Below are 138072 nucleotides of genomic sequence, written 5' to 3' on the forward strand. Positions count from 1 at the left end.
ATCAATAATTACATCAAGCAAGAATGCAGGGAAGTATCCACTTTCATTATCGGATTATTTATATCAACAAAGGGTTTACCTTCATTGACTGGTTGCTCAAGTATAATGCTCGGAATAACAAAAGAAGCGGGTCTTCTTAGAGGATGCAATAAGCCCAATGAGTGTCGACGGACTTTCGAGAGAACGTCCATTGCCTTGGTTGAGAACAAAGAGGAGCGATAGGAGAGCCACCACTTGTCGAAAAATGAGGTGCTACAAGGATGGTCAGAGAAGCCGACAAACACAAAGCGCCCGAGAACGGCATGAACAACTTCGATATGGCCCATCATGTCGGTTACCTTTTTCTTGCGACTAGAGAAAGGGAAATTCATGGAATACACCACCAGCATTGGAACCTCCCGAGTAAGCCCGAATTGGCGAGCACAATAATGAGGATTATAAATCTCAAATCCCGATGAGAATTTGCCGCCACCGGACAAATTCATGGCTAAGTCAGTTGGGGCTAACACGCTCATCCAGAAAAGACAAGAATCGGGATCTGCCTTGGAGGAGCTATAGATATCATTATCGACGGGCAGCTTGGAGAAATCAAAGCTGGTGAGAGACAACAGTTCAATAAGGAAGTCGTCGAAAGCGGTAAGATTGTCGGGGGCACAATGAAGGGTCCGATTGAACACCATGGGTACATCATCCCTTTTAATCTTCGATGATTCGGTTGTCAAAGTGAGCGCTTGATCAAAAAACATATGAGGAAAGTACACTCGGACCCAATAGTGTAGAATCCATAAAGGACCCGAAAAGGGGGCGGGATGATTATCCATCGGCGAAGATTGAGCATCCGATAATCCCCGATATAATGCAGCCAGGAACATCCGGCCTAGGCCAATATCAACACCACTTGCCGGTTCATATGCCATATCAAGGAATTCCGAGGAAATTCGACATGTGGGGAGACAAAAAACATATTTGCAAAGCCAACATAAAAGGAAGGCTGTATGTTCCCCGAGAAGGATGGGTCTTGAAGATTTAGCATGGCGATTCATGAATTCACCATATGGCAGGTCGAGGCAGTAAGACATATCAAGGAAAGATTGGTCGTTTGGAGGTCGAGAGTCACCATCGATAAATGGAGAAAGACCGGTCGGGAACCAAATATCAAGAAGGGTAGGGGTCACTGGACCAATAGGCAAAAAGAAACAGTTCGATGACGGTGACCAAAAGCAACACAAACTACCGACGAGGCCATACTCCGAGGGGTCAATAGATGTACCACAAAAGGACAATAGGACATCTATCCTGGCTTGTGCCCGGATGGTAGCTGCTTCTCCTTCTAGTCGTTTGTACCGGTTGTAAAACCGGTGGTCAAAGGACGAGTATGAAGAAAATCTATAGTTACTCGACAACCAAGCAGAGGTACAAATAATAGATTGCTCAAAGGGTAAGACTTCTTGAGAGCAGATGGGAAAGCAAGTGATCGGTGAAGAAGGGGGTGGTAAACTTGTGAGATGTGGACCCAAAATTATGTGACCATTGCTGGGTTGGTGATCCATGAAGGATAAGGAAAGATCCCTTTTAGCATCGTTGTGAGAAAAAGCGTCGAAGCGCGACAAGGTGGAGGCTGCGCGAGTACTCATGTGAACTTGATAGCAAAGTTCGTATGAAATTGGCGTTTGGAGGCAATCATTATTTATAAAGGATTTTGAAGTAACCGACTCGGGATTGAGATGGCGGTTACTCGGACGTGGGTAATTATATGGATCGTGGCGGAATGCAATACGGAAAATAAGGAGAAAGAAAGGGAGATTTTATTGACGAAAATCATGATACAGAGCCGTCTTGATCCCTTCAAGCGGTTCACAGAGTAAACGTTCAAACTTCTTATTTTTATCTATGTACATATTCCTAGTATGACGTCGGTCTACTTCTGCCTGCATAACCCGAGCGCAATCGGCTTGTTTCCTCTCTTCTAAGGAAGCCGCGAGCGTTTTCAGTTGATCTTCTATAGAGGATCGACGAGAAAGTACTGTCGATCGCCGACTTCGAGTCTCCTCTAGTTCTTTCTCTATCGCCGATCTTTGTTGCTCCAGGGCAGCCTCCTTCTTATCTAAAGCAGCAAGCTCGTCGACGGCGGATTGAAGGGACTATTCTCCTTGAGTTACAAGTTGCCTCGCCTCTTGGGTCTCGTAGCTAGGAGAAAAGAGCCGATCAGGAAAATTCGACAGAGCAAGCACCTTGTCCCGACACCGTCGAAAATGCATAAAGGGAGTAGGAAAGTGCTCCAAGAATGTTTTCAGCCGGCGGACTAAGCCTTCGGGAAGCTTCGCGCCGATTTCCTCTTTGACCGACCACTCCATCATGGATTGGATGTTTCGAATATTCGATGGGTTGTCAACAAAAGAGGCTACCCCTGAATGAACAAGGTCGAGGGAGCAAGATAGCATGATTCCCGGTTGCTGAAAATCTCGAGTCGGGTGAGCCGCTTGATTCGGGCATACTCGGGTAATCCGAAGAGCGAGAAGATCCAGCGAGTTGAGCTTGAACGTCTTCGATGGGCGACAGAAGTGGAGAAGCAGCAGGAAGATCCCAGATAATATCCGCAGATGAAGGGTCTTCGGGTGTAGAGGGACCTTCGGCTATTAAAGGAGCTTCGACCATCGGGGTCGGGACAATGGCAAGGGTCATCGAAGAAGGTTCTCCTTGAGGCTCAGTAGGCAAGGGAGCCGCAGGTTCAGACGGATCCTCAGCAATGGTAATATTGCTAGACCCCCCAGCGGGTGGATCAAGATCTACCAAAGAATCTTCAGGACAAACGGTTGAAGACGCTTCGACAAGCCGAGGGACTATCGGAGATTCCACCGGAGATTTGCTCTTTTTCGCTATCATCTTTCGTCGTTTAAGAGAAGTAAGCGTCTCCTCATCGGCTCCGTCGTCAGAATCGTCACCTAACAGCGAATATAAAGCAAAAATCACCTCGGGCCGATAATACTGCGAAGACCAGGAAGAAAGAGACCCACCCGAAACGATCGTCGGACGTTTGCGACCACCAATCGAGAGGGCTCTGGTGGCACCCTTTTTCCCAGTTTTCTTCAAAGCAGGACCAAATGGCAGTATCCGGCTACTCCGGAGGATGGATGAGATGGCATCTTCGAAAGGGCTTTCGAAGGTAAAGGACGTCTACCAGGTCGTAAACTCAGAAGTCACGCCAGGGCTAGAACGAAGTATTGTTGGGATATCCCCCGAAAATCCGTGGTACATCATGGTGGTAATCTCGGCACTGCAGTGAACGGTTCGTCAATCTTGATATTATACATCTTCTTGTCCATCGATGGGAAATCCATGAGATAAGGGATAGGCATAGGCACCGCCCGTCGAAGACCGAATTGCCTGGCGCAAGAATGAGGAGAGTATGGTTCGAAGCCTGGATAGAACCTACCCTTAAGACATAGCCGGATTGGAAGGTCTCTAGGGAATAGGACAAAGGTCCAAAAATCACGGTGGTTGAACCGTTTCAAGGTTCGAGAGTTGAAACAAGAATTGAATTCGCCTAAGCGGTAAGGAAAGAAATCTATTCGATCGGCCTCGTGAGACAGAAGCCGTCGAAGGAAGAACCGAAAAGGTTGAACATCACCGGGGACCTTTGAGGGGACAGCTTGGAGTAGTCGTATACCAAGCTTCAAAGGAACCATATTGAGATTGAAGGAAGGGACGCTCTCAAACATGAAAGGGAAGTAGAATGCAACCCAAGCTTGAAGAATCCAGAGCGGCCCCGACAAGACACCATCCTCTTCGGAATTCGACATTAGGCGAGCGGCATAAGAAATACTCCTGTATGCAGACGCCCGAGCAAGAGGGCCAAGAGCAACAAGATTCCCTTTTGCTAAAAGTAATGCAAGGTCGTAGTAGTCCTTGGATACTTTAAGGGTTGGGCTAAAGAATAGATATTTCGACAGACTTAAAAGAAGAAAAGCTGTTCGTTCTTCGAGGGAAACTTCCCCGGATGTTCTACAATGGGCATCGATGAACTTTCCTTAAGCAAGGGTATCGTCAGAAATGGGGCAATCTTTGGTTTTTCCCAGATTCTTGATCAAGGCCCCATAAGGAGAGAGACCAGCTATGGCGAAAGTATCTAGAAGGGTTACAGACATGGGACCCCACGGGAAGAAAAAGCAATTAGTGGAGGAAGACCAAAAACTTGTAACGGACCCAAGCGGACCTCTATTCAAATCGTGGGACAACATGCCGACCTCAAGTGCTGTCCCGATTTGCGCTGTTTCCCAAAGGCCAACTGTTGGAATATCCTCTTGAAGTCTTTGGAACCAAGTATAAGCCCTGTCATCAAATGACGGAAAACTCCTAAATCGCTGGGCCGGCATGGACCAAATGTCCTTTAGCGAAGAAGCTTGAATGGGAAGCTGCTCGTCGGCCCGCATTGGAAAGCAAGACCGAAGAGATGACGGAATGTGGTGGTGATCATGGAGACTAGGCCCGAGAATGAGACCGGCGTGCTCTCGTCGAGAGTTCAACAACTTGAGGAAACAGTGATCGGCGTCATCACTATTGATGATCCCATCGAAGCGGGCGATGAGTTGGTGAGGAAGGAACTCGGGAGTTTCGGTCGCTATGAAAGCTTGGAATGCTCAGAGAAAAGGGTTTAGGGTTTAAGGGAAAACCGCTGATGAAGAAAGACGACAATTGGGGGCTTTTTTAAGATCCTTAAAAAGCAAGATGAAAAAGGCCGGTGCACGGTACGAAGTCGAAAAGGTTGCGCTTTGGGAAAAGAGATCAAAGGGAAAGCGCAATCATCATTTGTACAACTGGAGATCACCAAACCAGAGGAAGATATTTTAAAAGAGGTAAATCTTCGATTTACATCTTTTAAGGGGACATATGTTGACACTTAAAATAATCCAAGAGAGGCTCGTGACAAGCACGTGAGGAAGCGATAATCGGCTACGGGAAGGACACTGAAGCAAGGAACGTATCAATCGGAAAGATGCCACGTGTCGGGATAAATTCTAGTGCCACTTCCTTCTAGAGCAAGAAAAGCGCGCGGAGGGAGGCCACGATCGAAGCGGTTGGCGGTAATCCCCACGAGGTAAAAAGAAAAGACGCGAAGAGCGGGAAACCGTCATCCACGTGGCTTATGGAAAAGAGCAAAGCGTATGACCAAAGGAAAAAACCGCTCGGCGGTTACCAAAGAGTTTGCCTATAAATACCTCGCAATAGCAAGATACAAGCACACACACAACAAATCCAAAACACTTGCATTTTCAAACTAGCTCTTAGCTCTTAACCTTTAGCCTTTAGCCTAGCCTAGCAGTAGTTTTCGGATCCCCGTCGTCGATTCAATTCCGGCGAGTATCATATCCAGAGTTAGGTGTCGTCGATTAGATTCCGGCGTCTACTCGTTAGGTTCAGCACCGTCGATTAAATTCTGGTGTTGCACCCTTCACCCATCTTGTCCAGCACCGTCGATTCAATTCCGGTATTGTGTCCTATAATTCCCCGTCCAGTGCTGTCGATTGAATTCCAGCATTGTGTCCTACATTATCTCCCGATCCTGTCGATTCAATTCCAGGGTCACGTCGAAGTCTGTCACATACTATTGCTATTGCACATTGGGCCGTCGAAGTTGTCGAAAGCCCGTTTGTAAGGCGCCCTTTTGTGTAAATCTATTACATTTGACACTCTCTGTCCAAAACCGACCAAGAACCCCTTTTCGGAAAACGAACGGATTAAGTTCGATAAAAGATTCTCGCGTAAGCAACCTTCTTTGGGCCCTAGTCAATCCGGGCTTAGAACCCATAACCGGCAAAGCCTTGTCGAGGGGTTTTAACGTGCAACAATATCTATGAATCCTATTTAGTGTTCGGTAGAAACCGGATATCAATATAATGATTTTTTATTTTTACCATATGGACCATTCATGTTCAAGGATTGTGGGTTGGCACTATGTTTAGGCGCTTTTCATTAAATGTCGACGATGGTTGCGGAATAATCGAGTTGTTGTCTCGCATACCGGTTTTGAGTGCTTTCTTCGTAAATGCGTGACCGTTTGTTTCTATACATCGAAAGTCAAAAGAATTTGATGTGGGGTTTCTCCCTATGTGAAAGCAATAAGCATTTTAATTATTACATGATCATATATTTATCTACCGTTCTTTCTATTCTCTACATTAGATGCATGCGAACATCCTAATGTCCTCCGTGGACATTGCGCATTTTGGCATGGACTAAACGTAATTTCTCTTTATCGAAAGATTAGAAATGAAAGAAGTGTAAGTCGATGGAGGGCTTGCAGATTGGTCGATTGCGGGAAGTGGTTCGGTTTCGTGTAGGATAAGGGTTTGGATACTGTGAAGTGGGCTAGAGGACGGGATTACCACCACCTCTTCCATATGTTGATCGTCTTTGAATTCGAGCTCGTGAGCGCGTTTCGAGCGAGTGTTTTTGCGGTGAATTGGGATGAGGGGTCAGCATACAATGGTCGCTATTTATCGTGCGGGAAGGTTGGTTGCCGGAGAAGCCGCCCGCCGCCGCCGAATAGGGGGCTTGCCGCAACCGAATAGGTATCCCGGCCCGACGTGGCGGGCCGGGCGTGGCGGAGAGGCAAATGGGGCGAGATGAAGTGAGAGTGGCTTGAGCGATGTAGGTGTGTCAATGGGCCGGGTCGGGTCGGGTCTTGACCCGGCCCGGGTTGACCCGAAATTAACAGAGCCGGCCTTGGCCCGACCCGACCCGGCCCGATACCCGAATTACATGCTTCCCGGATCTTCGGGTCGGGTCGGGTCGGGTCGGTTCCCTTTTTTTTTTTTTTTCACAGTTTGAAAAAGAATTAAAAATCAAGCTCTATAATTAAAACATCAAACCATACTCATAATGAACACGACCCAGTTTTACTCATTACCCTACAACTCTAATTATTGCAGCAACATTTCCAGTTCTTTAAGATTTGGATGAAATCTTTAAGAAAGAGACGGCACTTCATAGGTATCTTAGGATTGGAATATACCCAAGAGTTCACTAACAAGAAGAAGAAGAAAGAAATGATTGCAAAACTACGTGGTCCGGAAAAGCTAATAAACCAACATTTCTTGCACAAGCTTGAAGGGCGGCCGGTGAAATCGGCTCCGTCACAAGATGGCCGAATCGGTTGCGGCAAATTATAGCATATCACTTCTCTTCTAGCATCTCCCACAAACACAGGCATGCATTCGAAAGGTTAAATGAAGTCCCACTTTAGGAAGCTTTCCGTTGAGAAGCTTGAGAACCTCGACACCTCAACTTTGTTCCCGACTCCGCAGCAGCTAACAGGATTCAATCTTCAAGAGACAAATCACAAAACAGGATGTGCTTAGAGTTGCCGGCCAGTACTATAGTCCGAAAGCTCCAAGGAATCTAGCGACTTGGCGGATTGCTCGGATGCCATCTACAATGCGTGATCCCGCGGTCTTGAAGTTGACACGGTTGGACACGAACAATACCGATTCAGGAGACAACCTACATGAACTCACAAAATAAGAGACGTGAAAGAGGGTCGATTCAAGGTGGCGGCGCTGGAGATTACATGAAAACAACTGTATGACCATTGACAAAGCCTAAGAACTGATACTGCCAATAGGGACAAAAGGGGCTTTCTTCACCCTACCTCACCATTATGCTAGACAGAATTAAAACAGAGTACCTCTACCACCCACCTGAACTTCGTACTGGCCAGCAGAAGAGTAATTAGAACGTAAGCCTCAAAGAAATACATCGAAAACATGTCCTACGTGCCACTGAATTAGAATTTTCTGCAAGACCAAGATCCCAAATCAAACCAGTTCCTATTACGCTTTCTGTATCTGTCTGCTAGTTATTTGTCAGTCATTCTACCTCTAGAGCTGGAGTTCTCAAATACCAGCCAAGATTAAAAGCAAGCATCTCCGCTTAGCATCAAGCGACTCAGAAAGGTATAGTAAGCTCTTATCCCATCTCACAATTGCATTTGCAGATAGTTCTCATTAATATTAGATGTTGATGTCCAGTGAGGACTTCTGACTTGAATGCAGTGCTCTGATTATTAAAAATCAAAGTCTTCTGCAAGAGACCACCTTAACAGATGTTTCACAATCACAATGGTCCAGACTAAAGACCAGATCATCACTGTTAAAAAAGTGCCACCGTTTTCCACAGATTCATGGAGAAAACTAACTTAGTGTTTGCTAAACCAGGAAAAGAACAACAATAGCATATTATAAGTTTATTGTTGATGAATTCAAGGAGCTCACCTTACTAATCATGAAGAAGCTTGCAAGTGAACTTAGTGCCCACAAGTTTGTTAATCGCATCTCTAAACTTGTAGTAATCCTCTTCCTTATTGTAAACCTGATGCGAGATTCTAGCATACCCTGTAGTTGGACCAACCTCATCACAAACAATATGAGGAAGATCACTAGCCATGATACACCATAGACCTGCAAATACATGAGTAAAACTTCTGCTAAGATAAAAATTTATGCTAATAATGCTGTAACTTATGCTTTAAAATCATATACCTGGTTTGTGTGTGTTTGTGTATTTAGCTTTAGAGATAGCAAACTTCCCCCTTCTTCGAAGAGGATACTTTATAGTGTCATTGAATTCAACTATTTTCTGTTTCTCATTTTACTGCACATCACGTTAAAACAACAATTTCAAGAATATATACCAAAAAAACTTTCAGCTTAGCCTTTTTCTAAAAGTCTCGTGATAGTTTTTATAAGACATATACCTTGAAGCTGACTAAAACATATCATTAACCATACAATTGACAAAACACCCATGTAAAATGCCTAATGCTCAATGTCATTTGAAGCCCCCAGGATACCAGAGCTCACAGATGCATCATTTTAATAACTAAGTATTGTACTGGCCTAGCTGCAAATATCCATGTTTAAGGTTTTTCTCATTAAACAAATAGAACCCACTTGACAGAAATCAGTCTGGATTCTGTTTCTATACTAGAACAGGGAGAAGCAAACAAATCAGGACTGCCAAGCTTAACAAAACTCAAACAACAATTCTGTGCGATAGTTTTTAGAACTACAACAGTGTATACTTTTCAAAATTACATGTACCAACCTCCAACTTCGTTAATCATCAAGAGGCATCGATGTCAAGTTTAGCTCGGTGGTCGTAGTAGGCAACTCTGCATTAAATTTACGATGAAAATGAGAACTAACATATCCATTGAAATATAAAATGGTATAAATGTTCTACAACTATATTTTTTTTACTCGACTCAAATTTTTCGAGTTCTTCTAAGTCCTCCTCAATTGAACAAGAAACCGGCCCACTTCGTAACCAATCTTGAGCACATATCAAAGCCTCAACCATGCTAGGGGTTAAGGAGCTACGAAACACATCAAGCACACGACCTCCTGTGCTAAATGCGGCCTCCGATGCTACGGTCGAAACTGGTACGGCCAAGATATCTCGAGCAATGGAAGAGAGGATAGGATATCTCGAAGAATTTCCTTTCCACCAACTTAAGATATCAAAGGTAGCGCTATAGCGTTCACATCTTTCCTCACTTGATAGGTCCATTCGACTAACATCTTGGTCAAATTTCCAAGGTCCAGATGAACTACCAACCCCACCAAATCGACCCAAGGCACTTCTTTGCCTTTTATCGACATTTGCATAAGGGTATTCCTTACACCTTGATAAATGACGATGCATTGAACTGGTGCCTTGACCACTAGCACAACCTATATTAGCCCCACAATATAAACATTCAGCTTTATCTTTATCAAGAATCTGTTTGAAATGTTCCCACACGGTAGATCTCCTCTTTTTGTCCATGGTACTTGAAGCACTAGTTTCGGACATCTAACAAATTAAACATTCAACATTAATTACTAAAAGCTCTCAAGTCACAAACAACCAGTGAAACAATGCTGTTAAACTACTACATGAAAAGGATTTCGAAACTATATCAATCATTGTTAAACAAATAAGTTGCTTTGTTTAATGCAAATGGCTGATTCATATCACTAGTGAAATCTGCCAACATGACTATATCTATATGTACGAATCCACTATTGTTATAAGAAGAAAGATGCACAAACACTTCACTTTATCAATAGGCAACACTTGTGCAAGATTATGCAACATAGAAATTACCTCATCCATTAAGAATACAAGGATTGGAACCCTCCGAAGATGAAGACGAACAGATTGAACTTCTTGAGGAGTCGCTAAAAAAGGGTCTGACTGAAGCAGCAAATTGGCTGATTTCGAGTTTTTGGAAACACTGCATGAAACAAGGCCACTTAAATTTTAACCATGAGGATTAACTTGGACGAAAAATGCGCCCAAAAACCATAGTACATGACATACCGCATCAATTATCAACCCTTTTGGTCTATTATCACCATGAAATCCACCTTGGATGCTCGGGAAAATGCGTACACTAACTTCACGGTCTAAGGTTAAAGCGAGCTAAAGTTTGAGTGGTCGGGTGGCCGAACGTAATTATTCACATTCGATAGGGAATTTAGGGAGTATCAAGCCTCCGTCGTGTGCCTAATCTACACGGACAAATCCATTGCTTAGCTGCGAATTCTACTCGTGGGTTAATATTAACCTAACTTCTCTTTCGAATAAAATTCACAATCATACCTTCATTGTTAGTTAATAATTTTTTTTTTCGTGCAGCAATTGGCTTGATTGCATGGATATTCACGTGATGCTATTGAGAAATTTTAAAACATCGAGCAAAGATCACATAGCTAGGCTAAAAGATCATCACAGCTTCAAGTAATCTGCGAATCAAGAATTGCTTATTCACAGGAAAACAAAGCCGGCAAAACCGATCGTACCGCTTATAGGAAAAAGCTTTAGTCCCGCAAAGATTGGACTGCAAAAACATATCTCATAAGTCAAAAAGCTTCCCAGGAGCCCATCTGCGCCTCGTTGGAGAAGCTCTGATAACTTTCTCAAAGGGAGATAGATCAGACTTCACTCATCAAACTTCTATATTTATCGCCACCCGAACCGCATAAGAAATTCAAGAATCCCAAAACCACGACACCCTGAGATCAATCAAATCCCAAATGCACCATCACCGGCATCACCCCAATCACGGGTTTTGGCACAATCCCAAGAACAACAAAATCACACCCGCGAAATCGGAAACAACTCACGCACGCAAAGACGAACAAAGGAACAAGGGAAGACATAGGGGGCGCCGAGGCGAATCACACCTCTATTCTCGAGGGCCATCATGAGGACCTCCAATTGCCAGACGGATCAGATCTCCCTCCATGAAATCCCACCTGAAATCCGCCGAACCAGACCAAACCCAAGAAGGAAAAACATCCACACAGAAGAAATGGTCATTCATATGTTACTTGTTTACCTAAGGCGTTACGGGGAAAAAGAAACGAGGAGTGAGAGAGATCGAATTAAAAGAGCTTAAACGACAAAAAAAAAAAAAAACGAAACAGAAAGACAGACAGGAGGAGAGCAGGAGAAAAGATGGAAGATTTGCTTACATGGTGTGATGGAGAAGGAGAGAATTCACTTCAAGTGGAGAGGAGAAGGTCGGAGTGGAACCTGTTGAGCTTGTCATGCGTGCGGCATACCTCGTCGTCGACATCACACTCGCACTCGCACTCGCACTCGCAGACCGATCTCCTTCTCCATTTCGTTCTCTCTCTCAGTCTCTCTCTCTCTCTCTCGCGATCAAACTAGGGTTTTGAAAATGTGAGCACTGAGCAGCGTAGTGAGCACTGAGCAACCTAGCGTCGTGGGCTTTGTTTTTTCGGGCTATCAGCTGAAAGCTAATGACACCGGCCCATATTCGAAATGACACCAGCTCCTATCAAAACAGTACCAAGGCCCGGCTCCAAAGCATTCTAAATTTGAGGGTCGGGTCGGGGCGGGGCGGGCCGGGTCGGGTCCGCCCGGGCCTTTTTGACACCCCTAGAGCGATGGATAAGAGAAATTCTATTTGGTTCTATCTCATCTCCCTCTTAGGATTATTTTATCTCCTATATAGGCTGCGTTTGGTCATTCGGATAAAAGTCAGTCCCAGGAAGATCACGAAGGAAATAGTGCCGTCGCCGTCAATGTTACCGTTGCCGATGAACTCCGGGGTCCCTCTCGAAAAGCAGAAAAATGTTCTCGAAGAGAAGAACTCGATGGCAATGGCGACAACGGTAGCTTTTTCTGCTGTCACGGTGAATTCTCATCGGGCCTCCTGTTCTTCCATGAATCTGGAACATGTGGACTTTGTCGCAACCCGGAGCCGATATCCTGCAGTGGGGACTCTAAAGAAAGCTACACGCTATCTGAACAAAAAGCCTCAAACTGCTAATACGACGACAGAGAATGATGACAGCCTTAAATTGAACCCACGTGAGGATAAAAACAACTCATTGAGTGGAGAGATAAGCTGTGCCCTTGCACTTCTTACCATCGTTGGAAATCTACCTCTCCGAAGGCGCTCTGCAAGTCTTTAGGGGCTGATGTAACGTGCGGTGCAATGGCTACGTTTGCAAATCTATTGCGGGTATGTCTGAATGGATATGTGACAATGTAATTTTTTATCTCTAGCGTTTTTCGGAGCTTTTAAATTGAATCGACAAATACTTGCATGTGCTGTTGCTTTGCTTTCACTCCACGCTACAATATAATTTTTTCGATAACCATATGCTATCGAATAGAATCACGGATATGATATGAAATAAAATTATCTAGACTTTAAATCCGTAATTTATCGAATAACAGATGAAATATGAAAATATCCATGAATTTCTTACCGTTTCATATCCAGTCCTATTCTAATGAGAAATCAGAATGATCAAATATAGTCTTATATCCCTTGATCCTGTTTTAGATAACTACCAAATACAGAATAGAATAAAATATATTCTCTGAATTTTATTCGGACGATGAAATGCGGCCTCTGTATTTTGCCTTAAGCTCACTTTTTATCTGGACTCTTTTAATATTCGTTATAGAAGTTAATAGAAGGAAACCCTTAATTGAAGACGACTTCGCCTTTGCCTGTTCGAAACGCCGCCGTTGCTCGCTCTCTCTCTTCTCTCTCTCTCTGCCTGCGAAGCTCCAATTTTGATTTTTTTCGTTGCTTCTGGTTTTTCTGTAACTGTGAACTGGAAGTACCGCTCCGAAGCCGCGGGTACAATGGCGATCGACCATCAAAGGTAGGGTTTCTTGTTTCTTTATCAAAATCTTCGCTTATCGTATGCTCAATTATCTCCTCTGTCTCTCTCTCTTTTCACGGCTCTCTACGCCAGATTAATAGTAAAGTTCGAAACTTTCGGTGCGTAACAGCATTGACTTCTTCGCTTTGCACGATTTCTCTTCGCAATTGACCCCCTCCTCTGTTTGTTTTACAATGGTTGTGCGTGACGGCAACACCAAGAAAGCGCAATTTCCTTGATCCTTTTCGGGGTTTGGGCAATTGGTCTCATAACTGGGGATGGACGGTAGAAGTGATTTTTGCTGTTTAGTGACGACCCATTTGAATTCGCGACTAAATTTCTATTGTCTAATTAGGGACTCATGGACGAAGATTCTGCCTTCTGTTTCTGCTAGTGTGATAGGATGTTGATTCTTGCTATCACTTTCATAGTCTTTGCAAATACATGATTCCTCCGGTATTATTGGGAGCGGTCGCTCGAAAGCTGTATTAAGGGCAGTATGTGAAGGACTGCTTGGTAACTGGTGGGTACGCTATTGATGCATGATGAGTTTCAAAGATGTGTTATGCGGAATATGATTTCACAAATAGATAGTCTCCGCGAAAAGAGAAATCAGCAGAAGTTCACTTTTCATGCACGAAATGAGAATGATCGATAACACAGTGAGCCAGAGGGCAATTAGCCCATCTAGACCGGATTGTTCTGAGGACTGACAGTTGCTGGAGTAGTGGATCATGATCTCGGGGTGTTATTGTGCAAGGAAATAGTAATCTAGCGATCCTTCGTAATAGCTAGGCAGAGTGCTGTCGACTTGTGGGCTACCAGCCTTACCTAGACCTTTTCAGGTCTTTTCTTCGTTTTGGTTGGTAGCGGTTATCCTATTCAGTTGAGAGAAGAAAAAAGGAGGCAACTCCATGTAAGTGAGTGGTGTATCAGTTGGTGAATGAGCAGGCTCTAGAAAACCCTTGCATAGCTTAACTCTATACTATGCATTTATTACTATTCATTTTCAGACACTGGACGCATATTCTTGGGTGGAAACGAGCTCTAGTCTTTGAGCTTCTTTTGTCCCTCATTTTTGTCTGCCCTTGTGCTTTATAATGAACATTTTATTTTGACCTCACAAGAAAGTTTTGTGATTGCAATGTCATAATTTTGAAGCCAGTGGACCTGGAGATGACTTATGCTTCTGACCATGGGGATCATCTCTGTAATTCCAATGATTCAATGTGGAGATGCTTTCTTTTAATCCGTTGGATCTCCAGGTTTTTTGCAGATTTGGTGAGTCAAGAAATTTAAGTTTTGGCAGCATAATGATTTGGCTTGTATTTTGGTGTCCGCGTTGTTGCATATTAACATGATAATCATATCAAAAGAATTAGCAGGTTTGCTCGTTGATTAGTTCTTGCTCTTCATTTGCTGCCAAGAGGGAAAGGTGTGGTAAGTTACGCAGCAGCAAGTTGGCAATGGATCCTATAGAGATAAGTTCGTCGGATAGCGAAACGGAGGTGGAAGACAGTGGGAGAAGTGGTACTGCCCAAGATAGAAGGGTTCTTCCACCATGGGATTCGAGTTTGACTTCTGGTGCGAGCGCTAGGAGGCCAGGTTAGTAAATGAAGTTCCTTAGTAAAATTTGGTCGATAAAATATAGGAGAAACTAATAAGCTTTGAGATGAATCTCGTTCTCACGGACAATTACTTTCTGCTGCTAAAGAAACTGCCACTTCTGGAAGCTCTTTGAGATATGTTCCACACGTGAAAGTTCATGCAAATTCTTCCTTCAGTGATGGAATTGGATCCTCTGCTCAAAGCTCACAGGATGATGATGTCAGATATTTTCCTGAAAATGGGCATTCAGCTCTGCCTTCAGCCATAAACTCCCGAATTTCTATTAGCCCTACTGGTGATTATGAAAGACTTTCATCACAGCAGGCTTTGAAGAGAACACTTCCGTCATCTTTCCGGCCACATGTGCTCACTAATAAAGCGAATCTTTATGAAGAGAATGGGGACAATATTTGTATTAATGACATCAATGGAAACTCTTCACGGCCGATTTCAACAGACAGCAAGAGCTACATGAGAGACCATTGGAGCAGGAACCCTGATGATGACGTTATCATGATTGAGAATAAAAGTAGTAGGATTTTGCCACCGTCAATTATGCCCGCGAAGTCTGTTTCTGCTGCACAGGTTGCCGGTTCAAGTGATCCCATTTTTCATTCTGGGATTGGTGATGAAAGGATGTCCAAAGATGACGAGAGACTGATTTATCAAGCGGCATTAGAGGTGCTATTGCTGTTAATTTCAAGTTAATATGAATCTACATGTTGGATGACTTAACGTCGTGATGCCAATTTGTCCTTGTCATAACTTGTCAACACGTGGCATTTCAGTTTTTAAGTGAATTTTGATCTTTTAGGTGTGCTATCAACAAGTTGTGGTGATAGCTTAGTTTTTCGGAGTAGTGATTAGTAATGACAATATGGTATACAGTGATCTTGGTATAATATTGGCCAGCTAACTTTTTAGACGCAAGGAGCCAGCTAACTTTTTAGACGCAAGGAGCCAAGAACCACTAACCTCGGTGATTGGTAAGCCAGCAATCCCTGCTGGGCTTGAGTTTGTTAATATCATTGGCCATCTGGTGTTAAACATCCCACTAACCTCTAGGCTATCTTTTCCATGTACTGGATCTATTCACTCTACGAATTCTGCACTGGTTTGTTGAAAAAAAAAAACGGAAAGTTGAATGTTTGGGCTGGTGCACAATCTGTTTAGTTTTCAATGGTGAATATTTGCGTTTGAGTGTCAAGGCCTGATATTTGAACTCTCACAGGATCTTAATCAACCAAAAATGGAAGCTAATTTACCCGATGGTCTGTTGTCTGTACCTCTGTTAAGACATCAGGTGCTTCTAAATACCATCTCTGTTCCATTATCTGAAATAAATATGGATTTTCCCTAACTATTGTCTTAGTAGAAAATTGCCTTGGCATGGATGCTTCAAAAGGAAACAAGAAGTTTGCACTGTTTGGGTGGAATTTTGGCTGATGATCAGGTCAATTTCTGCCAATTCTTTTAGCCTACATATTTGTCAACTGTTCTCCTTATTTCATCCTAGATTAACTGTACGGATGATGCAGGGCCTTGGTAAGACCATCTCTATGATTGCCCTTATACAAATGCAACGGTATCTGCAGTCTAAATCAAAGTCGGAAAGCATGCCCAATCCCAAAACTGAAGCGCTGAATTTGGATGACGATGATGATAACGGTAACAATGCTTTGAACAATTCCCAGGTTCCTGCAGAATCCAAGGATTCAAAACCTGTTCCAGAAGTGAGTACTTCCACCCATGCATTCAGTAAGCGGAGGCCCGCTGGAGGCACATTGGTTGTTTGTCCTGCCAGTGTTCTCCGGCAGTGGGCTAGGGAGTTGGATGAGAAAGTTGCAGGGGCAGCCAAGCTTAAGGTTTTGGTCTATCATGGAGGAACTAGGACAAAGGATCCTGTTGAACTGGCTACTTATGACGTAGTCGTCACGACATATGCTATTGTGACAATTGAAGTACCAAAACAACCTGTGGTAGATGAGGATGATGCTGAAGAAAGAAATGGGGAAGCATATGGATTGTCGCCGGAGTTTTCAGCTAGTAAGAAGAGGAAAAAAGCTATCAATGTTAGTAAGAAAGGGAAGAAGGGTAGAACAGGTTTTGATAGTTCGTCTTTTGATTGTAGCAGTGGTGCACTTGCTAGAGTAGGGTGGCTTAGGGTGATTTTGGATGAAGCCCAGACGATAAAAAATCACAGGACTCAAGTTGCTAGAGCATGCTGTAGCCTTCGAGCCAAAACAAGATGGTGCTTATCTGGAACTCCGATACAGAATTCAATTGATGATTTATACAGCTACTTCAGATTCTTGAGGTATGAACCATATGCTGCATATAAATCATTTTGTACGACCATAAAGATTCCTATATCGCGAAATTCGCTCCATGGTTACAAGAAGCTCCAAGCAATCCTTAGGGCTATAATGCTGCGTCGTACAAAAGGTGAGTTTCTTTTTGCTTGTGTACAGTTGCTTCTTCTTCTTCTTCTTATTATTTTTTTGAAATCCTAGATCTATGATTTGATGGTAGTTATTTCCCTCCTACAAGGGGCATGCAACCCAAATCAGTCATTCAATACAAAAATCTCCATTCCTGCCCGACTCGCGTACTTATAACATTTGGGATGCTTTGATTGGAATTGTTGATTAGTATTTGAAATCAATTTTGCTTGTCATTGGTGTGTCCTTAATGATTTACCTGTGATATGTCGGATAATGAATTTATTTGAGGAAACTGATCAGATATTTTCAAACTCAAGGAACATTGATTGATGGGGAGCCGATAATTACATTGCCTCCAAAATCAATATGCTTGGCTACGGTGGATTTCTCCAAAGAAGAGAGGGATTTCTACACCCAACTGGAGCTCGATTCACGTATGCAATTCAAGGTGAGGAACGGACTTTCTGAAATTTTCTCACCGGCATTATAGTGTATCGTTATTAAGCTAGCAAGACTAGTACCATTCATAGTCATTTAAAAGAGCCTTTTCTAGTCATATATTGTGCTGCCACTGAGACTATTTGGAACATGGTCTCTGTTTATATCATTTTGGATATGATTCTGCTAAATGCGTGTTCCTTTATCTTCATATTAACAACTCATTTTTGTGTTGTTTGTGTTCTCGATATTAGTGCTTTAGTTAGATTTTGCACTAACTGTACACAGTGAAGAATTCACATAATTCCAAGAGATAGAATTTGGTGGCGGTAGGTCCAATGACAGGTAGAGACAAATTGACTGTGGAGAAGAGTATGATTCTTGGCACATCTGTTGTTTGCTTTCTCCTTTTCATTAGGTCAATTTTTTGGCCACTGTGGATGGATGGGACCGGAAAGGGGTATTGGGTAGATTTCCAGATAGTGTCGCCCATAAAAAAAGTATGATTTGAGGTGATATTGCTTCTGGGGGAATTGTGTAGTCCGTCAAGAAATTATGATTTGAGGTGTCGTTGCCTCTAATTTAAGTTTGATGTGGTGTGGTTCCTTGTTGTGCTAACATCTCTCCATTGGCTAACCCTCCCCCCCCAAAAAAAAAAAACCAGCCCTCCAACACACACACACAACCAAAATAACAACACACACCCAAAAAAAGGAAACAAACTAAGGATGCTAGCAAGGTTGTGGTCATTGTGTTATTGCTTTTTATTGTGATGCTATCAATCAAAATTTTGCTGTTTGGAAGTTTTGCATACTTTTGGTCCATATGTACATGGTAATATTGCAAATTGCATCTCCACAATTTTGGCTGTTGTATTTTGGTTAATTTATGGTGGTCCCTCTTTCTTATGTTGGGCCATATGTGCTTCTAATTGTCTAGTTCTATATTGCAGGCATATGCTGCTGCTGGCACTGTGAAACAGAACTATGCAAATATTCTTCTGATGCTTTTGCGCCTGCGACAGGCTTGTGACCATCCATTGCTTGTCAACGGATACACTTCTGACTATCTTGGAAACTTTTCTTTGCAAACGGCAAAAAAATTGCCTCGAAATAAGCTTACCAATCTCCTGGATTGCCTAGAGACGTCCTTGTCCACATGTACTTCGTGTAATGTACGTGTTTTTTTGAGTGTTTGGATGTGTTTGTGACCATCTGTGCATGCACACCTGTGCTCATCACTTTGTCTGCACTCCACAATGCAGTTTTACTAATCAGTGTTAATTTTTGCAGCCATTGTTCTTGCTTGTGTATCTGCATATCCGAAGAAATCATTTAGCATCTCAACTATGGAATATGTCATCTATGGCATTTGATTGACAGTTTGGAATCTGTATTCCTTCATCGATTTATTCTACCCCATCTAATGGTTTTCGTTTTATGTAATTTTCAGGATACACCGGACCACCCTGTTGTTACTATCTGTGGCCACGTTTTCTGTTATCAGTGTGTGTCTGAATATCTGAATGGTGATGATAATACATGTCCTGCACATAGATGTAAAGAACCACTCGGTCCAGATGTTGTTTTCTCCAAAGCTATTCTCAGAAGTTGCGTCCTCGGCGACTCTGAAAATGGTTCGACAAGTTCACAGCGAGCTGACAAATCATTGATCATGGAGCATGAGTTTAGTTCGGCTAAAATCAAAGCTCTTCTTGAGATTCTACGGGCGCAATGCAGAGGAAAAAGTGCAGATGCAGAGCTTCATGGTCCCATTGATTGTGATGATGAGTCTCTTTACGAAAATACAGGCACTGCAGATTCAACATGCAGAGTTAAAGCTGTTAAGCACACAGCTGTTTATTCAAGTTCTCCCCCTGAAGGACCAATTAAAGCAATTGTCTTTTCTCAGTGGACGAGTATGTTAAACTTGGTTGAACAAAATATGGTGCAGTGTGGTATACCATATAGACGACTTGATGGAACAATGACCCTTGCTGCAAGAGACAAAGCTGTGAAGGAATTTAACACCGATCCCGAGGTTTGGCTGCGATAGTTGAGAACATTTCAATCATCTATCAATGCCTGTCACTTTTTCTTTGGATATGCATGTTTTCACAGAACTGCACTGGATAAAAGGCCCCTGCATATCTATCGTAATTAGTGGAATATGGTCGTAATGTGTGTAATAGGAGCTTGATGCTGCTAAGAGAGAATTTTTTTTTTTCGTGTATTTGTTTTCACAAGAAAATCAAGTTGCGTCTTCCCCTAAAATTTTGTTGAGCTTGACACCTGAATGTTTGAAATTTGTTGCAGGTAATCGTTATGCTAATGTCATTAAAAGCGGGGAACCTTGGTCTAAACATGGTTGCTGCTTGTCATGTTATTCTTTTGGATCTTTGGTGGAATCCAACTACTGAAGATCAAGCTATCGATCGAGCTCATAGAATTGGACAAACTCGACCAGTTACTGTATCTCGAATCACAATTAAGGATACGGTGGAAGATAGAATTTTGGCTCTCCAGGTACTGCTTGGTCTCTCTTTGTGGCCTCCTCTAAATTCTGTTAGGCTTGAGAATCTGACATTTTTATAGGTTCTTTTGCAGTTTTAAAAAGATGAAACCATCTTGCAAGTTCATTCCCGTTCTTTAATACACATTAGCATCAATTTAGCGATTGTTCATTTTCTCCAGACAAGGAACCTAATTATCGTCAGTGCCGTCGCTGTCTGTTCTCTTATTCGAGGAAACTAATAATTTTCATTAATCAGATGCAATAAAAGATTTGATGGCCAGTTAATTGCCATGTCCCTCTTAATTGTAATCAAACATGCGTCCTGGTCATTTTAATTAGCCATCGCTAGAATCATATTGTTATGCAATGAGAGAGCAATGCACACCTTATCACTATGGTTATGCAAAGGGACATATGCTTAGTCATAGATGCTGAAAGAGGCCTTATTTGTTTATTTATTTTAAATCATTTGGCACATCTACTGGCCTTCAAATCCATTTGATGGTGGGATATTAACTCATTACCATGCTTCGTTTTGCTTGCTGTCATTTGCAGGAAGAAAAGAGAAAGATGGTGGCGTCTGCTTTTGGTGAAGACCAAGGAGGCAGTGCCGCAACTCGTCTAACAGTTGAAGATCTCAAATATCTCTTTTTGTTATAGATTTGTTCCCATCACATTTTTTGTCTTGAGTAAGTCTTCTCACTCCGAAAACCTCTGGGGATGGGCAAGGGAGTGATTTAAGTTTTCATTAGTCAGAGGAGTGAGGAATTTTTGAATATCTGCCGTCGCGCATATTACCTGCCGCCACCGGTGTTTTGACAGGAACATCGACAGCGAACTCTAGATTGCCCATGCCTGAATTTTAGGTTGACAAAAGGGGTTCTTGTCCAGCTGTGGATGCAGCAGCCAGGCTAACATGTGAATATTATTCTGTAGATTAAACTAGCTTAGCATAGGATTAGACCCTTCTATAGTTTATGGTATGATTATTTTGTCTCTGTATATTCTCTCTCGGCAAACCTCTGATGTTCACGTTGCCCGTCTTTGATGGGGTCGTCTCTCTTGTAGGCTGCTTGTGTCCGTGCTTGCGGCGCATAAGTTCAGGTCTAATCTCATCAATCGATTCTCCTTTCCGACCACGAATGTCTGGTGTACCATGTTGAATCTAGTGAGTGGGAGGAAGAAATGAGAGACGCAGGTAGAGATATATCCCTTGCTTGTGCCTTACCATTGTTAGTTTTTGACGGCTGATGACAGCGGGGGTGCACAAGTTTATTAAGTGCAGCCATACAATTCATAAGCTGGGCATACATTGATGTGGAGAATTCTGTTTTTGGGTCTCTTTTTTTTCCGCTCGACAAATCTAAGATTGAATGGATAAAAACATTCCTAAGCAACTTAATCTGGCTTGAACTTGTTTTCTTATGTGGCTAATTGAGGAGATGAGGGAGAACTCTTCAACTACTCAATCAGACATAAAAGCCACAAAATATGACCACTTAAAACTGAGAGGTCTCTGACCCAAAGAAAAAGAAAACTAAGAGTTCCCCCTTTCTTTTAAAGAAAAAGACCTCTGAACGGCTCACTTGGATTGTAAAAGCACCTTTTGGAAGAGGGCAAGAGGGTTTCAAATTGAATGTTGCGTATCTTGCAAAACCGTTAAAAAATAAGCACTAATCGAAAAAGATCAGGGCCCTAGCATGTCAATACATATCATTAGTGTTTCTAATGCATGCCAAACATATTTTGTTGCCATTTGACTATATTGGTCCTATGAGTTGGCTAATAGGGGAAAATGTCTCTTGAGCCAGTTGTGTTTGTCTACTTGTCTTGCCTCAAGAAGGATGAAAAGTGACCTAGAAAATTGGGCAAAGTGACTGAGCCCAGTAAAGGGATTCAGACAAAAATATTAAAGAATGGACAAGAATTGACACTATGCTGTACAAGATAATTGAGGGTGGGAAATTGTCTTGAAGAATATCCAAGATGATCCTAATTTGTGAGCAAATCCCAGCATTGCTTTTATTTGATTCCCCTTCCTTTCACCAGTTTCGCCACCAAATTTTCCAACTCTTGTGGGCCACTAAAGTTGTTCGACACCTCCAAGGATTGGAGTATTCAACTTGAAACCACAGTAATGACATTACCCTCAAATCGCTTTTTCAACCTCATTTCAAAGAGAACAAGAGAGAGAGATGGGGGTATGAAAGACTCAGATGTTAATGATGCTTTCCTGTTTTTCCTCTTTTTTTTTTCTCCCTAATCTTCCCCCCAGAAAAAAAGGGTAAAAGTACTCTTAATGTCAATCTATGGGAAAACAGGAAAAGCATGTGACTTTGCAAAAGTGATGTGTTGAATGCACTCCCAACCAAACTTAAGTTTACGCCAAGGGCAGACCGGAAACCCTAGTGATGGCCTCACATGTCCACCATGGTGGTGGCTCCCTTCCCTCATCATTCTAACTCTGCAGCAAGCAGCCTTCTCAGAGAGAGAGAGAGAGAGAGAGAGGAATCTGTCTACATGGATGACAGGAAAAAGGGAAAGCTAATGCAATAATCCACACGGTGTCAAGGTCATGTCCACACACTTGACAGCAGTAGTGAGAGACTGGACTACTTCTCTACCATGCATCTGAGGTAAAAGGGGCCTCTTGGATCCTCCTCTTCAGGTTTGCCCCAAAAGAAGTGTTTTTTCGCTCTAATACCCATTTAAAGAAACGACCTTTTGCTGTGGGTTCCCTTTGACTGCCTCCAGATTTTCTCTTGGTGTTTTTGCATTCTCTCCCTGATGAAAGCAAAGAAAAGGCAAAAAGACAGGATTTTTATGACAATAGTGAAGTGGGGAGTTAAAAAAACGTTGCTTTTACACCTCTCTAGTCTCATAACATTGCATAAACACCCCCCATAATCAGACTTTAATACATCACTTCTCATCTATATGCTACACTTTATGTACTAAGGCTAGCAAAATTCACCCATTAACTTACTTTTACAATTCTTCACTTAACAAACGTTGGGCCCAAAACCAACGAACCCGTTAGATCCATCAAAGGAAACCTGTATGCCTTCTTGCTGTATGTTCCCGATGATGGATAGCGGCGAGGAGGAGGGCGCGAACGCGAAGCAGAAGGTGCCCGCGTCGTCCACCGGGATCAGGAAGTTCCTCGCCGGAAGCGTCAGGATGGGCCCGCCCGAGAAGTAGAACGAGATGGTCGGGACCCGCACCGTCACGAAGCCGTACAGGTTGTAGCAGGTGTCGAAGATGGTCACCCCCGCGGCTCGCGGGAGGTTCGTCGTCTGGGCGACGAAGGCGTCGCGGAACGCCGCGTAGGCGGGCGCGGGGAACCGGGTCACGGCCGTGCCCGTGTCCATGACGACTCCTCCGTTTCCCAACTCATTGAGGCGGAAGGTGTCCTCGGATATGGGAACCCGGATGCCGCCGACGGCGAGGCCCGCTAGACCAATGTAATAAAAACTCGGCGCCTGGGGGTTGCGGATTAGCGGGACCCAAACAGCTCCGACTGGCACGGCCCCGCGCCCGAACTCCAATGACCCGGACGCATCGGTGCCCCGACTCACCAGGCAATAGCTAAAGGCCCCACCGGTCTGCCCGCCGAGCTGGCCGACGAAGGACATGGAGCCGCCCCCCAGGCCTAGCAGGCCGGCGGCGCCGATGAACATGCCCCGGTTTCTGTGCCCGCACCCGATCGCCACGTTGTTGACCACGGTCCCCCCGAAGGTGAGGGTCTCCAATGCCATCGTGCCCTTGGTGTAGGACCCGTCGCCGTAGGACACCTCGTAGTGGCACCGGCCCGAGCGGCAGCCCGCGTTCTCGAGGCGGTCGCAGACCGTGGAGCCGCACGACACCCCGGAGAACGATGCGGACTCGGACGGGTCGAAGACCGGGTCGGACTGGTGGTAGCACTGGCTGCAAGGCTGACACTGCACCCACACTATGTCGCTGCCCGAGTCGATCACCATGTACTGGCTCCTCGCCGGGCTTCCGACACCTATCCTCACAAAGTACTCACCGCTCCCTTGATCCATGCCGGAGACCACGTCGGATCCGAAATCCTCCACCACCTCAAAGGCGGCGGCCCCACCGTCCCTGCCGGCGGCTCCGTGGCCGGACAACCGGCGGAAGAGCCCGGCCACCCGTTTCGCGTCCCGCTTCATCCGATCGTGGAATCGGAGGGAATGAGAGTCACGGTGGGAGCTGGCGGAACGTAATTGGTCTCTGTGGAGCAGCCTCAGCTTGTACTTGCTTTCATGCTCGCTCTCGCTCTCGCCCACTTCATGCTTGTTGAAGAAGTCGTGGTACTCGTTTATTTTGGGAGGGAGGGCTTTTGTGGCCGCAAGGGCTTCTCTCACGTTCAAGTGTTGGAAGTCCGAGTACGACGTGGCGGTCGAACCCGCGGCGGCGGCACTCAGAAGCTGAAGCACCGCAAGAAGGACTAGCAATGCTTGTAACATGCTTGGTTTGTTTTTTTTTTCAGCTTTGGGTGGGGGTCGACAAGGAAAGAACCGGAGAGGTTTTTCAGACAAAGAAGCAAGTCGCTGAGGATCGAAACGAGGAGGAGGGGATTTATGCGGCTTGGGCTTTAGGATTGAAGAGACAAATAAAGTTTATGGGGTTTGGGAAAATAATTGAGGTTGATGATGATGGCGGTTCTCTTCTTCTTCTGTTCATTTGGCCTCTCTTACTCTTTTTTTTTTCTTTGTAATCTTTCTCTTTTTTCTTTTTTCTTTTTTTATTTCTTCTCCACCCTTTGAAGTGTCGTGATCTATGATTACCATTCAATGCACAAAACGTGCAAATCTCTTTGACCAGTTGCTACAACACCACACCCCTCCTTGTTATTTTCCTTTTCCTTTTGCTTTTTTTTTTTTTTTGCCTCTTATAAGAAAAGAAGCAGCAGTTGTCTTTTTTGTCTCTTGCACATAGTGTGCAGTCGCACCTTGACATAGAAACCCCCAAGGTTAAATCTAGGGTTTCTTCTTTTCCTTCTCGAATGTTGTATTTGGCACTGCAGCATGAGGAAAAAAGCGACCCTGTGCGTCCCCTTTGAATTGTGGAAATACATACAGGCTGGCTTAGATGGCGAGCGAGAGAACCGACCTTATCGTTGATCTGATTGCGGCTGACACTGCGTCACGGTGAATTTCGCTTTAGGTTTTTTTCTTGTTCCTTGACGTGAGGAAATCTATCGCATGGACTTAACAAAGCCATCGGGGGGGAAACGGAACGCGAGAAAGCAAGGAGCATCCGATGGGGAAAACCCTAATCAACGAGCCGGGCATTGGCAAAACGCGAGCCCATTATTTCCATTGACCGAACCGTAATTTTGTAGTAATAATATCCCACGCCCTTGTAATTATGACGCGTTTCCTGTTGGTGAGAGATGTTGCTCGCCATCTTTTGCCGTGGGAAAAGCTTTGATTGGAAAGGCGTAGAGGGCATGGTGATGATGATGGTGGTGGGTGATCGCAAAAGCAAGGTCCAGAACGGGGATTGATGTGAAATGAGGTTCTGCAAATCATTTCATAAGCTTCCACCACCAACAGCACTAGTAGATTACACGGCAATGTGAACTTTGACTATTTGGAGAGAATCACTCCGGAGACGCAGTGATTGGGAGAAGATTGAGTGGGTAGTCGCTCGCATGAGAATGTTTCGGATGTAAGTTGTCGCCAACGAATGCGATCGATAATGACATAAGTATTACAACTTTTTTAGAGGGCAGGAACTAAGTAGAATTTGCTTCCATCCGATGTTCAAGATGACCTTTTTTTTTATGATCGGTGCTCGACTATCGCCGTCTTATGTAATTATACGGCATGTCTGACGGAAAAAATCGAGTTTTTGGTGCTGTGATGCATCGTATTTAAGCATATATTACGGGTCGTAGATTACATCGTATGAATCAAATTTCTGCACTTGTTGGACAGTTGATGTGTAGAAAGGTAGAGAAATTTCAATCTTTCTTTCAATTAGCTATTACAGAAATCATTCCTAACTTTCAAGAGATCAAACCACTTATTGTTTGATCGATCATCGCTCTCTATCTTAACATATTTCTTGTTTCTTTTCCTCTCTTTTTTTGTTTCTATATTAATGTATATTTTCCATATACGAATCACTCTGCGCAAGTCTATTTATACCAAAAAATTATATATCTTTTTTAATTCCATTACTGCCACTATACTAATGGGACAATATAATCCATGGAATTTTCTTCCTACCTCTATTTCCTGAGGAAAAGTGAGACTGCCGATACATGTCATGTCAAACTATCGGTTTCACTTCGCGCGTTAAGATATCTCATTAGTTTTTCAATTCATCGTATTAGTGTCACGTAATATTTGAATTTCTCTTGATAGATTCTTGTGATATTCGAGTCCTCTCGAGAAAGTGACGGTTCTAGTAAAAGACTGACAAGTGCATAGCTCTTTGTCAAGATAATAAAAATGCTATCCTACACTTACATACATTGTATAGTGACCAAAAGCAAACCTTATTGTTTTTTTTGGGAAAAAAACCACCAAAAATCCTGAACTATGTCAATTGTGACACATTTACCCTAAACTTTTTTTTGCGACATCAAAAATCCCAAACTTTTTCTTGTGACATTAAAAACCCTAAACTTATACCCGTGTGACATATTTACCCCAAAATATTTTTTTGTGACATAAAAAATCATAAACTTATATTCGTGCGACACATTTACTTCAAAATTTTGAGGTAAATGTGTCACACGAATATAAGTTTGGAGTTTTTAGTATCACAATAAAAAGTTTGGGGTAAATGTGTCACACAAGCACAAGTTTAGGATAAATGTGTCATATGCGTACAAGTTTAGGGTTTTTTGTGTCACAAATAAAAATTTGGAGTCAATGTGTCACCGCGGGCATAATTTAGGATTTTTGGTGACTTTTTCCCTTGTTTTTTTGGACAAGTTCCTCCACCAATGAATGTATTGTCATTTTAGATACTTTTGTAAGAAAAAAGTAACACTTCCGTTCTGCATGCTTTTCTCCAATTCGACCTGGGTTTAATATTGTGGCAACTAGTGCTTCTTCCTAGTAAGGACAAACAATCTCTCTCTCTCTCTCTCTCTCTCTCTCTCTCTCTCTCACACACACACACACACACACTAAAAGTGGAATGAGGCTGATGATTTTTAAAACATAAAGATGAAAGGAGGCTGAGTTCCATGGAGAATGGGGTCAGGCTTTTTCCATTTGGAAACTTGGGGAAAAGATGGTTAGAGCCCAAAGAACAAACGAGTCGAACCCTAATCGCTCGTCTAATTAGAGATTAGCAAAGAAATCAAACCTCACGTCTCACTCTAAACTTTTTCCTTTTGAACCTAAAATACAACCCATAAAGGCACCGCCTTTCTACTTAGACCCTCAGCCTTTTGATAAAGTGATTAAGATAGTTATTTGTTTATTTAAACGAGGGTTGAAAGCGCGTACACCTTAATATTTTAATTAGGTTTTAGCTTAATAAAACGGCTTAATTCTCCGGCGGAACAACGATATTTTCCTTAACAGTTGGGGGAATCTGTGGTTTTTTCTTTTCTTTTTCTCTTTTTGTTCTTCCAATTTCTGTTTGTAATTTTACTTTACTTGTCCCGCCCATCTTTCGGAGATAACGGGAAACCATGCTTCGATAAGGGAAAAAAGTGGCGACAAATTTCACTAAGACACTTTATGGTACACATACACTGTACGATTAGATTAGTGAAAGGAAAGAATTAATATTGCTTTCATGCGACCAAGTAAAATCGACCTCTCCGGTCCGATCACATACGAATGTCATCCGCATCGGCGTTAGGGGTTTTGCTAATAACTCGGTTTTTTTAGGATTCAATCCCGAGAAATCGCGATAACGGAAGCTGAATCTGTGACCTTGCGCTTCTCGATACCTAAGTCCGCATCGTCATTCCATCGATCGCTCGAGATAGCAAAAGTTCATGATGAGGGGTACTCATGAAGCACGGTATGGCACTAAGAAAAGGGCGAGAGCATAAATTGGGAGAAGGACAAAGAGTTACTGAAGATTGGGGCTGAAAAGAGTCTGGCGTGATGCAATGACAATGAAATTTTACCATCCTCCATAATCATTGCACCCCGCATGGCCCGATTCATCTCCCTCTCCTCCATGTTGGTTGTACGGTCGTCCCTTTTCTTATAGAAAATCCTAAATATATTGCACCTTGCATGATTGTCAATTCGGTCCTATAATCTTTTAATTTCGCCAATTGAGTCATCGACCATTTCGTATTTTGCCAATTAAGCCCATTCGGCCAATTTTGGATGAAAACCGCCGACGTGGACACCGACCATCCTACGTGGCACGATCCGCGTTGACGTAGATAAATTTAGATAATATTTTTATTTTTCTATTTTTTCCATTTTCTTTTGGGATAATCACATAAATAGCCCCCGAACTTTGATCCAATTATGCAATGTGATCCATGAACTTTTGGAATATGTTCAACTTAGTTTTCGAATTATAGGAAGATGTCCAAACTTTTTTTTCCTTTGCATTTTGAGTAGGAGATAACCTAGGAAGCATGGTATACAAGTAGACGGGAACATTTGAATGAAATACGTTCCCAGTCATCTCGAGAATCTCGTATGGACTAAGTACATGTTTGAGTGCATGCACCCAATGCGAGCAATAGTTTCATTCTACCCTGGCGGGTGTGGACATCGCACAGTCCCATTTACGTACGCCACATGTATATGACTATCACCTATGCCTAATAGCTTTAACCTTTGTGTTTGGATAGTTTCTAGGTGCGCACATGATAACCATTCTGTTTTTCTATTTATTTATTTTTTGTTCCCGAAAATAGGTTCGGAACAAAAATCCGTTTGGTAATATAATTTCATTTTCCCTATTTTTTGAGTAAATTTTTAGTCTGAAAATAGGTTTGTAATAGAAATGAGAAGTAGAATTTTTCTACTTTTCCATTCCTGGAACCGAAATAGAAATAAGAATTCTTTTCATCTCTCACTCCCTCTCTTTCACATATGGTCTACCTCTTCTCGCATCCCTCTCTCTTGCTTCGGTGGCCGCCGGTCTCTTGTGTCCTTGTTGCCGGCCGCCGATCATGGATCTCCGGTCTGTCCGTCCGCCGGTCTCCAACAACTATAGAAGTATTATGCTGTTATCGAACGAATTTCTATTCTGGGAGCAGAATGCGTCCTCATCAAACGGGTTTTTCCGCTCAGAAACTTGTTCAGGAAATATAAATATAAAAATCTATTGGGAACATAATGATTAACATCCACGCCCTAAGTCGACTAATCACCACCTTGCGCTCTTCCAAAAGCTTACCTTCCAAAGGGCTAAAATATCAAGCTAATCTAAGAGAACAAAGTGACATATAAACGCCAAAATAAGTTGAAACCTTTATATCATTTCAATTTCCCTTCACCTTTCATCTTCTTTGGCGATCAGAATTGCAAGGCCGCTACTAAAGTCGCACGTCTAGCCTACTATACGATCATTTCCATAGGTTACAGATATTGTCTCTCTATTTCAGCCCCTCTACTTAGCTTTTAGTACAAAATTCTTTGAGCCACACCAATAGAAGGATAACTAAGGCTTCTAAAAGTTTCTATGGTCCTCTCTCTCTCTCTCTCTCTCTCTAAAAGTTTCTATGGTCCTCTCTCTCTCTCTCCTAATACTATATTACAACCTCCTCGTGGGTTTCCTGAGCAATCAATGTAACTTTAGTTAATTAAAACAATTTCTCACGACTTTATGTTTAAATCAATGTGATGCAGCTTCCACGAGTCAGATCTTGCTTTTCAAAATTCAGTAGCCAGGCTTTTTCATACCTCTCTGGGGGAGAACTATCTCAAGTGAAAAAGTTGTGCTTCCTTTGCTGATGAATCATTCAAAAAAGGTGCTCACTTAAAGTAGGTGTCGACATAAGCAAAATGAAAAGACATTACATGTAATGGTCGCACGCGTATGGCTGCGTTGCTTGAATTATATCTCATCTTTTTGGCTGATGAGTGGAAGATTAGTTCAAAGGCAAAGATATTGGTGGTGATTTAGATGATAGTTTATCGCGATAATGGCCGGTTTAGCTCATCCCTTTGGCTTGAATCGACCAATCGTGTTGGTTACATACTTGTGATTCAAATTTTAAATCTGATTTTACTACTTCTTTTTCCTGTGTGGGCTGTGTTTTTCCATGCATAAAAAAAAGTGCATAAGGTCAACAGAACTACGACGGAGTTTTTCATGATTTTTTTGCACCGAAAGCTACATATAGTCGAATTTATACAATCGCATTTGGTATGTATATGATAACAAAGATAGGGAATTTGATCAAGATATGGTAGATATGAGGAACGCCCTAATGCGTAAGTGAAGACAAGACCAACCCCCGAAAGCTTTGTATTTTAAATAGAGTAAGGATATAAAATTTGGCAAGAGTGAGTGCGAAAGTCACACTTGAGTCTGAGATTAGAATATTGGATTCAGGTTAGGAAGTACATAGAATATGCACGACCCACCTTATAATTGAGCCATTATTACCACCTAAAAGTTGCCCTAATTCTTAATAATATCATTTTCAATCTTTTAATCTCTCTCTCTCTCTATCTCTGTCTGGCATGCAAAAACTCATGCATAAGGCAGAAGAGAGAGCACTCTAGGTCATGAATGTAAGAATTGCTTATTCGCATGCATTTTGTCTAGCAAAATGTATCATCTGAAATCGACTCCTCCTCCTTTATGAAAGAGAATTGAGCCTTCAGAGATTTATAGCACGCAACAGCAAGAAAAAAAGAAATATCGGAATAGTGTCTCATAGTACCGATCGAGATAAATATCTCTGTTCATTCCCGCAGAGTTATTTTGCTTCATACTTGTTATTTCGGGACAGTTCATAGTTCTTGCCGTTGTAAGGAAACCGCTACTGGCATCATTCGATTCTAGACCGATGAAATGTTATAGACGATCCTTCTGGGAACTTTGATATTATTCCTTTGTTTGTGGGCTATGCATGCTTCATCTCTTTCACTGGCTATCGTTTTCTGTGTTTTATCATTTGCAGAACACAGAATCGTGTTTCCATTACCTTTGCTGATTTTTTTTTTATCTTGGCTAAACCTTTGAAACAGTCAGTTACATTCGCATCTCATGAACTCCACGACATCCTCGACATACCCTTGAATTTGAAAGAAAAGTAATATTAAGTTACAATGCATTAATGATTGGAAGTGTGGCACAGTGATAGTAGCAAACTATAAGCTTAAAACTCCAAATGTCATGTCGGTATATGGTGACATCCGATAGTGGAACTCGGTGAATTATTGTGACTTCGATCGCTTTCCCCCATCTGTGGACCTAATGCAGCTAGAAAATGATATCAGTTGGGCAGGATTGTGAGTGAAAGTGTAGTCAATCACAGAAATTCCATATACACCAGAATCGAGCGAACCCATTTAGATCATGTCGACTTATTTAAACCATAAACTAAGACTCCTTTTGTTCATGGAGTTCCGACCATGATCAGTGGGGATCGTACACAATAATCTCGATGTTACATAGGTGACTTGTTCACTAGGAACTTGGCCGACATTTCACAGAAACTTTCTTGATTGCTAGTGTTGTTTGACATCTTTCTCTTTTGCCATTAAGAAACGTTTTGAGGCGGAAAACAATAAAGATTGTAGCCTTTAATCACCACTTCTTGTCTCCAAAGTGCGATTATCGTCCACATCGGTTAGATTATGCGAATCAAAAGGGACAAATCTGAGGCCTTGGATGGAGATTATGATAATGTTGGATATGAAACGATGCTGCTGAACATGCAGAAGTACGACAAGGCAAACCGAAGATGGGATAGGTTAGAAAATTTGGGAAAGGACGTTGAGTGGGAATGTCACAAAAGGCACTAGAAAAAAACTAGGGTTTTAGAGTGTGTGCGCACGCCCTAATAATTGAACAATTATTACCTTAAAAAGTTGCCATGAGAACCCTAATAATGGTTGGCGGTGGTCGTCGCCCTCCTTGACCTTTAGACGCCTACAAGCATAGTTTCAATTCGAGGATTTTAAGGATATCATTTTCACCATTAGTTGTAAGAATTCAAGGTTCTTGAAGCTTGTTTATTTGTATTAGAGTAGTATAGTTTGTCTAACTTAGGTTTTGCATTCATCCAAAGAGTTAAATTGAAGAGTAGACAAGGACACGATATCAATATCAGATTAGCTTTGCTAAGGTGATGGCGAATCGGAGAAAGTGAATTGGTAGTGGTTGACATGGAGATAGATGTCGAATCATCATGGTTGTGGGGGAAACTGAGGTTGTGGTAGCGGTCTCAGTGGCTGGTGAAGATGGAGGGGATGTGGATGAGCAACGGAGGGAAAGTATCAAAAAATACCTAAACTTAGTGTATATTTGTGCCAATTCAATCTATTCGATCAATTTTGATCAGAAATTGCTAATACAATGCCGGTCATCCTACGTAACAAAACCGGCGAGAGTTCCTAGCCAAAATGGAGGGAGAAAAATAAAAAAAGAAAAAGAAAAAACAAAGAATTACAAAAAAAAAAATCTTATTAAAAAATGGTAACATCGGTACTGGTCATGTCACGTAAGATGGACAGCATAAACGTTAGTAATTTCTAGCCAAAATTAGCCGGATGGATTGAATTAGCACAAATACAAAATGATTAGAACTAACTTAGTCTAATTAAAAGATTTGGGATTGAATTGGTGCCATTGTAATAATCTTATATCTTTCTTGGTACTTTCACCAGCAACAGAAGACATGGTGCGGTGACAGTGGTCTGGTGGAGGCGCCTATTGTGGAGGCGGCACATAAAACATTTGGAGCGGTGGTGGTTGGGAAAGGTGTTATGCGTTCGGGCGCAGTGACATGCTAACGTGAACGATGATCAAAGTGATAACCATGCGTCAAGTCTTTGTTCTTTTAACTCGTGGTGGAACCAAAGTATTTCGGATCACGATTGAACGCCAAAATCAGTAGCTTCATACATGATAAGACCAATATAACCAAAACTACCCGGTCGACGCACCAAGTTTTCAAAAACACACTAAATATGGCCACTTCTTGCCTTTCTTAGGACTCTCCTTCATGTCTTAAAAAGTATGTTTGAGTGCCAATCGAATGGCTTCGTTGATGCCGTTGCAAGTACAGTACTCAATTCCAAAGTGGTCCAAAGGGAATATTGAGTTTCAAGGAAAGAGGAAGATTCGTTTGGGCGGATGGAGGTGCCTATTTCCAGATTGTGTGAAGGTTGGTCGTGCAGGGACCACCACCGTCTCGACCGGGTTAGACATGATATTGATATTGTAATTTGATTTGGTGAGCAAACATGAAATGCAGCTTCCAAATGATGACAAAACAAGGCACAGTTCTAAGTAAATCTCTTCCTTTACCTAACTCGAGTGTCTACAACTAGGTCCCGGCAAACGTCTCAGAAAGCATGTCCACATGATTTTACTGATGTGAAGCTCGACCATAGTAGTAAGATTGATATTCTCGCTTGGTGCAAACTTCGAGTATCGCAAGGCACTTGTATTACAAGCAGTTCTCTGTTGGAAGACGCGTTAAATCTAAAGAGTCTCCATCGGCAGATGACGGATACAAAAAGCTAATCTCATCAAAATGTTGCCTCTATGATTATTTTTAATCTTACCGTAAGTTTCCATGCTGAAATAATGCAGACACTGATACAGGAGCTTGATACGACAGACAATGACCAGGCTTGTGGCCATAAAAGGGGCATCACAAGAGACGCACTCATCAAACAAAGCACCACAGGAACTCCGTCTCCTGTCCTACCAATAGTTTTAGACCTGATACAATCTGACGGAAAACAGGAATGCATGAACTCATAGAGAGAAGATACGCGCTCTTATGTTAGCCCCTCGTGCCCACTACAATTGGCAAGTCCACAAACCTGACTGTTAGCCTCAGTTCGAGATATACATTCGCCTGATAGAAAATCCAACTCCAAGAAATCAAGGAATGTCACCGCATTACAGACTCTTTAACAAAAGATCGTCCACCTGAGCTGCAAGAGCACAGAAATTTGCAATGTCACAACTTGCTTCGAATAGGACGACATATAGTTAGATTGGGTCAATGAGCCCTCTTCTCATGTACCTATTAAGGTGAATGAAACAGAAACGTCACACTACTTACGTGTATTCAAGGTGAATATTCATGAACCGACGATTTTCTCTGCTTTGGGTCAATGTTAAAGAACCATCAATGAGTTGGTCTTGCTCAAGGTCTATTGGGTCGTAGAAGAATACCATAGTCTGCAAAACTCGCATCAAACAAATGTTAAAAGTGTCTATAGAGCATCCATCCTGAAAGCACATTGTGTGGGACATTCCTAAAGTTTTCATCAAAATTCCATGCAATAAACTCATTGAGCAAAATTAGGAGAAAAACATCGCCCCCACCAGATCAGGTAACCTTTGGTAATGACCAATTGTTATCTCATTCTAATGAAGTCTATCATATGACATCTTTTTGGAAGTTGCGATTACTCGGTCTGTAGTAAACAACAAAGAAGGAAGCTTTAAGCAAGTTCTGGAGCTTGGATAAATGGATGGTTCTCTTATCCCAATAGGGCTAAATCAAAGTTCAAGTCCTTATGTCTTACTGTGTCAATGGACAAGCTAGCGAGAATATTTAGGATAACATTTATCGATGTAACCCTTTTTTCTCTAATGAGACACCAAAAGATGCCACCCCATCCTGCCCAGAAAATATTTTAAAAAAAAAGAAACAAAGCTCACAATACAGAATCCACAAGGTCAATCCAATCATTAACATCCAAAAGTAATAATTACTGTTAAACAAGTTTTCCTAAAAGTTCACGCTATAAAGAAAGGGAACCCCTAATGTATCTCTAGAGACAAGTATACTAGTTCCACATATGTCCTCCATGTAAACCATATGTACATGCAAAGAGAATTTATAGAGAAGTAACAGAAAAACAATAATGCGAAAAAGAATCAATCACATTAAAAACCCACTAACTGAGAAAAGGATAAACCTACAAATACCTGCTGCCAATGTGTTGGCGGGTCCTCTGGTGCAGTAGAAAGCACTAATGCTTCACTCGGATTAGCTCGTTTTTTCCTCTGACTGACATCTGCGGACTGATTGTTTGAGGACTCTATAAATGACGATGAGACGTGATTATTGGCGGGAGATATTGCAGGCCCATTAAATTCAACATCAAACCAAAATGCGAACCCATGCAATGGAGCTGATGACCAAGGACAAATAGAAATTCTCAGTTAGAATATTACAGATGATATCACAAGATGAAGCTAAGTAGCCAAAAGCGATATTAGGATTAGATTGCGCGCAAGCGCACTACCCACACTCGCGCCGCACACACACAGAGTACTTGCTAAGTCTAGACAACTAGAACAAGATAGTAATTGCTGTAATTTCAGACAAAAACCATAACATGCTCAATGTACGTTTCAGCACAGAAATGAAAGAAGACCTAGACATTTTAAAATTTTCCTGAAGGAAATCTGACTCTGAGAATTCTCAGTTTAGGTCACAAGAAAGGCAAGAAAGCGCATATATAAAACATCAAGTAATATATAACAATTGGGCGGGGGGAAAGAGAGGAGGCATACCTCGCATCATCGACTTGAACTTATATCTTGTCGTGACTGACTCTAGTTCACCAAGTGTAACAGTGTAGCAGTCCACGTGCTTTACCTGCAATATCAAAACTAGCTAGCTAGTATCTTCTAAAAAGAGGACATGTCAAAAGCTCGGTACACACCAGCTGTGCTACACAATAGTGTAGCAGATAAATGTGGGTCATCAGAGTACCTTCAATCCTTTAGAGAATGCAAATTTACCTTTTGACAATATACCATTCTAAGAAATCTGAGACTAGTAACAACGGACGCAGCCTAGCAGTAAAATCAGAGTAGATTCCCTATTTTGCATACGATTTTCTCCGTTAAGTAGTCAACAAATCAGCGGGCATCATTCATCAGAACAAAAGGCCAGATGATGTCAGTTTATCATTCATCAGAACAAAAGGCCAGATGATGTCAGTTTAATTAGGCTATGTCTTACTTCACTATAGGCCTACGTCCCAATTTCATTACCTATGCTCTCCAATCCAACATAACGGTCTACTGATACAAACCAAACATCATCAAGAACCCCTAAAAGGAAGGTGAAGAAGTGGCAAATCTACAAAAGAAAAGCCTACAGAAAAGGAAAAAAAAAAAAAGAACATGTGTGCTACCAATAGCATTGATGCAATTCCCGGCTGCAAGATAAATTTAAGGATAAGCTGAACTCTTTTAATACTACATGTTGACTTGATAACGAGAAAACCTAAATCCGAACCAATTAGAATTGTAATCCGAATGACAAAGCTAAATATAAATGTGTTCGCAATCTAGAGTAAGTATATTCTAGCACACTTTTGTCCATATTGAAACATTAAAAAAATCTCAAATGCACGAACATGATATGCAACTCAGAGAAGAAGTCATTCTCATCGGATAGATGTGCTATCAGAAGCGTTCAACTTATAAGTAAAATTGAAGGAAGAAAAATTATGCATAAAACATCCAATTATACCCGAAGTGTAACAATCTGAAAAGGATCTTGCTTGCTTGGACACAGAGAAATTAAGAACCACGGACAAAATTTTACTTAACCATATCAACTCTCAGTAAAAAGTTACAATGCTTTCTTTAATCATGGGTGGAAAGTCCATGGGATACTGGATTAATGTTTGAAAGAGAGAGAGAATGCGGGTGAGTAACAGCAAGCAAGCCATTAGTTAAGGAGATTAAGAGTGTGACTGGAATGTACGAATACTGAAATAACAGCAAACTTCTAGATGCAACTCAGTTTAATTCTTTTTTAGTACAGGAATTAAACAAATCTCATGGTGATGATGCAAAAGCTAAAAGTGAGAGCTACAGGGGACAGGCAGCAGGTTCTCCTGTAATACAACAGAAAGAAGCGTGTAACATTTAATTAGCTCCGGAGTCTTACCACATGTGGCCATGTCAAAACATTTTCACCAGATATTGTCTCTATACAAGGCTCTTCAAAGGCACATTGTTTTGCTAAAGGCAACATAGCAGACACTGCAACCACAACAAGAGAACTATCATGGTTGAATTCTGGACCAGCAGTAAATATCATTATTTGCAACTATTAAAACAAAGTCATTGGTATTAATATTCAAACCATATAAAGCACAATATAAAAAGCTATGGTCATGCAATTAGCCTGGAATAAGCTCAGTTGTAGATGAAGTTGGACTAACAGCAGCTCACAAATGCAATTAACCCAACCAGAACACTGACCCCATTCACCTTGCATTAATTTCAACTGTGAATGCTGAATAACTAACTAACATAGACAAATAGAAGGATAAGAATTACGATTTGGCATAACCATTCAGAGTAAAGACAGGTGCAGTTCACGACAAGTGCAAGTTGTGCAATGACATCTTACAATAGAACCATTTGCAATTGCAACATGGACACTTTCACCTAATACCCAAATTCCCAAATTTGCATAAGAAACTAAGAAAAGATCTAATAAAAAACCCTAAACAATAATGACAAATTGCCCCTCCCCCCCACCCCCAATCTTTTTTCAATCTTTTTTACCATCCTCCTTTATAATTAAGGTCCAACAAAGAAGTACCAATTTTTGAACTCATTGAAATCAGAAAGCTGTATAATCCACATCAATAGTACTCACTATCAATCCCGTACACATTGCGCCAGAAATCAATGCTGTCACTATACCGGTCGCTATGTGTGACAGGGGCCATATACAACTGCAGTGACATAAACCAAAAATCAGCATCAATAGGACATACACTTCTATATCGAGTAAAGCAGAGGCATTTTCAACTGATCACTTCAGTATATGTTCAGGAGGAATATGGAGGGAGCAAAGGCTTAAACTCTCTTCAATAAGTAAAAGAACCCAATTTTTCAGAGTAAGAAACACCAACATGCACCAACCCACACAACAGGACCAAATAAAGAAGGCCTGAGATGCCATGAGCTTATAAAGACTAATTGAATTGTCAACTGAATGAGAATCTAGAGATACTCCGTATAGGACAAGAGTGGGATATTCAGATGTGTTTTAGCTCAGAGCTTCATTAACTTAGGACAATCAAAAGTGGCATGGGTGACAGCTTGGGCCTGGCAAGAGATCAAAGTAGAAATAGAAGCCAATGACCATCAAAAGTTTCCCCTTCGATGTTCAGTTATGCTGGCCAAGAGAAGCAAGACCATACCTAATTGACATCATCGAACCATAGCTATTTAAATGAGCTTCATTTTTGTTTTGGAACTCCTTTTTCTACACAGGGTTAACAGGCAAGATACAGCTAAATGGAACTTAACATATAAATATTGTAAGAAGGCCTCTGCAGGAGGCGCGCGTGCGCAAGAGAGAGAGAGAGAGAATTACCGTCGCATTTGAAGGAAGGATCAAGCCTCCAGGTTTCAGCCAGCGATCTCTTGCAGTTATGACGCTGCCCAACATACTCTGCGATGACATCCTCAAAGAAGTAAGATAGCAAATGAAACGATTGCCTTAACATAGAGAACATTACTTATAGCATAAATTCATGCCTAAGATAAATGTAAAGGTTATATGATTGATAAGATCTAGCGACAAAATTTCCACCATGTACTAGTTCAATATTACAAGGAAAAAGCCACACCTCATAAAGAAGCATGTATCCCATCCACTCCGAGATTATCACATCAACCTCCTCATCAATTTCAACATCCTGCAGATATCACAATCAGCGCAACAAACTTTCACAAAGTTTCATAGAAGTTAAACTTTATTGTCAGGCATATCAAATGTGAGGACAGTAATTTGGTGCCAACAAGTATTGACAAACTCAATAATATGCCAATCCCCAGAGTTTTTGCTTTTATTTCTGCAAGTACACTGTCCACATCCAAAAGCAAGTTAAATATTAATCTCAAGCTGTTTTGACATGACTAAATTGTTTAATTTTCTTGATTCACCAATGCAGCAACTATGGCCAGCAAAATTCCACCTCCCCTAACCTGACTCTTCCATTTAAAGCTATCTTCTAACTATTTCCCTTCTCTTTTTTGAAGTGAAAAGATTGAAATGGGGCACCAGCATAGCTATTCCATACTCTACCACAGAATGTTCGGATTGTGGGTCTGCCGAGTCCGACATTGCATTGTCCCCACCAGACCACGGCACATCAGAGCCGCATAACCTCCAGAGAGGTCTTCCTATTATGGGCCGGGCCGTCACCATGACCCCACTGAAGTGCCAACTAGACATAAGCCCCCTTCAACATGAGTGGGCTGAAAATTCAATTCCTGGACTCTCAGGATTTAAATCTATGACCACCTAATGTTTTAGTCCAACGAGATCGACCGACTAACTGGAGCAAACTTTAAGTAATAGAGAATGTAAGACTGAAACAAAAATTCCACTCCATCATGAGATAGCACACTTCGGTACAGTCTATTTTCATATGTCCACGCCAATGCTCCATAAAGGTAAAAAGTTGCCAATATATCAAATGCCAAGTTGGAGGAAATAAGATAGACAAGCCCAGCAAAAAGAAAATACTCAAGAATTGCCTCATCTGATGAAGTTTACCTCAACTCGTCCATGTAATACTATGACTGTGTCAGACAAATTATTTGCTTTTACGACTTCATTGGCCTGCATAATAGAAAAACATGAAAGCAATCTAGATCACCACAATTCAGTTATCAGTTGATGATTCATTTATTACATCCAATAATGCTTGCTGTTTGCTATAAAATGTCTATGAGAAGATATGAGAAAATTTATCATCCCATCTCAAAGACTCCCACTGAAACAGCCTCTTTTTGTAGAACCAACTTAGGAGGACCTAGCTACCGATAAGCTAAAACGAAAGAGTAATTTATGCAAGAATCTGTTTGTTCCAAGGAAACTATTTTCTGGTGGAACAGAACTTCCCCAGGACCTTTCAAACTTTTTGATATACATAACAAAATTATCTTAGAATAAATTGAGAGAGTAAATCAAAGAGGGAAGAAGGACCTACAGACTTTTTTTAAACACAAGAATTTTACACAGTGAATGATTGTAAATAACACCAAAAAGACAAGAAAACTACAGGGAATAGGAAACTGGGCAAAACTGTGCTAGAGTACCTGCACCGCAATGTCACTTGCATCCACTGCATAAACCTGTTATAGAAGAAACATAGCGAATGATTATGACCATCATACAGCATCATGAGGTCAATCCTCATAGTTGTGAAGTACCCAAAAGAAAAGTTGAAAGAGGAAACAAAACAACAAAGGAAAAATGGAAACTTTTAAATGATAAATTGGTATATGCTCGCCTTAAGCTATGTTAAACGGACACGACACGACACGCCACGCCGACACGTGAATTCTAAAAAAAATAGAGAATTTCGACACGTTGTATATTATATAATATATTCTTATATATATAAAATAAATTATTATTTTTAAGATTTGAATAATAATAATAATATCATTATAAAGAACAGAAATAAAAATTTCTGACCTCTCCCTGCTCTAACTTTTTTTCCTCCTCTCAAAACTCTTTCTTTTCCCTCTTCTTATCTTGACTTAGTCAACTCTTACCTCCCCCAAAATCTGCTCTCTTGTGCATGTGTGTGGGCAGAAATGGCGTGTGCAGGTGAGTGACAGGTAGGCGGTGAGTGGACGTGTGAGAAAGAGTGGATGTGTGTACATCCCCCAACTTTTTTTCCTTTCCCCCATTCTCTCTCCTCTTTTCTCCATTCCCAGAACCTTCTCTCTCATGGAAGTCTCGCCATGTCTACTGCAACCCCCTTTTCTATCTCATCCCCATAACACCCACTCCCACCAATCTCTCTCTCTCTCTCCCTCATGACTCAACATCATCGGCAACAGCAACATGCGATCTCCGCCTCTGCCGCACCACCGCTGCCCTCGCAACAATGACGCCGTGCCGTCGCACCACCACCACCGGCTGTACCAGTCGACAATGTCCGTGCAGAAGCTACGCCAGTTCAACTGGCTGATCCTGGTGTTGTGGCTCACCGCCTTCTACTTCATCCCATTAACACCCACTCCCACTTTCTTCTTACCTCTTGTGTCTCTGTAATCTCTCTCTTTCTTTGACTCACCTTACCCCCAAACACGCGAATCCCTCCCGTGTCCGTTCGGTTGACCGAGTGTTGAATTTCAGATACGCGTTGACCGCGTGTCGGACACGTGTTGCGGCTCGCCGCCTTCTACTTCATCCCATTAACACCCACTCCCACTTTCTTCTTACCTCTCGTGTATCCGTAATCTCTCTCTCTCTTTGACTCACCTTACCCCCGAACATGCGAGTCCCTCCTGTGTCTGTTCGGTTGACCGAGTGTTGAATTTCGGACACGCATTGACCGCGTGTCCGAGTATGTCCGACACATGTTGCGGCTCGCCACCTTCTACTTCATCCCATTAACAGCCACTCCCACTTTCTTCTTACCTCTCATGTATCGGTAATCTCTCTCTCGTTGACTCACCTTACCCCCAAACACGCGAGTCCCTCCCGTGTCCATTCGGCTGACCGAGTGTTGAATTTCGAACACGCGTTGACCGTGTGTCCGAGCGTGTCCGACACGTGTTGCGGCTCGCCACCTTCTACTTCATCCCATTAACACCCACTCCCACTTTCTTCTTGCCTCTCGTGTCTCTGTAATCTCTCTCTCTCCTTGACTCACCTTACCCTCGGACACACGAGTCCCTCCCGTGTCCGTTCGGTTGACCGAGTGTTGAATTTCGGACATGCGTTGACCGCGTGTCCAAGCATGTCCGGACTTGTCCAACACGCGAAATTTTTCCTAGGAGGCGTGTCCGTGTAACATAGGCCTTAAGGGCCATGACAGACTACATAATGTAGAAAGATATAAGTAAGAGCCATGTGGACAGAGTTAGGGGCTCATTTGCTGACTAGCGATCCTAGAAGTGACATGGAAAGTCGGCATCTTAGGATTAGAAATTAGAAAGGATGAGTTGATGACTTCAAAGTCAGAAATTCTTTAAGTTTAACCGTGATATGAATATGGTCACTAAACCTGACCTTCCCTCCCTAGAGAGTCGCACATTATAATTTAACAAGTCATGGCAAAGTAATCCTGTTCACAAAACTTGATAGATGTTACCGCAGATTGACTAGACAATGCTTTTAGTAATTTGGCAATAATTTCCTTCCACTTTAATGCTCGTCGTGGAGCTTCTATATTTATCTCTGGCATTATCAGACTCTCTGAAACGAAATAGTCTGTCTATCATTTAAGGATTGCATAAGTTTACAACGTGAATCCCAAATTCAAAGAGATGCTTCGACTAAAGTAACTATGCATTTTCCGGCAACAGATAAAAATCTTGGAATAGGAAAGTTTCAACAATGTCATACAGCAACCTTACCAAAAAAAAAAAAAAACAATGTCATACAGCATTACAAGGTCGAATTATCAGGTTTCCCAAAAAACATTTGGACAAAAACAGTAACTTGTAATCAGTCAATCTCCAATACTTATTTGAATATCCTCCCACAAAAGTAGTAACCGGTATGGCCACCATGCAATCCCCAGCATCATGCTACATATTCACCATTCCAACACTTGTCTAAACCAGCTCAGCATCCATACAAAATCTATCATCACTCAAAATCTTCTACGTGGCAAAATATTTTCAATGAACTTCAGAAACATACAGTAAACACAAGAACTCAACTTCGGCTATGAATAAAGAAGGCAACTGCATCCGAAGACTTCAAACAATTCTTCTGATCTTGGTAATAGCAGAAGTTTTCCATTCTTTTAGAAAAGTAAGATGCCAATATATTTAAAAAAAAAGAGCAATAGGTGCCCCCTAATTACACAGCAGCAATTGCATCTCACGAGATCAATCATCTATCAAAATCAAAACAAACTCCAAACTAGTAATGGCTTTTCCAGTAAAAACTTTCAGTAACAAGGAAAAAACGAACATTAACAATTAAGAAGCATAAGCAAAATGTTACCCATTTAAGAACAAATATACGCAAAAAGTTTACCCGTTTGGCACCAGCCTGGGCACAAAAAATAGAGAGAATGCCGGTCCCACAACCAACATCAACAACAACCTGCAAATGCAACTATGATCAAAGGAGTGACAACACAGGTAAAATTTGGAACAGTGTCTCCAAAAAATGAAAACGCATTTCAGGCTCGAGCAGATGATCATTCAAAAATGTATACTCTAAGATTGAAATTTAATTTTATCATCTTGAAAACAGGATGTGACCGAGAAATATCATATTGTTGTTATACACCAAATCACTGTAGCCCAGGATACACGCAGTTATGACAACCAAGAAATGTATAAAATAAACCGAGGTTGCATGCCTACGAGATAATCGATCTATCCCAGTCATTTATGACTCTACTGACCGATCAAGACACTTAAAAAAAAATTTAAATCATAACAAGCGTTCAAAATTTCTAGAATGATGGACAAAATTACCAACCACAGCAGGACAAAATTACCACCCACAGCAGGTACAGGAAAGTTGGTAGAGTATTCAGCCTTCTCTGACACACAAAGGCCTTAATGCTCTGTTTGGGAAATGAAGGAAAATAGGATGAATGAAAAGTTTGGGCAAAAAGTGGGGAAGCTTTTGAACCTTTTGTGAGAAGGAATGGAGGGAAAATCATAATCTTATATATGCTGGCCTAAATTTTCTTTCCCTCACTCTCCCCGACATAATTCAGGTAAAAAGACCATCTTTTATTGTTTCTGCAAAAATTGGCTTAGCTCATTTACAGACTTGCAGCTAAAACATTCTCTTCCTGAAGGTTCCAATGACAATGACATGTGATAAGACCTATGAAGTCGCGACTTTCTTTCTCATTACTTTTACTTCACCTTCGTTACACTTACCAAATACAGGAACAAAAATGGGTCTTGGGAATAATCATAAAAGCAGTAAGTGGTCGTCTCAATCCATTCGTCAATACTGGGACAAAGGACACAAGCACCTGTTGGATTTGTTAACTATGCAATTGGAAATTTAAGTGAAAATGTTTACAAAACTACTTATCCCATTTGCCATATGATTGAATTTAAATGACAAAGACCACAATTGAACTTCACTTCAGTATCTATCCTTAGAATCTTAAATTAGTGAAGGATGCTAAAATTACATTTTAAGCTTCAAGATGAGTATCAATCTTTATCTTTCGAACCTAAAAAATAGCCGCACGCCCACGTAACTCTAATAGTATCAGAGCCCATTTTACCTGAATCATAGGTGATCAGTTCGCAGGTGAGTCACTTCTAAAGCCAGAACACCCGAGAACCGAACAAGACCGGTCTGTCGTGATAGTTTATTATAAATGATTTTCACTTTACTACCAAATGACGGTCTTAGCTTAGTGGTTGGGAGAGTATATTCACTCCAATGCTCCTCCCTAATCTGAACAGTAGTTGTGCATCCATCTTCATTTTCTTAGATTGAATTAAAACGTCATTATTGATTTCTTTCTACAATAATTTGCACAGTCCAAATTATTTCTTCCATCTTGCAAGTGTATGAATGCTCTTAAAATCACGTTCTAGTTTAGCAAAGAACACATGTAAGTCATTCTTCATCTTGTAGAACCTAAACATAACACTGTCACATCTCTTGTTACCCCTTCCATACTTCCTGCTGCATATATTGATTACACTATTGCTCTTCCTAATATCAACAAGCATCCTTATTCGCCCACTAAAATGGTAGGAAGAATTCCTTAGCAACCCAAAACAGCATCGATTTCATCAAACTCAAAGTGCACAAAGCAAGTTTAAACATCTAAAAAGGCGAGAATATAAGCACTAGGATATACTACGTGCGGTTAATGCAACCTATATTCTTGGAATATAATTATAGCTAAGCTAAGAGTGAACATCGAAATTACTTTGCCAGCAATAGAACTCTGATGCCGCATTATTGCGGCCCTATAAGTATCTGTTCGGACACGATCCTGTAAAAGAGAAACTCCATTACTAACTGGAACAAACTTTCTTCAATATTAGACCCTTACAGACAGCTCCATAAATCACAATCAATCAAACTTCCCACACAGGCAGATAATAACTTTCGCCCCTCCTAGCATTCTGCTTAACATCAACCCAAAAAGAGATGAATAAATGGACTTCATAAGCATTTTATCAGGATCATCACAACTGCCAGCAAAAGCTTTAACATGAAGAGTACACAGAATTATAGCAAGAACTTCAATATTGGCATCACTGCTCTAGTAACCCGTATATGAATAACATGGATCTTGGAAAAATATTCTTTGAATGAAACCGAGTAAAAATTCCACGATAAAGGCATGTAGAAAAGAAGGTCCTAAAACAGAAAAGGGAAAAAACCACAAAAACCACAAAAAAAAAAAAGGAGAGAGAGGATTTTCACGTGAAGAGTGATAGCTCCCATCTCCTAAAGTTTCTTCTACTCCTTTAAAGTTGCACTAGATACACAAGGTGAAGCTATTCAAAATAACCTTTTAGATTCGAACTCTCACCTCTATTTCATTTGCAGCGCATCATCATTTTGGCACACATAACGAAAAAATGAAACAGCTCTTGGTAGAATAATTTAATCCATGAAGCAATTTTTTCTCTGGGAAAGTCATCCAAAGAAACAGGGAATATTATAAGAGATAATGCTTGAAAGAACACACAATTACGAACTACTTAAATTTAGTCCCACTCCAGTAGAATCTTACAACTGTGTCGATCAACTTTACAGTTCTTGGTGTTCAAAGGTGCTTCTGCTTCTTTATAGCAAAGGCTCCAATTTGCCATTTAATTTTCACACCAAAAGAATTCTGAAACCCCATCGCCATTTATCAATCCTTTGACAATTATAATATGTATAGCATAGAAAAATCCATTTTAAGTTATACAAAAAGATATCTGCTTGCCTACCTCCCCGCATAACAAATCATACAGAAGCACAAGTAGGCTTAAACACATCCCACAAGTCCATACAGGGGAACCAGAGTTCTGTTTTCAGTTATCTTGCATTCATGTAGACTGCCGGCTCGTTGATCTTTCTCCAGTCTCTACTGGTAAAAAACCTAGTCCTATAAGCATAACGGGTCATAGAAGAGCACCCCCCTTGGTAGACACTCCAAATTTCGGAAAAACCAGTTTGCTGTGCAGAAGCTGTAATCTTTTAGAGCAAATATCCAACCTTGCTTTCCTACAGAGGATCATTGAAGACCTGTGTATTCCCTAAACTCAAACCACATGAGCTCGTATTCAAGCAATCACTCCTCCGATTGACCAGGTGAACCTTGTTTGTACCTCTACCATCTCCATACCCTCCCTATTCATAGCAGGTTGGTTATTCCATCCCACCACAGAAAATCTCCTTGAAGCTTCTCAGTTCTCTATGCTAACGCATGAAGTAGGGGAAACAGTGACGAAATGAAAGCGATCGGAAAAATTCGATTGGTACTCTACATAAAGCTCATTTCGACAACTTCCAGTTGATCAAAAATTCCGGGACGGCACAACCAAAAGGCACATTCATCAAAAGTGTACAAGCTCAAAGATCGCCACAATTCATCAAGTACGCGAGCATCCGCAAAATCACACGCCCGCATAATCGCGCATGCCGAAACGCCAAAAAACCGTACCTTGATCATCTCTTCATGAATGCCGAGGTGGGCGTACGAGTGAAAGTACGCCATATCGAAGTCCGTACAGGGAGGAGGCTTCTGCTCCTCCCGCCGCTCGGCATCGGCAACCCTAGAGGCACCGAAAGCAGGAGCATCGGACGGGTCGTGCGACCTGCCCCGACGTCCTCTCCGCCGTCCGCGGCCCCTGTGAGGCGACCGGGGGCTGTTGTGCTCCGGAAATGCGCCGCCTTCTTGGTGGTGGTAGTAGCCGTTACTGCAGCCGGAATCGGAAAACATTTCTCTCTTCTCGTCGTCGTTTTTACTCCCGACGGTGGGGCTTTTTAACGGACTAAAACAGTGGGACTGTGTAGGGTTTTCTTTTCTCCTCTTTTTTTTTTCTCGGAATTTTCTTTTTTTCTCAGTTTTTGGGATTATGTATATGTGGAATTTGAATGAAAGCTATTTATTAATCGGATTAAGCAGATCGGCACGAGTTTAGTATAAGCTTAAACTCGCTAAAATAGCGCCCAAGCGGATCGGGTTTTTATGCCCTGTTATATGCCAAAGCTTCATAAATATTTCCAGATAATCAAGCCACTCATTTATCTAATCGATAACGAATATAAATATGTCTATGTTTCCAGAGAAAGTGATTTCAAAAAATTGATTTTTCGGGCTTTCATTTCTTTGGTTCGTAAAAAATGATGAGTCAATAGAAAGCACTTTCCGATCTACCGAAATTTTGATGTATAAATTCGGGAAAGTAAATTCCTCAACTTTTCAAAATTATCTTTTTGATTTTATGAATATAATATTTTTATATTTTATATTATATTATAAAATTTCTTTTTTTTCGTTTCCCTCGGCCAGTTGTCGACCCTCAATGACGGCCCATGACCAGCCATTGGTGCAACCTGACGAGGCTTGAGCTTATCGGCAATCTCGAGCCTCACCGGACGAAGCTTAGCCTCGAGCTCATCGAATTTGCCCTTGAGGTCTAGCCTCGCTCGCCTTCGGCCGTCAAGGCAGCGAACTCGAGTTCGCTCGTGGCGGTCATTGGCCATTCGTGGTGGAGGAGTCGCGGCGTTGGAAGAAGAGGAATTGTAGTGGAGAAGGAACGTGAAGGAAAAAGAAAGAAAAAAAATATATTTTAATTTTAATTTTTTTTTATTGATATAAAGTTATGAGATTGAATCAATTTCCAAATAGAATCCAAATACCATAAAATATTTTCGGCCACACATCACCAAACAAAGGAAAGCTAACCATTTTCTTGAAAAAAAATTCCCGAAAAGTATTTTTCATTTGTATATAATTCTGACCAAACAAACGCATCCTAAAACGTTATACTATTCGCACGTTGTGATTGTTTAGATGGACTGGTGATGATACTTTTTAATAATAAAGTACTTAATTTAAGATAATTAATGTTTTAAAAAAAATAATTTGCAAAATCCACTTCGTTAATTTCATGTTTATATCAAATAGACCCATGCCATTTTTTTCACCGTAAAATATGACACGTCTCAATTTATCGAGCCAACAGAAATAATCTCGAGAGAGCTTATAGATCAAAAGTACTAGATAATTTTGTTGATATATCCACTTACTTCAATACCAAATTTCTTTTGAAAGTTTAGCGAGGAACGGCTTTTTTTTTGGTTGGAAGGAAACTTTTCATTTCACTTGAACTAGATGTATATAACTTTAGCACAGAAATGCAAACCCCACAACACAAGTAAATCTAAAAAACAAATCAACTTGATACGCTTTATAGAGACTTGCTCATTTTACAAAGATAAAGACAGATCTATCGTGGCAAAACACAATTGGCAACCGATTGCTGAGATTTCCCTCTCCAGCTACGGCTTTGCGTGCCTAGGTTCGGCGTCCCAACAATGAATAAAAAGAGGTTTAGATTTATCGATTCATTATTCACATTCTTTCTTTTATCTCAATATGCTAAAACTTTAACTAATGAATAAAAAGAGATTGCCCTCAACTTTAGAATAACCGTACTAAAGAATTGAACAATAACAACGAGCCAAAAAAAAAAGAAGAAGACAAAGTTCTTCTAAGAAATGGAAAGAGAGTCAGAATGAAAGGAAAAGTAGGTTTAAATTTTAGGAAATAATTAAAACAAAAAAGGTTAGTGCAATTTCTCAGATTATATACTCTATTTATAATATATATTCATATTTTTCGAGAATTTTTCACGTAAAGTTTGAAATGATCGGGCAAGGTAGTTCTCTACTTATCTATTGATAAAGGAGAGTTGAAATCGACACACCTAAAGTTCGGAGATTCTATTATTTTGTTACTTCCATCTTCTTTTGATTTTCGCATTCTCCTTCTACCTTGTTATTCCTTTTTTTTTTTTTTTTGTTTATGTGTGAATAGAATAAGACCCCTTCACAAATTAGCAACATAGAATGCGATGAAGTGTAATTTTTATTTTTTTTTGCATGTAGACCGCAATATTATTGGGAAAATCTAGATTAACTATAAATTATGGTATGCACAAAAAAATAGATATGAAGCAAGAGCATTTAACATGCTAAGTTTTACCGTTAGCAAAATATAAGTAGCACAATAACGGAGAAGGCCTTCAAAATGACAAAGTCTCGAAGAGGCATAGAGACAAAAAAAAAAAAGGGGAGTAGAAGTGCAATCTAGTTAATTATTTTTTGATTGGCAACACAGAATGCATCCTAACATATATAACATAAATGGGTGATATTGTAAAACACCAGACGGGGAATGTACAATTTACATCATAATTATTCTCGTTAACGCGAGCCTTCGTTACGGTGCAAGTGGGGTTAGAGCCAAAATTGTCTTACGATGGGCACAAGTCGAAACAACTGGATGATGAATCAAGATTTCACAAGGCTAGACAGGATCGAAACTCGTGAACAGAGAACTTCAAACGACTTAGAAATAAGTCCTATGATGATTGGTCTGCCGTCGCGATGAGTTTACTTCACAAAGTACAAGTTGCTGAATCATGATTACACATGTGCTTGTGGCCTTTATTTTTGGGACTCGAGGGGTGCTTGATGGGACTTGAAGTAGCCGAACATCTGTCCCCGTGCCTTGGGTTACAAAAAAATTGTCTCAAAGAGCGATTTTCTTTTTTGATATCTTGATCTTGTTTTGTTTAAAGATTAAAATCTTATTCGTATGATGTAAAATCAGACGGTTGAAGTGAAAAATATATTAAGTGCGGCATCTACCTATAGAGTATTTTATCGGGAAAGCCGTCACATGTTATAATCGTGTCGTGTCGAGAAGTGTCATAATTTGTGTGGTTGGCAACAAGTGTCTTAAGGCAACCTAAGGTTTAACACCTTACAAGAGTTTCATTTTTTCACCCATTTCTTCAAGAGCTTAGAGGGCCCCACTGACCAGCCCCCTCCCGGACAGCGATCAGCCAAATCACGACCGTCGGATGCGATCACAACCCTTCTCTGACCTCGAAAAGTAAAACCCTCCTTGAACCCTCAAACGACGAAGTGAAATCAGCAGTCTCTTCCTCTCTCGCTCCCTCGCTCGCTACCACCGAAAGCGTCGCAGCTCCAGAAGCCGAGCGGAAGAGGAAGCGGAGAGGAAGAGAAGGGGTCGGCAATGGCTGGTGCGGTACCTCCCGAAGCGGCGAAGGCTGCGGCCACAGAGAAGGCGGCTCCCGAGAAAGTGGACTACTTGAACCTCCCGTGCCCTATTCCGTACGAGGAAATCCACCGAGAAGCTATGAGTGAGTTCGGTTTCAGATCGTGCGACGAATCACTAGCTCCAATCGTTCTTTTTCCAATTCGTGATTCCGTGGTAGTTCGAGTCCCACTGTTGAGGTTCCAGCAAGCAATGAGTGTCGATAGCTGTGTTGTTGTGGGATGTTCTGTTGGGAATGGGTCTGGCGTGATCTGTCTAGGTTTTTAGCAGTAGTGGGTAGGGAATAGAGATTGGATTAGTTGATGGGTCTCGTATTCAAGCTTGTGTTGAGAAATGGTAAACGTCGTTCATTTTGGACTGCTGCACTGTGGTCATTTGCTTATTTTCGCGGACAGGGTCGTAGTTGTTGGGGGTTTGAAGCATCCAGTGTTCCAAGACTAAATATAAAGTATCCAACGGCATTTCATAGTAAAGATAGATGTAGATATATTTGGGCTATTGGGCAGTCGGGCACGAGATCGAGAAAATTGAGAGGTGCAAGGGAAAGTGGCCTTTTTTTTTTTGACTTTCGAGGTGTTTGATTATGTTATTGGATACAAGACCTTGGTAAGCTGCAGATGCATTTCTGAAGAAGAGTTCATTTCCTGTGCATGTTCTTGATTTTATTTTTAGATTGCTTGTGAGGTAACTGTTGGACTTAGACCAGTGGTGAAAGACATGCAGGATAGAAAGCTATACTGCTCTCTTCAGCTGCATGGGTTCCAAAGAGTAACAGAATTTATCCCTCTTTTCCAAGTTACTGTCTCTGCAGCGCAACCCTGCTCCTCACCCACATCGCAATTTCTGTAGTGGCTTGCCTATGCTCCAAAAACTGCTCAAAAGCCAATATAATCTCTTTTTGGAGAGTGGAGATTTCTCATTTTTGACTCACATCGAAAGATGAATTCAATAATGTCAACTCTTCCTCATGCATTCGACCAAATGATTCTTGTGAATTGGAGATTTTGCAATTCAAGAACGAATAAGGAGTAGGTTGGCGATGGTTTCTGACAACATGTTGCATGGAGAAATAATCACATTTACTAAATGTGATAGACCGCCAACAACAAGATTCGGTTGGATTTGAGACCTAGGTTCTTTGGCTTCTGTTTAATTTGTTTAATGGTCCTGGATCAACTTGGCATATAGGAATTTCATTTAGGAAGAACAAGCAATTCTGTCTAATTCAGTTCTTAATCTATCCAGAACATGATGTTTACAGGTAATGGAAAATTTTACAGATGATGGTGCCTACTTATTGCGTCTTTAAGAAAGTTCTGGCAATATCCTCTTGTACATTGACTACTGAATATCTTATTTTATTTATACAGTGTCTCTGAAGCCGGACCTTTTTGAGGGGTTTAGGTTTGATTTTACCAAAGGACTTAATCCACAATTTGCTCTGAGTCACAGGTAGATTTGGCTTGGTTGCTTAATATACTTGGTTTGGTTCTATATTTACTTGAGCATTTTACTTGTGCCTATGCTTATTTGAACTTGTCATTATCCATCAGTGTGTCTATGGGAGCTGCTGAAATTCCTTCTCAATCTTCTGAGACTATCAAAATCCCCACTGCCCAGTACGAGTTTGGTGTTAATTTTATGGACCCAAAGGTACGGTCATTCTCTGTTGGATTTCTGAAATGATGGTATTAATTCTGCGGTGTTAGTAGCTGTTGTTACCACTACTATCTCTCCTAATATTTGTTTGAAGGGAGTCACACTGTTTTTAATCTTAATACAGTTGATGCTATTTGGGAGGCTTTTGACGGATGGTAGATTAAATGCTAGAGTAAAGTGGGATTTGACCGACAATTTTTCTTTCAAGGCTAATGGGCTGGTACACATTTACTAGATCATCTCTCCCTTTTTTGTCTTCCTATTTGGGTTTGAAGACTGTTTCTTATGTTGTGAATGATTAACCTATAGCTTTTTTCTCAGCTTACCGGCGAGCCACATATGTCACATGGCATGTTCAATTTTGATTACAAGGTCAAGTTTGTTATTTTTTTTAATCATCTATTTCCTCCTTGCGCAGCGTCATAGTTGAAGATGCGCCTTTTCTGTTTCTGTAGGTTGTAGATATGCTCTCCCACTAGTGTTATCTATATTAGAGTTTAAGATAGCATTATCTTTTGCAAGAAACAGTGAGAGGTGCACCTTAGAGATCCCTTGCATCATAGAACTCAGAAATGGATACTTTGGGGCGGTTTACATGTGAACTTGAGCCTTCATCTGATGGACTGATGGCTGTTGGGAATTCTTCAACGGTTGTGTTGCTGCTTTTATGCTATTGATTTCCTGCTTAGCTTCTTTTCTTTTACTTTTATAGGGAAGTGATTACAGAGCCCAGTTTCAAGCGGGAAGTGGTGCCTTATTTGGAGCAAACTATATTCAGGTACGTGATAAATCTATTCATGCTGTGACTTTAATATCTCTTTTGCATGGTCAAGAATGTGAGAAAACTGAATCCATTTGTCAAGAATGTCTGTGGAACTTATTAGTGAAAATGGAAGCTCTTCAATATTTATTTATTTTTCCTTTGATTGATGGAAGCTTTTCATGATGTACGAGTTCGCATCTTAACGCATTAAGTTGTCAAGGAATCGGCTGTTTATGTACGTGTGAAGAAGCATTTGCAAAAAAGGGCTATTTGAGGGGGTTGTTTACTCACGAACAATGATTTTGATAATATAAAAGGTCAATGAGATCCATAATAACGCAAGCATTTGCAAAAATCTCAAGATTGTAAAGTATAGACTATCTCTAAATAGAAATGAGGATCTCTAATCTATTCGTGTGTCAAATTTTGTGTCATAAGTGTGCACAGACAATCTTTCCTTTCCACTGCTCAATTAGTTACAGTTCTGACCTCTCGTGATTTCAAGAAAAGTTTAGTCCTTGGATGTCAAGAATATTGAGTTCGTGTTGCCTCATTTACTAGATACGTTGTCAAGGATTTCCCTGTACAAGTTTCTTCTTTGCATTCCATAGAGGAGCCAAAAGTTTATTTCAGTGTCATGAATTCGTCAAATTTTGGTTTCTTTTTCTTTGGTTAACAGCTATAGATCTGATAACTCGGGGCAGCAGAATGCTATTACCTCTCCTGTGGAGATTCTCTTACCTTCCATGGTGTAGCTTTCATTGGCTCCTTTCACTCATCTTTTCTTGCAGAGTGTGACACCTCATCTTTCTTTGGGTGGTGAAGTATTTTGGGCTGGACAGCATCGAAAGTCTGGTATTGGATATGCTGCTCGATTCAACACGGATAAAATGGTGCGGCACCTTGGCTCTTGCCCTTTTTTGGTCAATCAGATTAAAGTTTGCTCTTTACTTACCGAATTCCATTATCAGCATTTTGCCCTTTGGAACACTACAAAACATATATGGATCTCAGCGATCTCTGTTTCCAATGATCATATTACCATTTTGCTGTCTCGTGTACATCTTTGGATGTGTTATGCTATTGCCATCGTGGTGAATGGTGATTCTTTGTTAGCACTCTGGTTATACAATATGATGCTTAACATAAATGTTGGACTGTTGGATTGAATTCTCAACTATCAATCACTTATGTACAATGTATTTAGCATGATCGTCACATGACGGAGGGTGTAGAGAAGATATATGGTTCTGTCTGGCTTTTGGAGAAGGTTCTTCTGTCTAAGCTGATTTGTTGAAAAACGATTTTCTTGTGCACGTAAGTGTGCATTCTTTAAAGATAAGAGGCGCAATTATAGTGCCCAGGTCTATGAGGTGAAGGTTTTCATTCCGTTCTTAAGACCTTTTTCATGCCTATTATATTCTAGCCCTTCGTAGTTAGAATCAAGGGCCTTCTTGAATTACTAGAAGATAGGAGCTATTGCATTTCTTATCCATTTCCTTACTGCGAGGTTGACTTTGTAAACGCTTCTCTTTATATGACTTGTATCCTCTGTCACGGTGTGTTTTTGTCTATATAGAATATAGATTACACTGTTCTTGATATTTTTCTACCTGGTTTTCCTCATTGTTGGAGTTGCTTTTGACGACAAATTTCCTCGAGCATCTGTTTAGTGATTTTCAAAAGCTTAACAAAAAGGCAAGCAGATTGATAGGTGCAGTTTACATTTTTCGTAGTGTGGTTTATAATCTTTCACAGAGACACATGCATTGTAACTCGCATCACTTATGGATGTACTTTTCCTGTCTGGATGTACTTTGTGATTTTCTCATGGTCATTGTCATCGTTGCTAATACATACAGGTCGCTACAGGACAAGTTGCTAGCACTGGAATGGTCGCATTGAGTTATGTTCAAAAGGTGTCTGAAAAGGTGAAGTAGCTAGGCTTTCCATACCATTCTTTGCCTAAATTAGTGTTATTGAGGGTTTTCTTATGATTTTTTTACTTCTCAATCAGGTTTCTTTGGCAACAGACTTCATGTACAACTACATGTCAAGGGATGTAACTGCAAGTGTGGGTTATGATTACCTCCTTAGACAGGTAGACCTTACACATGAAAATCTTTTTGTTCTTTTTTCATTGCATAAGATATGACTGGAGCCATCAACTTTCCTTAGTTACATTCAACTTGAGTTTTGAGTGGGTTGTATTTAATTTTTGGGTAGTAATGGATTATTGCCTTATTAGCCAATCTTATTTCTACTCTGTAGCTTGTGCACAACCAACTACTATGTTTACACAGGTTAGTGTAGCTTGTCTATGACCACAAGAATTGAAAAATTGTCGCCACTAATTTCTTATGTTCATTATACGCGATTTTTATTTTCCAAAGGCCCTTAAGTTCCATCTTACACTGTTACTGTGCCTTTGTAGCCAGCAGCAATGCTGCCATTGCTAGCACCGACATTGCCACTTCACATTTTGTACTACTACTGCCACTTTTAACGGTGCTGCTGCCACGATCTGCTCTAGCGACCTCTACATTTGCAATTCCATTTCTTTGAAATAGTGTTAAAAAAAAATTCATGCAAACTTAGTGGAATTACAAATGGCACCAGAAATGTGAATTTGGTAAAGTTCAGTGCAGTGGTACTGAATTTCTTAATTATAATTTAAGAAAATGTCAGTCCTATAGAATTGCAAACCCATGCAATTAAGCGCCTTTAAATATCTCCATTTGTCACTAGAGCATGTTTGTTGGTCTTGTTTTGTTGATTGGATTATCGTCACTTGATCTCGCTTTATTTATGATGATAGATCACGAAAGATATCATTGTTAATTCGGTGTCAATGAGTTGGCACTGTTATTGTTTTACTTTATCATGCACTTTGTTGTAGTTTAATTTCATATCCCATGAGAATCTCTATTGGGAGGTGTCCTGGGAATGCTTCCCTTCCTTAACCATCTTTTGGCTGTTGCAGTCTCGGCTAAGAGGGAAGATTGATTCTAATGGTTGTGTTGCTGCGTTTCTGGAAGAGCGATTGAATATGGGTCTCAACTTCATACTGTCCGCAGAGGTAAGTAGCATGAGTTTGGTAGACAATTTTCCATGTCCGTCTTGAGCCCTATAACGAATATGGAACATGTTGTCTACATATATGCAGTTGGATCATAAGAAGAAGGACTACAAATTTGGTTTTGGCTTGACAGTGGGACAGTAAAATTTGATGCATGGAGCTGTTGATGAATTCTCTCTTCCCTTATTTCTGCTGCAAACTGCAAGTTTGTGGGTCGATTTTCCTCTCGATTACCGGAGAGCTTTTGTTGTACAATCCTCGAGTAAAATGGTTTAGCTAAATTTAGCAGCTCAAACATTATTCAAATGGCTCGGAGCCGTTAATTCTTTTTGCTCTTTTTTTTTCTTGGAATCATAGCTATCTTTTCTTGGAAGCTAGGTATGTTTTGTGCAAATTAACGACTTGCTACGACTTTTAATTCTGATCTTTCTTAGCGAAGCGAGATCTTTTTAGAGGATTTATACTGCGGATTAATGGTTGGACTTACCTTTGAATCTTTACCGTATTGACCTAACAAATGGTCGGGAGACTTGATGGTTGATCTAATGGATTGTGTCAATTACAAAATTGACATTTGTATTTTTCCCTTAGCGAGATCCGGTCCGGAGGAGTGGGCACTGCGCACCATTTCTCGAACAGCTTGATTGAACCCGATTGACTTAGGGAGTAGATTTTTTTTGGTCGAAACCTTAGGGAGTAGATTAAGCGCAGGCTTTTATCAGGCAATAGGATATCTAAGCCAAGACCGCCTAGGATGGGATCTATTCCTACCAAAGTTCTCATGTTTGGAAGAGAAAATGATATGGATTGAGCATTGGACTGCCCAGGATATGAGATTATTGGGTTATTTACTTGATCTTCATTTTCTAATCTCTTTTGATTTGCAGTGGTGCTATAGTTGTCCTTCACAAAATTCATCACTATTATTATCGTTTGGTCGGGTCGGGTTCATAGCCACGCTGGATGTTCCTAATTTGATCTTGATGGTTCTTCATTTTGTCATGGATCCAATCAATGTAGCCTGTTGAATTTGTTATGAAATGCTAATTTTTTTTTGGAGTTTATTAATGTGTTTATAGTAGCTTTGATCATTTTATTGATTCATAATAAACATAATTATTGGCAATTTGGAAAAAGTAATTTTTTTTGAATTTGTCGGAAGATAATGACTTTTCTAATAATTATAATAGTTATTATTTGTTTGTTGCAAGAGATTACCTAATAATCGACATTATAATAAATTGGGTATCCGACGATGCGGGGGGCGAAAAAGGGTGCGGGGAGGAGAGATGAGGAAGAAGAGAGACGAGAGAGGCGCCGTTGACGAAGTGGATGAGCTCCTGCGAGCGGCTCAGGATGACGTCCTCTTGAAGCTCTCTCTCAACTCTCACATCGCCCGCTCCTCCTCCGACGATGTCGACCCCGATCTCACCCGTCGGTTCCACGCCCTCAAATCTCGTCCCTCCGCCCCCGCTGCGCCGTCGCACCCGCAGCCGCCCCCTAGGCCACCGGCTTCGGCTTCGGCTTCTTCTTCTCCATCTCCTCGTCAGGTCGATGCCGAGCTGAAGGCCGTTCTGGGCGATGATCTGTCTGCTAGATTCGCTGCCCTCAGAGGATCGCTGTATTCTTCATCTCCGTCTCCGTCCTCGTCCTCGTCTGCCGATGCGGCTGTGACTGTCGGCCCTAGTGCGGCAGCTGACGGTCGCGATCGGCTTGATACTGGTGAATTGAAGGGCCGCGGAGAGGATGATCTGAAGGAGGAAGATGAAGTGGAGAAGCTCATTCAGTGGGCGATAGACGCCGCTCGTCTCGATCCTTCTCCGCCTTCGGATGATGACGATGGTCCCAACGACGACGACGACGACGACGACGACCACAGCGATGACGAGAGCGAGCAGAAGAACAAGCAGAAGAGCAAATAGCGTGTAATCTCCTTATACTCCTCGTTATACTTCCATGGCTTCACTTGTATACTCTCCCTGCACGCTTGTATAGAAGATGCCCTCCATTTCTAAATCTAGGGTAATATAGTGCGACAAGCATATTTTTCCCGGATTTCACATTGATTGTCGCTAGGTGTAGTTAATCCAGGACTTGAGCAATTTAGACTCGTGAGGGGTGGAGTAAGAATAGAATAAAGAATGTTCTGTGTCTATCTGGAAGCGGTTCAACAAGATATGCATCGAATTATGGATGAGATGATAGGCATGGAGAATAATTTTTATCCAGATTTATCTGAGATTCCCAGTGCATTTGGTGCAAGGTTGGCGATTCTGGACGGAAGCCATCTCGAGAAGCATCTGTGTATTGAATTTGTCAATGTTCCTGGATTGTTCAATTTAGGCACTATAGATATCTGCCTGAAATTGGCAGTAAGGGAACAAAAAGATTGGATTTTAGCGAGTTGTTCCATACGTTAGAAATAACAAGATTGACTTTTTCCTTGAAAAGGAAAGTTGAACTTTGCTTTGATATCAATTGTTGGTTTGTGAAAGCTCGTATGTGAAATACAACAAAGAATGAAATGAATTAAAAGGAGGCCAACAAACACACAAGATAGAAAGGTGTTTAGTATATAAGAGTGTGCTTTGCAATGCACAATGAGGCTTGCAAAAAGCTTAGCTCTCTCTATTTTGAACACCTTTCTCTCTATGTATCCTACTCTACAAACAAAAGTTTTCTCGGGTATTTATAGAAACCGTCCACAACAGATCTTGCCGACTTGAAGAGGAAAACTTCAATCTGAATTCAACAAGTTCAAGTTGCAAGATGCGGGGCCCTTATTCTTCGATAAAACTTCTGCATTGCAAGCAGTTTGAAAAGTCAAAAAATGATGAAGTAAATTTCAGGTTCTATATCTAGAACCCTTTAATTACATCGACATATACCACCGCCTTGATGTGAGTAAGAGGAAAGTTCAACTTTTCCTTTTCAACTAAAAAAATCAATTTTATTATTCTAACAGCCGCCCTTAAAATTGATTTTAGAGATTTATAACACTAAGCATCGTCTTTAATTTCTCAATGGCTTCCTCGATGAGGAAGTTTACGTGGAGCACCCACGGGGCTATGAGAAGAAAGGGCATGAAAATTAAATTTACGAGTTGAAGAAAGCATTGTATGGGCTAAACAGGCAACTCAAGCTTGGTATACGAGGGATTGATACATGCTTGTTGAAGCATGGTTTTCAGAAGTGCCCATATGAGGATGCACTGTTCAAATACTAACTATGATCTTATAGTGATATGCCTTTATGTTCATGACTTGATTTTTAGAGATATTGTGAAAAGATGTTTGCTAAGTTAGGGAGGTTATGACTAGCCAATTTGAGATGACTGATTTGGGATTCATGTCATATTTTCTAGGCCTTGAAGTGAAGCAAACAAATGACACATATTTGTTTCACAACAAAAATATGCTAATGCTATTTTGAAGCGATTCAATATGAAATTTCCCAAATCTATTTGAACTTTGGTAGCTAAACAGTTGGAGCTAAAGAAAAAAGAGATGAGCTAATAAATCCCACTTATGTTAGAAGTATTGTTGGCAACTTAAGTTATAGTGGCTTCGACTAGGCCGGATATTACTTATGGTGTGGGAATTATTAGTCGGTTCATTGAGAAACTATGCCAATCACATTTGCAGGCAGCAAAAAAATTCTAGAAGACGTCGGTGGAAGGCGTGATCATGGAATTTTATATTCTTACACTAACAATTTCAGTTTAGTGGTGTATACAAACAGCGATTGGGCCTGCGATACTGAAATTCGAAAGAGTACTTCCGGATATGCGTTCTTTCTTGGATCATGAGTAATTTCTTGGTCTTAAAAAAAAAAAAAAAGTTATTGCACTATTGACAGCTGAAGCATAATACATAGTAGTAACTTCAAGGGCATGTCAAGGGATATGGCTTCGTAGGATGTTTTGTGAATTGATGGATGAATAGAAAGGTCTTACTAAATTGATGTATGATAACAAGTCAACAATTGCATAATTTGCATTAGACAAGAATCTTGTTTTTCATGGGAGAAGCAAACACATTGATATCAAGTATCATTATATTCTTGAGCTGGTAAAAAATGGTGAGATCGAGGTTGATTTTTGTAGGTCCGTAGATCAGATTGTAGATATTCGAGAAATTGAAGACAATGCTTGGTGTTATGGATTTACAAAATCAATTTTAAGGTAGGTTGTTAGAAATAATAAAATTAATTTTTCTGTTGAAAATGAAATGTTGAACTTTGCTCTTACACAAATTACGGTGGTGGTATGTGCGGTGCAATTAAAGGAGTCTACGTACAAAACTTGAATTTTCCTTCGTCATTTTTTCACTTTTCAAACTTGTCTTATCTTTAAGACCCTTAAGATAATGCATGAAGCAATGTAGAAGTTTTGTTAAAGAATAAGGGACTCATGCTTTGCAACTTGAGCTTATTGAATTCCGATTGAAATTTTTCTGTTCAAGTTAGCAAGATCTCTTGAGAGTGGTGAACTTATTCTATAAATATCTAAGATAGTTTTTGTTTGTAGAGTAGTATATATAACGAGAGGCAGTGTTGAGATAGAGAGAGTTAAGCTTGTCGCAAAAAGTTTCATTGTGCTTTGTGAAGCACGCCATTATATACTAAACACTTTTCTATCTTGTGTGTTGTGCTTATTGGTCTCCTTTCATTCATCTCCTTCTTTGTTGTGTTTCACATAGGAGCTTTTGCAAACCAACACCGTAGCGCTTTGGTGACATGGAAACGGGATGGAGTATGTTTGGCTATACTGCTAATTTTTGCTTGAGTCATTCATTTTTGCTTAGATGATGTTGGAACAGAGGCAACTGCAATGCAGACTGGTCATGTTTGTTTTGTATGTTGTCAACTCTTTTCTTGGTGTGTTGTAGCCTCAATCGTTCTGCTTGTTGACACTGGTTTTCTCTTCCGATGTTCAATCTGCCTTTTGATACTTGCTGCTAACCGAAAATGAATCTGTTGTTGAGAAGTGCCGATTCGATCATGTTGGTAAGGATAATCCCATTAGAGCACATAGTTGTGCAGTTCTTGAGCTTCAAGGTGTTCTCTTCTGGTTTCTCTTTTGCAGCCTGTGTAGCCGGCCCTCACAAGGAATTTTCTTGGGTGATCAGCGAATTGCGTTTTACCACAATCCCAGTTGTTATTGAAGTCGATTTAGAAATTACTTGGAGTATGGAGACAGAATAATGTACATTCGCGCGACATAGGAAATGCTATACAATTGATGAGGAGACACTTCATATAGCCCCAACCTTTGGCTATTACCCTGCCGAATCTTCTTTTCAGTATTGTGGTAGCATCTGGATGCGCGAATGTCCTGCGCCAGAGGCGAGCCGATCAGATTATCCACAACTTCTGGTGCGATGCCAGGCAGCTATGAGCAGTGGAAAGATACTGTTGTTGGATGAGTGATTCTACTACTATTCGTTTTTATTTAAATCCTACTACTATTCACAGGATGTCTTTACTCAAAACTTTCTCATTCTCTGAGGGCAACTTAAAATAACTTCATACATCGTACTTTCGGACCTAGAAAAGCAAGATAGGATAGACCAAAAAAAAGAAAACCTGGTGCGCAAATGCCGTACCGAACTTTGTACTATCAAATTTTTCGGGGGACTTCTTTTGAAGGTTCAGGCTTTTCTTAAACTTTCACCTTAAGGGTTTGATTTCACGGCCTATAATTTGGACGGACGTGTAATTTGATTTTGCTGCGCCGACCCAATTGACACCCGTCTTCGATAGAGAGCAAGAGCAGGATTTTGTTTTTGGGTTAATGATGAATTGAGAGTACAGCCAAAATCTCATCAGAAGGCAGTGCTTATTACTCTCGGGTGAGTATGATCCGATCTCCAAGACCGGCCCATATATCTAATGATCGAAAGTAACTGTGATTTTCCACATAAACAATGATCATACACGCAAGTACACAAAAAAAAATCTAACACAACAAACTGATGGATCTCCGTGTGCACATTTAGTTTTCTCCGTTCAATTATTGAAGGATGGGGAATACTTAGATAGTTACAAATACAAGCTAAAGAATTTGCAATTTGGGACTGTACCCGTATCACTCTACTCTGTCGCTCCTTCCTGGCTCAAGAAAAGATGCTATAGCTTTGTAACAAACAGATTGCACCTTAAAAATAGAAAGGAAAAAACAGAAAAATGAGTCCAAAATACCAAAACACTACAAAAATGTTCACTAGAAACTTTATATTGTCACAACAATACAATTGCAAGAGATTTTTTGTGTGGCAAGCACCAATCCCTGCAATGAAAAGCCAAAAACATAAGAACGACAAAAGTAATTTGCATGAGAAAATTGAAATGAACAAGGAAAGCAGATATTCACCACAATAATCAAGTTAGCATGACACTTGTTAACGCGGTTGAACCTTTCGGTAAATCGTTTTAAAATGAATTCCTGCATTTGTCGATGTCCTGGACTGACATTAAAAGTCTGACGACGTAAGAGACAGTACTGAATACAGCCACCAATATGTCGGGAAAAGGGAATAATTACTCTAACCTAGTATGAGATCAGCGGAACTCGTCATGGTAATCATACTCATCTTCATCATCATTGAAAACGGCACTGTAAAATACATAGGGGCTGTCAATCATCTCCGTCAATGTTAGACGCCCATCCTTGTCATTATCCGCCTGCATTAACAAGTAACTAGCATCAACCAGAGAAACACTCCACAAGGGAAAAAGGAAGCCAATTTAGTGAATTATGCCAGCAAGCTCAATCAATGAAACAGTATCGTCATACTTTAACGGTAATACATGAGCGCTTCCCAAATCAAGAAAGGACAGATTAAGACATCCGATAATTCCAGTCAAAAGAGCAAATACTTTCATGAAGTCACTCCCTGGAAGATACGATCCTGGTATCAGCCAGGTTTGGGAGTCTGTACAAGATTAGAGTAGGTATTTTCCACGTTCTTACATAAACAGGGCCACTGTAACTTCATAAATGAACACAAGATGAATATCTGAAAAAAAGTGTATTGTGCTAGAGGAATAAACATCGAGGCACTACCCAATTGTCAGCTGTTCATGCTTCCAAAGTTGGACATTGCCGATCAAGAGATTCGGACACAGCTTAATATACAAGTTAGTTGTAAAGGATGATATAGAAACATTATCCCCATCAACTCCTCTTTCCAGTTTTCTGTTTGGTATTGGAAAAGAATATGAGACTCAAGCTATGAGTTTTCTTAATTTCAGACGCATGTGACACGGACCGAAAGTTTCGTGTCCCAAATAGGCAAGTTCTCCCATGCTCGTGTACCCTTGTGAGTGGAGCTTGTGGTGTTATCATGGTGAGAGAGCATGTAATGTGGAAGATGCAACAGGTTCGTGGGAGTAGCGTTAGGGTGATTTGCACTAGGAGTCATAGGATAGAAAGAATATTATCTCTAGGAATTTTGAAGGAGGGGTTAACTTCCTGTGTACAAATTGGTGGGGAGCTGATGCTGCTCTCCCGATGAGGCCATGGCAGGCCGAAACTAGTTGTTGTGCCTAAAATCTTGCGTGTCTTGCTTGATGGACTGGATGCCCGAGCTAAGCTGACTGTGGTACCATCCGATACAAAAATGTTCACCGTAATGTTTTTAAGAACAACTACAGAAGAAAGGCTGGCCTGGCTTGGCTCGGCTCGCTGGGCATTGCACGGGCTAATTCCGCGGCTATATCTGTTGGCCCATCACATGCATATTTTTTAAGCACTGGATGACTTAAAACAATGGAAGTATTTTAAGGATGTAGAGACTCCATGGAGACCGATTGTCTCAAGTAAGGCTAGTCCATTGATTGCCATAAAATGTGATAACCAGTATAAAAAATCCTACAAAAATTACTATTGTGACCCATGATCGAGTAGCAAATTCCAACTACCTACTCCACACAAGCAAACAAATGTGAGTCCAATTCAAGAAATCCTTTTCACTCGAGAATACCTGTGACAAGATGTAATTTGCTTGTTGTTTGGCATAATAACGCTCCGAAGGGTGAAGCTTTCCAATGACAGGTAGCAGTTCTACATCCGTCAAGTATCTGCAAAGGTAAATTTAAGCCAATAAGACAACAGTTTCTCGGAAGCAGGATCAAGTTGACAATGGAACAAGGAAATATGTGGAGGAAAATGAGTACCCATCACCATCTTTGTCGAGCTGATTAAACAGTACTCTGGCAGGAGCCTCCATTGAATCATCAGAATTATGTGATGAATTATGGCTTTCCTCATCATAGTTTCTTACCAAGTCAAAAAGCCCACGAAAGAACTCATTAAAGTTGACCTTCCCATCTTTATCGGAATCTCTTTCCCTGGGAGGAAGAGCAAATTGTAAAATCAGCCTAATAATGGTCACAAGCTTACAGTCAAAGCCACAGACAGGTGTGAGAGAACATGGTTAACACTACCTTTTGGAAATAAATGTGCATTACATATATGATAACAACATCGAGTGTGAGAAACGGTCTTTGTGATAACTTGATAAGGTGATCCAGACAAGGGGTAATTGACTACTCGATCACATTCAAGAAATATAAAAAATTTTGAGGCGGCCCTTTTGCAATTAGTAATTAAGTGCCCATCATTTATTCTAGTCCTAAAAGGAAAATTTCTACAATTCATCCTTGTACTTTGCTCCCGTCCTTTCAATTTTTTTAATCAAGTCCTACTTACACAAAATATCTACTCAAGTTCCTCCGGCACAAAATCCAACCAAAATCTAATTAATGTGGCCCTAAGTAGCACCGACACGTGACACGACACGTCATTTCTAAAAAAATAGAGAAATTCCGACACGTTGGAGACGTCATACATTAAATAATTATTTTTATTAATACATGATAAATTATTATTTTTATGATTATTTCTATCAAATTAAATTGATTCGAATTCACAAATAAATAAATAATAAAAAAAGAGCCTAGAATGAAAATGTTAACTTAAGTACATCTATCTTTTATAGATTTACATTTTGACCCATAATTTATTGAAAATATTTAAAATTGACCTTGTGTGTGTCGAAATGGCGTGTCCTGGACTCGCGTGTTATTGGTGTGTCCGGAGCGTTGACCACGCGTCGGATGTCCGACACCAGTTGGCCATGTGATGGTCGCATGTCGATATCTGACACGCGTTCGACACCGACGTGCAGGCCCTCGGAGAGTGTTCGTGCTTTCTAGATGTGGTTGTCGGGGGAAGCAAGAGGGTGACGTGAATTAAACATTGGCTACGTGGACACCTACCGTGACTCTGGTAATGAATAGATTGTTTCTGCTTCCACTGATTCACTATCCGCTTTGTGTGTCTACATAGGCGATATTTAACCCACGCCACAACATCTTTTGACAACACGTCATTCGAACAAATTTTGTATTTGAAGAACTTAATTAGACATTTTGTATTAGAACAAGAGCTCAACTAAAAAGTTGAAATGACATGGATCTGATTCGAGAGTAGTGAAAGTAACAAGGAAAGAAAATGCAAAATTTCCAAACTAGATCTACATGAGAAGAAGCATGTCCCGGAATGAGAAAGATATGTCACATGCACAATTAGAGAACCATTACTTTGGCTAAAACGTACCAAAGGATCAGAAATCCATGGTGATGCATGTATGCTAAAATCTTTTCGTATAAGATTGTGCTTGTCGGGATGGCAATAAATGTTACATTTCCTAGAATAATATCTGTTTTAACATTGACAAAAGTAAGACTATGCGCAAACGTGAGCTCGAGGCCACATTAAATCATCTCCATCCAGAATTTATCCTTCTTACATTACAGAACTAACTTTGTAGTGACATTAAGTTCGGCAACCACATGAAAACAGTAAACAGAACACTCAAAAGATACATTCGAGAGAATCAAATAGAGTAAGAATACTTGAAAGAAAAATGAAATGTGTCATTTAGGAATTAACGTCACCTTACTTCCTCCTTGCATAACCACTGAAGAAGCTTTGAATTTTTGCTGTCAGCTGGGTGGAGAAAGCTGTAATTATCAAAATGTGCATAGAGTTAACTCATCTCCTAATGTAAATTGAAATCATGCTGTTTCATAGCTTACTCATTAAACTCCGTAATATTGAGTAGGCCATCTCCATCTGCATCCGATGCATTAAAATGCTCCCCTTTCCACCAGCCCATATTAAAAGCAAAGGAATCATTATCTGCAAGGCAGCACTGAACAAGTTGTCACACTTGAATAAACATAACGAAAGCAAAGTTGAAGGCCCAGTTTCTACAGAAAGATCTGAAGTTGTGAGCACAGTTCCACGAGAAAGCATTAACAAAAATCCCATATCCTGTTTCTTTAGTATGAAGCTCAGTAATTTCATTTTAATTTTCTTCACTTATGAAGGCAAGGATGCCTTCAGTATCTCAAAAAGAGGCAAGAGTAAATTCAGTAGCATGCAAATGTCCTGACTGTCAACAAACCTATAATTCATAGTTTTGGTTACCATACTTACTAATTCCTACCGAGTGCTTGTAGTTCTGTAAGTTAATTTAGGTTTTCCTGCTCAATGATGAAAATATTAGTTTATGAGGCTTTACTCTTTTTCTTCATATATTGATGTGATTCACGTTTTATATATGACTGAGCAAAATCATGTTTGAGTTGGAATCCGGAAGAAATACAATTATATTCATCTAAAGCAGTAGTCTCAGATCAAGATCTTGCAACTAGATAACAAGTAGAAGCCAAAAAAATAGAACACTGACCTGAACTGTGGACCCAGCTAGGTGGCTCATATTCTGCAAATGAGACATAACCATCTCGGTTCTTGTCGTGAAGCTCCATCTCTCTCTGAGTCCTATGCATGACCTCACTCTGGGCCTGCTGCAAGTTCCACTCCGTCAATTCATGCTCAGTCACAAACCCATCTGCTGGATCCACATCAATCTTTGGAAATAGCAAAACCAGCCTATTCACCAAGTTAACATTCCCACAACCTCAGACCAAATAGAGATCACAAATATCACATGCATGCATGCTCGTCTAAGATGATCTTAGATGCCACAAATGTGTGAAGCAAACAGTCTTGACAAATATTATTAAGAGAAGAGTCGCACCAACCAGGAAAAAAGTACAGGGAGACAAAGAGGAAGGTAAAGAAGATGGTAGGATGGGTGAAGAAGAAGCATCCCTTCAACGATAGGACATGAAAGTAAATACTAAGGACCTTCGTTACCTGAAACTCTCAAAGCCTGGTTGCTACGGATTGTCAGTAAATAACCAGTTCTACAGCTTCACGGCCATAGCAAAAGCAGGAACATCCACTCACTGAAGCCTTTGCGGTGTCTCTTTTGCACCAATTTCAGAGTCTCTAATAAATGTTTGTAAGACTGGGCATCACCAACAACCATCCACACTCATGCCCTTTTCTTCTGATAACGGAACAAACGACCATATCCTCTACTTTTCTTAATGAATTGAACAGCTATCCCCTAGGAGCAAAAACCACTAAGAGCCCAACCACGAATCTTGTTACGCTATTCCCCTCTATACCAATCCCATCCATGAACTACCATTAAGCATCAAAGCATAAGTTTAAAGCACCGAAGTTGTCAGTCTCTTAAATCCACAAAACACTCGCAAAGAAACAGTTCAATTCACTATGCTTCATACACTAACATAACACTGCACCTCTAATCAACTAGACGCCATAATTCTAATCATCATCATCATCATCATCTCAGCATAACCCACGATTGCACGAGCATTGCAACAAAAAATGAAGGCAGAACTTGCAGTCCACCTGCCTGTGGAACATATACTTTTCATAGAGCGTATTTAAAGTAAAATGGCAATGAAAGTGACGCGAACTTCAAAAAAGACAAAAAAAAAAAAAAAACAGCACCGACCTATTGGTGACATTGAACCTCTCCTCGTCATTCAAGTAATCCTCGGCGTCCATGAAATCCTCCCACTCCGGCTGCGACTCCTCCCCCGGCGCGTGCTCCGCGGCGTGCACGACCTCCGGGTGCGCGTTCTCGAAGTACTCCCTCTCCCACTGCTTGTCCTCCCGGTGCCGCTCGAGCTCCGCCACGAGCGGATCGAACGGGACCGGCTCGTGGTGGTGGTGGTGGGCCGGGGCCTTGAAGGTGAAGTTGGACCGGAGCTTCAGGCGGAGGTGGCTGCGGCCATGGGCGGAGGGGGACCTCGGGGAGCGAGATACGAGGAAGAGGAGGAGGAGGGCGACTGCAATGTAGATGATGACGGAGAGTTTGCCCATCTAAGGGAATGCGCGGACCATGCAGGGAGATTGGAGATTGGCGATCGGAGGGAGGGAGGGTGGTGAGGGTTTTGGATCTGGAGAATTTGCAGAGATGGTTAGAAAGAGACGAGGTGTTTGACGAAATGGTGGACTGAGGTTGATGGATTTCCCCTGGGAAAGTGTGCGATTGCGCGTTTCTGGAGGTTTTGCTGGAGATCGTCACTCGCTCCGGAGACACACGGAGACAGAGATCTGAAATTTTTTGTCTATCCTTTTTTTTTTGTCTATTCTTTATTTCAATTTAGTTGTGTCGTATCATATGATGCACATCTTATAAAATTAAAAAAAAATCAATAAATTTAGTTTGCTTTCTCGAAGAAATATTTGACACAAACTTACATTAGTTTTTATCATAGAATTGGATTTATTTTTAATGGGATTATGCTTCTTCTTTTTTTGGCGCAATCGAGCAATTGTTTCATTTGCATTTCTTCTCGTGCGAGGCGCGTGGCTTTTGGAGTGTCGGGTTAACACGCATCGGTGCGTGCTAACGACCGCTCGATTGGAGGTGATTGGGAGTACTAATGACGTGCGTGAATCGGATGTACATACGATAACCAAACACACAAGCAATAGTCACATTGGAAGGCTCCGTGCGAAGATTCGAAACTCGAGGATGCTGCCTACTTAGTACTCTCGAGACATTGGTGGAAAATGTACATGTTGCGCGCAACACTTGCTCTTTCGATTTGTGACCGGAGCTTATGCCAATAGTTGGCATCTCCATTAAGCCTACTGCACACTTCTTATTTTGTTAGGTATGTTCGATGCCAATTAACTTATTTTGGCTTCAGTTGGGAAAATTCCCGAGGGATTTTGGGTAAATACAAATATCGTTTGACAAATTTCTTTAAGAGTTTTGGGAAGATACGATTGTATTTTTGAGGTCTTTTAACTCGAGGCGGGTTCGGAAGCGTTTGAGTGTTTTTGGCATGCGCATACATTTTTTTCCTTTCAACTTTGTCCCCGCTATACTTTCATAATTCTATAAATGTCCCTACTTCATGCTACATCACTAGTGAGAGTTCAAGCCATCGGCAACATAGATTTAGCGGCCGACCAACCTTACCCGAGGTTGTTTAGGTCACCCGAACCTACACAAAGTGGCCGGTGCCAAATCTGGCTCGTCGATTGTTGAGTCCTTCATTGGTTTTGAGTTTTTTTACTTAATAAAAAAAGTGTTTTACAAAATATGATTTTCCAAATACCATTGAAACGAAAGTTATTTTCCAATATGCTTTTTAAATTACAATTTCTCAAAATAGTACTTGTATTTTGGAAAATCTCTTCAATCTAAAGATCGAGTTTTTTAAATTATTATCCAGATTTTATTTTAGACAAAAATATCCAATTCCAGGAAAATGTATACAAGCCTTTATTTTAGATTGCCTTGGTTTGAAAAAAAAAACATCACTTAATTAATTCGACTGTGTCTTAACTCGTTTGTGGCAAAGTAAGGTTAAGAATCCTTCATGGTCACATGGACCATGGTCGACACACGAATCCAGCAGCAAAAGCAAATTCGAGAACGACACTTGCCAAAATGGCCACGTCACTAATCCCCTTCTCTCGACGGTCCATAATCCGCCACGTCACTAACTCCCCACCCAAAGCCTCCACCAATCCACCGTGTTCAATTATTCATCGCGAAATGACCGGCAATCACTTCATGAAATACCTAAAATGCCCCTACGTCTCACCTCTTTAATTGCATGTTAACCGACTTATTTTGGTCATTTCAGCCTTCTCCTCCTCCGGTCCTTCCCCCGAAGAACCCACCAGTCGGTCCCTCTGTATCGTCTTCTTCGTCTCCGTCTCTCTCGCTCTGTAATCAGCTGCTGTCTCTATCTGCAACAATGGCGACTGGTATCTTGAAGCGAGCAATCCCAATGTCCAGAGTTGCTACGTCCTCGGCGGCCCGTCTCCTCCTCGCGCGCCACCACGCAAGCGAGACCCAGGCTCAACAGGTCGAGCCCAAGGCCAAGTCCACCGCCAATCTCAAGACCTTTTCGATCTACCGGTGGACCCCGGACAACCCCTCGAAGCCGGAGCTCCAAGACTACCAGATCGACCTCAAGGAGTGCGGTCCCATGGTCCTCGACGCCCTCATCAAGATCAAGAACGAGATCGACCCGTCCCTCACCTTCCGACGGTCCTGCCGCGAGGGAATCTGCGGGTCCTGCGCTATGAACATTGACGGCTGCAACGGTCTCGCCTGCCTCACCAAGATCCCGGACGGGGGCGCCTCGACGATCACGCCGTTGCCGCACATGTTCGTGATCAAGGACCTGGTCGTGGACATGACCAACTTCTACAATCAGTACAAGAGCATTGAGCCGTGGCTGAAGCGGAAGACGTCGCCGCCGACACCAGGGAAGGAGATTCCGCAGAGCAAGAAGGATAGGGCGAAGCTGGACGGGATGTACGAGTGCATATTGTGCGCTTGCTGTAGCACGTCTTGCCCCAGTTACTGGTGGAACCCTGAGTCTTACTTGGGACCAGCTGCCTTGCTTCACGCCAATAGGTATATTGCTTTTCAGCTAGATTTAAATCGATTGGGTTAGATTTGGGTTCTTTGTTTCGGCTTTGTTGCTTTCATTTTTGATGCTGACAACGAATTGGTGAGGCTGGTTGATCTTTGGTTGCATGATGCTTAGTGATTCAGTTAATTATTTACTATGCTGGGGCTTTGTGTTGTTCTTTTTTCCTGAAGCTGGTTGATCTTTGTTTGCACGGTGCTTAGTGATTCAGTTAATTATTTACTATGCTGGGGCTTTGTGTTGTTCTTTTTTCCTTTATCAGTTTACTCTGTGGTGTAATTTTAGTGCATCTATGAAAGAATTTTGCTGTTTTTTGGGTGGGAAATTAATGATATTTTTTAATTCGGTGCTCGCTCTGAGCTTGAGAGAGCATGTTGTAACGAGAGAGGATTGCGATTGGTGAGTGTGATCAGCCTGGCACTTATGTTTAACTGAAAATTTGCAACTTCAAATGTAGTTTTTGTTAAAGAGTTTGCACTCAGTTTTTCCCTCAAAGAAGGGAATGAAATGATGCTTGAATGCTAGAGTAGATATTGTGCAATAGGAGTTTCCTTTCCCATGATCATTTGAACTATTACATTTTCTTAAGCAGAGCTTATTTGCAGAATTGTAGTATTTATTCTTCAAGAGGAATTCTTCTTTTGACCTTTGGATGAAAATAAGATTCAAGAGCACTATACTATTCCTTTAAAGTCTCTTATGTTCTGAATGCTTGGAACTTTTTTCCTCTTGAACATTACTATCCTTTTGAGTTCGAGAAGCCGGAAATAGAGTTTTTGTTGGTCACAATGGCTACTTGTCCTGATGAACTTGCATCATCCAGAGGTAGACATTGACTGGATTGGGATCAAGTTTGTCTGCAAAGACTCTGTCTTCAGTTTTCATTTTCTGTCTTGAATTTTCTTTTCTCTTGTATCTTGGTTGAACTTCTATGTCATTTTATAAGGGTAAGCTGCATCTGTCCATCTTCAATTACGCTCTCAACTTTTTAACTGTGAATGGTTGACACTCATCGACATTCTCAGAGATGAATGTTTAGTGGTTGACCCTGGACTTTAAATTGTATGCATACAGCCCCGCAACTTACATTTTTTTAAATATATAGGTCCAAAATCTTGCCAGAAAATTATAAAGTTAACCTTGCGATGCCTCCTTGAATATCCCTTCTTTCCCATAAATTGCCGCATATTGTCATGTCTCTCAGTTTTTTATGCTGATTGAATGTCTACAGATGGCATTGCCATAGAGGAAACTAAAAGATATTGAAGCTTTCTAAAGTAAAGCAGAAACACTGCTTAAGGTTTTCTAACTTGGTTACATGTTGGTATGCAAAAGGACTTAGTCGGGGAGGTTTCCCTCCGCAAGCTTTGACACTCTTAAACAAGGGGCAAGAGGTTGAATCTTTCGTGAATTTAATTTCATTGGGTTCAACTGTAAAATTGGGAGTTTGATGTGGTTTAATTATGTAAATGGAGGGAGCCATTGTTTATTTACCTTTTCTATACTGGTTATGGCCTCTCGGGGAACTTCATTCAGAATTGAAGGGGTTGAACATGTGGTTGAAAGTACCTAAGTTCTAAACTAGGAGTGTCATACATGATGGTGCTTGTCATCCTTCTCTTTTATGCTTCAGGAAGTGAGTACCTGCTTCATGAAATATTTTAATCAGGGTTCTATCTTAAGATCCCTCCATGCTCAGACAGAGTTGTACACACACACTGCATCTGGACTGCATCTGGATGCCACACATGCTAGTTGCATGTACATGTACACAGCATCTAGCTTTCTCTATGTAGTGATTAGACGCTTTCATGAGAGTAAACAATGTTATATGAACTCTTTCTATCACTGACTAAGTTCTACGATTAATATGAAGCTGTAAGTTATCAATCTCTCTTCTCACCTTTTCCTGTTTTGCTGGTTTCAGACGGTTTTGTTGATTAATCTTTTTTATACAATACTTCTGTTTCCCTTAGCTTCATTTGGCGTTCAAGGTTTGATGCTGAAAGTGCAATTTAAGGTTTTACTCTTTGTTCATGATTTCTTGCTGTATGACAGCTTCTTGTTGATGCATTAGAAAACCTGGAGCTTAATGATTGGCTTCATAGTTTGGTTAGCTGCTGTTTCATATTTAAATAGTTCCGATGTCGGACCTTCGTAGACAAACTTTGCAAATAAGAAGAGATTACCATGCATCATCTTCCTTTTATGTTGAGATCGCTCTCATTTTTTCTACAGATACATTTGGTATCAACAATTCCTTCATTTTGTTGGTGAATGTAGGTGGATCATGGACAGCAGAGATGAATTTACGAAGGAGCGGCTTGATGCGATTAATGATGAATTTAAGCTCTACCGTTGCCATACTATATTGAATTGTGCTCGAGCCTGTCCCAAAGGATTGAACCCAGGAAAAAAGATTATAAATATCAAGCAGCTGCAGCTTGCCAAGTAGCTTGTGAGCCTATGATTGTGAAGTGTAAACACGTTTTTAATGGCCAGCGAAAGGGCAAATTATATTTTCAGCTTTGTGAACCTTTAGTTATTTATTCAATAAATTGTGCGCTCAGTACTTTCCATGTGTCACTTTTTGTTTTAACCCATATTGATGCGGATACTTCTGTTCAGCCAAGTAAATGTTTGTTAACCTTCTAAACCAGTTTAAGATTAGTATCTCTGAAGCCTGTATGTTTTGACTGTGTAAAACCAATGCAAATTTTGGGAATGAACATGTATTTTTCTGAGTACATTTTAATGTTCAAGATGCACTGGTATGGTCGTCATTCAGTCATCCTGTCCTGGTCATTCATTGTGCATGCGTGATATGTGAAACCTCTGAAAAATTTAGGAAATTGATGCTGCTTATGTTTCAGTGGTCCTCCTCTCACAGCTTTGGCAAGAGGATATATTGCATCTTCTTAGAGAAGAATGGCATGCGAACAGGCATTGAATGATTAGTCATGTTCAGGGCAATGCACGTAAGTATGTTAGTTCAGAGGTCAGAGAAAGAAGTTTGCCCAAACCATCTGCTGTAGGAATGCAATCAGGAACAATTTCCATTCATTTTGCAGGTAGAACTGGATAAAGAACATGAAAAAGCCTTTTGTCTATGCAAAGGCGAAGAACGTGGTAAAAGGGGTTCTCTATGCAAAGGTCATCAAGCAGATATTGCAGGTCCTACTTCTCAAAATTAGAAAGCCGGACTTCTATGTTAGACAATGTGATGGTCCACGGGAAATAGTTTCTTCTGATGGCACACCATGTGAGTCACCTAGTGGGTCATCTGAATCTGCCTCTGTAATTTTTTGCGAATGATCGGGGAGTCATGGGTGTAGAGTTTTGCAATTCGAGTTGGGTTTTGGGTTTTGCGCTGTGCTCGCAGCGGAGTTACGAGCTATCTTTAGAGGTTGATCCCCGAGCATGGGTGTTGGCCTCTAGATCGATGAATTGCGTAAGCCGGTTTTAAAGGGGCAATTGACCCTGTAAAGGAATCTAATTTCGCAAGACCGGGACGTGGCTGGGTTCCCATGTTCGATAGAGTAATTGTTCTGCGGCCCGGCTTGCCAACATGGCTTGCCACCGGCGGCAGACCGGATTTCATCTGTTTCCAGGAACCAGCTCTAGGAGTTACGACCATTTTTAGTGCGAGAGAGATAAGTGTTTTTTTTGGTAAGTCGAGAGAGATAGTGTTGCGTGATCTTGAATCGAATAATTCTTAATCTGATAATGAATCTGAATCTATTATTCCCCTTTTCCACTTTTTTCTCCCTCCAAAATGAATCAAGTCTTCCGTCGAAATGGATCCACTGAGGGCGAGAGCAAGTTTGAAGTTCAAGTTTCAACCTTTTGAACAACCACGGGGCAAGAGAATTAAATGCTCCCAGGCTGTCACGTCGTGTTTCTTGTTGGCAAGCAATCCCTTCCTTCCTTTTCTATCCGTTCGCAGGCTTTCAGTTACGTCGTCAGCGGTTTCTGCCATTTTTTATTTTTTTACCTCCACGGTCGGTTCAACCTTGGACTCTGTCTGTCTGTCTCTCTCTCTGTGTGAAAAATTTTCACTGTCAGTCAGCAATCTTTTTCACAGGAGGTTTTATTAAGGAAGGTGGTCTCGCTTTTATTGCGTCACGGATATTTAGCGGGATTCAGAGATATTTCTCACGGGCCACGCCAGCAACGCCGTCTGAAGCCGACGTTCTTCTCCTCCTCCTTCGTGCTTTGCCTCAGCCAAAAGCCCATCGGAGGAAAGATCAAAAAGGAAGGAGCTTTCATCGAATTGCGCAAGCGTCCAACTCTCCGAATTTCGGAGCAAATCCCTATGATTTCAGCAGATTCAGCCGGGAATTCAGAAATTCCTCTCGCCTAGCTAATTGAGGTTCTTTATTCTTGCTGAAAGGAAAGGAAAAAAAATCGGTTTTTGTCTGCCCTCGCTTGTCTGCTTCTTCCCTTGCTGCCCATAATTTTCGCAGCATCACTGCCACTTGCAGTCGCAGCGATAATTGGGCATTAGCGGATACGAATCCCGAGGAGGTTTCAGGATAAATGCGCTGTCCAGAGTTGATATTGGGGAGTCCATTGGTTCGATAGCTCCGTGGATCTGTTGGCGAGTTTCATTTGACACGCTGCTGAGTCGTGAAGTGGTTCGGAGTTGCAAAGTGTGGGTTTTTTTTGAGCCAGGGTTTTGCTTTGATGACTGTCGATGAAGCAGTGAGCCCTAGTTGTTCCTCGTGGAGTAGGGAACAGGACAAGGCGTTCGAGAATGCCCTGGCTACTCACTTCGAGGACTCCTCGGATTGGTGGGAGAAGGTAGCCTCCGACGTACCGGGCAAAACCCTAGAGGAAATTAAGCTTCATTACGAGCTTCTGATCGAAGATGTCGATAAGATAGAGTCTGGCCGCGTGGCTCTACCTTCCTACAATTCGTCTTCCTCGGATGGCTCCACGAGCAACGTGGGGGAGGAGGAGAACGGGAAGAAGGGCGGCGGGTCAGGGAACGCGAACGGCGAGTTGAACCAGGGAGGGAAAGGATCGAGGTCGGATCAGGAGAGAAGGAAGGGGATTGCTTGGACAGAGGAAGAACACAGGTGGGGTCTTTTTCTTGTCGATCAGTAATTTATATCTGACCATGTGGTTTTAGGAAAGAGGGTACATGTGCGCAATAGTTAATTGGTCGCTAGCTGATCCAGGACACTGTGATTTGCTTTTGCTGCCCTTCCTTTCGTTTGGTTGATCTGTTTTTTCGAGGGCTTAAGTGACTTGCAGATTAGTTGCTGATTTCTCATCAAGCTTCAATTCTTTTTCCTGGCATATCTGTTGGGTTGAGTTTAGTACTGTGCAGTTTAGACCCTTTTTGAGCGTCAGTTAGTGCTTATGCTGCACAAGAAACCTTAGCCGGCCCGTGCAGAGTACCATGTCTTCTTCTCACTACTTCCTTTAGCCTGAACATTGAGTGTATTCTTGAATTGCTTTAATGCCTGCATTCTCTTCATATAGATTGTGTATCGATCTGTATCTCTTGTTTTTTTGGAGTTGGTTCTTGATAGATAGAAAGGTAATTCTTAATGCTCCAGCTAGCTATGGACCATTGCAGCTTGAACTCAATTTGGGAGAGATGTGACTAGATGCTTTTGGTTTTCCTTTTTCTGCAAAGCACGTCTTTCATTGTGTATTGACGAATAGGTGTCCTTGGTGCATTCATCCACTGTCCAACCTATTAATCTGGTCATATTTATTAGAGGTATACATACCTGGAGCTTTGTCTGCCTGTCCTGCCTATCCAATTCTTCAGACATCTGATGGTTAGGCATTGGCAAGCTGGATTCAAGCCCACTTTTGTGCGGTCTAGCTTTCTTTCTTTTGACCATGCATTTTTGATAGAGCTGCTACGTGATATTGGGACAATTAACGTTTCCTAATGTGTTGCAAATGTTCGTTGAAAAAAAAAAAAAGCCAGCCTGAGTCTTAAATGGAGACTGGCCAATTGTTCCGTATGAGCAACATGACTCAAACTGCGGAATGTTTCAATAAAGTTCTCAGAGTGGAAAGACATAGTAGGATCCCCTCGCAATTTAGTTGAATAAGGCTTGGTGGTGTGGTGGTTGGGTCACTTGCTCAATCAGGCTTGAGGTGTGTGGTGAATTAAGAAAGGTCAAAATGGACGAGGGGTTTCTACTTGAGCTTCCATATCACTTGAGACGTTATCTGATATCATTTGGTGGAATCATAAATAAAAAAAGAAAGCATTGGTGGGGCCGACAGGCAATGACCTATGAGGTGAAAACTGCCTCTGCTGATGGAAGGTGAAGTGGTGATAACCCTCAGGTGGCACATGAGCTCCATTTTAAGGCAAGAGAATTTTGCTACATGGAATAGTGCTTCTTGATATATTTGCCAATGGAATTGAAAATTGACATAATTAAAGAAAAAGGTCAAATGATAGCCTTCACTGTACCAATGGTGTTAATTTCGTTTATGTGTAGTATGTTATTCTATAGACGTGGTAAGCAAAAGCTACTAGAGCGACTTAATGTTTCTTTGTTGTATACAATTAGATGAGATAGTTGTACATGTTATCTTGATTGATGGGCTTGTGATATCATTATAATATATGTATGTGACGCTTGCATGAAACGCTTTAAGCATTGATAAGCTGGTTTGATTGGTTGGGTTCAGGAGGATGATCTATCATTAAAAGCACATATTTCTCTTATCCAGCAGCCATGTAGCCAGCAGGCATGGCTAATGGTAACAAGCTACTAGAAGAGAATACCTTTCTAAGGGAGCATGTAAAATTTTGAACATTTTATTAGGTGATGTTATGATCCAAATTTGAATTTTGATCATGGAAGACTCTCTCTCTCTCTCTCTGTCTGAAGTTATGGAGGACCTAAAGAGGTTATTGGAGGGTAGAGTCAGCCCTTGCCCCTGACTGGACTCGGGTTCTAAATTCAGCTTCTTCTTTTTTTTTTTGCTCTCTAAATGGAAAGGTGCAATCTATGATATATGTGGCGAAACCCACCCCTTTAGTTCTTATAGTAAGCCTTTCATTGAAAAGTTTGCAATCTCCCATGCATGCTCATTGTTTCAAGCCCTTGATAGGCAAGACATATTATCAAGTTTACTGCAATTTATGGCTGTCGCCTCCCCAGTTTCAGTTTTGTTGCAGGCTGATCTTAACTATTTATCTGATGATTGAACATATGGTGGTGTTACTGTCTAATGTACATTGTTATAGTTCGTTCCTATGCTATGCCTTTTTTCTCACATATATTTCATTTCAACCTTGGGTTTTCATATCTATATCATTTTGGAAGCAGGTTATTTCTTCTAGGCTTAGATAAATATGGGAAGGGCGATTGGCGAAGTATTTCCCGGAACTTTGTCGTCACAAGGACGCCTACACAAGTTGCGAGCCATGCACAGAAGTATTTTATCCGTCTGAACTCAGTTAACAAAGATAGGAGGCGATCTAGTATTCACGATATCACCACTGTAGGCAGTGGAGACCTTTCAGCAACTCCAGGCCCTATTACGGGTCAAAATCAAACAGATGGCTCCACGGGAGGAGTATCTTCTGGCAAATCCAACAAACAATCTCCTCAATCTCCAGCGGTGACGTCAGGTGTTGGAGTTCCATGTCCTCCATCAATTGGACAACCAGTGGGTGGCCCTTTTGTTTCTGCTGTTGGTACTCCAGTAAATCTCTCTACCACGCCTCACATGGCATATGGTGTTAGAGGTCAAGTACAAGGCACTGTGGTTCCCGGTGCACCAATCAATATGAGCCCCATGACTTATCCAATGCCACATGCATCGGCACACAGGTGATGCAGCTTAAGTTGTAATATATAGGAACGGCAGAGAGTTTCTCTGCTTTTGCTCTTGTTGGATGATGGAATGCTTGTAGTGAATCTGATGATAGGATGGTTTTGTGCGAAGACAACTATTATTTCTGTTGCTTTCAAATAAGCCATAGTAGGAGAAATAACATCAATCTGTATGGACTAGGTGAAGATGTGGCATTTCAGGGTGGGCCATCAAAGTGTACTGTTGATCGTCCGCTTAGATCAGCATGATGGCGCGAGAAGTAGTTCATGAAGTTCTTTTCAACAGTGTCATCTGTAAAGAAGTGTTTGTGTTGGAGTGATAAGCATTATCGAGCGACTTTGTGGCAACGCATTTTGAATTATGATCTGCTTGCTCTTTTGCCTTGGGAAATTTCATGTACCGTGGTGGATTCGGTTTCACCTTTAAGGAGGCAATCACGGAAAACATGGACTTGAGCCGAAGCTGATATTTTCTCCGCTGATAATTTGCTAGAAAGCATATAATGCTTAGAAAAAAAAAAAAAAAACCTTAAAAACAATGACAAAATGGAATGATGGAATTGCTCAGTTCTCACTTTCCATTTTCAAACATGATCAATGTTTACGGGGAAGCGATTTTACAATGACAAAGTCCATGAACTATGCATTTCCAAAGTCGTGTGACTGAGGATGATATAGTAAGGACGGGGTACTTAATGAAGCTTCTTAGCTGGGTGATGAAATATAGAAACGACATTAATGCAGTCATCCAATGAACTCAGAGAGAGAGAGAGAGAGAGAGAGAGAGAGAGAGAGAGAGAGAGAGAGAGAGAGAGAGTTCTTATGGGTGACTACAAAAGACTCACAACATCTCTTCAAAATACATCGATCGGTTGCGCTCATGGCCAAACATAAAATTGCGCGTAAAAGTTTCATGCGTATAGCCGACAACAGTATTCACTCACCCCAAAATAGGGGTGAAGAACAGTCTCATATGTACAGTCACAATCTAAGGCTCCAAGACGTGGGTACAACAAGAATTGGATACAGGTCAAGAAGATTTAATGGCTACATGTTATCCTGCTCAGCAGCACCACTTCTCCTCAAGAATCGGGCTATGCAAGTGCTGACTGATGGCGAGCTCTCGGCGAACAAGTAAAGACAAAACAAGCATAATCCTGTCTCAAACATAAAAAATAAGAGAGTCCCAATTAATCACAGCTTTGAGACTGTTAGAAAGATAACAGAGGATATTGACAACATTCAACTAAGTGACAAGGTGGCGCGGTACAAGGTGCAGCTACATAACAATCGTGAGTGGAAAAAAGGAAGATAGTGTACCAGGAAAAGTGTTCTCTAACTTCTCCTTCATAAAGCATTTTCTAACATAAGCACAGTCAATGATGTCTGTTCTGCTACAATTACTACCAATAAGATTCCATCATCAACTTCTGCTACCATCATAACTATATTTTTGTCATTAGCAAACATTTGTCTCCAAAAGCAATAAACTTTCATCACCAAAAACCAAGAATACTGAGAAGCACATCATATAGAAGAGGATGGAGAGGAAAAGTAAAATAGTTCTCGCACTTCTCCTCTAGAAAGCACGTTCTAACACCAGTTATAACGCCAACATGGTCAATAATGTCTATTGTGCTAAAATAACCGCTCATAAAAAATTCAATATCGCCTTTCGCCACTATTATCACTTTAACAGCTTTCAACTTTTCTTATGTTTTCGGGGCCCTTTTTCTATGGCCCAGCTTATGAGGCTGACAAACATTTGGAGGTTTGAGGTACTAAACTCCGCTGAAAACGGAAAATATTGACAATATACAGGAATGATCCACTGAGGGTGAAAGCCTTTGGTAACTTTCTGCATAAATCTTTGGTGGGTTAGGTAGGGACAGTAGGGGAAATGGGCTTTGTTGCCGAATGTCATGTGTCCAGTCATGAGAAGAACCTCCTTCATTGCATGGTTAATTTCTAACCTCCCCAAACAACCAATACTTAAATTGCAGGAGCCTTGTTTCAACAGGATCTCCAGTGTAAGGAGAATGCTCTAATCCGGCTATGGTCCAACAACGAAGACAGTATATTGACGTTCATTTGACAGGAAACCGCTAGAAGGCAAGCTTTAAGGATCAAGTAAAACAGCACTAGGGGAAGAAAAATAAGGAAATAAGGCCATCAAAGAGCTATATCTCAGAGTGGGAAACAAAGACCGAGTAAATGTTTGCAAGGACAATTCTTGAATATGCTGGCTGCCATACAATCATGTTTTCTCCCTCCTGCCAGAGGGAAGGCCATATAATAGCGAGAATTTTCAGATCTACTACCCTCCTCAAATGATTCATGGGGGACACAGAGCATGGAGAAGCAGATTAATGAGAAAGTGAGAAAGTCACATACCAACATAAGCAACAGTGACGCCGGAGAGTAATCTCCCCAAAGCAGACAGAATGTAAAGGCAAACAATCACCTGAAAATGAGAATATGCACACTAGCTTAGGTCCATCATCATAAGAGAGCGAAGAATCCTCTAATCTACAATAGAAGCAACCAAATAACCTTAACGAACAAGCGCTTGTCGTGGCCAGTGGCGGCAACCCTAAGAACAGACTCAGTGGCTCCGACGGTGTTGGCGAGGCAGGCAACGATGCCGTTGGCCGTGTCCTGCGATATCTGCCACTCCAGCGGGTCCACTGGTACCCTTTCGATCCCACCAAAATTCAATTTTTGTTTTTACCCAATTGAAAAGCCGCAAGAAGAGAAACGGAAATTGGAAACGAAAGCAAAAGATCAGAGAGTATACGAGATGTTGAGCTGGCGGAAAAGGAGGCCGAGGATGGCCAGAGAGCAGAGCAGCACGATGAGGACGTCGGAGAGGAGGGAGAGGATACTCGAATGCCGGTAGGCGCAGTGGTAGTACACCAAGCTCCCGCATATCAACACGATCAACGGCTTCCCTATCTCGTTCCTCATCCTTACCTCACATGCCTCCTCCTCCCCAAACTAAATTCTCCTATGTATAACGTCGAAAACAGAGCTCGGAACACACTCCGACCTTCCCAATGCGCACGCGAACACGACGATTCGACCCTGCCAAGTGCTGCTCCTCATCAACATTTGCCAAACATAGAAGCATAATCAATTCGAACTTACCAGCCACAATCCCCGTCTCGCGGGCAATCGAAGAAAACCGTCGCCACGCGAAGTCGAGGGAATCGGTAGTCAGAGAAATCGCTGTCACGAATCAAATAGGACTTTGAAACTACGGAAGAAGATGATCTCGCGAAGAACCTTCAACAGAAGATTCAGGAGAGAGAGAGAGGAACCCACAGACGGAGACGAAGGCGTCGGAGGGATCGACGATCGGAGGGTACGGAGAGCCCTCTTTCCCGTTCGCGAGTCTTCCTGATTCGTGCAGTGCCCCTGTTTCTCTTCGAATGGTGCTTTCGGGTAGGAACCCGAGTCAACATTTCTGTTCGATTCATCGAAAAAACAAAAATTCAGTTCTTTTAAAAAAATTAAGTTCACGTGTACTTCAGTTCTGAATTTAAACAAAATTTTAAAAATTAAAAATTTAATTTTTTTCTAATAATTAATTTTTTAAATGAATTTTTTAATCTGACAAAAAATGATTTTTTTTTAAAATTAAATTCAAGAATAAGCTTTAAAATTTAAAAAAAAATTTAAAAAAATTAAAAAAGGGGGAAATTAAAAATTCTAGAAAATTCAAAAATTTAAAGAATGGGGGAAGTTAAAATAAATTTTTTAAAAATTATTTTTTAAAAAAAATTATTTTTTTTTAAAACTTGCCATACTAAGCGTGTTTTAATTCTCTAAAAATCATCCGGAGAATATAATCAAAAAATAAATTATTTTTTTGAATCGGAATCGTTATCAAACGGACCCTTAATGATTCATGCGAGAGAGAGAATTTAATAATTTTTCATTTTAATGGGCAGTTATCTTAGGATCTTGCTTTTTTCACTCATTTTTTTTTAACTAATACAAGTGTATTTTGACCGTATCATTTTTCATAGGTCTTACTTTTTCAGCATGAGATAGCTAATGAAGCCATTTAGAGAACATAAATCAATTAAAAAAAAATACTTTTTAAGTAGAGCACTGATGACGAGAACTTATTTTAATTCCGATTGCAAGAAAAAATTAAACTAAAAGAAAAAAAAACTCGATTGACCCCACATTTCCTTTTGTGTATCACAACATAAGTTGCCATACTTGTTCAACATCATCGGTTTGTATGCTGAAGAAACATTAGCGTAATCAAGTCTCGATCCCAACTAGTGGAAAAGGGAGGTTGCCACAGCTCTCTTCGTGGTGTGCCTAATTTCGTACTTAGCAATTCCCTGCCTTATCGAAATCAGTTTGATCGGAGTGTGGAACGGCAGCCTACCTTGACTCATTCATTGGCTACTTTGTCGAGTACGACAAGTCCCATAAGTTCATCGGGCCCGACCGAGGCGCTCCTGGGCAGTCCATGGCCACCTTCTCTAGCAACACGAACAGGACGACATTGTCCACCGCGGTAGACACGATCACCGCAGCAACGGGGGTGTAGCCCGGGGTAATTCTTTCGAGAGTCAATGCTGAAGAGGGGGACGACGAAGCCAATGGCGGACATTCGGGACAAAATGCCAGGATGATCATTTTTGCCTCGGAGCATTGCTTCCAAGTTGCCGTTCTCAACCATGAAGCTCAATGCGCTCAGGCAAAATCTTCCACGCCTCAGAGAAGTCCCGCCATGATGAAGATCATGGTGGACGCGCTCCACATCCGCGAGAGAGCGCCGAGCCGTTGCGAGACCTAGCAGCGTGTGTGTCCTCCATGGAGGACAAGATAGATTTTCACCCCGTCGATCCTGCGACGCAACGTGCCGGTTCGATCTACGGATGTCATTTTAATTTATTTTAAAGTATAGCAGTCCACGTCGCAGCCCACATGGACTTATTATTTGTTTTGGATGTCATTTTACATTAAAAAAAAATTATCATTAATGACACATGACGATTTTGACTAGAAAATTTTGTCGGAGTCACCAAACTAATCCTTTTGTCTCCAATTCGACACTTAAGTAATCCGGCGAAAATTTTTACACCAAAATGATCTCCACATATAACTTTTGGCACTAAAAGTATCCTTTTCTCATCAAAGTAGTAGATTTGCGTCCATAATCTTTACTTGCTACAATTGTAATGGGGCAACTTCTCCCCCTTTTTGTCACCATCAATAAAGAAAAATATATAATTGCACACTATATAAACTTTATTTAACCAACCACGCTATCGGACCATAATAAGGTCGCGATAGAAAGTTCAAAACAAATTGTTTGAAATCTGATTCAAACGAAAACAAAACAAGCGCCCGACAGACACATTTAAATGAAATCTGACAGAACACCATCTGCCTCATTGCCATCCTCCTGTGGAACATCTTGATTGGCACAACTTGTACCAACAGCTGCAAAAGTGATGTTTCCCAGAGACAACAGTTCATGTGAGGGTTGCGCTCGACGATGAAAGGGTTGCCGCACTCGGCGCCTATGGTGTGCAGCGTCTTGCCCTGTCCGACCATATATGTCTCATGGCAAGGCTGCTCCAGGATCTGAGCGCCCTTGACGGCATCGGTGTGCTGCCCTTCGCAAGGGTCTCGGCCAGATTTCTCTGGAAGAGAAAGATCGGGACTCGAAGAGAAGGCGACTTAACACCAAATCGTGCCCATTTCGCTCCCAAGAAAACCGCCAGAACCGACCTTCACCCTGGAATGCCACTATTTTGCGCAGAAAGAGAGGGAGGATACTTCTCCCACGAATTAATCGTGAAAGTGAATGCCGAAGCTTTTGCGCGGATGAATCGATTAAGACTACTCCAACTCAACCATACACATCTCGAAGGAAAATATGGACTGTTCTCTAAAGAGTTGAGATGGATTTGCTGGCAGAAATTTCCTTTTAAGTTTTATCCCGGTCGACTTTCACATGGAACACCTAGTTTGTCTCGTGCGACATAGCAATCTCAAAGTAGCTTGGAAATATAACAAGGTAATGCATGCTGACTCTTCTCCTAGACCGAGATAAAATGCTTTGCAAGCAACTTCAAACTTAAATCTATACTTTGTCACAGTTTCTGTCAAAGTTGAAAGTCCTCAATCTCAGTCATTTGCAATTCCTGAGAAAGACTCCTGATTTTTCGAGGCTCCCCAATCTAGAGGAATTGGTCCTACAAGATTGCATAAAGCTCGTGGAGATCCATCAGGCCATTGGCCAACTAGAGAAACTTGTTCTGGTGAATATCAAAGGCTGCAAAGAGCTCAAGAAATTTCCTGGAAGCATCGGCAGAGTAAAGTCCCTGAAAGTCATCGATAATGCAGGTTGCTCAAAGATACATAAGTTACCTGAAAATCTCCGAGAGATGGAGTCTCAGATGGAGTTTGTTGCTGCTGGAACTGCTATTACACACGCCCCTTTGCCCATTATATGCTTAAATAATCCGAAAAAGTTATCTTTATGCGGGTGCAAGATTTCGAAGCCCAGTTCCTTGTCTTCATTCATTTGGTCATGGATGACAAGAAGGGAAGATCTGCACAAAAATAGTATGCTGACCATGTCGTTGTCGGGGTTAACTTCACTAAAATCTCTGAGATTGATGGACTGCAATCTATCAGACGATGCAATCCCGGGGGAACTAGGAAGCTTGCTCTTCCTAGAAGACTTAAGACCTGAGAAAGAACAACTTTTTCAGCATACCAGATACAGTCAGCGGTCTCTTGAAACTCAAAAACCTTAAATTTGACAATTCCGAGGAGCTTGAATTGCTTCCCGATATGCCGACAAATTTATTAACTCCGTCTGCAGTTAACTGTCCATCGCTGAAAAGTGTATCTTTATCCAAATTCCGCCATGTACCGAGGTTATTTCTAACTAACTGCAGAAAAATAGAAGAGATTTCTGGCTTGGACAAGTTGCAATCAGCAGGAACAATACACATGCAGTGGTGCTACAGTTTGTCAAGCAACTTCAAAGAGTTCCTTTTTCAGGTTCACTCTCTCTCACTCTCTTTCTCTAATGTGGTTCATGCACACTGTGAGACGATTTTCTACCTTTTAGAATGCTATACTGAATCATTGTGCAACTTTCCTCTAATTGTGCAGGACCGGTGCGGGTATGGCTACGGCGAAATTTTCCCTACCGGGAAGCAACATTCCTGATTGGTTTGGCTATCAGAGTGAGATTCCTTCTCTATCTTTTCAGATGCCTCCGTTTCAAGGCTGTAAGCTGCAAGGTTTCACAGTATGCATTTTCTATTCATCCAAGAGCGACACCAAGGAGCCGCAGCCATTCTCAATAGTCACCATAACAATTAAGCGCAACCAATCCATCTTTACTCATTACGCTGTGACCTCTGAAAACATTCCAGTCATGACCGAAGATCACATGTGGATGTTCCATTTGCCACCTTTCATAATCAACAAACAGCTTGGATGTGAGGACCCAGTGGAATTGACCGTAGATTTAGGTGGCGGACTGGAATTGAAGCAGCTCGGTGTTCATTTTGGGAATCAGATCTGTCCTCATTGTCGCCGGTCATGTTCCGGCGGCACTTTACCTTATGGTAGAACTTCACGGTTGACAAATACTCAACTGATAGATAGTCAAGTTGGTATTACAGAGAGGAACTGCAGTCTGGCCAATCTGAATACCAAAAGAGGCCTTAGTGATTTTGAGGCTAGTACTGGTCAAGGCTCTGTTGAGGTGGCGCAACATTCTAAAAGTATGAGGTATGATGATACCAGCAATGTAAACATGGACCAGGAAGAATAATAACTCAGGACACTTCAATGTCTACAAGGGGAAGATAGACAATGGCGCTCTTGGATGCATTTGCTTGAAGTTATGCTTCTACACAATGTTATTCAACAGCTGCTGAAACCATGTGAATTCTTCATCGGATTTGTGGACAAATGTAGAAAAAAGAAGTTTTTGCGCATACGCCAGTTAATGCATGACATGAGTGTCCGAGAGTTCGCTTCTATGTGCCCCCCTGCAATGGCGATTATTAAAGCTCGTTCTTCCATGAGGTGGCCTAATGAGATCCCTTGTACTACATCGAGAGCAGAAAGCGCAAGTGTTTGATCAACATGTCTCACCAGAAAAAGGGAAAAAGTACTTGGTCAACATGGGTGTGATGGAGCTGATAAGGCTATGATGTGTCCATTCTCTTTCCCACAAGCAATTAGAGCCTCCAGTTTGGTGAGATTCTGAGATGAGGATTGAAAAAGCAAGACAAGCATCTTTTTTCAGGTGTTAGTGTGAATGGCCTTTTGTGGCTTTTGCACACTCATGTACACCTAAGGATGAGGGCAAAAGCCTCGCTATGAAGCTTCACTTCCACATAAGCCGAACTTTGCCATTGTGATGATTCTTCCTTTGTTCTTTTGCTTTTCTCTTTATCTGGGTTTCCAGGCTGATCAACTAACCAACATATGACTCCTTCAGGTCAGGGGTCTTGTGATTTCTTATCTAAGACATTCATTTTGAAAAAAGGAAACAAATTAAATCTCCGGACCAACTAGCCCGAGGACCAACTTCAAGTTTCCCTGTCCTGAATTATGCACTGTGCAATCTAGTTGGACTTTCATATCACAAAGTAAAAGTTTTTCCCAAGTTGAAAATGAGATACAGAAATCCACCACCCTTCGATAGAAAAATCTTAAAGCTGCAAGAAGAGGACAATGCCGAGAACCTTGTAGCACCAATGAACAGTGGAGGACATTAAAAACTTATTGTACATGAGCAGTTCATTTAAACGCAGAATATAACAGTCATTTTTCGAATTCTTACAGCTAATACAAATACAGTAATATATTATTATCTCAATGTATACACTAGAACGATAATGCATGGCGATTGATACGAAAGAATTTTCTTTGAAGAGCAGATTCCGAACTTTCTATGAAAGGTATTAAATGCTCGGATGGTTGCTTAGTGTTACATTATCCCTAACAGTTGTCTCTGAGGCATGCCAAACCAGAACCTGCACTAAGAATCCACTTTGACTATCAGGAAATTCTGGAGAATATACAAAAGGATGTGATCATGAATCAATCAGCGTGTTTTCCTAAACTGAGGACACATCAGCCATCTTAGAAAGCTTCCTTCATGATCTATTCAGATCTTTTATTCCTCTTGCTGATCCATTCCTGACTAACGCGAGCTAAATTTAAAAATGTTCAGGATGAAGCATTTACACAGGACGTAGAGAATTGATCATCCTGAGCAAGCGCATCTTCGTTGCTTCCGAACCTCTTGCGAGAGACACTACACCAATTTCTTGGCAGACCATCATACAGAAGATACTCAGGCTGTGAATTTAAATACGGGGAACCAATTTCAGGGTCTTGTCATTGGAATCCTTGTCCTGTCCCTGGACGCATCTTTGTTGGAATGCAAACACTAATTGCCAACACCTCAATGGCTATTCTGGGAAGACAGACAATGTATGTTACTCCTCTATGCAATTTCTCCAACTCACGGTCTTGGAAATTTAAACAGCCCTTCGAAAGAAGCATTTTAATAGAAGGTACAGAGTACACCAAGACTAAAGTCAAAGGGCGCTGAAAAATACGTATTGTTCATTAATTCGTGGACAATTGTATTGAGAAGTTCTTGCAATTAAGCCACTGAATACATGACATGTGTCTGAAAATTTGTTACCCCGCATATCTCCCATTTCAAAATGATTGTTTGAGTTCCTTTTTCCATGAAGTGACCTAGTAAATCCTTGTCCTATCTTTCATTCTTCATGGACCGAATCCTCATGATGTGTTGAAAACTTAAAGCACAAGCGTTTGATGAACACGTCTCACCAAGAAAAGGGAAAATTTTTTTTTGGCCAACCTGTAGTCATGGAGCTGATAAGGCTATGATTCAGTTCTGCCGAGTCTTTCCCACTTTAGATCCTGCACTTCGGTGTGATTCTGAGATCAGGAAGTGAAAAAGCAGGAGAAAAGCATCCTTTATCTGTGAATGGCCTTTGGCTTTTTGCACACTCATGTACAGCAATGGATGAGGGCAAAAGCTTGCCATGAAGTTTCAATTCCACAAATAAATATAACTTCAACCTATTGAAAACCTTTCATCACAAGAATCTCTGCACCAATTAGCCCAAGGACCAAGGAGGAAAAGAAAAGCAATTTGCCCAAGGGCCAAGTTCAAAACTGATATCTAATCCGAATAAAATGTCCTGAAATTACCAAGTGGACACAAAAACATAAAGAAATCAACCACCCCTCCCATAAAAAAATCTTAGTGCTTCAAGGAGAGGACAGTCTCAAGAACCTAGTACCCACAAATGAAGGACAAGTAAGGACGTAAAGAACTCATTACAGCTAATACATATGCAGTATTATATGATCCTTTCAATGTGGGCAATCGAACCATCATGAATGGCGATTGATACGAAGAAGGTTTCCTTTTTTGGTTGCGCAGATTCCAATTTTTTGCCAAAATTCCTAATTGCTCAGATGGTTGCTTAGTCTAATATTATCCTCACTTTTGTCTGTGAGGCATAACAAACCAGAACCTGCACCATGAATCCACTTTTTAGAACCAGAAACTTCTAAAGAATGCACAAAAGGATGTGATCATGAATCAATCACAGTGCATTTTTCAAAAGGCGAGGACACATCAGCCATCTCAGAAAGCTTCTTTTACGCGTTCCCTTCTGCTCCTTTATTCCTTGCTGATCCATTCCTGACTCATACGGCACTAAATCGAAACAGTGTCAGGATTCAGCATTTACCTATGGACATTGTGCTTTTAAATACATTCCCAGCACTCAGAGGATTGATCATACTTGGTAAGCACATCCCTTGTTTCCAACCCATTTTGAGAGATACTACACAGCTTATCATCAGACCATCAAATATGAAAAACCAACTCCAAGGTCTTGTCATTGGAGTTCCTTTCCTGTCCTTGGAGGCACCTTCATCGGAGCATTCTTATCAGTACAATGAAATGTTCTGTCCATTCGATGGATCGTCGCGAAAGTTGAAAAAAAGTAGGCATTCGTATCGAAGCAGCTGTCCCTTTTGGACGTTTAGTTAATTCGAAACATCTATCTGAACTCTGACCTGTCTGGTTCCGACATTGCAGATAAGGTGAATTTGGTGCTTCATAGGATGAACAAGCTCGGGAAGAAAGCAGATATTCTTGCGCGTGGCGTTCGAGAACATGGTACTAACAATTCTTTTCTTATGACCACAATTTTTGGTATTCACTTAATATGTCCTAATATTCAAGGCTCTTTATTTTGGAGGATCAAGAAACATTACATCTTTTGAGGTCAATTTAGCGCAAAAATGTTCATATGACCTACGCACTAAACTGGTTTTCTCATGGTTTTGTGACGGAACTGCAGTGAGCCTAAGTCCCAAGATTACGAAAACAGTAGAAGGAAAGTTGAGAATTGGGGCAAGAGTTCTTCAACTTGGAGGAATGGATAAGGTGTTCATGGACTTATTTAATGTCGGAGATGGCGAAAGGCTGATGAAGACCTTTCAATGCTATTTGTCGACCTCAAGCGGTCCGATAGGAGGTCTCCTCTTTATCTCCAATGAGAGAGTGGCCTTTTGCAGCGACAGATGTATAAAACTGGTTTCTCCGGATGGAGAAACAACCAAAGTCCATTACAAGGTAACTTCGCTCATGTTGCAAAATCACTATATTTTCTGTCAATAATCTATTTGCTGGTCTCTATTGCTATGTCGAACCGGATGCTAATCTGTCTTTTTTAAATATCTTTTCCAGGTGATGATCCCGCTTAGAAAGATAAAGATGGAAAATGAGAAAGAGAACTTGGAGAAGCCGTCGCAGAAATACATACAGATTGTAACAGTAGATAATTTCGATTTCTGGTTCATGGGATTCTTGAACTATCAGAAAACACTAAAGCATCTCCGGCGGGCAATTTCTCAAACGTAGGCTGTTTCAAGCCGATTTGAAGAGATACTTTTTCATCTTTTAGTTCTTCTGTGTCAGATATATGTACAACTAGGAATTGTCAACATTGTGAAAAAGTTGTCAATGAGGAAATGCTGTTAAATCCAATGTCCTCTCTCTAGCAGCTTTCGAAGACGACATTCTAATTGGAATACTTGCTGTGAGAAAAATTGACGGGCAGTTTAAACTTTGTGAAACTATCTTGATTAGCTGCCCGAGAAGATGGTTATCTTTCTTTTTTTCTGGTGTCATTCTATTTGCTCTGTCATTTATCGCGGAATCATTAGATAGCACAAAAGCATTGAAAATATAATTCCTCGCCGTACTAGCTCTTTCTGTCCGGCTTCAACTGGATGACCGTTTGCCACCCTGACTCTCTGGTACGCATCTTCAAATCATTGCAATCGAAATGGTATCTGAAAAGTTACAGGATCACGAAGATGATCCTATTTTGAATCAGATAAAGCAGCATCCAACATCCATCCTAGAAATTTCCACCCGATCATGCTTCTGTTTCTCTTCTTGATGATCCATCCACGAATCATCAAGTAGAAACGTGTGATTGCTTGTCAACTTCTCCAAATGTTAAAGTTAACCTGTTGAATGCATCCGCAATGTGACAGGACTGAGAATTTTTGCACTGAGTAATGCACCAACCATCCTAGACAGTAGACACAAGACTGGTTTTTGTGCAAAGAAGAGAATGTTATGCTGCAGACTTAACATGAAAACAGAAGCTTCCTTCAGGATCAGTGTTACAGATTAGTATGGTGCCAGGTAACACATTCTGTTCTTTGTGCTTGTGAGCAAACAGACTGCTTGATGTGACTGGTACTTTTCAAAGTAATGTAGGTAATTTCTCCAATGGGTTATTTGGCATCTCACTCGAGATACTGTCCGCTTTGACCTGTCTGGTGTCGAATCTCATGATTTTATCTTTTGGCGTGCTTTTTCGAGGAAGTCACCTGTTGTGGTGAGCACGTCTAATATTAGAGTTACAATGAGTCGTCGCGTAAAAAATGCTCTCTCCTATTTGATATTCAGTTCCGTTTATTCTTATCCTGTTCGTCATCCTAGAAGTCTGTGAGGATCCGCTCCTTGCCCAGACCATCTTGCCTCCGCGATCGCCCTCTGCCCACGTTGGACTTGGTACATGTCAGTAAACTCGGTAACATCTGTATAGTTGCCGCCGGTAACTTTACTGAATCAGGGATTGACAGAAGAAAATTGTTCAGGCCGTCCGATCAATCCTGACGACAACTTTACTGAATCAGGGATTGACAGAAGAAAATTGTTCAGGCCATCCGATCAATCCTGACGACGCCAAACATGAGCTGACAAAATTAATGAGGGAGGAGAGCCTCTCTTTGCCTGTTTTTGAAGGGATGCACATGTATGAATCGGCTCCTAGGATGTATATGATGTTCAGATTGAAGAAAGGAACAAATCCTAAGAGGTCAAAAACAAAGATCCAAAATTATGACCAACGAGACTCTTCAGTTAACTGCATCGCCACGTTCATTTTATGAACTTATCACATAAACTAATCTAGTCTGTATATCTTCGGGCCATAACTTTGTCTCATCGATATTTTTCGATTTTATGCCCTAATTCATTTCACTAATGAAACATCTCATTTAATTTTTGAATCAATAAGATGCACACCAAGGACTACTTTTTCACCTTTTCCCCAACCCAAAAATTGCAAAAAAAGAAAAGAAAAGAAAAGAAAAGAAAAGAAAGAAGGGTTTACAAATTAGTTGGCTGCTGGCAAGTCTCTTTCTATCTTCAAAAAGAAATTTTGATTTCTGCAAATGGCTAATTTTGCCTATAACCAAATATAGAGCACGGCACTTAAGTTGTGATTAGGGGTCAATCTTCTATTCATAGCTATATCAAAAGAGCACACAGTTCTCTCATGTGGACAAAAAAAAAGAAAAGAAGGAGTTACTTAAAAAAAAAATGAAACCTCTAAAATTTTGGTCTAATTTGAAGTATGAATTTAGCCGCAAATGCGTTTCCTCCCCCTCTTTTTCATTTAGAATTACCATTGCAATTAAAACAGGGATTTACTCAGCAATCACCCACTTTTATCCATGCATAATCGCGATCATGTCTTACTTTTGGCATTGATATTGTCCAGACGTCCCCGAGTTTTACATACCTCGATGACGTATCACTAAACACAAATTAACAAATAGAATGTACAATAACATGGAGTTGTGCACGGGGCGAGCGTGAAGAACTGGTTTAAATTCATGTGAAACAAAAAGAAAAAAGTCCAATTTATCAATAAGTGCTACTTAATTTTAAGTTTGTAACATAAATTTTTTTTTATCGATACCATTCCTTTTACTTTCGGAATTACAGTTTTGCTGTTTATTTAATATTATTTTTTTCCTATCGTCGGAGAATTATCTGTAAAGTGACAGCGATTGGTAAAATTGCAATAAGCAAAGATAATTTCAGGGTTTAACTTTATAATTATAATTACGTTGTCGTATTAAATGGGGAGACGGTATTATAAACCTTGAAAAGGAATATAATGGCGGAGGGAGGATCGCGATCGTCGTCTCGCGCTGTCATTATTGGAGCTCCAAGAGATTCCAACTGGCCCATTCCTTTTTACCCATTTGCCCCTTCGCGTAACCTGAATCTGCCCACGATCCCGCGAATCTTTCCAGACTTGCGTTCCTCGGCCACGGACATTTACGTCAACTCTCCCCCCCACCTACGTAATCTTCTCCGCGTTTAGCCGGGGATTCCGACTTTGACTTACCCAGTGGTTCATACTCTCTCTCTCTCTCTCGCTCGCTGAGTTGAACCTGTGGCTTTGTGAGGGGAAGTCAATCCATCCGAGTCGCAGCTTCGAGGTGAGATGTTTGGTGCTCTTCGGTGGTTTTTTTGGTTGTTGCTCTTCCCTTGATTCAGGCTATTTTCGTTCAAATTATGCTTGTTAATCCTCCGAGGCCGTCGAATCTGGTAATTGGAGTGGGTACTGTTCGTTCTTGGGTTGGTTCTTTTTTCTTTGGCCAGATTTTGGGTCGGTTCTTTGTTTTGTGTGTTTTCGATTGATCGACCCATGTTTTTCCTTTGGGAAATAGGTGATGGGTTTGCTGAATTATGGAAGTTTTTTCGTTTTTGTTCTTTGAATTCCTATCAAATTCTTTTCTTTTTTCATTGTGCCATCTGGGATGGATTTTGCGCGCCGGACTAAGTCGAAAGTGGAGCCCTCTCAAAATCTGTCACCTCGTGGTGACTAGGGTGCAAGATCTTTTGCAATTTGTTCCTCAATCTTTTCTTGTGAGCGAGATAGATTTGTATTTGGTATTCATTGACTAATGTTACACTTCTGTTGGAGCAGAATGGGTGTTTCGGTGAAGCAGATGGCCCTGATTGTGGCCACTTTGGGTGTACTGTCCTTCATCTTTGGAGTGATTGCTGAGAATAAGAAGGTGATTCATCCACCGTCTGATTGTTTTTTGGCCCTATGATTGTTTATCTCTAGGGGAATTGATGCGGGTGGCCATTGGAATTTTCCTTCAATTTTCGATATTTTCTTGAACTTTTCTGCTTTCAATCGAGTCCTTGAACTTTCTAAAATCCAATCAAGGAAGTCCTTCCATTAAATTCTACTGTTTTCTAATGTGGGCATGATTTCTGTTAACTTGTTCGCCATGCTGGCATCTGCCTGGTTTACATGTGGCTTCCACATCATATCTCTCTCCTTTGTTTGGCCAAAGAGAAAGGGGAAAAAAGAAAGATTAGAGGAGATGCAGCAGTTCACATCATTATTTTAGTCTACTAAAAGATAACACACTTAATGGAATGGCTGCATTAAACTAATTTTTGAAAGTTTAGGGACTAGATTGAACAGAAAAAGAATTTCGAGGAGCACATTGAACATTGAAGAGAATTTCCAGGACCACCCAATTCATTACCCCATCTATCTGTGGTTTGAGTAATTTTATTCTGCTTGAATGGTAGCTTGTCTTGTCAGTTTGAGGTTGTGGATGTATTTGCCTTATTTGTTTTCAAGTATGCTGTAGTTTGGAGATATGAATTTTCCAGATTTTGTACTATGAATAAAGGTTGATGTGGTTTTTTGTCTCCGTCTCTATGATGTTGTCATGTTCATAGTTCGACATTGTTGATTTTGTTCTGTTCTTGGTGGCCAGTGATCTATCATTTTATCTTCTTTTCAGATTCCCATTTCCGGCTACCGTAACATTAATTTGGTTGTCTGTTATCCTAATTTAAATAGGTGATGGAGTATATATTATCGCGATATGATTGGTTGCAATCATAAAATTAATCGTAAGATTTCTCCTTGTCTTAATATGATAGAGATATCTGAAAGGATGTTTTACACCAAGTTGTCTTAATTTGATAGAGATATCTGAAAGGATGTTTTAAGGAAGTAATAGCTCTCAGACATTTTATAATCTCTGCATCCACAGTTTTCAACTTTTGCATGAAATTAATATGTCAATTCGCACTTTCCTTTTTATTCCTAATTTCTATCTATGCTTCTTGGCCTCTATATATTCCACAGCCTGCATCTGGAACTGTGATTACTGTTAAAGATGTGGTAATTTGCAAGTATCCATCTGACCCTACTGTTGCTCTTGGGTATCTGTCCTTTGCATTCCTTGTGTTGTGCACTGTGGCGGGATATTGGTCTCTGTTTTACCCGTACAAGGGAAGGTCCATCCCTCAATCAGCTTTTTTCCACAATACTAGCTTCGTTGTCTTCTTCAACATTGCCTTGTAAGTAACTTTACCAGTATTATTTGCCTGCATGTTCTTTTTAATGTTTCTTAATAGATCCATTTTGATTGAAACCGGGACACAACAGTAGTACTGGGATAACATAACACCTGCAGAGTGAATACTTATAACTCAGAAGTTGATTTCATTGTGCACTCCGACCCTTATTCTGTAATTTGAGGACATGAAAGTGAGGGAAGTTGTAACTGAGGGTGCACAAATCTGCCTCTTCCTATATCGTATGGTGGCTACCTCCTCTTTGAGATGCTTCTGCTCTTGAGGCTAGTCGCTGTCCGAAACTAACATTTTGATTGATCCGTTTTGATTAATGTTTCTTAGAGATGCTTCTGCCGTTGAGGCTAGTCGCTGTCGGAAACTACCATTTTTAATGTTTCTTAATAGATCCATTTTGATTGACACCGGGACACAACAGTACCGGGATAGCCTAACACCTGCAGAGTGAATACTTTTAACTTGGAAGTGGATTTCATTGTGCACTCTGACCCTTATTCTGTAATTTGAGGACATGCCCAGGAAAGCGAGGGAAGTTGTAAATGAGGGTGCACAAATCTGCCTCCTCCTGTATCTTATAGCAGCCACCTCCTCTTAGAGATCTTCTGCTGTTGAGGCTAGTCGCTGTCCAAAACTACCATATTAGTGCCGCTGCTTTTAAATTATTTCATTTAGAAGAACAGTTATGACCCATTCCAGCTCTTTATCAACTTCTTACAAATTTTGTTGTTCACATGTTATGCAAAGCATTACATGTGAATGTTCCATCAGTATGAGGATTTGGTCTTTTTTTGGGGACTCTCATAAGGGTGTTGTAAGTAGCACAGGCATAGGCACTTGTTGAAGACTGATTGTACTCTGTGGAATACATAGAACATGAATGGAACACCAAGTTAGTTGACACGACTTTACTCCAAATATTGATATAAATTTACTTTCTGTCAAGCAATGTATTTTGGACAAAAGTTGCAATGTATCCTCTAGTGTTATTTGGTCAACCAGTGGGCTCACGGAGTCATCCATATGATCACTTTTAACTAATTGCCTATTCCTTATAATGGTAATTCCCTTCAAATCCACACAGGTTCATAGGGGGATTGGCAGCGGCGCTGCTGTTATGGCCGACAATTACTGAGCAATTGCACCAGGCGCACAATGTTCACAAGAACCTCAGCTACCAATGCCCCACGGCCAAGACTGGTCTACTTGGTGGTGGAGCATTTCTGTCCCTCGACTCAGCTCTCTTCTGGCTGGTTGCCCTTATGCTAGCGGACAATACCCGTGAGGATTTCTTTGACGAGTTTGATGGGCCCCGTAAGGATGGCGATCCAGGTCAGGTTCTCACAAACGAGTATGAGGCGGATGTGCATATGAAGGGGGTTGCCTAGTAAGTGTGGTCGGTTGGAAGGATTTGGCAAACACAAAAACTGTCTTTCATATAAAGCAGCTTTCGGCCTCTAGCGACGCTGTAAATGTCATTGCTACTTAAGTTATTGTCATCGATCTTGGAACCGTCTTCCTATTGTTTAAAGTGCTACGGGTTTAATGGTTATAATCCCTTGATTCCGTGATTTCGCTGGACCACCTTTGTTATCTTAGGTTTAATCTGGACCGGGGTATACCCAAATGCGACGAAAATTCGGGCACAGGCTAGAATGCCTTGTGCGTCTCTTGAGAGACGACCTCCACTATTTGGCTTGCATGGTCAATCTTAGGGCTTGGCTGGAAGCTAAGAAGAGGAGGGTTATAACCGAAGGTTGCACTTTCAACTGTTCGGCCAGCCATTTGATTTTCAGGATCTTAATCAATTCACACCGTGTTCCATCAAGTCATTTGATTTTGGGAACAATTAAACGTTTCATTCATGCGATAATGGGCGTAGGTGTAGGATCGATATATCGTCTATGCGATGCACAAGAACAACTTTGTCAACTGCTTCCTTTCGGCATAATAAGGGCCCGATGGAGAAAGTGCTTCCATGAGAGAAAAATAATTTAGGTTGTGTATGGTAACGTTTTTGTTCTCATAACAACTTTTGGAACAGAAACGCTTTTTCTGTTTATGTTCCCGGTAACAATTTTTGAAAACGCTTTTTCTGTTTAAGTGCCACTTGCTCTGGAGGAACAGGCCGTGGCAAGTTCACATTCGGTGGGCCATTAAACACATCAGTGGACGGTCCTTCTCTCACCAGATCTCCAGATTCTCACTTGCGGCGCTCTGTCACCTCATATGGACCGAGAGGAACAACATCCTTTTTCGAGACAAGCCTCTTTTCGTACCGGGTATGGTCAAACACCTCATCAAGGTAGTCAAGGATAAAGCCCTTTCCCTTGGTAGCATCGACGACACTCCTCGGAACCGTCGCTTACAAAGTAGCTGGGGTCTCTCTACATCCATCTTTGAGGTTCGTCCTTAGGACTTTTTGCAGCTTCTTCTCCGCTATTGCCGTTGCTTTGGCTGTGTATTCCTTAGTTTTTGGCTGCTGTTTTGGCCGTGTTTCTTTTTGGTTCCTCGGCTCTTGTTTTGGCCGGTCTAGTTCTCTTTCGGTTGCTTGTTTGGCCTTTTGGGGACTTTCTCTTGATCCCTCTTGTTCTTTTGCGCCGCATCACCTTTGACCCTTCTAGGACAATCTCTTGTGTCCTAGTCGGGTCAAGGTTTTTGTGTTTCGGCCCTTTCTTGTAACTAAGTCGTTTGAAAAGTCTATACATACTTACCTTACCCAAAAAAAAAAAAACAATTTTTGAAAATAAAAACGTGTTTGGTAACCGCAAAAAAAACTTCTATTCTCGGAACAAAAAAAAAAAAAATAAAATAAAATAAAAACGCGTTTGGTAACTGCATAAAGTTTCTTTTCCCGGAACCAAAAAAAAAAAAAAAAAAGAAAAGAAACGCATTTGGTAACCGCAAAAAAATTGTTCCTAATTTTTTCATTTAATTAAGAGGACTATATATATTAAAATTAAAATGTTTTATCTTTTTAACTTACTAAATCAAATTAAATCTCATTCGTTCAATTTACTAAATCAAATTAGTCCAATACATGTATAAGTAATTTATGCATAATTTATCAAATTACAATATGGACGAGATCAACTATAAAAAAAAACTGAAAGAGAAGACGAATTGAAATTAGACAACAAGAACATCAAATATGTTTTCTATAGATATGAAAAATTACAATTATGAGTCACACGTAAATGTTCCCAAGTAGTTAAAAATATGATTATCATTAAACGAGGACCCTTAGAAAAATATTAATTACACTTTGAATAAAATCGGGGACTAAAATGAAAAATATTTGTGCATTTAGGTCCTTTTAGTCCAATTGTGCAAATTTTCCAAACATGAGAACTAAAATGAGATGCAAGTATCAAAGTCTCATGTCATGACTCTAAAAGTAAAAAATTTGGCTAAAATGATTTAAAATGAAATTTTTTTAGTCAATTTAGGATTATGTTCAATGAAGAGGCATGTGGTCCCAAGCTGAATTTTTAAAAATTTAAGAGGCCAAAATGAAAATAGAATTAAAATAAATATGGACTATTTTTGCGCTTTTTTCTGACCACAAATACTATTTTTCTTGATTTTCGGCTCTTTTTATAATTAAATTAAATCCGAAAATTGTCAAAATTACAAAAATATTTTTTGTTCAAAATTGGTTCCTAAGGTTAGGCCAAAGCTTCCAAGGTTGATTTTGCAATTTTATGAAATTTTTTGGTATTTTTAATTTATTTTTTTAAATAAAATGATAAAAAATCAGGTGTCAATATTGTGCAAGAACAAAAGAGAAGAGAGTGTGTTAAAAAAAAAAATTATTTCCAATTGTTTCTAAAAAATGTTCCAAATGTGTTTCTAAAAGGTGTTTTAGGAATACAGAAGCAAGTTTTTTTTATTTCTTGTTTCTGCTCCAAAAGTGTTTTTGTTTCTCAAAAGTGTTTCCGAAACACTTTGGGAACACTTTTTTACCATACGCGTTTCTGTTCCCAAAGGCTGCGTTTGGTCGTCGGGATTTCCGGTCGGGATAGGATTGTGTAGGATAGGATAAGAAATCTAGGGATTTGGCCATATCCTATCCATCATTTGGTGAACTACGGATTTAAAGTCGGATATTCTCATATCGTATCATATCCCGCATTTGGTAGAAATTGTATATCAATATAAAGAACATATATGCCTACGTTACGTTCATGAAATATTCCGATCTTATTACTATAAAAATAATATTCTCATACACAAAAAAAAAACTTGAAAATATACACATGTTATTAGATTTTCAAATCTCTTTGCAAAAAAATAAAATAAAATGAAAATAGAAACAAATGAGACAAGAAAGTTAGCTTTTATATGACGGATAAGAGAAATTCTATCCAACCTTATCCTACCCCCTCCCCTAGGATTTTTTTATCCGGGTTATATCCTCCCTATATCCGATATTATACTATCCGGGACACCTACCAAACACGGGATAGGATAAAACATATCCTATCCCGAATTTTATACGGACAACCAAACGCAGCCAAAGTGTTCCGAGAACATTTTGAAAACAGAAACACCTTTTTTGGAGCGTTACCATACGCAGTCTTGTTGAGTCATATGCATGCAAAAAGAGCCAAGGACTACATTGATGAACCACCTTGTAGTCTTCGAATTTGCTCTGTTTACCAGGTTTCTGCAAGGGAGAAGCTGACTCTGCTCAGACGAGAGGACTAGAAGAAGAAAGGCTAGCTTAGACTTTTATCAGATCTGGAATGAATTGTCCTGAGAAGAGAAGAAATATCAATTATGGTGGTGTTGGTTACCTATTTTTAAACATTTCCCTTTTTCCCTTTCCCCCCAAACCTAGAAATAATCGCATTTCGAGTTTTGAATAACGCGTCATAGCTCCAGAGACTAACAATTTCTTCGAAATTTCACGTATGCAAAGTTATGTCAAATTGGCATCAAGAATTAAATTTTACCTGTTTGGCGTAATTGAAACTTGCAAGTATTAGTTAGAGAGATCACGTCTTCGGACGACAGGCTGTTCTTTCTAGCATACAAAGTTACCATGGAAGCTCATCTCGATGGACATGAAGCGAGTGAGGAACCGAAATTTCTCGAAGCACGCTATAAATTTTAAGATTGTGTGCAGTTATACAACCAAGAAATTTCAGCATAGAGACATAATTTGTCAGTAAAATTGATGGAGCTCGAATGTAGATTCTCCTTCATTCGATCAAGAAAAGAAGAAAGCAAACTATTTTGTGTGATAATCATCTAACCAAGCACCTCTAATTCCAAATTACTCTATGAGGAATTTAATTTGAATATAACAATGGGGTGACAAATTAAACCATATGTGTTCCAGCTAGATAGATACCTAATTTTGTCGTAGGGAAAAAAATATGTAAGTAATAATCGAATTGGTCTGGGTAATTTTGGGAAATGTCCTTAATTACTAGCCCAGTAGCTGCACTGCCATGCCATGATATAAAAGGGGGTCATCACCTTCGCTTACTGTGCAAGGCTCGTTGATCTTCTTTCTTTGAACTAAGTTTCTAACAGTTGTTTGCAGTACTTCCATTGTTGCAGAGGCAGTGAACATGAACTCCCTCTTCTTCTTTGTGCTCCTGGCCTCGGTCCTGAATGCCGCTGCCGTGGGAGCAGGAGCGCATGATGCGGGGGGCCTCAGCCACGATCACTACGACAAGACCTGCCCGAAGGTGGAGGAGATAATCCGCGACGTGGCATCTCGGAAGGTTCTAGAGGTTCCGAACACCCCCGCCGGCGCTCTTCGCATCTTCTTCCACGACTGCTTTGTGGAGGTGCGGGTAGTTTATGAATCTCGTGGCTAGATAGTCCTCTCCTTTTCGCTCATCGCTTCTCTGTGTGAATGATTCATTCATTAGTCATTGCTCACAATACAGTTGTCCTAGCTCTCTGTTTCTTTCATCGACCCATTGAATTTTTCTCGTACATGGATCATGATACAGCTTTATGTTCTGTGCAAAACAAAGGCCAACATATGTATTGTCTGGGCCTTTTGCAAAAAGAGTATCCTTCAACACGATATCACACAAAAACTTAGTATTTTCATAGTCCCTTCTTTCGCTTACATAACGTGATTTCGCTCGATCTTCTTTGTACAAACTTACACGCCTTTCCTCTAAACATACTGGGAGAGAGAAATTTTAGATACTCTTGTACGTGATGACTCTTATATATCACTAAAAGTTCGTCAACTTTTATGCTATTCGAGTCTTATAACTCCCTCGTCGTCAAATTTTTGCAATTTCTATTGGTCCAACTGTCTTGGTAATTGTACGTGCAAAAAAGTTAGGGTGATTTTCATTTCTTTAATCCTCCTCTAATTTCTTTTAGGAAGGTTCGGGATAATTTGCACAGGTTGGAATTTACAGATCAAAACTCAAAGTTTCGTCACGATTAGTGAATTTTTTGACCATCCATCCTTGGAAGTATAGTGTTACTCACAAAAAGCAAGTCATCACAGATTTAGGAATCAGATTGCTATATATACTTATGTTCATTGAATCGCGATTGTCAATTCTCTTATATGGTGTGAACTGTGAAGTTATGCCTCCGTTTATAGCCCATACATTTCCCCATCTATACATAGATTTAAGAGTGAATGTTTTGATTCTGGTAACGTATATGCCATGAGTGAAAAATTGATGTTAGTGACTAATTGGTGTTTGAACTTGGAAATTAGGGTTGTGATGCATCCATCTTGATCGCATCAACGGACAATAACACAGCGGAGAGGGATGTGGCAATAAACCTGTCCCTCTCCGGAGATGGTTATGACGTCTTCTTCCGAGCGAAAAGAGCAGTGGAGCTCCAGTGTCCGGGGGTCGTCTCTTGCGCCGATGTCATGGCAATTACAACTAGGGATCTAGTTAACTTGGTAATTAATCGACATTTTAGTTCGATGGCTCTCATTAATTCTCACGTCATTCAAATCGTTGTGTTTCATATTATTTCGCCACAGAATAATATATCTTCTCTTTTCGATTTTTTTTTATACAAATTCTATAGGCAGGAGGACCAATGTGGGAAGTACTCAAGGGAAGAAAAGATGGCTTGACCTCCAAGGCATCAAGAGTGGGTGGAAACCTCCCTCTGGTGGAGCAAACCCTCCCTGAAATCATCTCTCTTTTCCACTCCAAGGGCCTTTCAACCCTAGACATGGTGGCCTTGTCTGGTGGCCACACCATCGGCGTCTCGCACTGCGAGGAGTTCATGTCTAGGATCTACAACACCAACGGAACTTCCTTCACGGACCCAACCATGGACCCGAGCTTCGCCCAGAAGCTACGTGCCGATTGCCCGCAGCAACACCTCGACCCTGACAAATTTACATTCAACGATGTCACGTCGCCGTTTCAGTTCGACAATGCGTATTACAGGAATCTCGGGAAGAGGCTCGGGTTGCTCTCTACTGACCAAGTATTGACTAGTGACGCCGAGACCAGGGCCTACGTGAATCTCATGGCTAGTGACGAGAAGGGGTTCTTTGGGTTCTTTGTGGACGCCATGATGAAGATGAGTAATATTGGGGTCAAGACCGGAAGTGATGGAGAGATAAGACGTGAGTGTGGATCCTTCAATGGTTAATTAGGGTTTATATGTTGTGGAGCCACAAGGAGCTGCATCTATTATATGTTGTGGTTGAGTGTGAGTGACGAAACATTGAATAAATAGTAATTGAAATCCACTCACTGCGTGTTGGTTATTTGAGGAAGTAGCGACCAAAGGCAATCGTAGGAAAAAAAATAAAATGTCTTCATACTAGTGCTGGCTCTTTGCTTGTATGCTTCTTACAATTTCAAAACACACAGGTCAAGAAAATATACTGATTTTTTCTTTGATAGTCGAATGTTTTTTTATATACCCATAAACTTACATATAGGGGTACTCATGTCAAGAAAAAAAAAAAACAAGAGAGATTAGTAAAATGAGCTATGCAAATTGAAAATGTTGAGAATTTCGAGAATCATTCTATTGTTCCGTAAAAAAGGAGCATGTTGATTGCGATAATGATAACCTTAAGGCAAAGGGGTGCCCTCACCTGGACGGGAGTGTTGCCCTCGTCGGATCTGGCGAGACGTCCAAAGACGAGCTTTGGTAGCTTGATATGCTAGAAAGAAAAGCAAGACGTCCAAAGATGTGATCCTCTCAAATTAATACCTGCAAATCGATATAAAGTTGCATATATGAAATTTGAAAGAAATTATTAGGATGTGGAGGGACACCAAAAGAAAAAAAGAGGGAATGTTTTTTTGGTCGTAAAAACAGGGAATGTTAAAAATAAGAAATTGCAGCCAACGCCCCCATAATTAGTCTTTCTTTTTCTTCAAATGTCTCTTCTCAGGAAAATTCGTTCCAGATCTGACAAAAAGTCTAGGTTGCCCTTTCTTCTTCTGGTCCTCTCGTCTGAACAGAGCAAATTCGGAGAGTGCAAAGTGGTTCATCAGGAAGCAGTTGACAAAGTTGTGCTTGTGCCTTTGCATAGATTGTATGCCGGTCCTACACCTGGTCACCTACTGCCATTATTGTACGAATGAACATTAGTATTCCCCGTAATCAAATGACTTAATGGAACAGAGTGATTAAGATCCTGAAAATCAAATGGCTAATAACTTCGTAAATGGTCGAAAAAGAAAAAAATACACACGGGCTGGCCGAACAGTTGAAAATGCAACCTTCAGTTATAATCCTATTCTTCTTTAACGTCAAGCCAAGCTTTAAGTATGACGTCCCGGAATTTCGACGTTCGTAAAAAAAAAGCATTCGATTAATTTTAGTCTTTAATTCTAGCCTGGTAATTACATTTGAGTATTCTCATGACGTCGGTCCGATTAGATTAGGTTTTAAAAATCTTAGTCGCCGCGATTTAGGATTTAATTTCTCGCGCCCGAGCTTAATCCCGACCAAGCTTAGCCAGTGAAAAGATCAAAATATTCTATGTTGGTTGTGCCAAAAATCCAATCAGTCCAGTTTATCAAATTACCTTTTTGCCCCTCCAATTATGCACAAGATAAAATTTTTGAAACCTCTTATGGGCCCCACCTCAAGTCATTTCACTCTTCCACCAATCACACCAAGTCTAGTCAAAGGTCAACCACCCCCATCCACTCTCTCTCTCTCTCTCTCTCTCTCTCTCTCTCCTGTTCGTCCCCTGTACACTACACGACCCTTCCCCCCACCGAGCACCATTCATCCTCCTCCTTGGTTGTTTTTGCGCCACCACCACCTCAGGTCTCCTCCGTTCCTCCGCCACTGCTCTAACCTTACTCCGTCCACCGTTCGGCGCCGCAAGACCCCGGAACAGCCCCGGCCCCTGTACACTACACGACCCTTCCCCCCACCGAGTACCATTCATCCTCCTCCTTGGTTGTTTTTGCGCCACCACCACCTCAGGTCTCCTCCGTTCCTCCGCCACTGCTCTAACCTTACTCCGTCCACCGTTCGGCGCCGCAAGACCCCGGAACAGCCCCGGCAATTCCCCTGCCCTGTTTTGGCTTTAGTGGGCATTTTGAGCCGCACCAGCTCTTGTTGTCGCTCTCGACCGCCACAGACCTTCACGCCGTCATCCCTTCGACCACCAGACTTTGTTCGACCACCGTACGCCGCTTCAGGCCTCCGCGAACAGTCCCGAGAGACCCCTGCGTCCAACTTGCTCTGTTTTACGTCACCCAACCCCATGGCTGTTGCAGCTGCTTTGACGCCGCCTCCGCTGCTCACCAACCACCCCCAGTGACCACCCTTTACACCTTGTCGTCCCCCGTAGCTAGTGGAAACCGTCAGACGCTTGTGGAGCTCGAAGTCAGCCCCGGCTGGACTTCCCCTGTTCTGACCCACGTCCCCTGTTTTGCCCCCGATTTTGTTCGACCTCCGTTTTTCCGCCTTCAGCCTCCACCGTCGCGATGTCAGCCCACCCCCAGTCGAGCACCACCACCCCAAGTCTCCCCGGAGCCGTTGCCTCTTCCGTTAGCCTCAAGAAACCCTCGAACCCGAAGCCCGACGACTTGTTCTGTTCCAGCCGCCACTGTTTCGAGGCTATGCCACCCGTCCCGTGACTTTTCCGACCACCTCAGGCCACCAGCAGCCACCCTCGAGCTCGTGCCGCTGTCCTAGAGTGTCGCTACCTCCCACGGACCATCCTTGACCAAGTTTGGAGCTCGAGGATTCGAGTCGGCCGGGAGTCGCCGTTCGTTGCCGTTCGCCGCAGTTTGTCGCCGTTCGCCGCAGATGCCTGTGTCGTGACCGTCTGAGCTATTTCAATAGTGAGTTAGTCCCTAACTCTCGATTAGGACGCTAATGACGTTCGAAATTAGATTAATTAGCTAATTAGGTTGTTTAGGTAGTTTAATTAACGTATGATTAGATAGACACGTGGTTTAGGCTAAATGACCGTAATTAGTTAAGTTAGTCGATTAGCTAAGTTTTCTATAGCTAATTGATGATTAGAATTGATTAATTGTGTTTGATTGATCGCAAGTGAGCGATAGGTTAGAGACTAGCGTACGATAGACTACCGATTGGAGTTGAAATTTATATCGAAATCGATCGGCTTCATTTGATTAATCGATTCTTGGAATGTTGGTTTTGAATGCCGCAATTGATCGTTGATTGTCACGGGTGTCTGATTAGGAGTTAATCGCCTCAAATTGCTTGAAATGTCAATCAATAGCATTGTGCATTCATGTGACCATGTATGAGATCACATTTGCATGTTTTAGCACGAAAACGGTCTTGAACCAAGTATTTGAGTATGCGTGTATGAGCATTTAACTAAATTCAAAGAAATGAATTAGCTGGAGGTCGAAGTGCTTGAGTGGTCACATAATTGGGAATCACGACAATCATTGTCTTCTCGATTTCGGATGCGCATCGCTCATTGTCTTTTGACTGTTCGTTTGCCGGTTGCAGCTTGTGAATGACCAAAGCCTTTATAAGGATTCCTGTTAGGTTCGTGTCGTGTCGACAATCATTGTCTTCTGGTTGGTCAAGCGGAGTCACATGGACTATCAAAAGCCGTTGCCGGAGTAAGAGACGATGCTTGGTCCTGCTAGGAGAGCACCAACCGAATAGTGTGCTAGACCTACGGGTCATTTCTATTAATAAATGGACTACATGTGGTGTCCTGTGCATGCAAGTGATGTGATGGTTTGCCATTGGATTGGTTGGTTTGATTGTTATGTTGTGTCTGCATTGCATTACGAGTGACTTACGGAGGGTAAGCTTGCATGTGGTTGAAATATCTGCTCTGTGATGATGAGATTATTTATTAGGACATCTGAGCGAATCAACACCCTAGCCGGGCTTATGTGTTAACTCACTGAGATTTATTTCTCACTCCTTTGTTTAACCTTTCGGGTTCGAAGTGATGGAGAAGCATGTTAGATTCAAGGTTTCGTCTGACTAGTCGATTAATATTACGTCTTATGCGGTTGTAGACACGGAGCACGTTTGGGAGCATCACGTCACGATAATTTGGGTTAATGGGGGAATGCCACACCTGGTGGCATATCTCTTCAAGGCCTGGTATTTTCGTGACGGGGATGGTCTCTATGGTCCGCTTCGTGGGTTTGAAGGGCCGCCTAATCCGGCTGTTTATGCACCCGCCTGGGACCCGATGAACCTTGATACTCTTGACGAGGAGATAGTGGATCCCTAATCCGACATGGAGTCAGAGCCCTCTTCCGGTCAGGGATTCTAGGGCTTAGTCTTGAAAGCCCTCTTTTTGGAGCCCCGTGGATGCTAGAGCATGGATGTTAAGGTAGTCTTTTAGGAGTAGATGAGAGTTTAACCTTATCCGACCGGTTATCTTTTGAGGTCCTAGTGAGCCGCCCCGAAGAATGGGGTTGTGTATGTCTTCCGTAGCTCTATAGGGTTAAAACTCATATGCTCTTGTTTAAAGAATGAAATTGTCCTTGAGGAATGACTGTTGTGTTTATCTCTACTTTACTATCCCCGCCGATCTTGTTGTTTGGGAGTGTTGTACGTTCTGCATGCGTCGTAAGTTCGTAGGTCGATAATGTACCCGGGACACTATCCTTTGTGACCTGTGGCGAATTGGTAGGGATGTCGCGTGGCGGGGGATTGAGGTGTGATATCCGTCGCTCGTCTGCGATCGGAGCGACGCTCCGCATACTAAGTCCGGCATGTCATATAAGTTCACCGGGTGATAAATAGAGTTCGTACCAACTCTGATGTCTTCTTGTTTTGTTGAAGTTGTTAACCAGTTGGAATCAGAGCATCTTGTCCTTTTTCATGTTTCTTCCTTGCCCTTATGTAAGGTCAATCACAATGTGCAGCAAGAGATTGTTTGAACAACAATAAAAAAGAATTTGATCTAATTCCTTAGAAAGTGTAGAGGAAGTGAGAAAACAATTGGCCATGTTTGGCGTGTAAAACTTAAATCCGAGATGCACGAGTGAGCTATTTTATAGAAGCTCAAAGCGGAGAATTGATTTGGTGTTGAGTAATTTACATACCCTATTGAGCTCATAATTTATTGATTTAAGCTTTCAAACGAATTTGGATCTAGCTGAATAAGTTGACGGACTTGGACTTGGGATCTCTTTTAGCGATTTTCCTAGGTGGTGGTTTCGAACTTTTGCTGCGCACTCCCAACAAATGGTATCGGGGCAAAGTTGATTGGTGGCCCCCACAATCGGTTCCATTGTGTGGTAGAAAGCGTTTTTCGAGCGGTGGACGTTGTGGTGTAGCAACACGATCTTGATGGCAAACTTCGCAAATTGCACAATCAGCCCCGAACCTACTACATTGATTAAAATTCAATCACAAAATTATCAATTGAGTCAATACAATCTTAAGCTTTTGAGCGAAAATGCAATCAAGTTCTCCTGGTCAAGTCTCATCAAATTTATTTGACATAACAGTTGAGTCTGTTGGATATTTTAGCAGTTTTGATATACTTTTAAAATGATTTTGATAGAAATTGTGACCACTATGATTAACCATCAATATTTCCAACGGTCAATCTTTTAACGGTGTCATAACGGTGTTCTAACAGCCATATGACGGCCGTTTAATGGTTTGGTAACATTTGCTTTATTTCTCGATAAACTCCCAATTATTTTGAGCCTCTCTCGCATTACAAGCCTTCTTTATTTTCTTTTCTTTGCTGAGTTATACACATAATATTGTTCTTGTTCCTTCTAATGCTCAGTACGGAGTATAGAAGAAGGTCCGTTGTATCATGGGAGGATAGCTGCTAAAAGTCTTACGCATCGATTTTCGTACTACGATGGACGAAATGATCCTTAAGGACGGTGTTTGCACGCCTCGGAGAATTGATCTTATTTTTCTCGTCTTTTCCAACATATTTCCTACAATTATTATTTTTCATATTATCTAAGATTTTTCCAACAATCATAAGGATAAATGCCTTATGATTTTCCGTACAGGAGCTGCCGCTGCTACCACCCTATTGGAGTTGAACGAGGACTTGAAGATGGTGAATGATAGATATCGCATATTCGTGGGACATTACCGAGCATCGCAAGAGAGGTTTGGTCGTTTTTAAAAGGTTATTGAGTATCAGGTAAAATCTCTCTTTAAGGCTTCAATACTCATGTTTGTTTTTCCAAAAGGAAGTTGGATTTTCTCTCTCAAGTTCGTGATTATTTATGTATGCATGCATCTAGAACTGGAAATTGAGGCACTCGATGACTTTCTATTTTTCATTCATGAATTCACTGGTCTGTTTTTTATTTTCGACGAACATAGGAAATCATGATCAGTTAATAATACATACAGGTATAGGCCGTTGTTGTAGTGGGTGTGAACGACTTTTAATACCTTATTTAAGTTTTATTTTAGAGATTATTGTCCATGTTTAATAGAAAAAAATTTGTTTCCAATGAAAAGGTTTCCTCCAGATTCAACTTAAGGAATATCAGTGTCAAATTGTCGATTACTTGAGATAAAGTGATGAGAATTGTTGACTGGCAATGTGTCGAGTGATTTATGGAAATGAACAACTAACTAGTATTAGCAAAATGTTGTTTCTATTACTAACACGGAGAGACTCAATCAAAATGAGTGGGTAAGTGGGAAAACCTAACACACTTTGAAGTCAATACATGTGTTGATTCGATCATTTGTTCTGGTTTTGACATGGTGGGAACTAACAATACATGGTGTTTATAGCCGGCGATGGTGGGGCGGCGGCAGCGAGGGTTGCAGCAAAACCTCGCCGCCTGATCTGCAGTCCACAGATACTTGTATGATATGAAGGGGTGTTTGTAAATACTTAGACTATGATCTACTTGCATTACGGAAATAGAGATGCAACTTGTATGCTTGGATGGCAGACCATGATGAGCATCTGCTCATTCTCTAATTTTCAAAAGAATCATTCGCTGTCTTATACAGGTTGTGCTGCTTAGTAATATGACTATAAATAGGAAAAGATGCTTTTATGATCACCTTATAGACAAACCTGAGCATCCAATTTAGTTTTTCTTGTCATGAATATGTATAACTTTTGAAATGTGCTATCATGTAAAGTGTCCTTTTTTTTTTGGGTCGAACTATCATGTAAATTGTTACATGATAATTGAATGTGCTGTTTTATATCATATGTGTGAAGGGAGACAGAATGAGCTAAAGAATGTCAAATATGAACTTCAGAATTGTAATTTTACAGCCATGTGAATATTAAACTATGGCTTTTAGCATAGTGGATTTGCCGATGTATTAGAAGGATACAGTGATGTTAACTGGATTTCGGATTCATATGAGACAAAATTCGCTATAAGTATGTTTTCACCATTGGTGGCAATGCTGTAATTTGAAAATTATCCATATAAAATTGTGGGGGAAATGACAATCCTGTTAAACCAAAAGTCAATTTGGTTGAAGCAGATGATTCTAATGACGAAAATTGTTGCATTCATTTCTCAAGCCAATATTGTGGCCAATGTGAAAAAAATGTATGGTAGACTCAGGTGCTATCAAACATATATGTAAAAACATAATGCTTTATCCTTCTACACTCTACTAGGGGAAGGAGAAGAAAATAATTTACCTTGGTAATTCAAGAAATACTCAAGTTCTTGTGAAAAGGAATGATACCAACACATTATGTATCTAAGCATTGTGATTGCCAAGCGGCAATAATGTAACTTTCATTGGTAAAAAGAGACACATCGAATTGAGACGTGATGGGGGTAAAGCAATTTCTTGAAAATGGAATTATGTCCATTAATTATATGAAGTTAGAAATGGATTTGGCCAATCCTCCGACTATTCATCGAGGGGACTAGGACAAGCCAGTTGAAGAAAATTAACGATGATTGTAAGCCAACCTATGTGATTGGCGATCCTATGAATTAGGTTCATATGGGTAATAACAAAGCACTTGTTGATCTAGTTATGCACTATTAAAATTTATGTCCCTCCTATGGTGAGGATAGTGCAAGGCTGTAAGGAAAAAGAGGTTGAGGCAAGCTCTTAATAAATTCTATAGCCATTATTGGTAGTGTATTAAGCTGCAGAATACACTTGATAGAATCACTTATATAAGTATAGAGTGGGACCGCTCCTATGAGAATTTTTGGCGAAAATCTTTAGAGCACTTATGAATAAACGAAGCATGCGCATAGCCTATTACCGCAAAACCATGTTGAACAATAAACCTTGTGGGAGTGTAATATGATTGGTGAAAATCATAATTCACAAAAAGGAATTCTTGGTTCATAGAAATTTTGAACTTCACCAATGATTTCATGAATTATATTTTATTCTTTCTTGGGCTGGTTCATAGCCTAATCAGCACCCGTTTCGATGCATTACGCTCCAATAGCTCAACATCGTTTTATTTTTCTTCTTTTCAAAACCTTTTGAAATATGTGGGGGATTATTGGATATTTCAACAGTTTTGAAATACCTTCAAAATGATTTTGATAGAAATTATGTCTACTATGACTAGCCATCAATATTTCCAACGGTCAGTTTTTTAACGGTATCATAACGGTTTTCTAACGGCCATAAAACGGCCCTTTAACGGTTTTGTAACGTTTGCTTTATTTCTTCATAAGCTCCCAATTATTCTTGTAATGGAAAAATAACGGTCATCAACTAAATACCAATTGATTCTTAATGGCTATTTCTTAACGGCTCCTTTGTTTGAATATAAAATTGCAAACCATAATTCAAAAGAGCTCTCTCTGCATTACAAGCCTTTTTTCTTTCATTTTCTTTGTTGGGTTATACACATAATATTGTTATTATTCCTTCTAACACTTAGTGCGGAGTATAAAAGAAGGTCTATTGTATCTTGGGAGGATAGCCGCTAGAAGCCTTACACACCGAGTTTCAAACTCCGAGGGGCGGAATTATCCTTAAGGACGGTGTTTGTACGCCTCGGACAATTGATTTTACTTTTTTTTTTCCAACTTATTTCCTACAATTGTTATTTTTCATATTATCTAATATTTTTCCAAAAGAGTTATCGCCATTCATCCTACATTTGACAACGATATGTAATTTCTATGAGAACTATTATGACTATGAGCCAATTGCATATCAGAGGGGACCGCAAAGGGCCCATACAGAGAGTGGTAATCCGAATTGCTGAGTCCCACACGCTAACCAGAGTGCTCGGCCCCTATCGACCACAATAATATTATGTTCTTAAGGAGTCCACAAATGAACAACGTTGTCAATTAATCTAAATGCTGCGAAAGGACAATGAGGACACCCCAAGGAATTAGGCTCCAAAAGAGGATGATTAACACGTCAAATTTAGCAATAGGCTTGTATATAATTTTACATTGAGTGATTTAAGGGTGCGTTTGTTTCACGAAAAAGAAGGATTTTAAACGTTTTTTTTCTAAAAAAATCGCTTGTATCGCTAGCAAAAATGAACAAACAAAAAAAACATTAGTAAAGTAAATAGCAAAATTGTGGATAGGGAACTATAGAAGCGACCAACCTAATTTTATTGCAGAATTGACGGGATCAATGATTAGACCATGAAAACTAAAAGCACATTTTCTTGAATAAAGAAAAATCGATCAATTTTCGTGTTGCTGATAATATATATCATAAATCGGATATCCATTTCAAATGCATATCCCATTTGAAGCGATTATTTTTAGGGGAAAAGTTTTCCAATGCAGGATTTCTCTTCTCGGGGTTTTCCAAGTGCCAGGTGCATCACATGTGATGACAACTAACAAGATTGCTAATCCACTTACATGCAACTTTCATCGAATCGGAGTGATCATTGACTTTGGGAATTCCAAGAAACCAACCCGAATGGTCATTGACTTTGGGAATTCCAAGAAGCCAACCCGAATGATCATTGACTTTGGGAAACTATACATCAAGAGAATTTCTGGAGGAACAGCCACTTTACAAGATCCAAAGAGAGAAGCCAATCCAATTTCAGGATGCGTTCGTATCTTCCTCTACCTTTTCATGGTATTCCTACGTTCGACAAAACAAGTGCATCTCTTATATCTGGTTCTACTTGCATAGGAGGTGTATTAATGGAGTTTATATAGGTATAGTCTTTCTAACTCCTTAAAAAAGTGTAGAGGAAGTTGGAAAACGGTTGGCCATGTTTGGCGTGACAAATTTAAATCTGAGATGTTGAGATGCAGGAGTGAGTTGTGTTAGAGAAGCACAAAGCGGGGAATTGATTTGATGTTGAGTAGTTTATATATCCTGTTCAGCTCATAATTTATTGATTTAAGCTTTTGAGTGAATTTGGATCCAATTAAATAAGTTGACGGACTCGAACTTGGAATCTCTCTTAGCGATCTTCTCGGGTAAATGTTTCGGACTCCTACTGCGCACTCCCAACAAATGGTATCGGAGCCAAGTTGATTGGTGGGCTCCCTAATCAGTTCCGGTGTGTGGTGAATATCACAAATAAGGAATATGGTGACGAAAAGCGATTTTCGGGTGATGGACGTTGTGGTGTACCAACATGAACTTGGTGGCACACTTCACAAATTGCACAATCAGCCATAAACCCAATGTATTGTTCAAAATTCAAGCACAGACTTTTCAATTGAATCAGCACAATCCTAAACTTTTGAGCGATAATGAAATCAAGTCCTCCTTGTCAAGTCTCGCCAAATTTTATCTGACGTAACGGTTGAGTCATTGCCGTTCGTCCTATATTTGACAACAATATACAATTTCTACAAGAACTACTATGACTATGAGTCATAAAGGGTCCACACATAGAGTGGTAATCTGAATTATGTTTTTAAGGAGTCCACAAATGAACAACGTTGTCAATTAATCTAAATGTTGTGGAAGGATGATGAGGACACTCCAAAGAATTAAGCTCCGGAAGAGGATGATTAACACGACAAAATTTAACAACAGACTTGTACTTAATTCTTTCATTGAGTGATCTAATGGTGCGTTTATTTCACGAAAAATGAATGATTTGGAAAATAATTTTCTAGAAAAATCGCTTGTATCGCCTACGAAAATGAACGAACAAAAAAAGCTTCAGTAAAGTAAATAGCAGAATTGTGGATAGGGAACTATAGAAGCGACTTACCTAATTTTATTGTAGAAATTTTCGGGATCAATGATTGGACCATGCAGACTAAAAGCACCTTTTCCTTGAATAAAGAAAGAGATTATTTAATCAATTTCCGTATTGCTGATGATATATATCATAAGTCGGACATCCATTTCAAATGCATATCCCATCTCAAGCGATTAATTTCAGGGCAAAAGTTTTCCTAATGCAGGATTTTCTTCTTGGGTTTTCCATGTGCCAGGGGCATCACATGTGATGACAACTAACAAGATTGCTAATCCACTTACATGCAACTTCAGCAAATCCGAGTGATCCTTGACTTTACGAAACTATATGAAAGGTTTATTGAAAGGGCCCGCAGCTCGCAAGGCCAATTTTCTAGTAATTGTCAGAAATGTGGATTGCAGATCCAATTACTTGCAACTTCCAAGAAGCCAACCCGAATGATCATTGACTTTGGGAAACTATATATCAAGAGAATTTCTGGAGGAACAGCCACTTTACAAGATCCGAAGAGAGAAGCCAAGCCAATTTCAGTTTACGTTTATATCTTTCTCTACCTTTTCATGGTATTCCTACGTTCGACAAAACAAGTGCATCTCTTGTATCTGGTTTTGCTTGCATACGATGTGTATTAATGGAGTTTATATAGGCATGGTCCTTCTTCCCCCGCGGATTATTTGAACATTTGGGTTAGATTTCCCAATCATGCACGGAACCGATGCCGTGTTTGAGTCTTCACGTCCGCTTGTTTGTGGTCCTTATTCATCTTACTTCAATTTCCTTAACTCCGCTTCGGTTTCCGAATTCATACGAACTGATTCCATTTGGATTTGCACGTTAGATAAATTAATAGAAAACTCTCATTAACTCATATATGGTTCCCTTCACCTAATAGTCTCGTTTGCACTTTCGAACATGTTTTCTTGCCTGTTTTCTCCCAGCAAGAGAGCAGGATATAGAGTTCCGGACTGCTCCGATGGAGGCCTTCCAAACTGCGACGAACAGAGCCCCGATAGTAGAAAGATCCGTCCCCGTTGCCATCCCGCCAGAACTAGAGACACCCGGGGGTTCCCTTTTCTTGAGTAACCTCGATCAATTGTTTGTTGCTTTGGTGCCGGTGGTTTATTTCTTTGACAGAAGCGCCGCCAGCACTGTAGATGTGATTAAGCGAGCTTTGTCCAAAGTTTTGGTCCCTTACTTTCCAGTTGCAGGGAGATTAGCTAAAAACTCTCAAGGGAAGTTCACTGTTGATTGCGCAAAGAAGTTAGGAGTGCCATTTGTGGAGGCATGGGCCAATTTCGACGTCAAACATCTGGGCGATATGCAACTTATCGATCCTGATGTTTCACGAAAGCTTATTTATACAGATCCTATTGAAACTAAGCTAGAAGATGCACCCCTTTTAACAGCACAAGTTAAGAACAATCTCTCTTTCCTTTTCTGGTTATGCTTAACACTTCAGTATTTTACTAGAAGTAACTTCTCTAGTGTGGTTAGCAACTTTTGACGTAGAAGTTCGAACCATCAACATACTTGTAAGTAGTATTTTCCCAATGTGGTAAGTTTTCTGTTTCTGGTAAGCTAATAACTAGCAATTTATTTACAGTCAAGACAAAATTGGCATAGTTTTCTATATACTGTGATAACTTTCAATGTACATTACAGTTACTGGATTTTATTTTGGGATACTAAATTTAACAGGTGACGAAGTTTAGATGTGGAGGTTTCACCATAGGGATCCTATGTAATCACCGCATCTTCGATGGTGTCTCGGCAATGAATTTCATGAACTCATGGGCTGAAATAGCAAGGGGTAAACCTGTATCTATCATCCCCAGCCATGAAAGAACTCTTCTGAAGTCAAGGGTTCCTCCTCAAATTACCGCTGCCTACGAGGTCTTTGTTCCCGTGAGTGATGTATCAAACTTGACGGGGTTATACAAGGAAGAGCAAAATGTGCAAAGATCTTTCCACTTCAACGGTGAGAAGTTGGCGATCCTTAAAAAAATGGCAACAGCCGATGGACGGGTAAATGTCGTCTCTTCTTTAATATCAGCTAAACTTTGTCTTGGGATAAATGATTGGTGGCACTTCATACACACACATGAAGTGCAAGATTTTCTTGAGTGACATTTCAGTTGTTGCCAAAAGTTCTTTCCCAAAGAATTTATGGCTGGCTGAAAGAATTGAAAATTGTTCTTGATTCTCAATGCGAACAACAGGTGACGAGCAGCATCTCCAGCTTCATAGCGCTTGCCGCCCTTCCGTGGCGAGCTCGAAGCATGGCATCGAAGATGAAACAGCACCAACCGTCAAAGCTGTTTTTTGCAGTTGATCGCAGAGCTATGCTGAAAGTGCCCAAGCATTTCGGGAATGCTACGGCCGGAGCATGCTTGTCTCGCCTGCGGGGGGAGTTGATCAATCAGCCAATCTCCTCCACCGCGGAGAGAATAAAGAAAGCGACCGAGAGGGTGGATGAGGAGTACGTGCGGTCGTGGATAGACTCCTTTGAAATGTATGGAATGGATGCTTTCTCATTGAGTTTGCTAGTGTTGACTTCATGGCAAAGGTTAGATTATGGCTCCACGGACTTTGGATGGGGAAACCCGAGGCAATTTGGCTGCGGTCCCCTGCTAGAGAACACTTGTGTGGTTTTGCCAAAAGGGAGTGGGAGGAAGGGCCTTGTGCTGATGTTGAGTTTGCCATTTTCGGCCATGAACACCTTCGAGAAGCTGCTCCAATTCTCAACTTGCGAACCGGAGACACCTTCCTTGAGATCTAGAGCTCGTATGTGATCGGAATGATGCTCGACCGAAATAAGTCATAATTTTTCTTTTTCTTTAATCAGCTAGCTCTGATTTTTTCTTGGTTTGTCGGAGTTATTACTCGGTTGGAATTTGAGCATTTTATTGCCTTTTCATATTTCTTCCTTGTCCTTGTGTAAGATCTTTTTTTTTTTTTTTTTGGTAAAAACCTTGTGTAAGATCAATCACAATGATCTTTGCCTTTTCATATTTTCTTCAATTTGCGGTGTCAAAAAGTTTAGGACCGAATTAGTAAAAATGCAATATGTTTATGACTTTTTGAATAATTTTTCCGAGACGAGTTCAGCTAGCATAAAAGGCCTTAATTCACCGTGAGAGTAATGATTTGTTCCGGGTCACAAATTCTTCAAAAAAAAAAAAAAAGGCTGAAAATTTTGAGGGAAATCACACAAATGATCCATGAACTTTGGCTCAATGTGCAATGTGTTGATGGCTAGTGATTTCACCTAGAGAGGGGGTGAATAGGTGATTGAGTGTGATTTTAAGAATTTATTGCGGAATTTAGAACACACAGTGAAAAACAGAGATCTCGGATGATGTAGCTAGAGTATAACGCAACGAGCAAATAATTCAATTGATGCAGGATATGTAATGAGATCGATGCGCGCTGTTCGTGTGCAGTTTAGCTATCACAAAATATTTAGAGTGATCAGAGTAAGAGATAAGGAAAATCGCACAGAGGGATTATAGTGGTTCGGCTTTGGTTAAGCCTACGTCCACTTCTTCAGCTGATAGCCAATTGTCTGGATTCTACTAGTAAGCTGCTCGTAGATTACAGATCGGTGATCTCCTTGATATGCAGGACTTCAAACCTAACGCTCAACACTCGTGTGTACACCTCCTTACAATTACAATGGATGGATCAAGAAGTATGTTTGAAATGGAGTACACTCTATCTAGGAATTATGAACACTTTTCCCTCTTTACGCCAATCTCATTTCCCTTCGTCTTCGAGATGTCTTTTATACTCTTCCGCCTCCAATCTAGCCGTTGCAAAGCATCCATAAGAGATCTCTCCAAATCTATCCTTTTGGACGAGATGTTTGCCAAAAGAAGATCTCTTAGCCGTTTGGGATCGCCAAAGGAAAGTCTTCCCCGCTTGAATCAAATCGCCCATACAATTATGATCCTGGGTTTCCATAGATGGTTTCTTCCATTTGGAAAGTTTTTGTTTGTCTTCTTGGTTCCGCATCCTTGATTGATCTTTGTCACCGAGAATCTTCAAGAATGATCTAGCTCGATGGTGTCCGTTGATATGCATCAATTAAGCTCAAGTTGTATTCCTCTTGAAATTCTGATTACTGCTCGTGAAATACTTCTCTCAGAGCTTGAGCATCATTCCAACATCTGAGCTATCCCCGCTCATCGTCCGAGCTCGAACCAGTGTCCGAGACTCTCAGAAACAACATCTTAGCCAAATCCTTTTGCCAGATTCAATCCCGTGCATCCCCGCACTAAAAGATAATCTGCAAAAAATGTAAATCACGGCATTATCTCAAAACACAAGAGTACTTGGATTGTTTTGTCAACTTCAAAACTGTCTAGGGATTTTTCTCAACAATCTTCCCATTTTTGATGATGACAAAACGATCCACAATAATAATGAGTAATTGAGTTTAGAAGATGTGAGCAACTTCAGCAAAGTTACTCTAGTGAGGATCTTGCTAAGGAATAATTTTAACGATTTGTTCCTTGTACTTTTAGCAAGAATAAGTTCTGAAAAATATGCATTTATATACAATGATGAGTAGTCTTAGAACTTAAGCCATCTCAATTGATGAGTTTGTATTCTAAGTGCATGTATTTATTGAGATGTGTGATAGTTTCATATATGATGCGAGTATGAAGGTTGTAACTCCTCAGAGCATCACGTTTTGTCAAATGCTCAGAGCTTGTCTTGTTTAGCCAAAGCTTTCAAACTTAAGTAATCTTGAAGGAAAGGAATTTGTTCACCTACTCAGCTTAGGAGAAGATAATCCTTCTCAGATGATGTTTCCACAAATCATGCTTAACTTGAAATCCTGTTTAACTTGAAATCCTGTTCTTGATTTTTGCACGCACGACGCAAATTACAGATTGATTTCACATAATTCAATCACATATCACATCACAACATCACAAATTAGTCATATATCGCACATAATTGATCTCGTACAAATGCACAAATTACATAATATACCATTCTCCCCCTTTTGTCATCAGCAAAAGGGAGTGTCCCGCATAGTCGGATATAAATTGTAGAGATAAAACGTTGCTCCTCCTAAATTTGATGTCTATTCAGGTCATCTATGCATTATACTCAAATCAAACATGCCAACATTCAGATATGGATTTTAGCAGAGAATAACGAATCATTCAATCAAAAGAATCAGAAAAGAAAAGAACAGAGTTCAGAGTAAGGCGTTGACTCACCGAGATTTATTTCTCACCCCATCGTTATTAACCATTTTCAGGCCCTTAGCCTTGAAGAACGGGAAGTGACGTGGATCTTGTTGGAGTTGTTTGAGAGTCATGTTATTTCTGACCTGGTATCTCCGAGAGTTGTAGAATGTGGCCTGAAGAATGGGCTTGTAGATATTTCACATCCTTGGATTAACAAAATAATTAAATACAAGGTGATTTTTGCAAATTTGACGTGATTTGGTTGATGTAACTGTTTTTTTTTAACTATCCCCGTTGTTTGATTTGATTTTTGGGAGTTGAATGTTCCGCATGAGTAATTGAAGATTAAAAATTAAAGGGTCGATGACGTGCTTGGGGACTTCATTCTTTTTTACCCGAGGCGATTTGGTAGGGCTGTTGCGTGCCCGGAGATCGGGGCGTGACAAATATTATGGCCAATGTGAAAAAATGTGTGGTAGACTCAGGTGCTATCAAGCATATATGTAAAAACATAATGTTTTATCCTCCTACACTCTACTATGGAAAGGAGAAGGAAATAATTTACCTTGGTAATTCGAGAACTACTCAAGTTCTTATGAAAGGGAATGATACCAACACATTATGTGTCTAAGCATTGTGATTGCCAAGTGGCAATAATGTAACTTTCATTGGTAAAAAGAGACGCATCGAATTGAGACATGATGGGGGTAAAGCAATTTCTTGAAAATGGAATTATGTCCATTAATTATATGAAGTTAGAAATGGATTTGGCCAATCCTCCGACTATTCATCGAGGGACTGGGACAAACCAGTTGAAGAAAATTAACGGTGATCGTAAGCCAACCTATGTGATTGGCGATCCTATGAATTAGGTTCATATGGTTAATAACAAAACATTTGTTGATCTAGTTATGGATTATTAAAATTTATGTCCCTCCTAAGGTGAGGATAGTGCAAGGCTAAAAGGAAAAAGAGGTTGAGACAAGCTCTTAATGAATTCTATAGCCATTATTGGTAATGTATTAAGCTGCAGAATACACTCGATGGAATCACCTATATAAGTGTAGAGTGGGACCGCTCCTATGAGATTTTTTGGCTAAAATGTTTAGAGCACGTATGAATAAACGAAGCATGTGCATGGCTTATTAGAGCAAAACCGCATTGAACAATAAACCTTGTGGGAGTGTAATATGATTGGTGAAAATCATAATTCACAAAAAGTAATTCTTGGTTCATGGAAATTTTAAACTTCACCAATGATTTCATGAATTATATTTCATTCTTTGTAGGGCTGGTTCATTGCCTAATCAGTACCAGTTTCGATACATTACGCTCCAATAGCTCAGCATCGTTTTATTTTTCTTCTTTTCAAAACCTTTTGAAATATGTAGGGGATTGTCGGATATTTCAGCAGTTTTAAAATACCTTTAAAATGATTGTGATAGAAATTATGTCCGCTATGACTAGCCATCAATATTTCTAACGGTCATTTTTTTAACGGTGTCATGACGGTTTTCTAACAGCTATATAACAGCCGTTTAACGGTTTTGTAACGTTTGCTTTATTTCTTCATAAGCTCCCAATTATTCTTGTAATGGCAAAATAACGGTCATAAACTAAATACCAATTGATTCCTAACGGCTCCTTTGTTTGAATATAAAATTGCAAACCATAATTCAAAAGAGCTCTCTCTGCATTACAAGCCTTCTTTCTTTCATTTTCTTTGCTAGGTTATACACATAATATTGTTACTATTCCTTTTATTACTTAGTGCGAAGTATAAAAGAAGTTCTGTTGTATCTTGGGAGGATAGCTGTTAGAAGCCTTACGCACCGAGTTTCGTACTCCGAGGGGGGGAATTATCCTTAAGGGCGGTGCTTGTACGCTTCAGACAATTGATTTTACTTTTCTTGTTTCTTCCAACATATTTCCTACAATTGTTATTTTTCATATTATCTAATATTTTTCCAAAAGAGTCATCGCCATTCGTCCTACATTTGACAACAATATGTAATTTCTACAAGAACTATTATGACTAGGAGCCAATTGCATATCACAGGGGACCGCAAAGTGTCCATACATAGAGTGGTAATCCGAATTGCTGAGTCCCACATGCTAACCAGAGTGCTCGGTCCCTATCGACCACGGTAATATTATGTTCTTAAGTAGTCCACAAATGAACAACTTTTTCAATTAATCTAAATGCTGTGGAAGGACGATGAGGACACCCAAGGAATTAAGCTCCGGAAGAGGATGATTAACACGGCAAATTTAACAATAGGCTTGTATATAATTCTTACATTGAGTGATCTAAGGGTTCGTTTGTTTCACGAAAAATGAAGGACTTTAAACATTTTTTTTCTAAAAAAAATCGCTTGTATCCCTAGTAAAAATGAACAAATATAAAAAAAAAAAAACATTAGTAAAGTGAATAGCAAAATTGTGGATGGGGAACTATAGAAGCAACCAACCTAATTTTATTGCAGAATTGACGGGATCAATGATTGGACCATGAAAACTAAAAGCACATTTTCTTGAATAAAGAAAAATCGATCAATTTCCGTGTTGCTGATGATATATATCATAAATCGGATATCCATTTCAAATGCATATCCCATTTGAAGCGATTTTTTTTTAGGGCAAAAGTTTTCCAATGCAGGATTTCTCTTCTCAGGTTTTCCAAGTGCCAGGTGCATCACATGTGATGACAACTAACAAGATTGCTAATCCACTTACTTGCAACTTTCATCAAATCGGAGTGATCATTGACTTTGTGAAACGATATTATTAGAATTTCTGGGTTTATTTAAAGGACCCGCAGCTCGCAAGGCCAATTTTCTAGTAATTGTCAGAAATGTGTATCCGATTAAGAGGATTGCAGATCCAATTAGTTGCAAATTCCAAGAAGCCAACCCGAATGGTCATTGACTTCGGGAATTCCAAGAAGTCAACCCGAATGATCATTGACTTTGGGAAACTATATGTCAAGAGAATTTCGGGAGGAACAGCCACTTTACAAGATCCGAAGAGAGAAGCCAATCCAATTTCAGGATGCGTTCGTATCTTTCTCTGCCTTTTCATGGTATCCCTACGTTCGACAAAACAAGTGCATCTCTTATATCTGGTTCTACTTGCATAGGAGGTGTATTAATGGAGTTTATATAGGTATGGTCTTTCTAACTCCTTAAAAAAGTGTAGAGGAAGTTGGAAAACGGTTGACCATGTTTGGCGTGACAAATTTAAATCTGAGATGTTGAGACGCAGGTGTGAGTTGTGTTAGAGAAATAAAAAGTGGGGAATTGATTTGATGTTGAGTAGTTTATATATCCTATTCAGCTCATAATTCATTGATTTAAGCTTTTGAGTGAATTTGGATTCAATTAAATAAGTTGACGGACTCGGACTTGGAATCTCTCTTAGCGATCTTCTCGGGTAAATGTTTGGGACTCCTGTTGCGCACTCCCAACAAATGGTATCGGAGCCATGTTGGTTGGTGGGCCCCCTAATTAGTTCCGGTGTGCGGTGAATATCACAAATAAGGAATATGGTGACGAAAAGCGATTTTTGGGTGATGGATGTTGTGGTCTAGCAACATGATCTTGATGGCAAACTTCACAAATTGCACAATCAGCCATAAATCCAATGTACTGTTCAAAATTCAAGCACGGACTTTTCAATTGTATCAATACAATCCTAAACTTTTGAGCGAAAATGAAATCAAGTCCTCCTTGTCAAGTCTTGCCAAATTTATCTGATGTAACGGTTGAGTCATCGCCGTTCGTCCTATATTTGACTACGAGATACAATTTCTACAAGAACTACTATGACTATGAGCTAATTGCATATCACAGAGGATCACAAAGGGTCCATACATAGAGTGGTAATCCGAATTATGTTTTTAAGGAGTCCACAAATGAACAACGTTGTCAATTAATCTAAATGCTGTGGAAGGACGATGAGGACACTCCAAGGAATTAAGCTCCGGAAGAGGATGATTAACACGACAAAATTTAGCAACAGGCTTGTACTTAATTCTTACATTTGAGTGATCTAATGGTGCGTTTATTTCATGAAAAATGAATGATTTGGAAAATAATTTTCTAGAAAAATCACTTGTATCGCCTACGAAAATGAACGAATAAAAAAAGATTCAGTAAAGTAAATAGCAGAATTGTGGATAGGGAATTATAAAAGCGACTTACCTAATTTTATTGTAGAAATTTTCGGGATCAATGATTGGACCATGCAAACTAAAAGCACCTTTTCCTTGAATAAAGAAAGAGATTATTCCGTGTTGCTGATGATATACATCATAAGTCGGACATCCATTTCAAATGCATATCCCATCTCAAGCGATTAATTTCAGGGCAAAAGTTTTCCTAATGCAGGATTTTCTTATTGGATTTTCCAAGTGCCAGGTGCATCACTTGTGATGACAACTAACAAGATTGCTAATCCACTTACATGCAACTTCAGCAAATCCGAGTGATCATTGACTTTACGAAACTATATTATTAGAATTTACGGGTTTATTGAAAGGGCCCGCAGCTCACAAGGCCAATTTTCTAGTAATTGTGAGAAATGTGGATCCCGATTCAGGGTTTCCAAGTGCCAGGCGCCTCACATGTTACATAAAAAAAAAAAAAAATTAACAAGATTGCAGATCCAATTACTTGCAACTTCCAGGAAGCCAACCCGAATGATCATTGACTTTGGGAAACTATATATCATCAGAATTTCTGGAGGAACAGCCACTTTACAAGATCCGAATAGAGAAGCCAAGCCAATTTCAGGTTACGTTTATATCTTTCACTACCTTTTCATGGTATTCCTACGTTCGACAAAACAAGTGCATCTCTTGTATCCGGTTTTACTTGCATACGACGTGTATTAATGGAGTTTATATAGATATAGTCCTTCTTCCCCTGCGGATTATTTGAACATTCGGGTTAGATTTCTCAATCATGCATGGAACCGATGCCGTGTTTGAGTCTTCACGTCCGCTTGTTTGTGGTCCTTATTCATCTTACTTCAATTTCCTTTAACACCGCTTCCGTTTCCGAATTCATACAAACTGATTTCATTTGGATTTGCACGTTAGATAAATTAATAGAAAACCCTCATTAACTCACATACGGTTCCTGTTGGAATATGTCTCGAGTTTTAGCTCGCGAACAAAATTTGATCTGAGATAAAGTTATTATTTGTGGAAGTCGATATGTATGTCATGGCAATCCAATTGGAATTTTTGGAATATACCCGAAGTTGGCGTAGGAACATACTGATCTTGCGTCGTTACTAACTTGGATGTTCATTGAAGTTTGACTTTTGGTTAGAGAACAAGTTAAAGATTTGGTTAGAGAACAAGTTAAAGATTTGGGTCAAAGAAAGAAAGAAAAGGATAAGAAAAGAAAAGTTTTGCTGGAGTTACGTGCAATGAAAAAAAAGTCCATGTGGGACTTTTGGTTGACCCACTCTTTCTAATATTCTGATCCGAATAGAAGTTGGCCTGCTTGTCCTTTCGTACCACACACACACACACACACACACACACACACATATATATATATATTCTTGTTGGTCTTCCTTGGGTGAAGTCCTTGAAGCGCCGTACATGACGTGAAGACTATTGAAGTGCCGTCTCATTGTCGAGTGCTTGAGAGGGTTTATCTTCATTTATTTTGTCCGCAGAATTACATCGAGAAGAATCAATGGTCGAGCCGATTAAATCTTGTGAGTTTAAGGTTTATTTTAATTTCTTTACGAGATTGATAGATTATTTCGCTAGGAATTGGGAGCTAAACACTGTATGCGTTATTGGATGTAATTGGGGCTTGGAAAATACTGAGAATGTTTGAGTTACTCAAGTTTGGTCTGTAATTTTCGTGTGTCGCTTGTTCTATAGTGGAATTCGTTGCTACTCTTCCCGTGGATGTAGGTCTCTACGACTGAATCACGTACATCTGCTGTCCGATTTATTTTCTTATTTTGTCTATTTATCGTTCGATCACTTGGTTACATGCAACAGTTCCCTCTACCTAATAGTTTCGTTTGCACTTTCGAACACGTTTTCTTGCTTGTTTTCTCCCAGCAAGAGAGCAGGATATAGAGTTCCGGACTGCTCCGATGGAGGCCTTCCAAACTGCGATGAACAGAGCCCCGATAGTAGAAAGATCCGTCCCTGTCGCCATCCTACCAGAACTAGAGACACCCGGGGGTTCCCTTTTCTTGAGTAACCTCGATCAATTGTTTGTTGTTATGGTGCCGGTGGTTTATTTCTTTGACAGAAGCGATGCCAACACGGTAGATATGCTTAAGCGAGCTTTGTCCAAAGTTTTGGTTCCTTACTATCCGGTTGCAGGGAGATTAGCTAAAAACTCTCAAGGGAAGTTCACTGTTGATTGTGGGAAGAAGTTAGGAGTGCCATTTGTGGAGGCATTGGCCAATTTCAACATCGAACATCCGGGCGATATGCACCTTATTGATCCCGATGTTTCACGAAAGCTTATTTATACAGATCCTATTGAAACTAAGCTAGAAGATGCAGCCCTTTTAACAGCACAAGTTAAGAACAATCTCTCTTTCCTTTTCTGGTTATGCTTAACACTTCAGTATTTTACTAGAAGTAACTTCTCTAGTGTGGTTAGCAACTTTTGACGTAGAAGTTCGAACCATCAACATACTTGTAACTAGTATTTTCTCAATGTGGTAAGCTTTCTGTTTCTGGTAAGCTAATAACTAGCAATTTATTTACAATCAAGACAAAATCGGCATAGTTTTCTATATACCATGATAACTTTCAATGTACATTACGATTCTTGGATTTTATTTCGGGATACAAAATTAAACAGGTAATGAAGTTTAGATGCGGAGGTTTCACCGTAGGGATCCTATTGAATCACTGCATCTTCGATGGCGTCTCGGTAATGAATTTTATGAACTCATGGGCTGAATTAGCAAGAGGTAAACCCGTATCTATCATCCCCAGCCATGAAAGAACTCTTCTGAAGTCAAGGGTTCCTCCTCAAATTACCGCCGCCTATGAGGCCTTTGTTCCCGTCAACGATGTGTCAAACTTGACGGGGTTATACAAGGAAGAGCAAATTGTACGTAGATCTTTCCACTTCAACAGTGAGAAGTTGGCGATCCTTAAAAAAATGGCAACAGCCGATGGACGAGTAAATGTTGTCTCTTCTTTAATATCAGCTAAACTTTGTCTTGGGATAAATGATTGGTGGCGCTTCTTACACACATATGAAGTGCAAGATTTTCTTGAGTAACATTTCAGTTGTTGCCAAAAGTTCTTTCCTAAAGAATTTATGGCTGGCTGAAAGAATTGAAAAATGTTCTCTATTCTCAATGCGAACAACGAGCAACGGGCAGCATCTCCAGCTTCATAGTGCTTGCCGCCCTTACGTGGCGAGCTCGAAGCATGGCACCGAAGATGAAACCGCACCAACCGTCAAAGCCGCTTGTTGCGGTTGACTGCAGAGCTATGCTGAAACCGCCTGTGCCCAGTCATTTCGGGAATGCTGTGGGCGGAGCTTGCTGTCTCTGCCTCGCGGGGGAGTTGATCAATGAACCGATCTCCTCCACCACGGGGAGAGTAAAAAAGGCGACAGAGAGGGTGGATGAGGAGTACGTGCGGTCGTGGATAGACTCCTCTGAAATGTATGGAATCGATGCTTCCTCATCGAGCTTGCTAGTGTTGACTTCATGGCAAAGGTTAGGCTCCACGGACTTTGGATGGGGAAACCCGAGGCATTTTGGCTGTGGTCCCCCGCCGGAGAACATTTGTGTGGTTTTGCCAGAAGGCGGTGAGAGGAAGGGCATTGTGCTGATATTGAGTTTGCCACTTTCGGCCATGAACACCTTCGAGAAGTTGCTCGAGTTCTCAACTTGCGAACCATAGACACCTTCCTTGAGATATAGAGCTCGTATGTGATCGGAATGATGCTTGACCAAAATAAGTCATAATCTTTTTTTTTCTTTAATCAGCCAGCTCTGATTTTTTCATGGTTTGTTGGGGTTATTACTCGGTTGGAATCTGAGCATCTTATTGCCTTTTCATATTTCTTCCTTGTCCTTGTGTAAGATCTTTTTCTTTTTTCTTTTTCGGTTAAAACCTTGTGTAAGATCAATCACAACGATATTTGCCTTTTCATATTTCTCCAATCCGCAATATTAAAAAGTTGAGGATTGAATTAATAAAAATGCAATATGTTTAGAACTTTTTGAATAATTTTTCTGAGACGAGTTCGGCTAGCATAAAAAGCCTTAATCCACCATGAGAGTAATGATTTGTTCAGGGTCACAAATTCTTCCAAAAAAAAAAAAAACTTGAAAATTTTGGGGAAAAGCACACCAATGGTCCTTGAACTTTGGCCTAATGTGCAATGTGATTTCTAAACTTTTAATTTGATCAATGTGGTCTATGAAATTTAGTCCAATGTGTAATGTGATCCTTGAACTTTCAACTTGTTCAATGTCGTTCTTGAACTTTTGGAACATGTTCAACTTAGTACATGAATTGTGACGCCCTGGAAATTCGTAGTCCGTAATTTGCCCGAATTCATTAAAAGGAAGAGTTATTATTGAATTTCAGTTGGTAAAATTTTGGATTGTAAGGAATTAAGGGACGAATTTTGGACCATTCCCGAAATGTCGTTCGATTTCGATTGGGTCTCGAAATCGGAGTCGCCGCGATTTAGGATTTTAGCTACATTAGTGCCACGTAGGATAGCAAAAAAATCGTGTTAGTATTTTCTATTTTCCAAATTAGACGAAGTTAATACAAGGACTTGATTGAACCAATTTGACAATTTTTAAGACTTAATTTCACTTTTTGAAAATTTTAGGACTCAATTGTACTTTCGTGATAAGTTTTAGGATTTTCGATGCATTTATCCCCTAAATTTTTAACCATTGGAAGTAAGAAAAACTAATAATTTCAAGGTTATTTAGATACCATTGCACTCAATTGCATAAACCTTTTATTTATTGACTTGTTAAAGTCCTCTAAACTATACTAGCAAGTTGATTATGAGCTTCAAATTTCTTTGCGCTAGCTAATAGATTAGTCATCATGTTTATGTTAGGATAGGACGCACAATCACAACGAAATGAAGTATAAAAGCAAGAAAGAGAAATCAAGACATAAGGTTTTATCCTAGTTCACCTAGCGCTACGTCCAACAGATGATTCCACTATAATTAGCACCTCTCATCTCTCGTTTGATCTCTCAATTATAAGAGAGAAAGATAATATAAGCAGTAGCTAGGCCTAAGTCCAAACTATCAACAAAAAAAATATGAGCTTAAACTATAAAAGCCCTTTAGCTGCTCGGGGGCGCTGTCCCTACGATCTCAGACGCAGCTACCCTCGAACCCAAACCCACTCACCGGGGAGTGGGACCTCCATGCTCTCCTATCGATGGGAAGTATGAACTACACCCCAACAGTTTATACACATTTATTGTGCGGGTGAGAACAATTTATTAACGTTGTTATTGTAAGAAAATTAGTCGTGCTTGTCGTTAAATTATAGAGAAACATGGCAATGGTAACATAGGTTGCAATTGTGATTGAATATTTATTTTGATTTGGCAACTGATTTCACACGCGGTATATATCTGTATTCAACTATAAATATTTCGTCTTATGATTGCTGGTAAAGGAAAATTCTTTATTTTTATAATTGAAACATTGCATTTTAATTATTGCGCCACTTCACATCTCATATTTCACCCCCTTGCGTGTTATTCTGCAATTTGCCTTATCCTTCGGCTTCAATTTGGCTTTATTGTTCACAGTCTATAATGTTGGATTAGATTACTTATCCTGATGTGACCTTATCTCTAATCAATAGTCACTTGTATTTTGCAAAACACCAACCAATGGGTAGACACAGTTTGTTGGTAGTTTGTTTACAAAACAAGCAGAGAGATGCTGTGACCCATATCGAAAAGATAGTGAGTGTGTGGACCAAGTTACAAATGAAAGGCTTCTAGCCTTACAATTGAAGACCATGGGCCATGTGGACTAGATCCTATTGTATCCGCGAGCGGATGAATGAAAAATAACGAATTTTACAGCAATGTCTCGCCGGAAGTTCTCCGCGACAAAATATCTTTCACCAAAATTCGTTCTTTGGCTTTTAAATATAGAAAAGGGTCTTGTGGGGATTCCAAAAATGAGTGATTTGTAGATTATGTAAAAATTTCAACAAAATTAGACTAACGGGGAATCAAACCGGAGTTTGACTCGATAGAAGGGCTTAAATAGTACAATGTTAAGAACTGATACACCGATGACGGTAAGAAATTACACAAATGTAGACCAAATTGGAGTTTGACTCAACGAAATGGTTTAGAGAGCACAATCCCTACCAAAAGAATTAATCAACATACTCAAGACTCATGTACTCAAACTTTATCGGAGTTTGACTCGACTACTGTGCCTGAATAGGCTTTGATACCACACCGGAATTTGGCTCGACGATAAAGTATCTAAAATAAAGACAAATGCTGGAGTTTAACTTGACGACGAGAATATGAAAACTATAGTTAAAGAAAATAAAATACAACACGGAAAGTAAAGATAAAGGTAATTATGTTCATTTGTTCAAGAGGGGGGGAAGGGGGAGTAAATGCTGGATGCCCGATGGTATTTACAATGATTGAGTCAATGACTACTATATGATGGTCGTAACTTTTAGTACTTCCTTGTCGGTTATCTCCATGTTCATCATTTTGCATGAGCTCATTTGACTTAGTCTTCAAGCAGTTATTTAGGTTTGTGTGATGCCCCATGTAACTGTCGACAGTTTTAACTTACTTGCATTGGTTCGGCTTTCTTCTCCTTTGGCCTTGGAAAATCGTGCCCACATTGTCCACTCTTTCAGAACCTTCAGACTGTGTCTCTAGGAGGCTACAAAAGCTCGAGCAATTGTCGATAACTGTTCTCCCACCGCATATTCAAATAATGGCAGTTTTATCTATTCTGGCGCACCTCTTGAAAATTACTTCAAACCCTTGGCGGCATCTTCTATTATCGGTACCAACATTCATGGCTATTTCATCGCCTTCGTCGTGTGTAACTGGTCGGGACACGTGGCATTGATCGGTGGTAGTATCGATAAGCTTCCTAAAATTCTCCCATTGATCGACTACTGTAGAGTCCTCACATGCCACACAGGTGCTCTTTCCCTCATGCTTTAGGCACGTGCGTCAATGGACAAATTATTTCTGGTGTCAACAACCATTAGCAACTTTGTGAGGGCAAATAATTGCTTAAAAACGGTGTTTTCAAGCATCAAATTCGTTTTATATTCTTCCCAATTGTTTTCTGACAGGTACTCTATAGTTCATAATCCGAAATGCACATCAACCCGTCGTTAATTAACTCATCGGCCTGCCCCTGACATGCTCGCTCTGTCGTTGCATTCAGGGAAGTTGCACACTGGACAGGGAAATACTGGTCTCATCTAATCTCGAGCTTCGAAGAATTTAAACACGTCAAAGCATGCATTGAAGCCAAACCCCCGAGACAAACGTTAAAGACAGAAGGCAGAGGAGACATAAGCCATACCACAAATTACATGATGGGACTCTCTCTCTCTCTCTAGAGGGTGTGTGTATATATATTCCTTTTGTTGGCAATGTTAGGGGATCCATTTCCCCAAAAAAAAAAAAAAACAATACAGGTTGGGCTAAGATAAGAAACTATTACAGGTAGGAGTTGGTGTTTTTATAGAGAGGATGGCCGACAAATATCTTATCACTTCCTTATTGTAGTCCAACAAAGCGTCCAATTTGAATAGACTATTCTCTTGAAGGCCATCTCGATTTTTCTCATCACCTTGGTCAGACCATTCGGGCTCTTCACTTACATGTTAGTTTTGGTGTCAATTTTGTAGTTTAGTTTAGTCGGTTTTGCTGATATATATATCTCAAACACCAAAGAATAATACCATTTGCAAACGATTAATGATCTCTCTCACATACCAAATAATAAGACCACTTGCAAATTACCAAATATGCTAGTGGAAAAAAAATATATATATACGCAAGCGGTCTTATACACCGTTGATTTGATAGAGTGGATTGTTAAATTCTTCAAATTAAGGGTAGATAGTATTGGGGTGTGGTTCATACTCCCAAACGATAGGAAAATACGTGGATCTCGCTCCACACTAAGGGGGCGAGGATCCAGGGAAGCTCCACTCGACGGGGTCTTGAGGGGGGCAGAGCCCTCTGGATACCAAAAGGCTTTTAAGATATAAGTCCCTTTAATAGTTTGGGCTTGGGCTCATGAATAACTGCTATTATATATACTTTTTTTTTTTTTGTAATTGAGGAATGTAATGAGAAGCGTAAGGTGTTAATTATAGTGAAATCCTCTGTTGGATGTAGCCCTAATTTAAGGGTGAACTAGGATAAAATCTTATGTATCGATGTCTCTTTCTCACTTTTGCACTTTACTTCGTTGCGATTATACGCTGAAGCCTAAGAGATAGAGCCGTTCATAAAATATTTTCGCTACACCGGCGGTATATGCTCTATTCTTTTTAAAATTAAAGGCTAGCGACTTGTGCTCAATTCTAATATTGAGAGATAGACGATTATACTCATTTTTGTCATCTACCGATGGCGGCTGACATTGAAGATACTCATTTTTGTCTTCTACTGATATATGTTATCATACGAAGAAAATTTGATGCCGGAGCATTCCTTGAAGGCGTCAAAGGGCATTAATAATTTCTTATCTTTTCAAGAGTAGTTGAGTAATCTTTAGATTTTCAAGTCTTATTAAATTGTATCGCGTCTTTCCTAAGAGTCAAGTTATAGTTCCTAGACTTCAATTGTGTTTTCTATTTTTCAAGAGTCTTTTGAAGAGCCTCATTTACTCAAGCTTGGAGGGTTGTTCCATGCTCGCCTATATAAGGGCATTTCGATGAATAAGAACAGCAGACTTGTTGAATGATAAACTTATTTGAGCCTTTGGCTTGTTAACAAGAAGGAGTTCTTGTTTCTACTCTTATCCTTTGGGTGGATTCCCACTGGTGACGAGTATTCTATCCCTTAGTTCCTCACTTGTATTACCTCGTACTTTTCTATGTTTTCTCCCGGCATCAAAATTGTTATTGAAGATACTTCCATTTTAATTTGCACCTACAAGACATATTATGAATTATTGTACAATCACTATTGTCATCACAAGCCTTGCAACTTCCAAGAAGCCAATCCCATTGATCGTACACTTTGGGGAATTATATTATTGAACTTTCATATTAGAACACCATAAATAGAAACTATGTCTATTTATACGGCCCGTGGGAATGGTATCTTTTCAAAATCCGATTTAAGGGTACGTTCCTCTCTAATCTCTCTCTCTCTCTAAACCTTTTCGTAGTATTCTTGCTTCTGACAAGACAGGTAGAAGTCTGTGTTACTGAGGAGTAAGCATTAAGGATGCTTTATCCCATTTTACTTGCATACGAGGTTTATTAATGGAACTTGTAGGCATAGTCTTCCTTTACCCGGATCGCTTAAACTTCCCGGCTAAATTTTCTGCCGTGAATGGAACAGACGCCGTGTTCGAGTCTTCATGTCGCTTGCTTGTGGCCCTTATTAATGTCATTTTCAAATTCTTCAAAAACATATCGTCCCCCTAGCCATTTTGTGCATGTCGTCTTTGATGTGGTCCACTTGGTAGGACGATGTACCAGGATTACGATGCCTGCCATGGTTCATGAGGAAGGTAATAATGCCAATCGAGGAAGGGAAGTAGGTTTGAGGAAGTTGGGAAAGGGACTAGGGAGGTTTGAGGAAGTTGGTCGATCATTGGCTTTCTCACTTCATTACTTGCTTGTCTAATTCGTAAATCAAGTTTTGCGTACGACCCAAAAAAAAAAAAAAAATCAAGTTTTGCACCTCCAAGGAGACTTCCGTACTCTCTCTTCTTTTCATACATCTGTTTGTGAGTTTTCTTCGATTCCAGTTTGCTTGCACATGGTGTTAATGACGTCCTTATTAATTCGCATGGGATCCCCTTCCTCCACCTAACGATCTTTTTGAACTTTCCAACCCACCATTTTTCTCAGCAAGAGAGCAGGATAGAGAGCTTCGGACTTCTCCGATGGAGGCCTTCCATACCGTGGCGATCAATGCCCCCATAGTGGAAAGATCCGTCTCTGTTGCCGTCTTGCCAGAACAAGAAACGCCTGGGGGCTCTCTTTTCTTAAGCAACATCGACCAAGCGTCGGTTTTTTACCTGCCGATGGTTTATTCTTTCGACAGGAGCGACGCTGATACGGTAGACGTGATTAAGAAAGCTTTGTGCCAAGTCTTGGTTCATTACTATCCGCTGGCGGGGAGGTTAGCTAGAAACTCGCAAGGGAAGTTGACCGTTGATTGCGAGAAGAAGTTAGGAGTGCCATTTGTGGAGGCATCGGCGAATTGCGACATCGAAGACCTAGGTGACATGAAATTCCTCGATCGTAATGTTTTGCAAAAGCTTGTTTATGGAGATGCTACTGAAAATACGGTAGAAGTTGCACCCCTTTTAACAGCACAGGTTAGGAGCAAATTCTTTCTTCCTCTTCCGCTGATGGCCGACACTTTTCTTTTCAATTCTATTTTGTTCGGTTTTCTCGTCAATGTTTTGGTAGATGAAGTTGGTGACAGCGTAAGAAAAGATAGATTGTTAGGTTGATGAATTTTAATTTTTTATAGCAAAAGTAACGGTCGACTTACTTATAACAAGTATTCTCAATATGACTTTCTATGACCAAGACAGCTTTCTGTAACCAATAGAAACTTTGACTTGTCAACTTTTGCAATAAGTTGCTCATTATTGCAGTTAGCTAATTTTTTACATACAAAAATGAAGTATAAACTAGTTTTTTCTCAACGGGGTAAGTTTGGTAAAATAATAAACAGCAATTTATCTACAATCATGATAAAAATTCCTGTGATTTTCTTTATACTATGATAACATTCAAGTCTTAAAGACTAGTTTGTAATTCCCTATGGATGTTACGAGTTGTCATAGATAATAACAATCAATATCGACTTATTACCATTAAAATACCCACGGATTTGATCCTTCACTTAAGAAATCTCATTAGCCGCATCTTGCTAGGGTCCTTTCAATAAGAAATTAAGACAGTATTTTATAAACTAGGTTCATCTACTTTGGGTCCATCTCTCGCTACCATTGTTGAATTCCTTGGGTCCCAAAAGATTTAACATGCGGCCGATCAGATACAATGTTCTAAACCGACGCAAGGTATATGCACAAAATTCATGGAAAACCGCCATGCAAGATTTTATCCAAGTACATTGCATTAGTTGCATTTTATTTTAAGGTACTACTAACTTTGGTGACAAATTAAACAGGTAACAAAGTTTAGATGTGGAGGTTTCACTGTGGGGATCGCATTTAATCATTGCATGTTTGATGGTACCTCCGTAATGAATTTTATGAACTCATGGGCTGAAATAGCAAGAGGTAGACCTTTATCCATCATCCCCTGTCATGATAGAACCGTTCTGACATCAAGGGTTCCTCCTCAAATCACCGGTACTTCCGACAGCTTTGTTCAGATTAGTGATGTATCAGACTTGAAGGCATTATACGAGAAAGAGCAGATTGTGTGGAAATCTTTCCACTTCGACAACGCGAAGTTGGCAACCCTAAAAAAAATGGCAACAACCGATGGACAGGTAGATGTTGCGTTCGTCTTTACTGCTCATATAAATGTGATCCTCTGTTGTCAGCTAAATTTTGTCTTGGTGGTAATGGAGTGGTGGCACTTCATAACCACATTATGAAGATACAACATACCAAACGTTGGGGATTGTGTTGCAATGAGTAAAATTACATCGATCCCCATCACTCATTGTTTTATCACTCACAATAATTTCACGATTCAATGTGAACAACAGAGCATAAGCAGCTGCTCCAGCTTCGTAGCTCTTGCAGCTCGAGTGTGGCGGGCTCGAACTATGGCACTCAAGATGAAACCGCACCAACTGTCGAAGCTTCTTTTTCCTGTTGATTTCCGGTCTATGATGAAACCACCAATGCCCAGATACATCGGGAATGCTGTGGTCGAAGCTTGCTGTCTCTGCACCGTGGGAGAGTTGATCGATGAGCCATTCTCTTTCACAGCAGGGAGAATACGGGAGGCAATCGAGAGGGTGAACGAGGACTACGTGCGGTCATGGATAGACTCCTTGGACGTGCATCAATTCAACCTCCTCTCATTGACCTCTCTCGTGTTGGTTTCGTGGCAAAGGTTTGATTATGGCTCCACGGATTTTGGATGGGGAAAGCCAAGGACTTTCGGCACCGGTGACCTGCCGACTGGTTGTCTATTCATGGCGGATGGGAGGGAGAGGAAGGGCATTGTTGTGGTGCTGGGCTTGCCACTTTCGGCCATGGACACTTTCGAGAAGCTGGTCCAACTTGAGTGATAAATGCTCGACATGCCACGTCCGGCATATCAAATGCTTTTAACAAGAGATAAATAGAGTTCGTCAAAAAGCCCAAAATAAGTCGCAATCTTTTTGTTGCATTTTCTTTCGTTTCAAGCAACTCTTATTTTCTCTTGTTTGGGGGGTTACATTCCTTGAAGTTTAGTCACATGCAACTCTAAAGCACATCACCAAGAATAAGACATGGTAAAGGAAATAACCAGAATCAGACCATCCCTTCTCCCTCTTTTCCTCTCTCTACTTATTCAACCGTGGCCTCTGCATCACCATTACTGATGCGGTTGCGGGCCGGGCCAGTGATATTTTGAGGGTGTCGATAGATGAATGCAAATACAAAATAGATTATGATCACCACCAAGGCATAAAGGACGCACCACCAACAAATGATAATGATCGGGAGAGACAAAGTTCACCACCAAGGCTTGAAGGACGAATCACCTGCCAAAGATATAGAACTTCGGGATAAGAGAAGCTCACCACCAGGGCCTAAAGAACGAATTATCGGATGAGGATAAATTACTTTTTGGCTCACCACCAAAGAGTAATCCGCTTTCTAAGAATAAAGAAACCAAAATAAGAGTTATAAACTCTCCAAAGATATTTGCTCACATAGAGACAAATCGCATAAGTTCCCATTCATCAAAATCATCTGCCTCATGATGCAGATTACATTTCTATTTTTTGAGATAATGCTAAACAAAAGAAAAGATTCTTCAAATTATCAAAACTGAATAGACTCTTGGGGATTTCACCTAATTATGGCTCTTAAAAGCAGCATAGGAAAGACTCCTAAAAAGTTGTGAATTGAGATACTCAATAACCAAATGCGTTAAACTAGATGCATTGAAGCTTGAAGAGACTCTAAATTTGTGCACCAGCCTAAGCAGCCCAAAAGACACCTTAAATGGTCATCAAACAGTGGTAGAAATCAATCAAAATAGCCTCCGGTAATTTGGTTGTCCATAGGGAGTCTCGAAATCAGCAATAAGTCTTGTAAATCGACAACTCTATCGCATATTTGGCAATCTTCATCCTTGAATCCACATAATTAAATTGCAACAGAAATCGGCTTTGCTTGTATGACTAACAAATGGGTTCAATCTGAATTAGATTGGAGAATCGTCAATTGATCCAAAGCTCCCGGTTTTATCTTGTTGACCGATAACCTGAGCCAAGTAACAATGAAATCAACAACTTGATTGATGATCGACAATGTCATCCGTTGATCCATTGAATCATGTTGTGGCTAAAGTTTGGTCAGTGTGTGCAAGAATAAGAATTGAGCCGAAAAAATCGATGAGTTTAGAGTTGAACTTGAGAGTTGATCGATCAAGCCCAATGCTCCTGCATCAAACTCCTCAGATTGTTGAAAAGTTATCTTCACACCTGTCATGGCTTCATCTTTGAGAGTCAAAGTATCCAAGCTGCCAAAAGCATCCTCATGGAAAGGCAAGGAACTTGATTTCCAAAAAATTCCAGGACGGCCACTCCAGCGAACTAGATAATGTATCAGCTTCATACGAATAAATATCTTCAATGCTTGGAAATGAGAGTGTCAACTAATGTCGAGCTGTTATAACCATTCCATCATATAATAACCTTAGCATTTACGTCGTCATTAGAATGGATAATAAATTGTTTAGGCCTCAAACAAAGATTCCAGCAATCGAGAGATTGTTTAGGCCTCAAATAAAGACTCTAGCGATCGAGAGCCTTAACAATAATGTAAAAGTCCTTATCGCGATAGAACAATTCTTCCATGATTCTGTGAGCTTTTCAGTGAAGTATACTACAGGCTTTTGAGTTTGGGTGAGAACAGCTCTAATGCCAACTCCACTAGCATCACGTTCTACCTCAAGCACTTGTCAAAATCAGGAAGGGAAAGGAAGGAGACTCACATAGCTTTTATGTTTTTATTTCAAAAGCACTGTGGGCAGCTTTAGTCCATTCGGATGTTTTCTTCTTCATGCATTGCGTAATAGGAGCCATGATGATGCTGGAATGCTTCACAAAACGTCAATAAAATGATGCAAGTCCATGGAAACTACTCGCATCAGAAATCAATTTTGGAACGGGCTAAGTCCTTAGTGCTTCCACCGATTCCATCCTTGAACACCCCGTATCCCAAGAATACGATCCTTGGCAAAAAGAATTGACATTCCTCCATTTTTGCACATAGCTTTTGTTTTCTCAGGACTTCAAAGACCAGTTTTAACTGGAATACTC

General features: G+C 40.6%; 15 protein-coding genes and 2 long non-coding RNA genes across 39 annotated transcripts; 11 read left to right on the top strand and 6 right to left on the bottom strand.

Moving 5' to 3' along the window:
- The first annotated feature begins 13014 nt into the window (after positions 1-13014).
- Positions 13015-21208, top strand: LOC115735560 (helicase-like transcription factor CHR28). 7 transcript variants are annotated; one of them, XM_048283687.1, is made up of 12 exons: positions 13016-13193; positions 14355-14474; positions 14570-14798; positions 14908-15482; positions 16033-16104; positions 16177-16254; positions 16340-17246; positions 17563-17693; positions 18636-18857; positions 19136-19723; positions 19999-20208; positions 20753-21208. In XM_048283687.1, exons 3-12 carry the CDS (start codon positions 14660-14662, stop codon positions 20855-20857), a joined length of 3027 nt encoding a protein of 1008 aa, XP_048139644.1. In that variant the 5' UTR covers positions 13016-13193; positions 14355-14474; positions 14570-14659; the 3' UTR covers positions 20858-21208. The 7 variants fall into 7 exon arrangements, with proteins under 7 accessions (XP_048139643.1, XP_048139644.1, XP_048139640.1 ...); XM_048283683.1 differs by having other exon boundaries at positions 14576-14798; XM_030666860.2 differs by having other exon boundaries at positions 14579-14798.
- A 1788-nt stretch (positions 21209-22996) lies between these two features.
- LOC115735561 (protein ASPARTIC PROTEASE IN GUARD CELL 2) lies at positions 22997-28622 on the bottom strand. The gene is made up of 2 exons (XM_030666861.2): positions 28608-28622; positions 22997-24674 (listed from the first exon to the last, which is right to left on the bottom strand). Exons 1-2 carry the CDS (start codon positions 28615-28617, stop codon positions 23200-23202), a joined length of 1485 nt encoding a protein of 494 aa, XP_030522721.1. The 5' UTR covers positions 28618-28622; the 3' UTR covers positions 22997-23199.
- A 5236-nt stretch (positions 28623-33858) lies between these two features.
- LOC115735562 (probable protein arginine N-methyltransferase 6) lies at positions 33859-47358 on the bottom strand. Of its 2 annotated transcripts, none has more exons than XM_030666863.2 (13): positions 46972-47358; positions 45238-45303; positions 43353-43421; positions 40445-40480; positions 39900-39965; positions 38968-39036; positions 38712-38789; positions 37986-38064; positions 37266-37360; positions 35873-35957; positions 35282-35394; positions 34407-34525; positions 33859-34275 (listed from the first exon to the last, which is right to left on the bottom strand). In XM_030666863.2, the coding sequence occupies exons 1-13, from the start codon at positions 47248-47250 to the stop codon at positions 34233-34235; spliced, it is 1197 nt and encodes a 398-aa protein (XP_030522723.1). In that variant the 5' UTR covers positions 47251-47358; the 3' UTR covers positions 33859-34232. The 2 variants fall into 2 exon arrangements, with proteins under 2 accessions (XP_030522723.1, XP_030522722.1); XM_030666862.2 differs by having other exon boundaries at positions 35282-35487; positions 46972-47357.
- A 3106-nt stretch (positions 47359-50464) lies between these two features.
- On the top strand, positions 50465-56539 carry LOC115735492 (mitochondrial import receptor subunit TOM40-1). The gene is made up of 11 exons (XM_030666748.2): positions 50465-50707; positions 51993-52074; positions 52176-52275; positions 52406-52501; positions 52603-52653; positions 52994-53059; positions 53836-53937; positions 54907-54975; positions 55062-55145; positions 56028-56123; positions 56211-56539. The coding sequence occupies exons 1-11, from the start codon at positions 50581-50583 to the stop codon at positions 56265-56267; spliced, it is 930 nt and encodes a 309-aa protein (XP_030522608.1). The 5' UTR covers positions 50465-50580; the 3' UTR covers positions 56268-56539.
- Positions 56540-57381: 842 nt separating this feature from the next.
- On the top strand, positions 57382-61500 carry LOC115735495 (nucleolin). 6 transcript variants are annotated; one of them, XR_004014789.2, is made up of 3 exons: positions 57382-58048; positions 60827-60876; positions 61210-61388. XR_004014789.2 is itself a non-coding variant. In XM_030666755.2 (2 exons), exon 1 carries the CDS (start codon positions 57413-57415, stop codon positions 58043-58045), a length of 633 nt encoding a protein of 210 aa, XP_030522615.1. In that variant the 5' UTR covers positions 57382-57412; the 3' UTR covers positions 58046-58048; positions 61439-61500. The 6 variants fall into 6 exon arrangements, 4 of the variants coding, with proteins under 4 accessions (XP_030522615.1, XP_030522613.1, XP_030522612.1 ...); XR_007199491.1 differs by lacking the exons at positions 60827-60876; positions 61210-61388 and adding an exon at positions 58169-58362 and having other exon boundaries at positions 57382-58114; XM_030666755.2 differs by lacking the exons at positions 60827-60876; positions 61210-61388 and adding an exon at positions 61439-61500.
- Positions 61501-62064: 564 nt separating this feature from the next.
- On the bottom strand, positions 62065-68634 carry LOC115735490 (calumenin-B). Of its 7 annotated transcripts, none has more exons than XR_004014785.2 (9): positions 68027-68634; positions 66884-67086; positions 66228-66330; positions 66087-66152; positions 64302-64475; positions 64109-64205; positions 62674-62807; positions 62497-62568; positions 62065-62412 (listed from the first exon to the last, which is right to left on the bottom strand). XR_004014785.2 is itself a non-coding variant. In XM_048283723.1 (9 exons), exons 1-7 carry the CDS (start codon positions 68395-68397, stop codon positions 62685-62687), a joined length of 1137 nt encoding a protein of 378 aa, XP_048139680.1. In that variant the 5' UTR covers positions 68398-68634; the 3' UTR covers positions 62065-62412; positions 62540-62568; positions 62674-62684. The 7 variants fall into 7 exon arrangements, 2 of the variants coding, with proteins under 2 accessions (XP_048139680.1, XP_030522607.1); XR_004014787.2 differs by having other exon boundaries at positions 62540-62585; positions 68027-68633; XR_004014783.2 differs by having other exon boundaries at positions 62497-62585; positions 68027-68633.
- A 1542-nt stretch (positions 68635-70176) lies between these two features.
- LOC115735494 (succinate dehydrogenase [ubiquinone] iron-sulfur subunit 2, mitochondrial-like) lies at positions 70177-73559 on the top strand. Its single transcript, XM_030666751.2, has 2 exons — positions 70177-70963; positions 73263-73559. Exons 1-2 carry the CDS (start codon positions 70296-70298, stop codon positions 73432-73434), a joined length of 840 nt encoding a protein of 279 aa, XP_030522611.1. The 5' UTR covers positions 70177-70295; the 3' UTR covers positions 73435-73559.
- A 1578-nt stretch (positions 73560-75137) lies between these two features.
- LOC115735493 (transcription factor SRM1-like) lies at positions 75138-79031 on the top strand. The gene is made up of 2 exons (XM_030666750.2): positions 75138-76060; positions 78293-79031. Exons 1-2 carry the CDS (start codon positions 75666-75668, stop codon positions 78801-78803), a joined length of 906 nt encoding a protein of 301 aa, XP_030522610.1. The 5' UTR covers positions 75138-75665; the 3' UTR covers positions 78804-79031.
- Positions 79032-79643: 612 nt separating this feature from the next.
- LOC115735496 (reticulon-like protein B22) lies at positions 79644-82269 on the bottom strand. 5 transcript variants are annotated; one of them, XM_030666758.2, is made up of 6 exons: positions 82127-82222; positions 81950-82030; positions 81600-81851; positions 81356-81497; positions 81197-81266; positions 79644-79959 (listed from the first exon to the last, which is right to left on the bottom strand). In XM_030666758.2, the coding sequence occupies exons 3-6, from the start codon at positions 81767-81769 to the stop codon at positions 79850-79852; spliced, it is 492 nt and encodes a 163-aa protein (XP_030522618.1). In that variant the 5' UTR covers positions 81770-81851; positions 81950-82030; positions 82127-82222; the 3' UTR covers positions 79644-79849. The 5 variants fall into 5 exon arrangements, with proteins under 5 accessions (XP_030522618.1, XP_030522617.1, XP_030522616.1 ...); XM_030666757.2 differs by lacking the exon at positions 81950-82030 and having other exon boundaries at positions 82127-82269; XM_030666756.2 differs by lacking the exon at positions 81950-82030 and having other exon boundaries at positions 81600-81886; positions 82127-82261.
- A 2356-nt stretch (positions 82270-84625) lies between these two features.
- Positions 84626-86340, bottom strand: LOC125316231. The gene is made up of 3 exons (XR_007199531.1): positions 85557-86340; positions 85205-85389; positions 84626-85029 (listed from the first exon to the last, which is right to left on the bottom strand). It is a non-coding gene; the product is annotated as an uncharacterized LOC125316231 (long non-coding RNA).
- A 3315-nt stretch (positions 86341-89655) lies between these two features.
- Positions 89656-91048, top strand: LOC115735439 (GEM-like protein 4). Its single transcript, XM_030666675.2, has 4 exons — positions 89656-89868; positions 89964-90044; positions 90229-90503; positions 90618-91048. Exons 1-4 carry the CDS (start codon positions 89736-89738, stop codon positions 90789-90791), a joined length of 663 nt encoding a protein of 220 aa, XP_030522535.2. The 5' UTR covers positions 89656-89735; the 3' UTR covers positions 90792-91048.
- Positions 91049-93519: 2471 nt separating this feature from the next.
- LOC115735518 lies at positions 93520-97141 on the top strand. The gene is made up of 4 exons (XM_030666790.2): positions 93520-93682; positions 94174-94264; positions 95365-95579; positions 96676-97141. Exons 2-4 carry the CDS (start codon positions 94175-94177, stop codon positions 96977-96979), a joined length of 609 nt encoding a protein of 202 aa, XP_030522650.1. The 5' UTR covers positions 93520-93682; position 94174; the 3' UTR covers positions 96980-97141.
- On the bottom strand, positions 95497-96098 carry LOC125316340. The gene is made up of 2 exons (XR_007199578.1): positions 96032-96098; positions 95497-95689 (listed from the first exon to the last, which is right to left on the bottom strand). It is a non-coding gene; the product is annotated as an uncharacterized LOC125316340 (long non-coding RNA).
- Positions 97142-100905: 3764 nt separating the features above from the next.
- Positions 100906-103205, top strand: LOC115735418 (peroxidase 63-like). The gene is made up of 4 exons (XM_030666635.2): positions 100906-100910; positions 101146-101395; positions 102301-102495; positions 102627-103205. The coding sequence occupies exons 1-4, from the start codon at positions 100906-100908 to the stop codon at positions 103203-103205; spliced, it is 1029 nt and encodes a 342-aa protein (XP_030522495.2).
- Positions 103206-115114: 11909 nt separating this feature from the next.
- LOC125316318 (omega-hydroxypalmitate O-feruloyl transferase-like) lies at positions 115115-116933 on the top strand. Its single transcript, XM_048284339.1, has 3 exons — positions 115115-115552; positions 115840-116166; positions 116361-116933. The coding sequence occupies exons 1-3, from the start codon at positions 115115-115117 to the stop codon at positions 116931-116933; spliced, it is 1338 nt and encodes a 445-aa protein (XP_048140296.1).
- An 8538-nt stretch (positions 116934-125471) lies between these two features.
- LOC125316319 (omega-hydroxypalmitate O-feruloyl transferase-like) lies at positions 125472-127257 on the top strand. Its single transcript, XM_048284340.1, has 3 exons — positions 125472-125909; positions 126197-126518; positions 126713-127257. Exons 1-3 carry the CDS (start codon positions 125472-125474, stop codon positions 127255-127257), a joined length of 1305 nt encoding a protein of 434 aa, XP_048140297.1.
- A 6226-nt stretch (positions 127258-133483) lies between these two features.
- Positions 133484-135866, top strand: LOC115735417 (omega-hydroxypalmitate O-feruloyl transferase-like). The gene is made up of 3 exons (XM_048284341.1): positions 133484-133921; positions 134746-135032; positions 135183-135866. Exons 1-3 carry the CDS (start codon positions 133484-133486, stop codon positions 135823-135825), a joined length of 1368 nt encoding a protein of 455 aa, XP_048140298.1. The 3' UTR covers positions 135826-135866.
- The last annotated feature ends 2206 nt before the right edge of the window (positions 135867-138072 follow it).

The sequence above is a fragment of the Rhodamnia argentea genome, chromosome 8 (assembly GCF_020921035.1).
Source record: "Rhodamnia argentea isolate NSW1041297 chromosome 8, ASM2092103v1, whole genome shotgun sequence".
NCBI classification, from domain to species: Eukaryota; Viridiplantae; Streptophyta; class Magnoliopsida; order Myrtales; family Myrtaceae; genus Rhodamnia; species Rhodamnia argentea.

What these genes read in the sequence shown, in the direction of transcription:
- LOC115735495 (XM_030666755.2), top strand. Translation starts at nt 57,413, where the DNA reads ATGAGGAAGAAGAGAGACGAGAGAGGCGCCGTTGACGAAGTGGATGAG.
- LOC115735496 (XM_030666757.2), bottom strand. Translation starts at nt 81,769, where the DNA reads ATGAGGAACGAGATAGGGAAGCCGTTGATCGTGTTGATATGCGGGAGC. An exon ending in TTCCGCCAGCTCAACATCTC is followed by an intron (nt 81,498 to 81,599) that starts GTATACTCTCTG and finishes TGGGATCGAAAG; the next exon opens with GGTACCAGTGGACCCGCTGG. An exon ending in CGTCACTGTTGCTTATGTTG is followed by an intron (nt 79,960 to 81,196) that starts GTATGTGACTTT and finishes TGTTTGAGACAG; the next exon opens with GATTATGCTTGTTTTGTCTT.
- LOC115735439 (XM_030666675.2), top strand. Translation starts at nt 89,736, where the DNA reads ATGAAAAACCAACTCCAAGGTCTTGTCATTGGAGTTCCTTTCCTGTCC. An exon ending in GTCGCGAAAGTTGAAAAAAA is followed by an intron (nt 89,869 to 89,963) that starts GTAGGCATTCGT and finishes CCGACATTGCAG; the next exon opens with ATAAGGTGAATTTGGTGCTT. An exon ending in GCGTGGCGTTCGAGAACATG is followed by an intron (nt 90,045 to 90,228) that starts GTACTAACAATT and finishes ACGGAACTGCAG; the next exon opens with TGAGCCTAAGTCCCAAGATT.
- LOC115735518 (XM_030666790.2), top strand. Translation starts at nt 94,175, where the DNA reads ATGGGTGTTTCGGTGAAGCAGATGGCCCTGATTGTGGCCACTTTGGGT. An exon ending in TGATTGCTGAGAATAAGAAG is followed by an intron (nt 94,265 to 95,364) that starts GTGATTCATCCA and finishes TATATTCCACAG; the next exon opens with CCTGCATCTGGAACTGTGAT. An exon ending in GTCTTCTTCAACATTGCCTT is followed by an intron (nt 95,580 to 96,675) that starts GTAAGTAACTTT and finishes AAATCCACACAG; the next exon opens with GTTCATAGGGGGATTGGCAG.
- LOC125316319 (XM_048284340.1), top strand. Translation starts at nt 125,472, where the DNA reads ATGGAGGCCTTCCAAACTGCGATGAACAGAGCCCCGATAGTAGAAAGA. An exon ending in CAGCCCTTTTAACAGCACAA is followed by an intron (nt 125,910 to 126,196) that starts GTTAAGAACAAT and finishes AAAATTAAACAG; the next exon opens with GTAATGAAGTTTAGATGCGG. An exon ending in AAAAATGGCAACAGCCGATG is followed by an intron (nt 126,519 to 126,712) that starts GACGAGTAAATG and finishes CTCAATGCGAAC; the next exon opens with AACGAGCAACGGGCAGCATC.
- LOC115735494 (XM_030666751.2), top strand. Translation starts at nt 70,296, where the DNA reads ATGGCGACTGGTATCTTGAAGCGAGCAATCCCAATGTCCAGAGTTGCT. An exon ending in GCCTTGCTTCACGCCAATAG is followed by an intron (nt 70,964 to 73,262) that starts GTATATTGCTTT and finishes TGGTGAATGTAG; the next exon opens with GTGGATCATGGACAGCAGAG.
- LOC115735562 (XM_030666862.2), bottom strand. Translation starts at nt 47,250, where the DNA reads ATGTTTTCCGATTCCGGCTGCAGTAACGGCTACTACCACCACCAAGAA. An exon ending in TTTTGACATGGCCACATGTG is followed by an intron (nt 35,958 to 37,265) that starts GTAAGACTCCGG and finishes TTGATATTGCAG; the next exon opens with GTAAAGCACGTGGACTGCTA. An exon ending in CGCCAACACATTGGCAGCAG is followed by an intron (nt 34,526 to 35,281) that starts GTATTTGTAGGT and finishes CGAGTTTTGCAG; the next exon opens with ACTATGGTATTCTTCTACGA.
- LOC115735417 (XM_048284341.1), top strand. Translation starts at nt 133,484, where the DNA reads ATGGAGGCCTTCCATACCGTGGCGATCAATGCCCCCATAGTGGAAAGA. An exon ending in CACCCCTTTTAACAGCACAG is followed by an intron (nt 133,922 to 134,745) that starts GTTAGGAGCAAA and finishes CAAATTAAACAG; the next exon opens with GTAACAAAGTTTAGATGTGG. An exon ending in TTCCACTTCGACAACGCGAA is followed by an intron (nt 135,033 to 135,182) that starts GTTGGCAACCCT and finishes CACATTATGAAG; the next exon opens with ATACAACATACCAAACGTTG.
- LOC115735418 (XM_030666635.2), top strand. An exon ending in TCCACGACTGCTTTGTGGAG is followed by an intron (nt 101,396 to 102,300) that starts GTGCGGGTAGTT and finishes CTTGGAAATTAG; the next exon opens with GGTTGTGATGCATCCATCTT. An exon ending in CTAGGGATCTAGTTAACTTG is followed by an intron (nt 102,496 to 102,626) that starts GTAATTAATCGA and finishes CAAATTCTATAG; the next exon opens with GCAGGAGGACCAATGTGGGA.
- LOC125316318 (XM_048284339.1), top strand. Translation starts at nt 115,115, where the DNA reads ATGGAGGCCTTCCAAACTGCGACGAACAGAGCCCCGATAGTAGAAAGA. An exon ending in CACCCCTTTTAACAGCACAA is followed by an intron (nt 115,553 to 115,839) that starts GTTAAGAACAAT and finishes TAAATTTAACAG; the next exon opens with GTGACGAAGTTTAGATGTGG. An exon ending in TGGCAACAGCCGATGGACGG is followed by an intron (nt 116,167 to 116,360) that starts GTAAATGTCGTC and finishes TGCGAACAACAG; the next exon opens with GTGACGAGCAGCATCTCCAG.
- LOC115735492 (XM_030666748.2), top strand. Translation starts at nt 50,581, where the DNA reads ATGGCTGGTGCGGTACCTCCCGAAGCGGCGAAGGCTGCGGCCACAGAG. An exon ending in TTAATTTTATGGACCCAAAG is followed by an intron (nt 52,276 to 52,405) that starts GTACGGTCATTC and finishes ATCTTAATACAG; the next exon opens with TTGATGCTATTTGGGAGGCT. An exon ending in ATGATTACCTCCTTAGACAG is followed by an intron (nt 55,146 to 56,027) that starts GTAGACCTTACA and finishes TGGCTGTTGCAG; the next exon opens with TCTCGGCTAAGAGGGAAGAT.
- LOC115735490 (XM_048283723.1), bottom strand. Translation starts at nt 68,397, where the DNA reads ATGGGCAAACTCTCCGTCATCATCTACATTGCAGTCGCCCTCCTCCTC. An exon ending in AATATTACGGAGTTTAATGA is followed by an intron (nt 66,153 to 66,227) that starts GTAAGCTATGAA and finishes TGATAATTACAG; the next exon opens with CTTTCTCCACCCAGCTGACA. An exon ending in TTATGCAAGGAGGAAGTAAG is followed by an intron (nt 64,476 to 66,086) that starts GTGACGTTAATT and finishes TCTTCCTCCCAG; the next exon opens with GGAAAGAGATTCCGATAAAG.
- LOC115735560 (XM_048283683.1), top strand. Translation starts at nt 14,370, where the DNA reads ATGACTTATGCTTCTGACCATGGGGATCATCTCTGTAATTCCAATGAT. An exon ending in TACCTCTGTTAAGACATCAG is followed by an intron (nt 16,105 to 16,176) that starts GTGCTTCTAAAT and finishes TTGTCTTAGTAG; the next exon opens with AAAATTGCCTTGGCATGGAT. An exon ending in AATGCTGCGTCGTACAAAAG is followed by an intron (nt 17,247 to 17,562) that starts GTGAGTTTCTTT and finishes TTCAAACTCAAG; the next exon opens with GAACATTGATTGATGGGGAG.
- LOC115735493 (XM_030666750.2), top strand. Translation starts at nt 75,666, where the DNA reads ATGACTGTCGATGAAGCAGTGAGCCCTAGTTGTTCCTCGTGGAGTAGG. An exon ending in TGGACAGAGGAAGAACACAG is followed by an intron (nt 76,061 to 78,292) that starts GTGGGGTCTTTT and finishes TTTTGGAAGCAG; the next exon opens with GTTATTTCTTCTAGGCTTAG.